Here is a 141,856-nt window from a genome sequence, read left to right as displayed (position 1 = left end):
GGATCCGGAAAACAAAGTCCATGGCAAAGTCGCTTGAAGCGATTATATCGGGTCAACGAAGGAAGCAATTGAGGTTGAATCTCCTACTAAGAAGAATTAAATGTTCTGCAATATCTCTGGCAAATGAAATAAATAAATATGAAATATGCAGTTAGTAAAGTGGATCCTGAAAATCCATATAGTTTATGAAGAACAGAAATCGCAACATATGGAAATTAAATCTCATACTAAGTATTAAAAAGTTTAAGGTGGAATAATATATTCCTGAATGAATATTGAAGTCTCAAGAAGAGCATGTCCTAGAAGGAATAGTCATTGAATGACTTTATAGTGAAGAACACTATCTCATTATGTATATCACATAATGAACTCTCATGTAGTAGAGAATATTTCTCATAGAGAAATATTATTCAATAGAAATGAGAATATCCTTAAAGGATTTAATCCATGAAGGATTTTCCAGTTGATTCTTGAAAAACACCATTAGTCCCTGAAGTGAATGTAGATCCGAGAAAAAAATAAATTGAGGAATTCTAAATACCGTGAAGGTATCATCAAAACACTCAGAAAGTGTATATTGTGATTTTCGTACCATAGAAGGTATAAAAATAATGGTGATTTTGGTAATTGAATTGTCCCCTAAATACCAAATGCAAGACTGGATTTATTGTTTAGTGGTATAATCAAAATCTCGAAGATTTGTAGAATATATAATTTAAAATCTACTAAACAAGAAATATAAGTTTGATGCACTATCTAGAAGATATTGAATATTATAAGTTATTTACCCCATAATCCTCTGAAAGGATTTATTATCCTGAAGATAATTTTTATTTATTTTGCACAACTAATCAGTGGTCATTTATACATAAAGCATATTGCTCTTATTTATACCCATATAATTCATAGAAGAATTATGAGTCAACTTTTTGAAAGATATAGTATTGTGGTACTGCATACCATTAATTAAGCACACATTTGTGAACAATGTGATTTGAACAATAAAGTTCAAAATTTGGCATTATGAGGGGGAGCATATTTTTATTAAATCTACCTTGAAGGTAAACCAATAGAATTACAAAGATCAAGTAGATCATATTTGCTAAAACATTGAAGTTTATGCATAAATCATGAAGATAAATATCTATTCATGAAGAATAGAATATCCTAAAGAATACATGACCACGAAGGATAAATGTTGTACTCTTTTTTCCTATGTGAGTTTTTACTTGAAGGTTTCTCACACAAGGTTTTTAACGAGACAATATGTGCAATACAATTAACGAATGTGATGTACTCTTTTCTCCAAAAACCGTTTTTTTCCATTTGGTTTTCGGATGGAGTTTTTAATGAGGCATGTGCATATCGTGGTAATTGCCCAAGGGGGAGTGTTGTAAAACATACGGACTTGATCCTAGAAGGAAAGGAGAAGGAGGAATCCTAATCCTAGTCCGTTTGTATGTGGGCTCTTACCAAAACTCTTAGACCTTGACAGGACTATATATACGTGTGCTTAATTAATAGTCTCCCTATCTTGTGTCTATTCGTTTTTCTACTTTCATCTACTATATTGATCATGAGAGACGAAGAGGAAAAGGTCCCAACCGCTGGCACGTTTTATAAGAAACACAACCAAGAGCAGCTAAACAGCGTATGGTACATCTTTATTTACTCACTTATATTTATTTGTTATCACTGCACGCTAGTTGATCCATACAAGGCAATCTTCAAATGTACAGCGCTATACAGACTTAACATACAGAGTAAGAATCCAACATCCGTTATCCCACGCACGGGTAAGGCTCGGCGGCGTCTGCAGCTGCTGAGTTGCATGCAGGAGCGATCAGTAGGCGTCATCGGCGTCTGCCTCTTCGTCGTCGCTCTCCAGCTCTGCCATCTCGGCCAGCAGCGCCGAGTCGACCACCTTGGACATGTCACCGGGGGTCTTGGCCTCCTGAACAATCCGCATGATCTCGTCCACGGCCTGCGCCGGCTCGGCGGCATCCGAGTCCTTGTAGTTGGCCTTCTCCCTCTCCGAGATCTCCCTCGGCAGGTTCTTCAGGAACCACGGGTGATGCTTTATCTCCGGGATCGTGATCCTCTTTAGGCAGACAAAGTTTCAGAAGAATTCACTTTTTCAGACATCACGTTGAAAATTATAAGTCCAGGGTTGCAGGATGCAAAGCTCAGTCTAATCAGCATATGAAATATATTTGCCTTTTGGGGGGTAATCTGAACTCTGAAGATTAGGCTAACTTGGATTTACTGAACTGAGAGAGGAAGTACCTTTGAAGGATCGGCAACGAATATTTGAGACAGAAGGCGCCTGCACTCTGAAGACACTCTCACATAATCCGGGATGGAGTATTGCACGCCAAGAATTCTCTGCCAAGCACAGCCACAGGGGACACATTTGAATTGCTTTCAGATTCACCAAACAAGCAACCGAAGCAAGTTGTGATAACCGGCACAAGGGGAAGAGAGATGCTTACGCTGATCGTTTTCCGGAAGTTCCTTGGATCCTCAGGATCTTCAAATGGATATGATCCCACGAGCATCACGTACAGTGTGACACCACAGGACCAAACGTCTGCTACCTGGACGACGAGAATGAGTGAAGTATCAGAAAATTCAGAAGCCATAAAAAGCAGCTCGTTTTCACTGAAAATGCTTGCACTGAAGACAAGCAGGATAGGAAGCTGTGTATCCTTAAAGTGCTCTTTTCATGAGTTGCAGAAAGTACTGCTGCAGTATTTAGAAAACAAAACATGCCTGTCTGAAGGAGGCCAACTTCAAGTCTTAAAAACAATGATACAAAAAAGGGGGCTTAAGCATTTATGCCCCCGTTTTGTAGCAGAAACACTAAACTCACCAAAAAAAAACAAAAAAAAACTGAAGGAGCTACAAGTTCCAGTTTTGTAAGTGCTGCCAACCTTTTACCTCGTTGGTTGATGTAAGAAAAAAAGCAGAAACACATACAGCAAAGAACTGAGAATTGTCAAACATACAGTTTAGTAAATAGTAACTCACCTTTCCGTCATACTCTTTTCTGGAAAGAACCTCCGGCGCTATGTATGCTGGAGTTCCAACTGTTGATTTTGGTTTGGAATGCAGCAAAGCAGACTGAAAAGCACACTAGCAAAGTTTGTAACTGATTGAACGACACCAGAGAAGTCAGTTGCTGGTAAAGTTAGGATGCATAACAGAGCTGGAGTAGTATCCATATACAGCACCTTTGAGTAACCAAAGTCACAAATTTTCACGCGAGGTGTTGGACTCCCATCAAGGAGGGTATTCTCAAGTTTAAGATCACGGTGACAAATTTCCTGCATTTGCAGTTGCAGTTCATTAAAACTTACACTCCACTATTCATGAACTTGTGAACTTCTCGAAGCAAAGCCATACCATAGAGTGACAGTAGCTGACCCCTGATATCAACTGCTGAAAGAAATACCTGGACTGTTGACATTTAAAAGATAGGGAGCACATAACATTAGTTAAACATGGTTCGGGGTGAGAAAATAGGTTGGCGATAGGATGAATATAGAGCCAAAACAAACCTCATCTTCACTGAATCGCCCTGCTGTGGTGATTTTCTCAAATAGCTCTCCACCAGCAGCATATTCCATGACAATAGCAAGATGTGTGGGTGTTAAACAAACCTGTTACCAATATATTCGCAGAACAAAGTATGAGATTTGCAATGCAGTTTGGTATTAAGATGATAGATTGTTCATTTTATGAAATGGTTCAGCAAGGGTCATACTTTTTTTTATTGAAAAATACAGCAAGAACTTTGCCATAATTTTCTTAGAACTTTAGAAGAAAAGAATCGTTCCAGTTTTTAGGGAAAGCCATGCCCAAAATCCTTACGACTAAAGGGTAAAAACTACCCAACAAGAACAACTAAAAACAGGCTCAATCAATCTTGCAACACCTTTCTTAGGGCTCTCAAGTCTCAAGCCTGTAACATTGAGCACAACTGCACACTACGAATCAACTAGACAACTCGCATAAAAAACCACACACTAAACAAGACAAGACACAGGAGTTGCAATGGAAGACTGCACCAGAAAACAGCTAGGGTCATAGTTTGTGCAACTCAGCTAACAGTACTTCCAGTGCTGCTTAGCGTTACAAACTGGCAGATTTAGTCATCAAGCAAACAGCCGAAAATAGAACGCTATCCTTTATAATGTTCCAAAAAGAGCACCACCAGTGCAGTGCTATGAAACAATCAAATTCGACAGAAACAATCAATAAAGATATCAATCCATTGGTGAGTCCAAAATTCCCGAATTACCTCCTTGAACCGTACAATGTTAGGGTGCCGGAGCGACTGGTGATTGATGATCTCCCTCTGCACATTCTCATCAATCTGCGCAGAAAGACACAACTCACGAAAGTAGTATCCAAGAAACACACAGAACTCAAGTCAGAGCCACTTTCTAAACTAAAATTCCCATTTCTCGACCATCCAACACCCCACCAATCCGAATTTAGAAGCAGCACCAGCAACCCCCAAACTCAAGCCACACGAACGGGAGGCAGAAGCCTCTACGTACGTACCTTCTTGCCCCTCTCGATGTACTTGACGGCGACGAGCTCCTTGGTCCGCTTGTCCCTGACCAGCCTCGCCACCCCGAAGTTGCCGGCCCCAAGCTCCTTCAGCGCCTCGTACCTCTCCTCCATCAGCAGCGGTCCCGATCCCGACGACCTTAGACCTCCCAAGAATGGCGAGTTGTTGGCGACACCGAACAAAAGGAATCTCTCCCAGCAGAGAAGAGCCAGGCGACCAACCCAAATACCCAATCACAAGTGCGAGCGAACTCCAACCAAACCAGACGTGACCGGAACCGGATAGAGAATTCTCTCCGTCGCAGTCGGCGGTCGCGGCTCGACGGGAAAGCGACGAAGTGACGAACACACGGGGCGGTGGGGGGTTTTGGTCTGTTGGACTTGGACTTGGAGGCCAAGCGACGCGAGGTCAGGCCGGCGATGACAGGGGTGACGTGGCTGCGGGAGTCCGGAGCAAGGACCTGCTTGGCGCGACGCGGCGGGGCGAGGGCCGCGATGCGCGACACGTGGAGGAGACAGCGGTGTTCCTCAGAAGGGCGGTCGTGGCCGCGTAGGCCCGGAGTCGGAGTGGCATGACTGGCATCGCATTCGCTATTGTACGGGACCCACGTGGCGTGGGCCGTGGGGTTGCTCTACGGCTCTAGCCTAGCCCGTCGGCAGGCTGGGTGGGCGAGCGCCTAGTGGGCTGGATGAAAATTTTTTAAAGTTATATCGGATGTGTCGTAAGAACGTCGGTAGAGGTTTTTAAAAATTAATAAAAAGCAAATTATATAGCTAGTCTAGAAACTACAAGACAAATATATTAAGTATAATTAATCTGACATTAGCACATGCGGCTTACTGTAGCACTTAAGGTTAATCATAGACTAACTAGGCTTAAAAGATTTGTCTCGTGATTTTTAACTAAACTGTGTAATTAGTTTATTTTTTATCTACATTTAATGTTTTATGCATGTGTCCAAATATTCGATGGGATAGATAAAAAAATTTTAGGTGGAAAACTAAACAGGGCCTAAGAGCAGTTAAATCCACGTCAGAAAAAGTGCCACTTTAGAGCAAGTATTATAATGGGCTGTAAGAGCATATCCAAGAGTTTGCCAAATCTTACTTGGCAAATCTTGTGATTTGGCAAGTGTTTAAACCATATGGCAAATGCAAAAAGATTGTATCTCCAATAGTTTGTCATTTAGGTTTGGTAAAATTAAAAAACTAGGCCCACTTCTAAACCACATCAACTAATTTTCATTGTCGTCTCATCTGGCCGCGCGCCGCTGCGCGGACAATTCACAAGAACTGAAAAGAAATACTAGGTTGCTGCAATAAACAAAACAAAAATACTAGGTTGCGGAAAAAGAAGACAAAATTTTACAATACTAGCTTCATGACTGCAAAAGAAAAGGACAAGCCTAGCTTCTATCCCTAGCTGGACACACAGTCCATGCCTAGCTTCTATCCCTAGCTAGACACACAGTCCATGCCTAGCTTCTATCCCTAGCTGGACACACAGTCCATGCATGTCCTCTGAACAAATAAAGTGCTCATCTGATGGGACGGGATGGAGGCCAGCGCCCCTTTTCATCTAGCTTCTATCCCTAGGCCTTGTTTAGTTCACATTGAAATTCAAAAACTTTTTAAGATTCTCCGTCACATCAAATCTTGTGGCACATGTATGAAGCACTAAATATAGAAGAAAACAAAAACTAATTGCATAGTTTATCTATAATTTACGAGAAGAATCTTTTGAGCCTAGTTAATTTATGATTGGACAATATTTATCACAAACAAACGAAAATACTACAGTACCAAAATCCGAAATCTTTTTGAAACTAAACAAGGCCATAGCTGGACACACAGTCCATGCATGTCCTCTGAACAAATAAAGTGCTGATCGATGGGATGGGATGGAGGCCAGCGCCATTGCCCACTTTTCATCTGCTCACCACGGCATGCGTGTGTTGATCTGATTGCTGACTTCGCTGGACAGGTGAAGATTCCTGGCGCGCGCGGGAGATAGCCGGCAGCGGCTCTACACGCGATGGCAAGCGTAGTTCTGCGCGCAAATATGCGCGTATTCACCCAAAAAATGCCAACTCCCCAAATTATGCCAAGCCAGTTACCAAACTGTTGGACCATAATTTTTCATGTTTTACCAAAACAAATAAGGATAGCAAGTGCTTTTAGCAAACTCTTGGAGATGCTCTAAGCTGGCTAAATGCTGAGGTGGAGGAGAGAAGAGAAGAGAAAAGAGAGAGGAGAAGCAGGCTGTAACCTTACAGCCAGCTTAGGCACAGGAACCAAGAAACTTTGTGTGAGTGATAAGTGGGTCATATATTAATAGTGAATAGCTAACTATTGTATAGGTGGGCTGGGAAAAGGCTATAAGGAACCTTACCGCCAACAAGTGGGCTGTATTATTAAGGCCTTGTTTAGTTCACACCAAAAACCAAAAAATTTTCAAAATTCCCCGTCACATCGAATATTTCGGTATATGCATGAAGCATTAAATATAGATGAAAATAAAAATCAATTGCACAGTTTACATGTAAATCACGAGACGAATCTTTTGATCCTAGTTAGTCCATAAATGGACAATATTTGCCACAAACAAACGAAAGTGCTACAGTAGCGAAATCTAAAATCTTTTCACATCTAAACAAGGCCTAAACTTGCTCTTAGGAGAGAGGTGGTGGAACCAGCGCTTACTTCTCGCCGGCTGAAACACAAAATACGAGGGGAAACAGCTCTCTTGCAGCCTGATGCTAGCGAGGAGCCTGTGTTTGGTCCTACTTGTGATCATGTGATTGGTCCCAACTGGAAAGTATTATACAAGTAGACTATACTGTTTACTGTATGTGGCATGGCAGTTTTATTTAGCTAGTATTGGGCTAAATTATTAGCTTTGTTCTAAAAGAAAAAAATGACCTAGTGGGCCGCTTGTTAGCAGGGTTCGGTGGCAGTCCGAGAGCCCCTTTTTAGTCTCCCGTGCCACGCGTAGACCCATGCAGGCCCAGTTTTGCTTGAACATCGCACATGCTTTTGTTATTATTATGGGCCTAAAAGATATACTGCCATGTGCAAATTGGTTTAGGCCAATCTTTGCTATCAAGATCGAGTTGGATTAATTTTGCGCAAATTTGCGAGGGATGTCGACCCCCATAAGACAAGATCATCCCTATCCGACAATCAAGTTGGCATTGAGGAATGCAGGAATTATTTTTTCAGAGAATCAAAACTTGTCTCGTGAAAACAAGTCTGTCTACAGCCAATGACCAATGGATCCAACAGTTGTAGTTGATCAGGGTGTTAGCTCTATTTTGTTTGTCTCCTTCTTCGTCTCTTTAAGCTGCTCGGTGTAGCTTTGTGTTTCCTTGTGTTTCTCTGTGTAGCCCTGTTTAGCTTTGTTTTGTTTTGTTTTTCCTGTAGTGTCGGCTTCTTGTACTCCTTTTGTTTTATTAACAAAGTTCTCTGCAGGGACCTGGCCCTTTCAGTTCTCTCAGGAAAAGACCATCCCTATCCCCTCTCTCTGTATATGAGAGATTACAGCCGATTAAGGCATCCAATCAATCAAAAAACAAACCAATCTACTATTTTACATTTTCCAAACCTTAGCTCTTCCAACCCCGTATCTGTTGTTCTACAAGCTTCTCGATAGAGTTTACGGATGTTCTAGGTGGCCTTATTACGCTTCATGGAATTTCGCTTGAAACCAAAGATAACTTGCTTTACTGAATTTCTTGGACCAGGACTTTGTTTTTGGGAGAAAAAGGGCCATTTATGATCTACTTCCCTGGTGTGTTCCCTTCACAAAGATAGCCTCCTCTTGCTCTTATTCTTACTCGGTGGAGTACAGTAGTTCTAAAGCTCCTTTCTTTCAAGGAAAAGTTGCCTATCTTTCTTGGTTCAGAATGCAATCCCGTTGAAAACAAACAATTGCCTTATGGAAAAATCAGTTGAGAGGCAAGGAATGTAAACCACGTATGAGCGAGCGCAGCTAGCGAAATGTTTTCAAGTGAGTCAAGCCTAATACAATCAAAAGGAAGTGGAGTCAATGCTAGAAGCCTAAAACTCAAACAGTTCCCTAGAGGGTCATTCTTTCATTGAAGAGAATAAAGAGGACGACGAGCTCCTTCCCAAGCGATATTTCTAATATTCTTTTGCGGAGTCCGGCCCAATCAATTTTCTCTAGCTCACTATATTTTCAATCTTCGAGTGACTCGTACAATACAAATAATTTCCACCTATTACATGACATGTTAATCTAGTTGCGGAAAATATTCACCTTTCCCATAACATTTTTATCTAAAAAAAGGCGTTCCAAAATCCTAATTTTGTACATGTAATGTCTTTGATTTGATCTGGAAGTTAGCTTCGCTTCATGAGAAGCTTGAGAGATAACTTGGTGAAAGCACACAACTTGAGATAAAATCAAACGCCAGATTCGTTAATCTCCAATCAATCACAATCACGTGCAAGGGCAATGATTGTAGTATAATAATCTATAATCTATTCGGCCTTGATTTTGATCTTATATATAGTATAGGACAAAAGTCTTGATCTTATAACTCTAGAACAAAAAGCCAGATAGCACTCCACCAAGCAACGGGATAGCATGAAGAGTAGTAATTATTCGAACCAACGATAGTGACACTGACAATGTTGTTAACAAACCGTAATATAACTCTAGGACAAAAGCCAGATAGCGCTCCACCGCCCAATGCAATAGCACGAAGAGCAGCCATCATTTGAACCAACGGTAGTGACACTGATAATGTTGTTAACAAACTATAATATAACTCTAGAACAAAAGCCAGATAGCGCCCCATTGCCCAACAAGATAGCATGAAAAGCAGCCATCACTCGAATCAATGGTAGTGACATTGACAATGTTGTTAACAAACCATAATACAAAAGCCAGATAGTACTCTACCGCCCAACGAGATAGCGCAAAGAGCCGCTATCATTTGAACCAACAGTAGTGACACTGACAATAGTATTAACAAACCGGAACAAAGTCTATATGAAGTCAGAATCAAATTCTGATCAAAACGAGTCAAAACAGAATAACTGTTAGAGCAACCAGATTCCTCTAAAGGAAGACATACTAAGATGTCGTTGATTCTCTCAGCTAATAGTTAGCTACAAAAATTATCTTTAGTAGATCCAAAAACCATAACTAATAGCCCAACTAATAATTTAAAATAAACTATCTAGTCACTAAAAGTATTAACTAGTTCATATAGCTAAGATCATATTTGAGCCATAGAGCTAATGATTAGCTGCTCATTTAGATCTGAACAAGTCTATCTGATAGTCCAATCAATTACGAGCTTGTCTGGATTCTTACGACTTAGTTGGCTAATTGTATAGTTTGCCTGTAATTTGAGAGACGAATCTTTTGACCTCTTTAGTTGAACAATAATTACCAAATGCAAATAAAAGTGTTACAATATGCAAAACAAAAAATTTTACCAATTAAACAATGCCTAAGCTGAGAACCTATTTGGATTCTCAGCTAAAATATCATGTAATATCTTATCTACTACCAAACTGATAGTTGGCTAGTAGATGATTTCTCACAACTAGCCACTAATAATTATCTGGATGGATCCAAACAGTAGATATCTTAATCAAACCTGTTCTAATTCAGTAATTTAGAAGCTAACAATCAGACTCAAGCTTATTTGAGATTATTATCTCGATCAAAAAACGCATGGGTCAATCAGAATAATCGACCGGAATCTGAGACGCCGTCGCCGTCCCCGCCCGCCGGCTGCGGGGCCTGCGGCAGGTGACTCCGCGACTGTAACAACCTTCCACAGGTTGGTGCGTGCGCCACCACCCTCCCGTAGTGCCAGTTATATTCCGGGCATGGCGAGCGACGCGCGAGGCTGGGAATAACCGCACGGTGCGCTGTCGCGTGCCGAATCGCTTGTGTTGTGCCGTCGTGCGGCTTCTTCTCGGCGCCCTTTTTTCGCCGCATGTTTTGGCCCTTTTCCAGTAGAAGAAGCGTCGAAGGGGACGCGCACATGCGCCGGCGTGGCGGAGACTGACCCGCGACCCCCAAGGCCGTTTCGGGGAAGGGCGGCCGCCCCGGCCCAGCCTCCTGGTCCCGGGGCCAGGGACCAGGGACCAGGGGCTCAGCTCCCCGCCTCGTCTCGGCCTGGCTGGGTCGGTTCGCCTTCGCCCTCGCTCCGACGCGTGGTCGGCGCGACCAGTGGGCGACTCCCTCGGGCCTCGGCTCCTGGTCCGTTCCGCTTCCGCACCCCGCTTCGACCAACCAGTCGCCGCCGCGTCGCATCGCCTCCTTTTCCCCCTCCCGCCCGGACGGCGGCCTCGCCTCGCCAGAAGAACCCAGGCTGCAGCCGAAACCCCAGTCTGCGTCATCCGACCCGCCTCGACGGCCCAGATCCACTCGCCCTCGTGCCCCTCACTCCCTCGCCTCCTCCGCGGCCGCGGCTCCGCGGCGAGGACAGCTGCGGGGCCATTTCTAGGCGGGAGCTAGCGAGGGCGGCGGGGCTAGCAGATTGGTTGGTTTCCAGTGCTTGTGCCCCGTTCTACGAAACGCCCCGCCGCGGCGATGGGGTGCTTCCATTCCACGGCGAAGCGGCAGCACCCTGGCTACGAGGACCCCGTGCACCTCGCCTCCCAAACCGCCTGTGAGTTCGCCGATCCCATCCCTTTGCCCTACGCGTACGAGCTACTCGCGTGAGCTCCACTCTTTTTTATTTATTTCTTATTTAGTTTTCAAAACAATGATTGCCGTGGTTGGAATGGGATTGGAGATGCCAAATGTTTCGCCCATATATCGGTGCCGTGGTTGGAATGGGATGTATCTGTGTACGAGCACTGGATGCGTGCTGCATGATCCTTACGTTTTTCTGTTATTTCTGAATTGCCCTCACTAGATCTTTCTAAGTACGTGCTTTTGTGTTTGCTTATGTAGTCAGCGTCAGCGAGGTTGAGGCTCTATTCGAGCTGTTCAAGAGCATAAGTGGTTCGGTGATTGATGATGGCCTGATCAACAAGGTATATTCTATTGCTCATCTCTGTATTACTTATCATATTGTCAGTTTTGGGTATGAACATCAAATATGCTCACTAGCCATGTTCTAGTTAGTTCTCCTTGCTGATTGTAAGACTGGAAAGTGAAACTTGTAATCCTATGTTTTGTATTTTTAATCTTCTCAGCTGCAGATATTATGCAGGAATGCCATTTTTATGTACTTTTCGTAGCTGTAGCTTGTAGGCACCAAGATTTACATTTAAATGCTTGTTTTCGTTCTGCTCATGATTTGTTCCTTTCCAAATGTTCCTTCTTTACAAGACAACCCGATGATACATGAAGTGCCCTACTTTGTATATCAAATGATCTCTCACTTCTACTACATTTTTTTTCCAACCAAAGATGCAATATCGAAACATACTCATAAGTTATCTGTCTAGATTGGAGTGAGCTGCCTGCCATCTCAGGTTATGGGCGTACAACAAAATACCTGTTAGAAATATTGATAAGTTATCTGTCTAGATTGGAGTGAGGTGCCATCTCAGGTTATGGGCGTACAACAATGAAATACCTGTTCGAAAATAAGCTACTGTAAATTTGAACTGCATAACTAGAGGAAGTCTATTTCGGTTCCATATTTATTTCAAAAATCATGTTATGTAAAGTTTTTGAACTGTCATGCTAAGTCATGCGGAATTATCACTTTATGCCATTGGGAACTAAAATTTTGTGGACATAAAAACCTAAGAGTGATTAATCTTTGCCATCATTTTATATTGCACAGGAAGAATTCCAGCTAGCATTGTTTAAGAATCAGAGGAAAGAAAATCTTTTCGCTAATCGGGTATGCATCTGCTTGACAACTATACTCATTTGAATTTCATCACTATTGTATTGTGCTTTAAGCACTATTGCCATCAGTTAAATTTACATGCTGGCCTCGCAGATATTTGACCTTTTCGATGTCAAGAAAAGGGGTGTCATTGATTTTGGTGACTTTGTCCGAGCTCTAAATGTGTTCCATCCAAATATCCCAATGGAAGAAAAAATTGATTGTAGGCTCTTATCTTTTCATTCCATTATGATTTGTTTGATCTCATATCTTTCTAAAAAGTTTGAACTACCTGACAGTCTCGTTCAAGCTATACGATATGGATGGCACAGGGTTTATTGAACGGAAGGAGGTAATTTTCTGGACCCTTCTGCATATATTTTCTGAATTTTAGTTTCTAAATGAAAATTAGTAAAATAGCTATAAAGAATATTTTTGTTGATGTTTGGTTGATTGGCCAGTGGCATAGACGATTATTTACTCATGAACTATGGGGAAACGATTCATGATCATTTACTGCTGAACGAAAGCATTGTGTCCTTTCTTGGCTAGCTAAAACTCGTGTAATCCTCCTGGTGCAGGTTAAGCAGATGTTAATTGCTCTCCTAGGAGAATCAGAAATGAGGCTATCTGATGAGATCATTGAGACAATCCTGGATAAGGTTCTTTTAAACATTTCATCAGAAATCAAATGGTTACTTGAGTCATAAATTGTTTCTGTGACCTGTACTGGAATTAAGACTTACAGCAAGTTACGTGGTAATGACAGACATTTTCAGATGCTGATGCAAATCAGGATGGCAAAATAGATAGAACAGAATGGGAGAATTTTGTCACAAGAAATCCTTCCTTGATGAAGATAATGACTCTGCCATACCTCAAGTAAGAATGTACAAAATAGAAATGTAGAATCATTTTATGGAGACTACAGCAAATATGGTAGAAAATAGAAATTTAAAAGCACATATATCTTTACCTCATGATACCTAAATAAGTGAATGATGTATCATTTTAAATCCCAACTGATGCCTCTGCCAGCAAAAATGAAATATCTAAGGTAACTGAGAGGATTGCTTCTACTTACACAATTTATTTGCCAGGAGTTCAGAATGTTTACTTGATCCACAGTTATTTTTCTTTCACCTGAAGGCTGAAAAATGAAACTTACAAAAAACTTATCTACTTTCTATGTGCTGTTGCCTCTTCAATCAGTTGTTTAGAGATTCAATGTTACTATCATAGTGTGTTACATTTATCTGACCCAGTACTGGCCAACATAAAATTTCTGCTTTGTGCTCTGCATGAACTTTGATTTGAAGCAACAAAAATACCTGCTAATGGTTTACCTTTGTCAATAATTCAGGGACATAACAACTACATTCCCCAGCTTTGTGTTTAACTCCGAAGTGGACGATCTCGTCACGTGACGACTATTCTCTCGATGTATAGTTAACAAGGAGTTTTTTCTTCCCTCAACCACAAAAAGGAGAACCTGTGGAGGGTTACGAGTGGAGATTTCCAGCTTTCTCTGGCATTATGAATGGAGGGTATATTCATGCGGCTACCAGGAAGGGTGCGTCAAATTGGTTGCCACAGATGTACGTGACAAGCTGTAGTTTTCACACAACGATAATGATGATGCTTTTGTGTTGGTGATGATTGAGAGTTAGAGTTAGTATGCAGAGATGAACATATTTCATTTTTACCGGTGGGAAGTCTCTGTTTTGTTTGTGAAACTGCGATGTGCTTGTCTGTACTGATCAAATCTGATTCTCGTCGTCGTAGTACTGCTTGATTCTACTCCTATTTTAGACAAATGACTTGGGGGTGGAGTGGTTAAAGGAGCTACACGAGGACACAGGTCTCAGAGTTAAATCTCCATCGCGCAGGGTGTGGATTTTCGCACGAACAATCGTGTATCTGGCTGTAATGACCATGCCATCACCATCGAGGATTCACCGCTGAGTGCCAAAACTGGTGGTAGTAGGTGGTTACGAGTTGAGTGCCAAAACTGGTGGTGATAGGTGGTTACGAACCAGCTGTGACGAGCTGTCTGTAGTGGTGTTGTGGTACAAAATAAAGATAAAAAGAGTATATTTTTAGAGTTTATTAGGGCATAACTCTTGTGTTAACATTGCCAGCTTGTTTGCTTGAGCTTTATCTGCTCTATTAGTCATTCAACAATGTTTTTCTCTCACAACAAAATCAACGTAGCTTGTTCGTTTGGCTGATAAGTCATGACTGAAAATACTATTTGTTGATTTGTTATGAGAGAAAAATACTGCTGAATGGCTGGTGTCGACGAAAGCTAGTCGGCAGTCTACCTTAGGGTATACCCACGGTAGTAGTTTGTCGGTAGACGGTGCGCAAACTACGAACTCGATGGTGGCGCAAGACACGGACAAGCTTTTTATCCAGGTTCGGCCGCCGAGTTGGCGTAATACCTACATCCTGCGTCTGATTGTATTGGATTGTGTTGAGAGATAATGTGTCCTAGGGGGGTCCCTTGCCCCTCCTTATATAGTCTGGAGGGCAGGGTTACAAATCTGGAAACTAATCCTAGTCGGTTACAATTGCCATGGATAATTTGATATCAATTCCTGTTCTAACCAACTAGAATCCCGCTTGATCTCCACGTCTTGTTTCCTTGCGCAAAACTCTAAGCTGTCGGATCAAGCCTTGAACTCGTCTCGTAATGGGCCAAGCCTCCTGACCCAAGTCTAGCCGTAAGGGTATAGGGGTTTATACCCCCACAGCTAGTCCCCGAGCACCATGTATTGTGATGTAACACGCCGTCTTGAGCTTCTTCGATCAGTGAGGCTTGACGTCTTCAATAAGCAGGAAAACCGCTCAAACAGTTGCAACGGTATTTTGACCAACTCAAAAGTCAGTTGATCAACATTGACATCGAAGAAGCAGGTTGTTCGAAGAATGCATGGTGCTCTAAATTAAAAAAGATTTCTTTCCTGGTGAAGTGTGCCCACTCTACTTTTAAGAAAAGTATAAACCTCAAAAAAGCAAGCATATTCACCGCAAGGTGAAGTGTGCCCACTCAGTCCCCGAGCCTGGTAGTAGGTGACGTAGGTGCGTGGTGCCAGGGTCAAAAGAAAAGTCCTCAAAGAAATTCTGTAACTGAGATGCATCGCCAGATGCATCGTACCGATGTAGTCCCCGAGCTTGCTGGAAGGCGAAGTATGAGCCTTGTAGCAAGGTCTAAAAAATTAATATTACCAGTCCGTCTGCAATTGAATAGACTGATCGACCAGTCCCCGGGTGTACAATAGTATGACCACCAGGACCCAAGTACCAAGTGCGCTCCTTAGAATTCTGCGTTGTTATGCTGGACGACCAGTCCCCGAGCATCAAGCGCTTAGTGGTCGGAGCGATATTTTGAAGTTCCGAGCTGATGGACTAGGCGACCAGTCCCCGAGCATCAAGTGCTCGGTGGTCGGTGCAGTCTTTGAAGTTCCGAACCGGTAGACTGGGCGACCAGTCCCCGAGCATTAAGTGCTCGGTGGTCGGTACAGTCTTTGAAGTTCCGAGTCGATAGACTGGGCGACCAGTCCCCTAGCATCAAGTGCTCGGTGGTCGGTATAGTCCCCGGATTGTTGACTCCCTACCAGCTTTGTCTGGTTGTTTTGAAAATTTTTCACACAAAGAGTTGACGTGACGAGACCTTCTGACGGGATGTCAGATGGATGCCTGAAAAGTTGCGCCTGGCAACTGTACAGCCGCCCTTTACGCGGTTTGAGAAAAGGAAACCATCAATTTGTGCGAAAACTCCGCCGCATTAATTGTTGATAATCATTGAAAACCAAAACGCCGCATCCGTCGTATGGCCCGCCCACTTCCCGAGGATGCGGGAAGTGGGAGGGGTGAAGTTGTGGGTTATAAGAGCTCGACAGTTCCCCCTTTACTGCTTACCCTGCCATTGCCTTCAAACCTTCCACTCTTTCCTCCTTCAATCATCTACACCTTCCAAACTCGAATCTTCTTCCTCGACTCCAATGGCGAAGAGCGACTCCAAGAAGAGGGCCGAGCTGATGGCCAAGGAGTGGAAGAAGTCCCGCAGCACCGCCAAGTCTCTTGGTGACCTCGTCAATATGGGGCTTCTGCACGGCCCAGAGCTCGGCGGCTGGAGAGCGCCGGAAGGAGAGAGCTTCCCCGACCCCCGTGCTGGTGAGATCGTGGTGTTCGAAGACTTCGTTAAGAGGAGTTTTGGGGTTCCCGTTCATCCCTTTCTTCAAGGTCTGCTTCTTTATTATGAGATCGGGATTTGCAATCTGCACCCGAACTCAATCCTTCTTATTTCTACTTTTATCCATTTGTGCGAAGCCTATGTTGGCATAGAGCCGCACTTCGACCTTTTCCGCTATCTTTTTTGTTTAAGAAAGAAGGGAGCAGTTGGAGGCTCCAAGGTTGCTGGTGGAGTATACCTCAACCTTCGCGACGGAATGAAAAACCGCTACCTGCACTGTCCATGGAACACTTCTCTGACCGAATGGTACAGGAAGTGGTTCTACATCAGGGAGGAACCGGGCAGCTCCACATTCTGCGACGTGGGATACATCCCTGAGAAGAGGGTGAGCTGGACCGACCGCCTAGAGTTCGACGGTCAAGTGGCGGACCTCATGAAGCTGATCGACTGGTCGCGCCTGGACGGGCTTGGCGTGGTCGGCAACTTCATTTGTCGTCGGGTGATGCCCTGTCAGAAAAGGGTGCACTCGGCGTACGAGTACGCCGGAAGCCTAGACCCGACCAGGATGCGACCTGAAGTCTTGGAGAAGGCGGAGGTGCAGCAGCTGTTGAACGAGCTGTTCAACTTCGCGGATGGGGGCTTCGTCCGTGGCAGTGATCGGGTGCAAGCCTTCAAGTTGGGGCGACCAGCACCTAAGGTATCTTACTGATCTTCTTTTCCTTAGCATTCGTTATTGTCTGCTGCTGACTTATTTTTGCTACTTCTTGCAGTTCGGAGATGTGGATCGGTGCGCGGTGTATGTGTCACTTGCACCCGGGATGGAAAATCCTGCGGGGGAGGAGCCGCCAGAGGAGGACGCTCGGTGTACCCGGTACACCAGCAGCGAGGAGGACCAGGCCCGTCCCATCCCGACCATCGAGGAGAGAGTCGCGGGGAAAAGGCCAATGGCGGCGGATCCTTCGCCTGCGGCGACGCTGCCAGCGGAGAGCAGCCAAGCACCGAAGCGTCGTCGGCTCGTCCGGATTACCGATGACGACGAGGAGGCCCCCCGGGCCTAACACAATTCTCCTCACACCTCTGCCAGGTCGTGTGGCCCCGCAATTTCAAGCTCGAAAAACTTAAAAAATACGATGACAAGGAAAATCCAGAGAACTGGATCACTCTCTATGAAATCGCCGTCCGATCAGCAGCGGGAGATGAGCACGTCATGGCAAACTACTTCCCCGTAGTCCTCGACCAAGCTGGTCATCAGTGGCTCCTTGGCTTGCCCGAGGACTCCTTCGACTCTTGGGAAGAGCTACGCCAGGCTTTCATCGACAACTTCATCGCCACATGCGAGCAGCCTGGAAACAAGTATGACCTCGAAAGGATAAGGGACAGGAAGAACGAACCTCTGCGCGACTACATCCGACGATTCTCGGATATGCGCCTTAAGATCCCAAAGATTTCCCACGACGAGGCCATCTCTGCCTTCATCAAGGGCCTGCGTTTCCATGAAGCACTGAGGAACAAGCTGTTGCGTAAACGGCCAACAACGGTGGCGGAGCTCCTTGCCACGGCCAAAAATTACGCCGATGCTGACGACGCAGAAAAACTAATCCGAGACGATGCGAGAGGTCCCGACCAGCCTCCCCGGCGAGACGACGGTCGCGGTCGCTACGACAACAGGAACCACCGCCGCCCCGACAACCGCGATCACAGAGAAGGTTGGGATCGGCGGCGCGACAACCGCGACGATTTCAGAGGAAAGCGCCCTCGCGACTACGACCACGAAGTAAATACGGTCAAGCGCCCCAACGGGCGGCGGGACTACCAAGAAGACTACAACAAAACGTTGAAGGGACCGTGCCAACTACATCCAAAGTCTAATCATACCATGGAAGAGTGCCGCGTCCTCAAAAGCATCTATACACGGCGGGCCGCCCAAGACGACTCCGCCAAGAAAAACGACAAGGGAGACGGGCACGACCACGAAGACGAGGATGAGGACCAAGATAGGGACCCCCGACACCAATACGTCAGCCCCACTGACGTGGTCCACTCCATCTTCGGGGGCAAGGTCTCCATCGAATCTAAGCGGGAAAGAAAGCTATTAAAGAGAGCCTGCCTCAACATAGACAGCACGGACGGGCTGATCGTAGACCCGAAATTTCCCCCGTGGTCGCACAGAGAGATTTCATTCAGCAGGAAGGACCAGTGGGCCGCCATCCCAGAGCCAGGTCGTTTCCCTCTGATCCTGGACCCTTGCATCAACAGCATCAGATTCGAGCGTGTGCTCGTGGACGGAGGAAGCTCCATCGACATCCTCTTCCGCAACAGCCTGCCCGCTCTCAAGATATCTCCGGCACAACTAAAACCTTACGATGCCCGATTCTGGGGGGTTTTGCCAGGTCAGAGTTCAGTGCCCCTCGGACAGATAACATTGCCTGTCCAATTCGGCACACCCGACCACTTTCGGACGGAGTTCATCAACTTCGTGGTCGCGGACTTCGACGGGACCTACCACGCTATACTGGGCCGACCATCGCTGACAAAGTTCATGGCAGTCCCGCACTACTCATACCTGGTCCTTAAGATGCCTACGGAGAAGGGTGTCCTAACCGTCAGAGGCAATGTCTACACCGCGTATACCTGCGAAGAAGAGAGCTTCAAGATCACCGAAGCAATCGACCTCTCAATCCGCATGGCAGAAACAGCAACCCAAGCCGCGCAGCTACCTCCCGACCAGCTCCGATTGCCCGAACAAGAGACAGCCAGGAAGAATTCAAAATCCAAGGAGTACAAAGAAGTTCAGCTGGTCGACGGCAGCTCCGAGAAGACGGCCCTCATCGGGGCCAATCTGGATCCAAAATAGGAAGACGCGCTCGTCAGGTTTCTAAGGGACAACGTGAGCGTTTTCGCATGGAAACCCGCAGACATGCCCGGCGTCCCACGAAACCTGATCGAGCACTCCTTAAATGTCTCGAAGACCGCAAGACCGATCAAGCAAAAGCTGCGACGGTTCGCTCGTGACAAAAAGGAGCTATTAGGACAGAAATAACACGGCTTCTAGCAGCCGGATTCATAAAAGAAGTGTATCACCCCGATTGGCTCGCCAATCCGGTTCTTGTACGCAAAAAGAATGATGAATGGAGAATGTGCGTTGATTACACTGATCTCAATAAACACTGTCCTAAAGATCCTTTTGGTCTCCCTCGCATCGACGAGGTGGTCGACTCAACGGCTGGATGCGAACTCCTCTCTTTTCTAGACTGCTACTCTGGTTACCACCAGATTTCGCTAAAGGAAGACGATCAGATCAAAACATCTTTCATTACTCCTTTCAGCGCATACTACTACACGACCATGTCATTCGGACTCAAAAACGCCAGAGCCACTTATCAACGGGCCATCCAGCAGTGCCTCCACGACGAGATTCGTGATGACCTCGTCGAGGCCTATGTAGACGACGTGGTCGTAAAAACAAGGGACGCGAGCACCCTAATCGACAACTTAGACCGAACTTTCAAGGCGCTTAATAGGTACAAGTAGAAGCTCAACCCCAAAAAGTGCATCTTCGGTGTTCCTTCCGGTCTACTGCTAGGCAACGTTGTCAGTCGCGACGGCATACGACCAAACCCTTCAAAAGTAAAAGCAGTACTCGACATGCGACCACCCAAGAACGTCAAGGATATTCAGAAGCTTACCGGATGTATGGCCGCCCTCAGTCGCTTCATCTCAAGGCTAGGAGAAAAAGGCCTCCCTTTCTTCAAACTCTTGAAAGCGTCGGAAAAATTCTCTTGGACAGAGGAAGCCGACGCCGCGTTCACTCAGCTTAAGGCTTTCCTCACTTCACCACCTGTCCTTACAGCACCTCAGCCCAATGAAGACCTACTCCTTTACATTGCTGCAACCGACAGGGTTGTTTCCACAGCAATAGTGGTCGAGCGTGATGAACCAGGTCATGCCTATAAGGTCCAGAGACCCGTTTACTTCATAAGTGAAGTCTTAAACGAGTCCAAGGCCAGGTACCCACAAATACAGAAGCTCATATACGCCATTCTAATAACATCAAGAAAGCTGAAGCACTACTTCGACGGCCATCGAGTCTTGGTAACCACCAGTTTCCCTCTCGGAGACATTCTGCGCAATAAAGACGCCAACGGCAGAATTGTAAAATGGGCGATGGAGTTATGCCCATTTTCCCTGGAGTTCCAGAGCCGCACCACAGTCAAGTCTCAGGCCCTAGTCGATTTCATTGCTGAATGGACGGATCTCAACGAGCCCCCCGTTCCCGATGTCTCCGACCACTGGTCAATGTTCTTTGACGGGTCCTTGAACATCAACGGTGCCGGCGCTGGGATACTGTTCGTGTCACCTAACAAGGACAAACTGCGTTACGTCCTTAGGATCCTTTTTCCAGCGTCAAACAATGTCGCCGAATACGAAGCTGGGAGTCAAACGCCTCTATGTCTATGGCGACTCCGCTTTGGTTATCAACCAGCTCAACAAGGAGTGGGACGCAACCCACGAGAAGATGGATCTCTACTGCAAAGAAATTCGCAAATGGGAAACTAACTTCTACGGCATAGAGTACATCCATGTGGTCCGGGATAAGAACCAAGCAGCAGATGCGTTGTCGAAGTTAGGGTCATCTCGGGCCCAGATCCCGCGGGGTATTTTCGTCCAGGACATCCACGAGCCAAGCGTAGGCTCCACCCTGGTCGACAAGCAACTCACCGAGGCAATGCTCATAGACGATGCCACTCCGACAACCGGTGGTCGTGATTGGCGTACACCGTTCATCAAGTATATATCGGACGGGACAGGCTTTCAGGACAAAACAGAGAACGAGCGCCTCATTCGACGGTCAAAGAACTACATCCTGGTCGACGGTAAACTCATGCGAAAAAACGCAAGCTCTGAAGTATTGCTCAAGTGCATATCCCAGGATGATGGTACCAAGCTCCTAGAAGACATACATGCTGGATCCTGCGGCAATCACGCCGCATCCAGAACGTTGGTCGGAAAAGCCTTCCGGGCAGGTTTTTATTGGCCAACCGCGGTCAACGACGCAGAAAAACTGGTTCGACACTGCGAGGGATGTCAGTTTTTCGCTAAGAGGACCCACGTACCCGCTCACGAAATTCAAACCATCCCGTCGTCCAGGCCCTTCGCTTGCTGGGGGCTTGACATGATCGGGCCATTTAAACCAGCTCCCGGCAACTTCAAGTTTGTTTTCGTGTTAATCGACAAGTTCTCCAAGTGGATCGAATACATGCCTCTGGTCAAAGCAACCTCCGAGAAGGCTGTGGAGTTCCTCAATCAAATCATACACAGATTCGGCATCCCGAACAGCATAATCACCGACCTGGGTACTCAGTTTACTAGCACCACATTTTGGGACTTCTGCGATGACAGGGGCATAGTCATAAAATACGTGTCAGTGGCTCATCCACGGGCCAATGGTCAAGTCGAACGTGCAAACGGAATGATCATTGACGCCCTAAAGAAAAGGCTGTACACGGAGAACGACAGAGCACCCGGTCGATGGATGAAAGAGTTGCCGGCAGTGGTCTGGGGCCTCCGAACTCAGACCAGTCGAAACACAGGAGTGTCTCCCTACTTCATGGTTTACGGCTCCGAGGCAGTCCTGCCGTCTGACATAACCTTCGGATCTCCTAGGATTGAACACTTCGACCAGGCGACAGCCGACAATGCCAGAGAACTCGAAATCAACTGCATGGAGGAAAAGCGTTTGAATTCCTGTCTCCGAACAGCAAAGTATCTCGCGGCAGTCAGGCGATTCCACAACAGGCACGTCAAGGACCGTTCCTTCGTGGTCGGCGATCTGGTACTTAGGTGGAGAACAAGCCAAGAGGGAATGCACAAGCTATCCACTCCCTGGGAAGGACCCTTCGTGGTCGCCGAAGTCACACGACCCACGTCCTACAGATTGGCATACCCAGACGGAACACGTGTGCCTAACTCTTGGCACATAGACAAACTGCGATGATTTTATCCATAAGTTCTAATAACTTTTGTTTGTAAATATCTTATAATTATCAATGATAAAGTTTTCTATTTTTTGCCTATACTTTGTTGCACGCAGAACTCGGCAAACCTTCTGCAATGGAAGCTCTTAGCGACTACAAAGTCAAATACAGTGACACGTGACTCAGATAATTATACAGCGCTTAAAATAACAGTCATGACAAAGGCAAACTTTATTACAAACTTTACATACAAAGTTTACAATAAATACCCTGACGGGCAGACGCTAGTCTACTCCTACAGACTATCCTATCGGCCTAACTGCTCGGGCTGATCACCCGCCTGGCCCTGCTGCCCGGACGAAGGGGTCGGGGCCACCGGCGCCTGGCTGGTCGAGACCGCAGGCGTCGACCGCCCATCTCCCGCAATGGACGCGCCCGACAGCTCCCTGGCCGACCTGTCTGAGCCCGGCTGGTCTGGGGGAGTGGCCGTTCCGCACAGATTGATGTCGCCGATCACCATCGACGACAAGTCCAGCAGACCACCCCGAAGCTCGTCCGCCTCCTGCGGGCCGACCTCCTTGGGGTACCCCTTCACCAGCCTGGACAAGTCGACCAGGGGGTAGTGGGCGCGCACCATGCTAAGGACATGCGCGCCATTGAAATCCCCAGCGTGCTTCACAAATTGCTGGAGCCAGTCCCACGCCCCTTGCGCCTTCTCCACCGGAGTCAACTTCGGCGCGCGGGGCTGGCTCTCCGGGAGCTCGGGACTCATCAGATCCAGGACCGGGGATACTCCCTTCCAGATCTTACAACAGTTGACCTTCCAGGAGTCCCGGTCCTTGACCAGCTCATCCAGGTGCTTCTTGGCGTTCACCTTGAGCACTGCAAATCAAGCAGGACGTTATCTTTGACATATCAAAAAACAAAGGGGGCGACAAGCGGAAGATAACGAGGCGGTGTGTATTACCAGATAACGAGGCGATACGACCCAACTCCTCTCCTGCTCGGCGCCCGGACTCCAGCGCACCAGCGAGCTCTTGGCTGAGCTGCTCCTTCTCCTGTCGGAGGCGCGTCACCTCCTCCTCCAGGTCTAAGTGAATCATAACCTGGTCAGCAAAGCGAACTACACAGCTACACGAAGGTGCTCGGAGCGCGTGACTAACCTTCTCGCTGACGGTACTGGTTGGCCATGCGACGGGTAAGCTCGAGACGATGCTCCTCTTGGGCATTCATCTCAGCCACTTTCTCCCCAACCTCCGATCGCAGCCGGTCCACCTCCGCAGCCAGGGCCTTGTTCTCGGCCACAACGCCTTCTATCTGGTCGAAGCACCGTTTCCGGTACTTCGCCGTTTTCATCGCGCCCTACAAAACGAACATATGACAACCAAGCAAGACAACGCACATAATGTACAACAGTGCAAAGAACCGCTTACCTTGACTTCGTCGACGAGGCGTTTGGCCGCGTGCTCCACCCTGGCGGCCTCCTCGGTCTCGGCGAGCTCCTCATGCCCGATGAAGTGATCCCCGTGTTGGCGCCACACATACACGTGTTGGCGGCCATCGCGGGGACGACCTTCAATCTCCTCCACCTCGTCATCGGAGGCCGCCTGGGTTTCCTCCTCTCCCGTCGCAGTGCCCCCGGTAGCAGTCGAAGGCATTACTGGCCCCCGGGCCAGACCCGGGGAGCCTGCAGTCGAAGCGGCCCCTGCTCGGGGTGGCGTGGGGACTTCACTCTCCTCGGCGGGAGGAGGGGTCGGGGCTCTCCCCTCCCCTTCTGTGGCGTTCGCTGGGGGAGGTGCCCCTGTAGCCTCCTCAGCCCTGGCCGGGCTGCTCGCCGTGGTCGGTGCCGCGGCTGGGGGCTCCTCGGTGCTCACAGGCACGGCTGCAGCCGCAGGCTGCTCCATGGTCTGGGGCGCCGCGTCTTCAGCAGCGCAGGCAGGCTCACCCGTCCCCGGGCCGGCGGCTTGGCCAGGGTTGACATCCGACGCCGCGCTAAAAGAACAAAAGTACAATCAAAAAAATATATATATAGCCAAAATACGTAAGTCGAACACTTACAGGTCTGAGCGACGGTGGGTCGCAGTGAACCTCCTCCTCGTCCGGCCAGTCGGCACCTGTGCCCCCGACTCTGCAACACGAGGCGCAGGAGGGTCGCCGGCCACACGATCAGCAGTGGCGGCACGCTGTCCGGATGGCCATGAGGCCTCCGGACCAATGACGGCACGGCCTCCTCCTCCTCGTCGTCGTCGTCGATCCGAACGAACCGACGGCGCTTTGGCGCTCGGCTGCTCTCTGCCGGCAGCGACGGTGCCGGCGACGGATCCGCGGGCATTGGCCTTTTCCCCGTCACTCTATCCTGGGTGGTCGGGACAGGGCGGGCCTGGTCTTCCTCACTGCTGGTGTAATGAGTACACCGAGCAGCGTCTTCCTCTGGCGGGTATTCTCCCGCAGGATTCTCCATCCCCGGTGCCAGTGATACATACACTGTACACCGGTCGACATCGCCAATCTACAAAAGTAACAAAGATGAGCCAGCTGCAGACGATATACGAATGCTAAAACAAAATAATCTGTAACATACCTTTGGTGCTGGTCGCCCCAACTTGAAGGCTTGCACCCGATCACTAGCACGGACGAAGCCGCCGTCCGCGAAGTTGAACAACTCATTCAATAGCTGCTGTACCTCCTCCTTCTCCCAGACTTCAGGCTGCATCCTGGTCGGGTCCAGGCTCCCGGCGTACTCATACGCCGAGTGAACCCTTTTCTGGCAGGGCATCACCCGACGACAAATGAAGTTGCCGACCACGCCAAGCCCGTCCAGGTGCGACCAGTCGATCAGCTTCATGAGGTCCGCCACTTGACCGTCGAACTCTGGGCGGTCTGTCCAGCTTACCCTCTTCTCAGGGATGTATCCCACGTCGCAGAACGTGGAGCTGCCCGGTTCCTCTCTGATGTAGAACCACTTCCTATACCATTCGGTCAGGGAGGTGTTCCATGGACAGTGCAAGTAGCGGTTCTTCATTCCGTCGTGAAGGTTGAGGTATACTCCACCTACAACCTTGGAGCCTCCAACTGCCCCCTTCTTCCTTAAGCAGAAAAGATAACGAAAGAGATCGAAGTGAGGCTCTATGCCAACATAGGCCTCGCACAGATGGATAAAAGTGGAGATGAGAAGAATTGAGTTCGGGTGCCGATTGCAAATCCCGATCTCATAATACAAAAGAAGACCTTGAAGAAAAGGATGAACAGGAATCCCAAAGCCCCTCTTAACGAAATCTTCGAACACGACGATCTCACCGGCACGGGGGTCGGGGAAGCTCTCTCCTTCCGACGCTCTCCAGCCGCCGAGCTCCGAGCCGTGCAGAAGCCCCATATCGACGAGGTCACCGAGGGACTTGGCGGTGCTGCGGGACTTTTTCCACTCCTTGGCCATCAGCTCGGCCCGCTTCTTGGAGTCGCTTTTCGCCATTGGAGGTGAGGAAGTGGATTTGAGTTAGCAAGATGCAGATGATTGAAGAATGCGAGAGTCGAAGGTTTGAAGGCAATGGTAGGGTAAGCAGCACAGGCGGAACTGTCGAGCTCTTATAACCCACAACTTCACCCCTCCCACTTCCCGCATTCTCAGGAAGCGGGCGGGCCATACGGCGGGCGCGACGCTTCGGTTATCAATGATTATCGACAATTAATGCGGCGGAGTTTTCGTACAAATTGATGGTTTCCTTTTCTCAAACCGCGCAAAGGGCGGCTGCACAGTTGCCAGGCGCAACTTTTCATGCGTCCATCTGACATCTCGTCAGAAAGTCTCGTCACATCAACTCTTAATGTGGAAAAATTTTCAAACAAGCAGACAACACTGGTAGAGAGTCAACAATCCGAGGACTGCACCGACCACCGACCACATGATGCTCGGGGACTGGTCGCCCAGTCTATCTGCCCGTAACCTCAAAGACTGTACCGACCATCGAGCACTTGGTGCTCGGGGACTGGTCGCCCAGTCTATCATCTCCGACCCGGGGACTGCACCGACCACCGACCACTTGCTGCTCGGGGACTGGTCGCCTAATCTATCAGCTCGGAACTTCAAAACATCACGCCAACCACTGAGCGTTCGATGCTCGGGGACTGGTCGTCTAGTATAGCGGCTCGGAATTCTGAAGAGCGCACTTGGTGCTTGGGGACTGGTCGTCATACTATTGTATGCCTGGGGACTGGTTGATTAGTCTATTTAATTGCAGACGGACTGGTAAATTCAATTTTTCAGACCTTGCTACAAGGCTCATACTGCGCCTTCCAGCAAGCTCGGGGACTACATCGGTACGATGCATCTAGCAATGCATCTCAGTTTCGGAATTTCTTTGAGGACTTTTCTTTTGACCCTGACACCACGTGCCTACGTCACCTACTATCAGGCTCGGGGACTAAGTGGGCACACTTCACCTTGTGGTGAATATGCTTGCTTTTTGAAAGACTATACTTTTCAGAAAAGTATAGTGGGCACACTTCACCAGGAAAGAAATCTTTTTTAAATTTAGAGCACCATGCATTCTTCAAACAACCCGCTTCTTCGATGTCAATGTTGATCAACTATTTTTTTTGAGTTGGTCAAAATACTGTTGCAACTGTTTGGGCGATTTTCCTGCTTATTGAAGACGTCAAGCCTCACTGATCGAAGAAGCTCAAGACGGCGTGTCGCATCACAATACATGGTGCTCGGGGACTAGCTGTGGGGGTATAAACCCCTATACCCTTACGGCTAGACTTGGGCCAGGAGGCTTGGCCCATTACGAGACAAGCTCAGGGCTTGATCCGACAGCTTGAAGTTTCGCACAAGGAAACAAGACCTGGAGATCAAGCAGGATTCTAGTCGGTTAGAATAGGAATTGATATCGAACTATCTATGGCAATTGTAACCGACTAGGATTAGTTTCTAGATCTGTAACCCTGCCCTCCGGACTATATAAGGAGAGGCAAGGGACCCCCCTAGGACACACGATTCTCTCAACACAAATCAATACAATCAGACGCCGGACGTAGGTATTACGCCAACTCGGCGGCCGAACCTGGATAAAAAGCTTGTCCGTGTCTTGCGTCACCATCAAGTTCGTAGTTTGCGCACCATCTACCGATAAACTACTACCGTGGGTATACCCCAAGGTAGACTGCCGACTAGCTTTCGTCGACAGGCATCGAGGGAGAGTCTGCCCCGGCGAGTGCCACGGCGAGCACTCCGCCAAGGGATGGGGAGGCAGGAAGGACCGCTCCCCCTAGTAGCGTCGCGGAAGGGGAAGACAGAGCACCAACCCCTCCCCTGCCGAAGAGAGGAGGGTCCCAACGCCACCCCGGGCAGGGTCCTCTTCGTCCGCGGGCGCCCTGGGCCTGGCCCAGGGGCCAGTGATGCCTTCGACCATGACTGGTGGCGGTACAGCGAACGAGGAAGCCCGGGCATCCTCCGACGATGAGGTGGAGGAAATTGAAGGTCGCCCCCGTGATGGCCGCCAGCACGTGTATGTGTGGCGCCAACGCGGGGACCACTTCATCGGTGATGAGGAGCTCGCGGAGACGGAGGAGGCCGACAGAGTGGAGCGCGCGGCCAAGCGACTCGTGGATGAAGTCAAGGTAAGTGATCCTTAGCGCTGTTCGACATTTGTTATGTTGTATTGTTGGGTCGACACATGTTTTTCATGTAGGGCGCAATGAAAACGGCGAAGTACCGAAAGAGGTGCTTCGACCAAATAGAAGGTATTGTGGCCGAGAATAAGGCCCTGTCCGCAGAGGTGGACCGTCTGCGGTCGGAGATTGGGGAGAAAGTAGCCGAGAAGAGCGCTCAGGAAGAGCACTGTCTCGAGCTTACCCGACGCTTAGCCGACCAGTATCGGCTGCGAGAAGGTTAGTCTCGTACCTTTAGGCGGCTGTATGTGACCGCGTTTTTTTGAATTTGCTGATCTGGGAATTATTCGTGCAGACATGGAGGAGGAGGTCGCGCGCCTTCGGCAGGAGAAAGAGCAGCTCAGCCAAGAGCTTGCCGGGGCACTGGAGGCCGGACGCCGAGCAGAGGAGGAGCTGAGCCGGAAGGACCGGGAGTTGTCTGGTAATACGCACCGTCTCCGTTATTCGTCGTTTACCGCTCTTTTATTTTTGATATACTGAATCTAACATCTTGCTTGACTTGCAGTGCTCAAGGTGAACGCCAAGAAGCACCTGGACGAGCTGGTCAGGGACCGGGACTCCTGGAAGGTCAATTGTTGTAAGATCTGGAGAGGAGTGTCCCCGGTCCTGGACTTGATCAGCCCCGAGCTCCCAGAGAGCCAGCCCCGCGCGCCGAAATTGACGCCAGTTGAAAAGGCGCAACGGGCGTGGGACTGGCTTCAGCAGTTCGTGATGGACGCTGGGGAGTTTGCTGGTGCGCACATCCTTAGCATGGTGTGCGCCCACTACCCCCTGGTCGATTTGACCAGGCTGGAGAAGGGGTACCCCAAGGAGGTCGGCCCGCAGGAGGCGGACGAGCTTCGGGGTGGTCTGCTGGACTTGTCGTCGACGGTGATCGGCGACATCAACCTATGCGGAACGGCCACTCCCCCCGACCAGCCAGGTTCAGACAGATCGGCCAGGGAGTTGTCGGGCGCGTCTATTGCGGGAGATGGGCGGTCGACGCCTGCGGTCTCGACCAGCCAGGCGCCGGTGGCCCCGTCCCCTTCATCCGGGCAGCAAGGCCAGGCGGGTGATCAGCCCGAGCAGTAGGCCAGTAGGATAGCCTGTAGGAGTAGACTAGTGTCCGCCCGTCAGGGTGTTTATTGTAAACTTTGTATGTAAAGTTTGTAATAAAGTCTTGAATTTTTCATGACTATTGTTTTGAGCGCTGTGAAGTTGTCGGAGTGACGTGTCACTGTGTTTGCTTTATGGTCGTTATGATTTTCCGTCGCAGAGGATATTGTTGTTCATCGCCGAAAACTCTGCGTGTAAACAAAGTATAGCCAAAAAAGAAAAACTTTTATTACTGCCAACTATAAGAGACTTACAAGCAAAAGTTACAGGAACTTATGGATAAAATCGGCGCAGTTTGTCTATGTGCCAAGAGTTAGGCACGCGTGTTCCGTCTGGATACGCCAATCTGTAGGATGTAGGTCGTGTGACTTCGGCGACCACAAAAGGTCCCTCCCAAGGAGTGGATAGCTTGTGCATTCCTTCCTGGCTTGTTTTCCACCTGAGTACCAGATCGCCGACCATGAAAGAACGGTCCTTTACGTTCCTGTTATGGTACCGCCTGATTGTCGCAAGATACTTTGCTGTTCGGAGACAAGAATTCAGACGCTTTTCCTCCATGCAGTTGATTTCGAGTTCTCTGGCGCTGTCGGCTGTTGACTGGTCGAAATTTTCAATCCTAGGAGAACTAAAGGTTATGTCAGATGGTAGGACTGCCTCGGCGCCGTAGACCATGAAGTAGGGTGACACTCCCGTGTTCCGACTAGTCTGGGTTCGGAGGCCCCAGACCACAGCTGGTAACTCTTTCATCCATCGACCAGGTGCTTTGTCGTTCTCGGTGTACAGCCTTTTCTTGAGGGCGTCAATGATCATTCCGTTCGCACGCTCGACCTGACCATTTGCCCGTGGGTGTGCTACTGACACGTATTTTATGACTATGCCCCTGTCATCGCAGAAGTCCCAAAATGCAGTGCTAGTAAACTGAGTACCCAGGTCGGTGATTATGCTGTTCGGGATCCCGAATCTGTGTATGATTTGACTGAGGAATTCTACAGCCTTCTCGGAGGTCGCCTTTACTAATGGCATGTATTCGATCCATTTTGAGAACTTGTCGATTAATACAAAGACGAACTTGAAGTTACCAGGGACCGGTTTAAATGGCCCGATCATGTCGAGTCCCCAGCAGGCAAAAGGCCAGGATGACGGGATAGTTTGAATTTTGTGAGCAGGTACGTGGGTTCTTTTACCGAAGAACTGGCACCCCTCACAATGTCGGACCAGTTTTTCGGCGTCGTTGACCGCGGTTGGCCAATAAAATCCTGCTCGGAAAGCTTTACCGACCAGCGTTCTGGATGCAGCGTGGTTACCGCAGGATCCGGCATGTATGTCTTCGAGGAGTTTGAGGCCATCATCTTGAGATATGCACTTGAGTAGTACCTCGGAGCTTGCATTTTTTCGCATGAGTTTGCCATCCACCAGTATGTAATTCTTTGATCGTCGAATGAGGCGTTCGTTCTCTGTTTTGTCTTGAAAACCCGTACCATCCGATATATACTTGATGAACGGGGCACGCCAATCACGACCACTGGTTGTCGGAGTGGCATCGTCTATGAGCATGGTTTCCGTGGGTTGCTTTTCGACCAGGCCAGAGCCCACGCTTGGCTCGTGGATGTCCTGGACGAAAACACCCCACGGGATCGGGGCCCGAGATGACCCTAACTTCGACAACGCATCAGCTGCCTGGTTCTTATCCCGGACCACGTGGATGTACTCTATGCCATAGAAGTTGGTTTCCCATTTGCGAATTTCTTTGCAGTAGAGATCCATCTTCTCGTGGGTCGCATCCCACTCCTTGTTGAGCTGGTTGATAACTAAAGCAGAGTCGCCATAGACATAGAGGCGTTTGACTCCTAGCTCAACGGCTAGCCTTATGCCGTGCAGGCATGCTTCGTATTCGGCGACGTTGTTTGATGCCGGAAAAAGGATCCTAAGGACGTAACGCAGTTTGTCCTTGTTAGGTGATACGAAGAGTATCCCAGCGCCAGCGCCGTTGATGTTCAAGGACCCGTCGAAAAACATTGACCAGTGGTCGGAGACGTCGGGAACGGGAGGCTCGTTGAGATCCGTCCATTCAGCAATTAAATCGACCAGGGCCTGAGACTTGACTGTGGTGCGGCTCTGGAATTCCAGGGAAAATGGGCATAACTCCATCGCCCATTTTACAATTCTGCCGTTGGCGTCTTTATTGCGCAGAATGTCCCCTAGAGGAAAACTGGTGGTTACCAAGACTCGATGGCCGTTGAAATAGTGCTTCAGCTTCCTTGATGTTATCAGAATAGCGTACATGAGCTTCTGTATTTGTGGATACCTGGCCTTGGATTCGTTTAGGACTTCGCTTATGAAGTAAACGGGTCTCTGGACCTTGTAGACGTGACCTGGCTCATCTCGCTCGACCACTATTGCCGTGGAGACAACCCTGTCGGTTGCAGCAATGTAAAGGAGTAGGTCTTCATTGGGCTGAGGTGCTGTAAGAACAGGCGGGGAAGTGAGGAAAGCCTTAAGCTGGGTGAACGCAGCGTCGGCTTCCTCTGTCCAGGAGAACTTTTCCGACGCCTTCAAGAGTTTGAAGAAAGGGAGGCCTTTTTCTCCTAGTCTTGAGATGAAACGGCTAAGCGCAGCCATACACCCGGTGAGCTTCTGAATGTCTTTGACATTTTTAGGTGGTCTCATGTCAAGTACTGCTTTTACTTTTGAGGGATTCGGCCGTATGCCGTCGCGACTGACAACGTTGCCGAGCAGTAGACCAGAAGGAACGCCGAAGATGCACTTCTTGGGGTTAAGCTTCCACTTGTATCTATTAAGCGCCTTAAAGGTTCGGTTTAGGTTGTCGATTAGGGTGCTTGCATCTCTTGTTTTGATGACCACGTCATCGACATAGGCCTCGACGAGGTCATCACGAATCTCGTCGTGGAGGCATTGCTGGATGGCCCATTGATAGGTGACTCCGGCGTTATTGAGTCCGAATGACATGGTCGTGTAGCCATATGCGCCGAAAGGAGTAATGAAAGATGTTTTTATCTGATCGTCCTCCTTTAGCGAGATCTGGTGATAACCAGAGTAGCAGTCTAGAAAAGAGAGGAGTTCGCATTCGGCCGTTGAGTCGACCACCTCGTCGATGCGAGGGAGACCAAAAGGATCTTTAGGACAGTGTTTATTGAGATCGGTGTAATCAACGCACATTCTCCATTCATTATTCTTTTTGCGTACAAGAACTGGATTGGCGAGCCAATCGGGGTGATACACTTCTTTTATGAATCCGGCTGCAAGAAGCCGTGTTATTTCTGTCCTAATAGCCTCCTTTTTGTCACGAGCGAACCGTCGCAGCTTTTGCTTGATTGGTCTTGCGGTCTTCGAGACATTTAAGGAGTGCTCGATCAGGTTTCGTGGGACGCCAGGCATGTCTGCGGGTTTCCATGCGAAAACGCTCACGTTGTCCCTTAGAAACCTGACGAGCGCGTCTTCCTATTTTGGATCCAGATTGGCCCCGATGAGGGCCGTCTTCTCGGGGTTGCCGTCGACCAGCTGCACTTCTTTGTACTCCTTGGATTTTGAGTTCTTTCTGGCGGTCCCTGCTCGGGTAATGGGAGCTGGTCGGGAGGCAGCTGCGTGGCTTGGGTTGCTGTTTCTGCCATGCGGATTGAGAGGTCGATTGCCTCGGTAATCTTGAAGCTTTCCTCTTCGCAGGTATACGCGGTGTAGACGTTGCCTCTGATGGTTAGGACACCCTTCTCCGTAGGCATTTTAAGGACCAGGTATGAGTAGTGCGGGACTGCCATGAACTTTGTCAACGATGGTCGGCCCAGTATGGCGTGGTAGGTCCCGTCGAAGTCCGCGACCACAAAGTTGATGAACTCTGTCCGAAAGTGGTCGGGTGTGCCGAATTGGACAGGCAGTGTTATCTGTCCGAGGGGCACTGAACACTGACCTGGCAAAACCCCCCAGAATTGAGCATCGTACGGTTTTAGTTGTGCGGGAGATATTTTGAGGGCGGGCAGACTGTTGCGGAAGAGGATGTCGATGGAGCTTCCCCGTTCCACGAGCACGCGCTCGAATCTGATGCTGTTGATGCAAGGGTCCAGGATCAGAGGGAAATGACCTGGCTCTGGGATAGCGGCCCACTGATCCTTCCTGTTGAATGAGATCTCCCTGTGCGACCATGGGGGAAATTTTGGGTCTGCGATCAGTCCGTCTGTGCTGTCTATGTTGAGGCAGGCTCTCTTTAATAGCTTTCTCTCTCGCTTAGATTCGATGGAGACCTTGCCCCCGAAGATGGAGTGGACCACGTCAGTGGGGCTGACGTATTGGTGTCGGGGGTCCCTATCTTGGTCCTCGTCCTCGTCTTCGTGGTCGTGCCCGTCTCGCTTGCCATTTTTCTTGGTGGAGTCGTCTTGGGCGGCCCGTCGTGTGTAGATGCTTTAGAGGACGCGACACTCCTCCATTGTATGATTAGACTTTGGATGCAGTTGGCACGGTCCCTTCAACGTTTTGTTGTAGTCTTCTTGGTAGTCCCGCCGCCCGTTGGGACGTTTGACCGTATTCACTTCATGGTCGTAGTCGCGGGGGCGCTTTCCTCTGAAATCGTCGCGATTGTCGCGGCGCCGATCCCAACCTTCTCTGTGATCGCAGTTGTCGGGGCGGTGGTGGTTCCTATTGTCATAGCGGCCGCGACCGTCATCTCGCCGGGAAGGCTGGTCGGGACCTCTCGCATCGTCTCGGATTAGTTTCTCTGCGTCGTCGGTATCGGCGTAATTTTTAGCCGTGGCGAGAAGCTCCGCCACCGTTTGTGGCCGTTTGCGCAACAGCTTATTCCTCAGCGCTTCATGGAAACGCAAGCCCTTGATGAAGGCAGAGATGGCCTCGTCGTGGGAAATCTTCGGGATCTTAAGGCGCATATCCGAGAATCGTCGGATGTAATCGCGCAGAGGTTCATTCTTCCTGTCCCTTATCCTTTTGAGGTCATACTTGTTTCCAGGCTGCTCGCATGTGGCGATGAAGTTGTCGATGAAGGCCTGGCGTAGCTCTTCCCAAGAGTCGAAGGAGTCCTCGGGCAAGCCAAGGAGCCACTAATGACCAGCCTGGTCGAGTACTACAGGGAAGTAGTTGGCCATGACGTGCTCATCTCCCGCTGCTGATCGGACGTCGATTTCATAGAGAGTGATCCAGTTCTCTGGATTTTCCTTGCCGTCGTATTTTTTAAGTTTTTCGAGCTTGAAATTGCGGGGCCACACGACCTGGCGGAGGTGTGAGGAGAACTGTCTTAGGCCCGGGGGGGCGTGCGTTGCATCGTACTCGATACGGCGCAGGTTTTCGTGGGCTGCTCTCTCTGTGGCGCGCCTGTTGATGCGGTCCCGGGCATCTTTGGGAGGGATGTTGTATCGGAGATCCCTGTGCTGGTTTACTTCTTGACCGCGTCTACAGTTCTGCTCGCGGTGACCGTCAGTATCCCGACCACCATCGTCAGGCCGTGAATCTTTTCGATGGTTGTCGGGAGAGCGGCTGCGGTGACGCCTGCTGGGAGGCGGTGAGGTCCGGCTACGATTAGTCTGGTCGGAGGTGGCTTCCGTATAAGAGACGTCCTGGACTCTCTTGAGCAGGGTGGCTGTCTGTCCCATTGCGGCGATCAGGTGCGCTCGGACGCTGGTTCGGACTCCCTGGCACTCAGGGGTATCAGGGAGCCGATCTAGATTAGCCATGGCGACAGCCACGTTGGCGCTTGGCGTTTTGTAGACTAGCTGGTCCCCGACCATGTCAAAAGCGTCGTTGAGATTGTGCGGTGGAATTTGTCATTGCTCATCTGCGCGTCGTCGGGCGCGATCGACGTTGCGCTGCTCGCGGAGCTGCCTCTGCTCGTCCGTTTCTCCATCAACGACCGGCTCATCGGCGCTGACGTTGAAAACAATGTCTCCTCGCCGAGGGGGGAATACCGGGAAACGAGAGAAACCCGGAGGGTGTGAAGGCAAATCCAGGTCGTAGTCCTCGTCTTCGGAGTTTATAACTTCGGTGGGGACGGAACCGGTGCTCGAGTTGGTGCTGGAAGCCTGGCCGTCCCGTAGTTCTCGGATCGTCACCATGTTGACGTAGTGACGAGCTGGTCGACCGTTCCTTTTCGGCGGCCAACCCGCCTTGCTGAAAACGGATTGGATGTGCCGCGAGTACAGAGAGGCCGAGTTGTTCAGGCCGCAAGGATGATCTTCCTTCTTGAGCTTGACAGATCGGCCTGAGGGAGTTGAGGTTATCGTCAGAGACGTTCCCAGCCGTTCGTGTGTAACGACACGAGTTGGCCGGCGGGATTTGAAAAAATTCATTGGAGCAGCTTGATCAGGCCGACGCAGGATTCCGTCTACTAGTTGGGAGGCTTCAAGTAGCTTGGAATCAGCGCGATCAAGCGCTTGGAGGAGGTCCGAGCAGTCAATCTTCTTTCCCTTGTAGAGCGGAAACGGTGGTCGGGTGCTCGGTGCCGCCACGCGAGTGGTCGGAGACGTCGTGATCTCAGATTGGATCTGAGTTTCTTTCGAAACCGTGATCGTGAGGCCATCGCTGCACGTTGTCCACGTGATCTGGCCAACGGTGAACATGAGGCCTTCAGGCACGGTCTCGGAAGCTGGGATCGTGACCATCTTGTTCGCCGGAGAAGTTGCACGCACACCCCCTACCTGGCGCGCCACTGTCGACGAAAGCTAGTCGGCAGTCTACCTTAGGGTATACCCACGGTAGTAGTTTGTCGGTAGACGGTGCGCAAACTACGAACTCGATGGTGGCGCAAGACACGGACAAGCTTTTTATCCAGGTTCGGCCGCCGAGTTGGCGTAATACCTACGTCCTGCGTCTGATTGTATTGGATTGTGTTGAGAGATAATGTGTCCTAGGGGGGTCCCTTGCCCCTCCTTATATAGTCTGGAGGGCAGGGTTACAAATCTGGAAACTAATCCTAGTCGGTTACAATTGCCATGGATAATTTGATATCAATTCCTGTTCTAACCGACTAGAATCCCGCTTGATCTCCACGTCTTGTTTCCTTGCGCAAAACTCTAAGCTGTCGGATCAAGCCTTGAACTCGTCTCGTAATGGGCCAAGCCTCCTGACCCAAGTCTAGCCGTAAGGGTATAGGGGTTTATACCCCCACAGCTGGCATATTTGGTATCTTTCGGATGTGATGCATCTATAGTTAAAGAAACACTATGAAACAAACATTAATTCTTCTTAAAATACAAACTATACCTGATGTATGATACATCAATCTAATTAGCACTAAATTTCTAACATCAACTCAATCAATCTAATTCATAGGCAAAAACAAATCATATCAACAATAGAATCAAAGAAGAGAAATATAACATGGACACTAATCCTAAAATCATACAGATACATTTGGAGATTAGTACAAAGAAAAATGAGCAAAGCACTAAGAGCATGTTTGGTTATGAGTGACTGAAAGTAGGGAAAGAGAGTTTGTAGATAATAGTTTACGAATATTTTATTTGTTTCGTGGGATTAGAAATTTTAGTGGGAAACGGAATGTGACTTCAGAATGCTAACTTTTAGTAATGACTCCCCTAAGGGAGAGGTATTAATTGGGTGGTTGTGCTTTAATAAAAATAAATATCATTGTCTATCATAACTTGTCATATAATTTCTCACTCGGAAACACCCACATCAACAAGAGGATATGCATTCCATATTCAACCACCTTCTTATTTCATTTCATGAACTGTTGACGAAAGCTAGTCGGCAGTCTACCTTGGGGTATACCCACAGTAGTAGTTTATCGGTAGACGGTGCGCAAGCTACAAACTTGATGATGACGCAAGACACAGACAAGGTTTTTATCCAGGTTCGACCGCCGTGTGGGCGTAATACCTACGTCCTGCGTCTGTATTGAGTTGTGTTGAGATCAGATCTGTATCACCTGCCCTCTAGGGGACCCCTGCCTCTCCTTATATATCATGAAGGGACAGAGTTACAAGTAAACTATACTATTTGGTACAATATCTTGTAGCCTTGCGGTGCACGTCGACCAGCGTCATGCGTCGCACGTCTTCATCTTGTGGGTTGAGCCACCTCTGATGGTGCGGCCCATATCGGCCTATGAGGGTATAGAGGTTTATACCCCCACAGCTAGTCCCCGAGTGAAAGAGCATCTAGGCCCTTAGTGATTTCGGTGATTAATGACATTGTTGATTACCTTGACTAACGTGTGTTTTGTAGAGGCAAAGTCATAGGTAAGGTCATGGTAAATAGGTACTCGATGGATAGGGACGTACATGCCAACTTAATAGTGGAAATCGTTTCGGTTTTCAAAGATGGATGGACATCGTCGAGACTAGACTAGGTCTAAGTGCCATATGGTGAAGAAGGGCACTTAGAGTAGTTTAGGACTTTGTTCTCCTTTGACCGTACTATTAAGAGGGGCTTTGATCTAGTAGCTTGACTTAGGCAAGGCTTTAGGTTTAGGTGTGGTGCACACTTGGTAAACCTAGCACTAGGCAGCTCAGAGATAGTCCTTAGATCGAGAGGAACAAACTTCGTGTTGGAGCGTTCACGTTTCGATGAAGTTTGGGTGCCCAAAGGGGCACCGGACGCTGCACCGGATGCTCTGTGAGTGCGTCCGGTGAGGTCCTTAGCCGTTGGAACAGTTTGGTGCTTAGGGTTAGGCACCGGACGCTGGCACCGGACGCACCGGGCAGCGTCCGGTCCCTTACCCAAGGAGCTTGCAAAGTTCCCCTGAGCACCGGACGCTAGCACCGGACGCACCAGGTAGCGTCCGGTCCCATGCGCAGGGAGCATGTAATTTTTCCCTTAGCACCGGACGGTGCACCGGACGCTGAGAGTTAGCGTCCGGTGACCTGTCAGAGCGAAGTACAGTTAGCCGTTATGCAGCACCGGACGCTCGGTGCAGTGCGTCCGGTGCAACATAATGTGCGTCCGGTGACCCCGTTTTCAGTGGAAAACGGTTGGCTGACCTTTGGACTTCGTGGATAGTATTTATACTTCTCCACCTCGTCCATGAGAGCTCTCTTGCCCATTTGAACATCAGAGAAACTTGTTGTGGAGCAAGAGAGTTGCAAGAGCCTAGAGAGGATTAAGATTGGAGTGATTTCTTGAGAGAATCCTTCTCTAGTGAGTTCCAAGAGTCAAGTGTGCATCCACCACTCTCTAGTGCCTTGTTTGGGTCAAGTGAGAGTTCTTTGCTTGTTACTCTTGGTGATCGCCATCACCTAGACGGTTCGGTGGTGATTGGAGGCACGAAGACCACCCGGAGTTCTTGTGGGTGGCTCGTGTCAAGCTTGTGAGCGGTTTTGGGCGATTCACCGCGACGGAGTGTCGAAGAATCAGCCCGTAGAGAGCACTTGGTCCTTGCGCGGACCAAGGGGGAGCAAGACCCTTGCGCGGGTGCTCCAACGAGGACTAGTGGAGAGTGGCGACTCTCCGCTACCTCGGCAAAACATCGCCGAGCACTTTCTTCCACTACTCCTTTACTTTCTAGCATTTACTTTGTGTTTTTACATTCTTAGAATTGCCATGATAGAATAGGATTGAAACTAGGTTGCAAAACTTTTTATCCGGTAGCTCTCTAAGTCACACTAGGCACAAGGGGTTGAATTGGAGCTTATAGGTTGCTTAAATTTTTAGAGAAGCCCAATTCACCCCCCCCCTCTTGGGCATCTTGATCCTTTCAATTGGTATCAGAGCCTAGTGCTCATTATTTAGGCTTCACCGCCTAGAGAAAGATGTCTAACGGGGATGGACCGCCACCCATGTTCGATGGGGATGACTTCCCGTATTGGAAAATACGGATGGAGTCATACCTTGAGGCATGCGATGTAAAGTGCCTAAAAGCCGCGACCGAAGGGTTTGCCCCTCCGGAAAGAGCCACCGCTCTTACTCCACAAGAGCAAGAAAACGAGAAGTGGAATGCAAAGGCCAAAAAAGACATCTTTAGAGGTCTTTGCAAAGAAGTGTTCAACCGTGTTCGGAGTCACAAAACCGCCAATGAACTTTGGAAGGAACTTTGTGCGCTCCATGAGGGAACTAAGAGTGAACGCGAGGAACGCTATCACCTAGTGATGAACAAGCTTAATACTTTTGAAATGCTTCCTAAAGAAAATGCTAATGAAATGTATTCTCGCTTGAATGTCATTGTAGAGGAGCTAAATGGACTTGGGCTCACACAAATGAGTACGGCGGATGTAGCAAGGAAGATACTATGTGTGCTTCCCATTGAGAAATATGGGCACATAGTAACCGTGCTTCATCAAGGCGATCTTTCCACCGCTACACCAACCACCATATTGGGGAAGATCAATGCTCATGAGATGTACATGCACATGAATCCTCAAGATGGCTCCTCATCGGCCAAGAAAGAAAAGAAGGACTTGGCTCTCAAAGCTTCTCACAAGGGCAAAGCCAAAAAGATTGAAGTCGAGTCATCAACTTCAAGTGATGATGATGCATCTATTGCCCTCATGGTGAGAAGAACCACAAAAATGTTGAAGAAGCTCAACAAGAATGGAGTCAACTTTGACTCCAAGAAGAAGAAGTTCTTCACAAGTAGCAAGAGGAAACCCATCTCCGAGATGGATTGCTACAATTGTGGTGAGCTTGGTCATCTTGCTCATCAATGTCCAAAGCCCAAGAAGGACAAGTACAAGAAGAAGAACAAAGAGCAAGATGACTCAAGTGATGACGAGAAGAATGACAAGAAGCAATACAAGAAGAAAGGTGGCAAGAAGAAGGAGCACTACAAGAAAAAGAATGGCAAGGCTTATATTGTTGGTGATTGGCTCACCGACATTGAAAGCTCAAGTGGTGACTCATCCGAAAATGAAAGTGATGATGAGAAGGTTGCCGCCATTGCCATTGATGCTCCATCACCATCATCTTCACCACCATCTACATCCTCTACACATCTATGCCTTATGGCTAAGGGTGACCGGAAGGTACAAAGTGAGGATGAGAGTAGTGAGAGTGATAGTGAATATGAATCACCTTCTTATGATGAACTTGTAAAATTGCTTAACAAATACACAAAAGTCATAAGAAAGACTAGAAGTGAAAATGAAAAGCTTGAACTTGAAAATGAGACACTTCTAGCAAAGCTTAAGTCTAGTGATGAGCTTAGAGATCAAAATGAGATCATGACCACTAAGCTCAAGGAGCTCAAACTCTCTCTAAAAGAGCTCAAAGAAAAACATGATAAACTTGAGAGTGTTCATGATGAGCTTATCACTAGATATAGAGCAATGAAAGAAGAGATAACAACTCTAAAAGCAAACTATGACAACCTTGAGATTGCTTATGAACTTGCAATTGATGAAACACATGTTGCTACTAACAATGTTGCTAAGCTTGATGTAGCCACATCTTGTGATGACTTACTTGTGGAGAGCACAAGCAAATGTGTTGATTGCAAGGGCAAGAAAGTGGTAGTGGCCGAGAGTTATGAGGACACTATCAAGCTCAAGGATGAGATCGTCATGCTCAAGAAAGAGTTGCAAGAACAAGCCAAGCACAAGAAAATTGTGATTGAGTCACTTGATCAAGACAAGAAGCTTGCTTATGAGAACAAGTTTCTCAAGGAAGAAAATCAATATCTCAAGCTTGGTTTGATGTATGATAAGCAAGAAGAAGATGAGACATTCATCTTGGACGAGTTAGCTAGCAACAATGACCCAATCATCAAGAAGCTAACTCAAGAGAACAACAAGCTCAAGAAAGAGAAGTAACACCTAACCATGGGGTTAGCAAAGTTCACAAAGGGGAAAGACCTTCAAAGTGAGCTTTTTATGAACACCGTCATGAAGATGGACAAGAGTGGAATTGGCTACAAGGCTCATCAAACAAAGCTCATCAAGTCTCTAGCCACTCATGATCAAGCAAGCAAGCCAAAGCCAAAGAGATGTTTTGAGTGTGGTCAAGAAGGACACTTTGCTCATGAGTGTAAGGCACCACTACCACCACCCTTGCCCAAGCATGCAAGACCATTTGCCTTCAATGCTCACTACATTGTAAGAAAAGACAAGAGTGGCAAGGTCAAGGTTAGCTTCATGGGGCCGCCAAACAAGCAAAGGCCAAAGAAGATTTGGGTGCCAAAGCAACTAGTAGAGAAGGTCAAGGGCCCTAAGCAAATATGGGTCCCTAAATCTCAAGCTTGATCTCTTGTGTGTAGGTGAACTACAAGACCGGTGGATCACATTGGGTAATTGATAGTGGTTGCACTCAACATATGACCGGAGATCCCCGGATGTTCACCTCTCTTGATGAAGATGTTGACAACCAAGAGAAGATCACATTTGGTGACAACTCAAAAGGGAAAGTCAAGGGACTAGGAAAGGTTGCTATATCAAATGACAACTCCATCACCAATGTGCTCTATGTGCAATCTTTGAGTTTCAACTTGCTCTCGGTTGGACAACTTTGTGATCTTGGATTTGAATGCCTATTCAAGAAGAAGGAAGTAATTGTGACCAAGGAAGATGACAATGAAGTGATATTCAAAGGCTTCCGACACAATAACTTATATGTAGTTGATTTCTCATCAAATGAAGTTGATGTCAAGACTTGCTTATTCACCAAGACTTCACTTGGATGGTTGTGGCATAGAAGGTTAGCACATATTGGAATGGGCACACTCAAGAAGTTGATGAAGAAAGAATTGATTAGAGGCTTGAAGGATGTGACATTTGAGAAGGACAAGCTTTGTAGTGCATGTCAAGCGGGCAAACAAGTTGCAAACACTCATCCAACCAAAGCCTATCTCTCTACTTCAAGAGTGCTTGAGCTACTTCACATGGATTTGTTTGGACCAACCACATATGTTAGTCTTGGAGGCAACAAATATTGCTTGGTCATAGTTGATGATTACTCCCGGTACACTTGGACATTCTTCTTGCAAGACAAGGCCGAAGTTGCATCAATATTCAAGAAATTTGCAAAGAATGCCCAAAATCAATTTGATGTGAAGATCAAGAAAATTAGAAGTGACAATGGCAAAGAGTTTGACAACACCAACATTGAAGAGTATTGTGATGAAGTGGGAATCAAGCATGAGTTCTCCTCAACTTACACACCACAACAAAATGGGGTTGTAGAAAGAAAGAACCGGACATTGATCACCTTGGCAAGAACAATGCTAGATGAGTACAACACTTCGGAGAAGATGTGGGCCGAGGCAATCAACACGGCATGCTATGCTTCAAACCGGCTCTTTCCACACAAGTTCCTAGAGAAGACACCATATGAGTTGCTCAATGGGAAGAAGCCCGATGTCTCATTCTTTAGAGTGTTTGGGTGCAAGTGCTACATCTACAAGAAGCGCCAACATTTGGGAAAGTTCCAAAGAAGATGTGACATTGGCTACTTAGTTGGCTATTCATCAAAGTCCAAAGCATATAGGGTCTTTAACCATGCCACAAACATGGTTGAAGAAACTTTTGATGTTGAATTTGATGAAACTAATGGCTCCCAAGGAGCAAGTGATAATCTTGATGATGTAGGTGGTGAACCATTGAGGGATGCTATGAAGAACATGCCGGTGGGAGACATCAAGCCTAAAGAAGATGATGATGATGTGTAAGTCATTGAGCCACCATCCACTTCACAAGGTCCACAAGATGAAGACAAGGATGTGAGAGATGCTCATGAAGACACTCAAGTTACCCATGAGCAAGTGGTGGCACAAGCACAAGATGTTGATGCTCCCCAACCAACCCCTCAAGCGGCACCAAGAAGAACATCACATCTCCTCCAAGATCACTCTCAAGATCTCATCATCGGGAGTCCATCATGTGGTGTAACTACTCGTTCTAGACATGCTTTATTTATTGAACATCACGCTTTTGTGTCTCTTGAAGATGAACCAAAGACTATAGAGGAAGCTCTTCGTGATGTGGATTGGATCATGGCCATGCAAGAGGAGTTGAACAACTTCACTCGCAACCAAGTGTGGACACTTGAAGAGCGACCCAAAGATGCAAGAGTGATTGGAACAAAGTGGGTCTTTCGGAACAAGAAGGATGATCAAGGCAAAGTGGTGCGCAACAAGGCAAGACTTGTGGCAAAAGGCTTTTCACAAGTGGAAGGTCTTGACTTCGGTGAAACCTTTGCACCGGTGGCAAGACTTGAAGCAATCCGTATCTTACTTGCATATGCATCTAGTCATGATATCAAGTTATTTCAAATGGATGTGAAAAGTGCCTTTTTAAATGGTTATATTAATGAGCTTGTCTATGTTGAGCAACCCCCCGGTTTTGAAGACCCTAGGTACCCCAAGCATGTCTACCGGTTGTCCAAGGCACTCTATGGTCTCAAGCAAGCTCCTAGAGCTTGGTATGAGAGGCTTAGGGACTTCCTCATTGAGAAGGGCTTCAAGATTGGGAAAGTTGACACAACACTCTTCACCAAGAAAATGAATGGGGAAATCTTCATTTGCCAAGTTTATGTTGATGATATTATTTTTGGCTCTACTAATGAAGATTTTTGCAAGGAATTTGGTGATTTGATGTCCAAGGAGTTTGAGATGTCCATGATCGGCGAGCTATCCTTCTTCCTAGGATTTCAAGTCAAGCAAATGAAGGAAGGGGTCTTTATTTCTCAAGAGAAGTATACTCAAGATATTCTCAAGAGATTCAAGATGATGGATTGCAAGCCAATCAAGACTCCCATGGCATCAAATGGGCATCTCGACTTGGATGAGGGAGGTAACCCTATTGACAAGACTCTCTGTCGTTCCATGATAGGAAGTCTACTCTACCTCACCGCATCTAGGCCCGATATAATGTTTAGTGTGTGTATGTGTGCTAGGCATCAAGCAATGCCTATGGAATCTCACTTGATTGCGGTCAAGAGAATTCTTAGGTATCTAAAATACACACCTTGCCTAGGCTTGTGGTATCCCAAAGGTGCAAGATTCCAACTTGTAGGCTATTCTGATTCGGATTATGCCGGGTGCCGGATTGATAGAAAAAGCACATCCGGAGGGTGCCATTTCCTAGGTAGATCACTTGTCTCTTGGATGTCAAAGAAACAAAATAGTGTTGCTTTGTCAACGGCCGAGGCGGAATACATAGCCGCCGGTGCTTGTTGTGCACAAATACTCTATATGAAACAAACTTTGCTAGACTATGGAGTAGTGCTAGACAAAGTACCTTTGTTGTGTGACAACGAAAGTGCGGTAAAACTTGCAAACAACCCGGTTCAACACACCCGCACAAAACATATTGACATCCGTCACCACTTCCTTAGGGATCACGTTACTAAAGGTGACATATCCCTAGAGAATGTGGGAACGGAAAATCAATTGGCGGACATCTTCACAAAACCCCTAGATGAAACTAGGTTTTGTATGTTGAGAAATGAACTTAATGTGCTTGACATGTCCAACTTCACCAAAAGATAAAAGTTGTGTGTTGAATCTTGTAAATAACTTTTGCTTTGCATATCATGCATGCTAAAACTAAAAATTCAACTTGCATGTAGGGCTTGTCTAACATGGTTAAGATAACCCCCTTGAGTGTGTGAAAAAGCTTAACCTTGGATCAAACTTGACAAGCATTAGTTTACTTTCAAGAATTGCACTACAACTTATTTCATATGCATTCTTGTTAGTTGATCTTTTCTTTTCGGTTATTCGTTGAGCATCCGCTGTGTTCGTCCATAGATAGGGGGAGCATTCCAAGCTCATTATGAATTAAACCCCTAGCTTTATGGCCATACGATGCTCCTTGGTGATTTCCTCGAACTATTTTCTTAAAAATCTACTAGGCCTATGGCTAAGTATTTTGGTAAAACTTTGAGGGTTTGAGAGAAGTCACTCATACCAGTTCCATTCGGTGCTTAGTTGTGTGCTTTTGGAAATGGAACTTGGTTGGGTCAAAGTCGGGCGTGGAGCTTAGTTGAAAAAGTGCTCAGAGGAGCACCGGACGATGCACCGGACGCTGCCTCTGCGCGTCCGGTGCGGTGCAGTGCGCCAGACTGCACTCACCGGACGCAGGAACAGTATCCCTGTTGTGTCCGGTGAGGTGCGTCCGGTGCTCACCAGGCGTCACCTCAAGCACCGGACGCTAAAGCCAGCGTCCGGTGCCCATCGTCCGGTGCGATGCCAAAATGCAAACCTCTCTGCGCATGAGTCCGGTGGTCACCGGACGCGTCCGGTGCAACATAAAGAGCGTCCGGTGACCCCGCGGCGGGAGGATAAAGCCCGCGCCCTGGGGCTTCGAGCGGCGCTTTCTTTCCTTTCCGCCGACATCGCCCAAGTCTCCCCGTGCCCTAGACCACCGAAACCGCCGCCGCCGCAGTTCCTCTTTCCTCCGGCGATCTTTTTCTTCTTCCCCGCAGCCAGATCTGCCCAAAGATTCTTGCCCCATCCCTCTCCTCTCGCGCAGTTCCTTCTCGAGTGGATTTGGAGGATTGGCACCTTGAGGAGAAGTTTCGCGTGCTCCGGTGATGGTCGATCGAGAGATTTCATCCGGAACGCGTCTCGTCCGTTGATCTACTTTGTTCTCCATTGCCGGTCAGTTGCTTGTCGGACTCTTGATTTACTATGGCTCGCACCAAGAACATCAATGGACCGACAGCCGGCTCAGGAGGTTCCCCAGGAGGCGATGGTGGAGGTGATCCTCCTCGTCGTTTCTCAGCGGCAGAAAAAGGCAAAGGAAAGAAGCTTGCCACCAAGAAGCGCAAAGCCAGTGACAGAGATGCAGAGGTCGCAGAGGCAGTTGCAGCAGCCGCTGAGGCAGCAGAGAGGGGTGGTCGTTCTGGTTCTCTGAGGATTGGTGATGATCATATGCCGCGTCAGAGGCGTGCAGTGCTTGAGGCAGAGGCTTTCCATGGATCCCCTCCAGGCACTGTGATGATTGGAGGACAGAGGGTCAGGCTCGTGGTTAGGGATCCAGCTCAGGAGGGTCCGGACACAGAGACAGAGACCCAGGCAGAGGGTCCAGCAGAGGGACAGGAGCAGGAGCAGGCACTGAGGAGGTCGACTCGTGCTCGTACTCACGCCACTCCTCGGACTGGTACTCAGGGTCAGTCCGCCTCCACAGCTCGAGCCACTCCGGCTAGAGGCACTCTAGCTTCCCGCCAGAGGCCAGTCAGGATCCACTGGGATCTTACCCGTGTGTCAGCCAGAGAGATACAGCAGCTGCGTTTCGTTTCGTTTCCGACTTGGTTTCCAGCTGCCAGGGATCCCAGAGCTGGTGCCCGTTTCTACACAGTCGTCCAGGAGGACATCTACGAGGCACTGGTTCACTCTCAGTCTCAGTTCAGGGAGCACAGGGTGATTGACCTGGAGATTCTCGGGAACGTGGTAGGGGCAGATATCCGTCAGTATTTTACTTACCTCCACGGACTCCCAGAGCTGCTAGCGCTTCCAGGTACTTATTGTGAGCAGTGGGTCAGAGAGTTCTATGCGTCAGTGTGGATTTCTCCAGATCACAGCTATATTCACTATGCACTGGCGGGGACAGACTACAGAGTGACAGCTCAGAGGGCCAGAGAGGTGCTTGGACTGCGAGCCTCTCCCACCAGGATTCACCAGCTGTGCTACGGGAACGTGGATCCCCCTCGTCATCCTCACGGTGGTGAGATACCACCAGTTGACTTCGTGGCTCCCTGTTTCCGTGCACCTTTTGGGGAGGGCTCCAGCAGGACAGTGGCAGACTTGACTCGCCCAGCCAGGATCCTCGACTTTGTGTTGAGGAAGACTCTTCTCCCCAGGACAGGCTACAGAGATGGATTCACGCGTATGCAGCAGTGGCTCGTCGCTCACCTTATCTCCCAGACGCAGTTTGACTTGTGGGATCTTATCGTCTCAGAGATAGAGGACACCATCTCAGAGAGCTTCAGGGGCCGGCGTCAGTTGCCCTACGCACATTGGATCACCCTGCTTATTCTTCGTGCTAGGCCACTGCCCCTGCCAGCTCACTTGCAGAGGGAGTTGACTGAGTCAGACACCGTCTTCCCCCACTACGACCCCTGACAGATGTTGAGAGCACACCACGACCTCAGAGGTGCTCCTCCACCTCGTGCTCCACGTGGACCGGTGCCCCCACCTTCTCCTAGGGGCACCCGCAGTACAGCAGCAGTTGCAGAGACAGAGGAGCAGCAGGATATAGCTATTGGCGGTTTTGCAGATGCCGAGGCAGAGGGCGAGTTTGACTTCGCCTCAGACAGCTCAGATGATGACTATCAGCCGCCAGTAACTGACCTTCCTCCCAGAGCTCATGATCACGAGGTAGGCGGTTCTTCGAGTGCTTCCGACCCCGCCCTGCTTGCTATCTTGGAGGGGATGAGGGCAGATCAGCGCCGTGCCGCTGAGGAGCAGGCAAGGCGTGACAGGGATCAGGCTGCCATCAATGCAGCCATGCAGGCCAGGCAGGATGAGCTCCAGCGTCAGCTTCTCACCTTTCAGGAGCAGCAGCTTGCTTTCCAGGCCCAGCAGACAGCGATGATGGCCGCTCTGATGGCTGCCTCCGGGATTCAGCTTCCGCAGCTCCCAGGCACGTCGTCCGTCAGGCCCCCTACTCCTGCGCCCCAGACTCAGAGCCCGTCTCAGCAGCCGCTCCAGCTACCAGCTCAGAGTCAGCCGTTCTCGACGCCACAGCACCAGGTCTCCCAGGGTGCTATCTCTTCAGGCTTTGAGCAGGTACCGCAGTTTACCCCTCTCCGCTCAGGCTTCACACCTCAGTCAGCTTCAGCGTCACAGCTTGTGTGGGACTCGCAGACAGATCCGCACCTCAGCTTCACATACAGTGCTCTGACTGGTGACCCTACGCCTCCTCCTCTGCAGGCTCCTGTAGTCTTTACGGCGCCAGTTACTACTACAGAGCTTCTATCGTCGTCCGTAGCGTCGTCCGAGCAGCTTGCACCGTCTACTACCGTACCAGAGACGACAGCTACAGCGACCGAGTCTGTGCCAGCTTCGTCAGCCGGACTTGAGCAGCCAGCACAGCCTGTGACAGCGCCAGAGCAGACCCGGACCGCTTCTCCAGCACCTGCAGCTTCAGAGGGCCACTCCACCTCCTCCACCTCGACGACCGATAGTTCCGACGATGCAGCTCGTTTTGTCGCCGCGCCGAGGGACTCTTCTGATCCGCCTCCTCCGCCGTCTTCATAGGTTTTTGGCGCTTGATGCCAAAGGGGGAGAGAGTGCGTATGAGAGAGTTAGGCGTTAGGGGGAGCTAGAGAGCTAGAGAGGGAGTTTATTCTTTTGAGATACTCTTTATGTGCTTCTACTTCATCATGCATCATGTTTATCTTTATGCATTGCACTTGTGTGAGATATTCTGGTTATGAGACATGTTTTGAGCTTAACATGATATCTTAATGTCTTGTGTTTTGGCTCATATTCTCTTTTGCTTCCGCGTTTCTACTCCGATGTATCTATGAGCCTTATGTTTATATCCTGTTGTATATCACTCACATATTTGGATGCAGGGTATTGGATTTGGTTGATATAAGCATGACTTATTCCTTTGTTCTTATTGTATCATGCTTATTGAAACCAAGTCTCCTTGAAAACCTCAACTCTTTTCATACTCGAGGTTGTCATCAATCACCAAAAAGGGGGAGATTGAAAGAGCATCTAGGCCCTTAGTGATTTCGGTGATTAATGACATTGTTGATTACCTTGACTAACGTGTGTTTTGCAGAGGCAAAGTCATAGGTAAGGTCATGGTAAATAGGTACTCGATGGATAGGGACGTACATGCCAACTTAATAGTGGAAATCGTTTCGGTTTTCAAAGATGGATGGACATCGTCGAGACTAGACTAGGTCTAAGTGCCATATGGTGAAGAAGGGCACTTAGAGTAGTTTAGGACTTTGTTCTCCTTTGACCGTACTATTAAGAGGGGCTTTGATCTAGTAGCTTGACTTAGGCAAGGCTTTAGGTTTAGGTGTGGTGCACACTTGGTAAACCTAGCACTAGGCAGCTCAGAGATAGTCCTTAGATCGAGAGGAACAAACTTCGTGTTGGAGCGTTCACGTTTCGATGAAGTTTGGGTGCCCAAAGGGGCACCGGACGCTGCACCGGACGCTCTGTGAGTGCGTCCGGTGAGGTCCTTAGCCGTTGGAACAGTTTGGTGCTTAGGGTTAGGCACCGGACGCTGGCACCGGACGCACCGGGCAGCGTCCGGTCCCTTACCCAGGGAGCTTGCAAACTTCCCCTGAGCACCGGACGCACCGGGTAGCGTCCGGTCCCATGCGCAGGGAGCATGTAATTTTTCCCTTAGCACCGGACGGTGCACCGGACGCTGAGAGTTAGCGTCCGGTGACCTGTCAGAGCGAAGTACAGTTAGCCGTTATGCAGCACCGGACGCTCGGTGCAGTGCGTCCGGTGCAACATAATGTGCGTCCGGTGACCCCGTTGTCAGTGGAAAACGGTTGGCTGACCTTTGGACTTCGTGGATAGTATTTATACTTCTCCACCTCGTCCATGAGAGCTCTCTTGCCCATTTGAACATCAGAGAAACTTGTTGTGGAGCAAGAGAGTTGCAAGAGCCTAGAGAGGATTAAGATTGGAGTGATTTCTTGAGAGAATCCTTCTCTAGTGAGTTCCAAGAGTCAAGTGTGCATCCACCACTCTCTAGTGCCTTGTTTGGGTCAAGTGAGAGTTCTTTGCCTGTTACTCTTGGTGATCGCCATCACCTAGACGGTTCGGTGATGATTGGAGGCACGAAGACCACCCGGAGTTCTTGTGGGTGGCTCGTGTCAAGCTTGTGAGCGGTTTTGGGTGATTCACCGCGACGGAGTGTCGAAGAATCAGCCCGTAGAGAGCACTTGGTCCTTGCGCGGACCAAGGGGGAGCAAGACCCTTGCGCGGGTGCTCCAACGAGGACTAGTGGAGAGTGGCGACTCTCCGATACCTCGGCAAAACATCGCCGAGCACTTTCTTCCACTACTCCTTTACTTTCTAGCATTTACTTTGTGTTTTTACATTCTTAGAATTGCCATGATAGAATAGGATTGGAACTAGGTTGCAAAACTTTTTATCCGGTAGCTCTCTAAGTCACACTAGGCACAAGGGGTTGAATTGGAGCTTATAGGTTGCTTAAATTTTTAGAGAAGCCCAATTCACCCCCCCCTCTTGGGCATCTTGATAGGATTGGAACTAGGTTGCAAAACTTTTTATCCGGTAGCTCTCTAAGTCACACTAGGCACAAGGGGTTGAATTGGAGCTTATAGGTTGCTTAAATTTTTAGAGAAGCCCAATTCACCCCCCCTCTTGGGCATCTTGATCCTTTCACCCGAGCACCATGTATTGTGATGTAACACGCCGTCTTGAGCTTCTTCGACCAGTGAGGCTTGACGTCTTCAATAAGCAGGAAAGTCGCCCAAATAGTTGCTTACGGTATTTTAACCAACTCAAAAGACAGTTGATCAACATTGACATCGAAGAAGCAGGTTGTTTGAAGAATGTATGGTGCTCTTAATCAAAAAAGATTTCTTTCCTGGTGAAGTGTGCCCACTTTATTTTTCTGAAAAGTACAGACTTTCAAAAAGTAAGCATGTTCACCGCAAGGTGAAGTGTGCCCACTTAGTCCCCGAGCCTGGTAGTAGGTGACGTAGGCACGTGGTGCCAGGATCAAAAAAGTCTTCATAGAAATTCTAAAACTGAGATGCATCGCCAGATGCATCGTACCGATGTAGTCCCCGAGCTTGCTGAAAGGCGAAGTATGAGCCTTGTAGCAAGGTCTAAAAAATAAAATTACTCCTCAGTTGTATATGAGTCCAATTCATATGTAACTGAGAAGAACAGTCTCCAAGCTGTGGTTGGAGAGTGATCGAAGCAAGCCCCGAGCACAGTGAAGGAAGTGATTGACGAGTCCCCAAGCACGGTTGAGAATGTAGACGTGCTCGGTGGTCGGTACAGTCCCCGAGCACGGTGTAGGGACTGGTGGACAAGTTCCCGAGCGTGGTTGAAAACGTAAACATGCTCGGTGGTCGGCACAGTCTTCAAGCACAGCGTAGAGAGTAGTCGACAAGTCCCCGAGTGTGGTTGGAAACGTAAACGTGCTCGGTGGTCGGAGCAGTCCCCGAGCACAACGTAGGGAATAGTCGACGAATCCCCAAGTGTAGCTTGTCGACTGGGCTAAACTTCTGAAAAATAAATATAGAGAATAGGTAGTATATGATGTATAAATAAACTCTAGATAAAAAATCAGTACTGAGATAAGTTTTAGATTTTTTGTTATAAAATTAACACGAGTAGTTAATTCATCCTAGAGCTTGTACCAGCTCTGGTTTAGCCAACAATCAGCATGAGGTGCGGAACCTAGACATGCGTGGGATTGCCAGCCTCGCCAGAGAGCTACTGCCGACCACCCGGAACGCAGAGGGCGGATCTCATGCACGTGTAGGGAGGAGTCGGAGATAGTACCGGCTCTGGAAAACTCGTGTAGGAGAAAAAACTAGTCGGCTAACCAAAAAATTATTTTGAAGGATAATAAAAAATATTATGCCAAAAATAAATAAAATATTAGAATTGTACTTATCTTTGAAAGTCTGGTCGGTGACGACAAAATTGTCTGGCTCTCGAGCTTTTTGACTTGTTGTCATGACGGTGGTCGCGGTTGTCGTAGCGCCGTTCTTCGCGGCGATTATTATTGCGACTGGTGGTTAGAGCAAGTAGGCCAAACAACTTGGTCCATAGCCCGAGTAGGTTGGTGTCGTCGATCTGCCTCCCTTTGTAGCAGGGAAGCGGGCGACGCGTTTGAAAGCCCAAGTTTGGTTTTGGTAATTAACGACACCAAGTTGCTAATGCCTTGTGTTCAAGTGATGTGAGTTAGGCATAGCAACACATGTGATGAAGGTGCATGGTGGCATGGAAAGGTGGCCACATGATCACAAAGGGATGAAGCATGAAGTGAAGATCATGGTGATAGACGAGGAGCAAAGTTATCAAGGCAAAGGTATAAACATAGGGTTTTACTTTTGCCGGTCTAAGATGAGTAGAGAAGTGATTGACCGGGTTTAGGATAGATAGCCGACTATTAAGAGGGGAAATCACGGTCATTTCTCGAATCAAGTGCTACTAGGTCTACATCTTGAGCATATGCATTAGGATCTAGTAAAGTGCTAACTTAACTCCTTTGGGAAAATGTTTGTGAAAAGCTAACACACTAGCACTTTTGTGGTGGACACTTGTTGGTGTTAGCACATTTACAAAGGAGGTGGAGTTCCTAGGGTTGAGAGGGGTGTGGGTTCCTCTCTCCCTCCCGCCGAGCTTGCGAGGCGGGATTCGGCGCTTTTGAGAAAAATAAGTGTATATTTTCTATTGCGCCGGTGGGAAATTTGGAGAAGTCGCAGGAGTGTTTTCTCACTGAGAAACACTCACCGGACGCTGAGTGTGGAGGCACCAAACGCTGGCCTCAGCGTCCGGTGTGCTTGACCCTGCTAGGATTGAGCACCGGACGCACTCTCAGAGCGTCCGGTGGCTAGCGTCCGGTGTGCGGGCGTTTTGTGCCCCTCTCTGCGCATGGGTCCGGTGAGCACCGGACGCTACCGGTGCTTAGCGTTCGGTGACCCTGCGTTTTGCAATCCTCTCTGCGCATGAGTCTGGTGTGCACCGGACGCGTCTGGTGTGGACCTGCAGAGCGTTCGGTGGTGCGCAGGTGACCGTTAGAATCTGACACGCGAGATTCCTGAAGGACAAGTGGCCTTCCCCTGAGCACCGAACGCTGGGGGTCGAGCGTCCGGTGACCACTTAGTAGTGTCCGGTGCCCCCGTTTTCAGCCCAGTGAAAACAGCCAACGGCTAGTTCCTTGAGGAGGCCTATAAATAGTTAGTGCCCGGCTTTGGGAGGTCCTCTCTTGCACATTTGATTACTTGAGACATACTTTGAGCTAGAGAACACTCCCTCCACTCATCTCCTTGCTTGATTGCTAATCCTAGTGAGATTGAGTGAGATTCAAGTGCATTGCTTTAAGAGTTGCATTTAGTGGCACTTGATTCTTGAGTTTGCTGCAGATTTCTTGTTACTCTTGGGTGTTTCCCGACGCCCTAGACGGCTTGGAGCAGCGGTGGTGTTGAGCTCGTGATTGGAGGTTGTTTCGAGCCTCACCAAGTGATTTGTGAGGGGTTCTTAAGCCTTCTCCGCGGGAGATCGCAATTGGCTACTCTAGTGGATTGCTCGTGGCTTGGAGGATCCCCATCTTGTGATGGATGTGCGGCACCCGCTGAGGGTTTGGCTTTGGATTGCCAATTAGCTCGTGATCCATCAAGTGGGTGTATCGCCACAACGAGGAGTAGCTTGCCGGGAAGCAAGTGAACCTCGGTAAAAAATCTTGTGTCATCTCTTGCCGAGGTCTCTCTTGTGATTGTGTACGTGATTGATTGGATATATCTCATCCCTACAACGTCGGTATAACAATCACTCTCCTCTCTCTACTTACTTGCCTATCTTGTTAGTTTAGCTTGTGTAGCTTAGTTCTTGCTAGTATAGAGTTGTTGTGTTGCCTTCTCTAGTTGTTGTGTTTTAGTGTTTAGCCTTCTTGTTAGACTTGTATAGGTGGCTTGCATAGCTTAGTTGTGCTAGTGCTAGAATAGCTTCGCCTTTTGTTTTACTAATCAACTTGTCTAGTTGAAGTTTGTAGAAAATTTAAATAGGCTATTCACCCCCCCTCTAGCCATTTGGACCTTTTAGCGTTGTCGGCGTGATCGGAGACGTTGCTGGAGTAGTCGGAGTCATAGCCAGCGTGGTTGGAGCCGCGACCGACGTCGATGAAGAAGTGATTGGCGCAGATCGGATCTACGCCTCCTCCGTGGTCCTGGCGGTGAAGCTGTTGAAACTGACGGTGAACGTGAAGCCGCCCGCCATGGCCGCGAAGTCGGAGATGATGGCCATCTTGTTCGTCTGGGAAGCTGTACGCACACCCTCTACCTAGCGCGCCACTGTCGATGAAAGCTAGTCGGCAGTCTACCTTGGGGTATACCCACGGTAGTAGTTTATCGGTAGACGGTGCGCAAGCTACGAACTTGATGGTGACGCAAGACACAGACAAGATTTTTATCCAGGTTCGGCCGCTGTGTGGGCGTAATACCTACGTCCTGTGTCTGGTTGTATTGAGTTGTGTTGAGATCAGATGTGTATGACCTGTCCTCTAGGGGACCCCTACCCCTCCTTATATATCGTGAAGGGACAGAGTTACAAGTAAACTATCATATTTGGTACAATATCTTGTAGCCTTGTGGTGCACGTCGACCAGCGTCATGCGCCGCACGTCTTTATCTTGTGGCCCGAGCCACCTCTGATGGTGCGGCCCATGAGGGTATAGGGGTTTATACCCCCACATGAACTAAATAAAAACTAAGTCAAATTTCTATTTTAATTACTTTCTTTAACTCTCACCATTAAGGGTTTGTTTGACATGACTCTTCTCCGACAGAGGATTGGAGGAGCCATACCAGATACCAAGAAGAATGAGTCGTTTCTTATGTACGGAGAAGCTATGATTTGTGGTTTCTCACGTAATTTCTAAAATTTTCGAGACACAACTTGTGGCTTTTCATGTAATTTTCAAACATAATTTGTGGCTTCTCTTTCTAGCTGTCTATGGCTCTTTCGAAGAGGCATTTAAAAGAGAAGTCGTGCCAAATAGGCATTGATTTATATATCTATTTTCATGTAATTTCCAAATACAATGTAACTGCCGTTCAATTAGGGGTAAAGTGAGGGTATCCATGAGGATGGGAAATACCAAGCCAACAAATGCCTACAGAGCTCTTGATGTTGCCTTTTGTGCAGTACGCTTTGACGAGGATCAAATGACTACGAAGGTGTTTAGTTTAAGGGAATAAGGTAGTCCATCGTTGTTATCATCATCATCATCATCATCATCTTCTTCTTCTTCTTCTTCTTCTTCTTCTTCTTCTTCTTCTTCTTCTTCTTCTTCTTCTTCTTCTTCCGTTTTTCGTTTAGTTTTATGAATGAAATGAATTGACCTATTATTACCTTATTTTTCACAAACTAATAATTGATATAGTATGGAGAATGAAGTCGTTTCACTAAATTTGAGGAATAAACTTATGATACATCACCTCACTTAGAATGAGTTAATTCGACGAACCAAATACTCTATAAAAGGGTGTTTGGTTGGAGGTGTTAAAGTTTAATAGATACTATAGCTCTTTCATTTTATTTAGCAATTAATGTCCAATTATGAACTAATTATGTTCAAAAGATTCGTCTCACAAATTATTCTCGGGCTATGTTTTTAGTTTTGTAAATAGTCTGTGTTTAGTACTTCATATATGTGTCTAAAACATTTGATGTGATGGAAGTTAAAATTTGCCGATACAAACTGCCTATGTTTGTCGACTGTCACCTTTAAATGCTGACAAGCATGGACTGTCATGCTGATATGGTTCTGATGGATATGACAGGAACACAACAGGATAAGCAAGAATGTGACCTTTTGCTACAAATTATGCAAGGTAATGGACGCCATGAAAATTGCTGTCTTGAATTGTGTCGTTCTAGCTTATACGTTTCTTATACTTTTAGATTAATATAGTTAGATAACTTAGTCAGTTCGAGATGTACCTGCATGATTGTTTATGAATTGGAGTACGGCCGGTAATTCTTGTGTCATAATTTAATACTTCTGTCTAAGGGTAAGCCTGTTCGTTCCTCTTTTCAACCGTACTTTTTCTGTCAGCTAGCAATGTTTTTTCTCATAATAAATCAGTCAACAGTAATTTTAACTATGACATTTCAGATCAGCGAACAGTCCCGGTACCAATGCTATTATGATTAGGATATTTTTTCCATAACATTACAGTTTGCTGATATGGTAATAATATTAAAAAGAAGGGTGATGAAAATTACAACAAACCTGGTCTCTTTAAAAATCTAAGTCTTGCACAAAAACCGAAAATTAAGAAACTAGATAAAATTCGTGGGAAAAACTAGATAAAATTTGTGGGAATGTACGATACCAAGACTGAATAATACTCTCTTTATAGCTATAAAGAAAGTTATTTTGGACAAAGTTTGGGTCAAACGTTGGGAATATAAATCATGAATAACTTTCCACTTGTTGAGTTTAAAAATGTGAAAACCATATGAATAAATTTGTCTTGAAAAATACTTTCATAAAAATATACATATACCACTTTTTTGATAAATATTTTTATAAAAATAAGGAGTCAAAGTTAGGATTTAAGCTATAGTTTCTTAATTGATGTTTGTAGTATGTTATGTAAACTACTACTAAACAGTTTTATTCCTCACCGGCATAAGTTTAAATTATTGAGAGGAAATACGCTTTTGCCTATATGTTATGGTATCTCCAATAATAAAAGTCAGATATCAACTCTAGATACCATCTCCTATATGTCCCACATATAACGTGTCCTTTATTAATATATTCTTTAAGATACTCCCCCTATCCCATAAATAATTGTATTTCTTTGATTTCTATGATTCATATTTGACCATTTGTCTTATTTAAAAAAATTTAATAAATATTATTTATTTTTTCAGGACTTATTTTATTGTTAGATATATTTTAAAAAAAAATTAAATAAAACGAATAGTTAAATATGAATCGTAGCAGTCAAATAAATGTATTTATTTATGTGACGGAGGGAGTAGACATGTATTGCAACTCACAAAAGAGTTTATTTTTTTCTTACTGCCAGCTCAGAAGTTTTTAGCTTTTCTCTCTACGTGATATTTAATGGTTTGAGAACAAATCAACTTCTAAAGTTGGTTTAAGTATTTTTTAACATTTGACTGAATTCATTAGAAAAGTACAAATATTTATGATTTCAAATGAGCATATTATAAGAATAATATAGTTTATAATATATCTATAATGAGCTAAATTGGTTTCATAGATTTTGAATCTTTATTTAATTTAGAGTAAAATACACCGGCGGCCCTTTAAGTTGTTGCCCTATGCCACTTTGGTCCATGAACTTGCAAATGCGAAAAAGAGGCCCCTAAACTTGTCAGCATGTGCCACTTTGGTCCATGAACTTGCAAACGCGAAAAAGTGCCCCCTGAACTTGTCGACGTGTGCCACTTTGGTCCATGAACATGCAAATACGAAAATAACACCGGTTGCATGACACTGTTATGCCACGTGGCCGTCTCTGGTAGGCCATGCATGGCACCGTTTATGGTGCTGACGTTAGCAATGATGTCAGCATTTTTTTTAATTTACGAAATTGATATATTTTTATTCGTAGCATCAAATATATCAAATAATATATCAATTCATTGCATTTATTAATTAAAAGAGATAATTTTAAAACAAGCAAAAATTATTCGTTTTCTAGGTTTCATATTTTTCTTATGCAGAGTACACATGAAGAGGCTACACAAAACATTTCATGAATTTAGCATTTCATTAATAATTAGTTATGAAATAAATAAATATTTGTTGACGCGTTGAAAGATCGTTTACACGTTTATGGACCAAAGTGGCACAGGCCGACAAGATCAGGGGCTACTGTTTTGCGTTTGCAAGTTCATGGACCAAAGTGGCACATACGGACAAGTTCAGAGGTCACTTTTTTGAGTTTGCAAGTTCATGGACCAAAGTGGCACAGGCTGACAACCCAGTGTATTTTACTCTTTAATTTAACCTAGAGATTAACTATTCAGAGGTGGGTTCATTTGGGCCCTGGACCGACACCGAGGTACGCGCACTTCGGAGTAAAATATCTGCGAGATGGGGTGTCCTTTTTTACGGGAAACCCCCGGCACCTGTCCGAATTTGAGCCGCCCACCTCACGCAAGCGGCAAGCCCACGGGCGCTCCCTCCCCTTCTCGCCCTGCGCCTCGTCACCTCTCCGATCCCTCTCCTTCTTGTCTCGCTTTCTCTCTCCATCTCGTTTCCCCCGCCTGCGCAGCCAGCGCAAACCCTAGCCCTCAAGCGCCGTTTTGCGAGGCTCTCGGCAGCGGATAACTCGACCTGTCGCGCAAAGATCGGGGGAGAGAAACCAGCGGCAGCTTACGTGGATCGGGGTTGTTTGGTGGCTGCGGCGGCGGCGGCGGCGGCGGCGGCGCAGGGATGGACCGGAAGCGCATCAAGGACGCCCTCGAGAAGCACCTGGAGAGGTCGTCGCCGTCCACCTCCAGGGGCGGCGTCGTGCCCAAGGAGAGGGAGCGCCTAGCTGCTGCCGGGAAGCTGCCAGCGTCGCTTGGCAAGGCGGAGAAGATGTCTGATGGTGGTAAGAGCTAGACCTTCCACGAACCTTCGTTATTCGTTACATATTTCGATTACCTTCGTCACTGTGTATGATGAACTGCCGCAATGCATGCTTGGTTTGAAAGATGCGACTTCTCTGTCTTTTTTCGTGCAGAATCTTATGTTGAAATTTAGTGTGCTGTGATTAGATTTCGTGGCTTCCGTTTTTATGTCCCCTTTGAATGAGAAGCTCACTTCCTTGCCTGAAGTGGAAGATGGCGTGCTTTTCGTTTGTATGCTGGTTATTTTGCAACAAGTGTTGTTATAAGCAATTTAAACTAGGAAACCAGTAAAAATGAGCAAATAGCCAGCCAAAGACTAAAGAGTTTATGAGCGGTTTGCTCGTAGTGGGGTTCAGAAGCTGTGGTATCTCTGAAAACCTACAATGAAGAAACAAATGGAAGTGTAACATTGGTAGTTGGAAATGACTTCGATTGCTTTAAGGATGAGATGGATCAAATGCTACAAACCATTTATCACACAGAATCAGAAAATGAATGCTTCGTGTTTTTGTTCTTGAATACTATCCAAGGTTGTTAAAATCATGATCCAGAATGGGATCGAAACTCCAATGGTAGGATCGCAAATCCTAGGATCATAACTGCTAGAATTGTAAAATCATAGATTCTACTTAATGGAATTGTAGAGTCAACCTGATAAAATAATATCGTAAAGTCATAAAATCGCACCATAGGATTGCGATTTTAACAACTATGATACTATCTCTGTCTGGATTTAGTAGATGTTTTGGTCTTTTGGACAATGACTGACTTGCAATTAGTTCTACCATGATGTCTGGAGCGTCAACTTCTGACCGGACGGAGTGCTAGTCTAGTATCTTGTTTGCTGAAGAATATGTGATTATTTCTTCTACTTGGTACTACTCCCTCCATTTCAAACTGCAAGTTGTTCTGGCTTTTCTATGTACATATCTAGGTACTGCACACCTAGATATACATTATGTCTAGATACATAGTCAAAGTATCTAGAAAAGCCAGAACAACTTACAATTTGGAACACAAGGAGTACCTTTCAGTTGGGTCCGCAGAATTCTGAGGTTTCTGTTATCTGTGAGTGAGTCTCCTTAGTATGGTATTGGATGCAACAAAGCACTTCCTGCAGCATGAGGTTGTGTACTTGTATTGGATCATCCTTCGTTATGGGGTGCTCTGTTGGCCATGAAAAAAAAGAACTAGCAGTATACATGGGGGAGAAGTATGATCTGATGGATGAAATGAAAGTAACTAGGATGGGAGGCACCAGGAACTGAATCTAGTGACGTGGAGTTAATCATCTGCTTCAGCGCCTTATGGTGTGGGAAGCATTTTGCTGATCCTCTCTTTGATGCATGTTGTTAATTTTGGTTGGATCAATGCTGGTACATGTGGACCTGACCAACAAACTGAACGCATAGTCACATTTTTTTCCCTCTCTGAGTTCTGAGTTGAACACATGGGACCAGTGCCACTGAGGCACTGGCCAAACAAAGGTGATATCGTTCTGTTCGGTTCATTTTTCACTCTTTGCTGGTCTTTAGATATATCTAGTGTGGAACCATGAACTTGTTGAATGGGCTGGGTTAGACAAAAATGATAAATTGTATTGCGCATATTGTGGATTGGTTATGTTCACATTGTAGACAAAAGAAGGCTAACAAAGGCCTATAACAACATACCATTAAAGCAGCATCTTAACCATTCAAACAAGAGAAATTATGTACAATGGCCACTTTATTTTTTTGTCAGACTGGAGGAAGTGGGAGCTGCAACCCAGTCGTTGTTCTGCCTCAGATGTAGTTTGAATTTAGTCTGCTAGATTTTTCATCTCGTTTTTACTGTTGTTCTGCTAATCTTTGGTAATGGTGCGCACCACCGCGCCTTAATGCAGGATATGACTGCACCTTTGGCTAAAACTTTAGGATTAACTTGATACCACTCCACAAATCCTGATCACATAATAAATAAGAATTATTTATGGTTTATATGTGCTGTTGTATGCTTTGTTTTTTGTTTTGTTTTGTTTTGTGGATTGATATTAAAATGTAAACGATATAAATTTGTTTGTTAGAGCATGAGGAAGTTGAGCTAGATCTGTTGGCTGAGGGTGTGGATGTATGCCTAGATCACCCAGTTGAAGTCCTCATCGATCTGAATTTGTGTGCTTATTTTCTTAATAAAATGCCACCTAGTTCTAGGTTTTTTTTTGTGTGTGTGCATCGATCTGAATTTGGGTGCTTATTTTCTTAATAAAATGCCACCTAGTTCTAGTTTTTTTTTGTGTGTCTCTATTTTGCTCATGGTTGTTTGTTCTTATCCAGAGTAGCTGTGATTATGAGCATATTTGATTTCACATCACTAGGCATCCATTAACTTTTTTTTTCTATTTTGGTTTGCAGAGGAATTTGAAACTGACAGCGAAGATTCTGATGTCAGTGGTTCTGAGGGGGAGGACACATCCTGGATTTCATGGTTCTGTACATTGCGAGGCAATGAATTCTTTTGTGAGATCGATGAAGACTACATACAGGATGATTTTAACCTGTGTGGTCTGAGTAATCAGGTCCCATATTATGATTATGCACTTGATCTCATCTTAGACATTGAGTCTTCTAATGGTGAGATTGTTTTCCTTAAGGAAGTTAATGCATATTGTTTTCCTTTTTCTGAATTTATGGTCTGTAACTTATTTGCAATCCACTTATCTTTTTGTGCATTCATTATTTATGGTGATAAATCTCTTAATCAACCCCGTCAACTGAAATCGGCTAATAGGTCTAGATTAATTGTACTGCTGCACTCATGAGACAGGACCATCTCTGTACAGGTGATGTGTTCACTGAGGAGCAAAACGAATTAATCGAGTCGTCTGCAGAGATGCTGTATGGATTAATTCACGCACGATACATCTTAACCAGCAAGGGTCTAGCTGCAATGGTAATCTAATCTATGTTATGATCTAAGTATGATCAAGACGTGTTTTGCTCCTCTTATCTCCCTTTGACATTGAACTATTCTGCTTTCGTTTGCCGCAGTTGGAGAAGTTCAAGAACTATGACTTTGGTAGATGCCCCAGAGTGTACTGCTGTGGCCAGCCCTGTCTTCCAGCAGGGCAATCAGATATTCCTAGATCGAGCACAGTGAAGATATATTGTCCCAAATGTGAGGAACTTAATTATCCAAGATCCAAGTACCAAGGCAGTATCCTTTTGATCTGTTTTTTTGAATTATTTTGTATGATATTTCCATACTTCCATTTACATCTACTGGCCATTTTATGCTGTCCTTTTCAAGTTTTTTATATTTTGACCACCCTTTAAAACTATTGACATATATTTCTTCTGCAACATCATATATGTTTTCTCTGATCTCCATACCAGCAGCCTGGTGAACCACATTGAACATTTCCCCCCATATTACTTGCCTCCAGCCCAGCTTAAACTCTTTCCTGGCAAATAATCATAGGGTTTTTTTGTAAGTTGTGATTGCATGTCCTTAACTTTACCCAGACATTGATGGATCATACTTTGGGACGACATTCCCCCATCTTTTCCTGATGACTTATCCACACTTGAAGCCGCAGAAGCCGTTGCAGCAATACACTCCAAGAGTTTTTGGCTTCAAACTTCACAAGCCGTCATGACAGAGCTGTACTTTCAGCAGAAGCACCCTTTCACCTAGGTCTTAGGGAGAGCACCGTGGCCTTCAAATGTTGTGGCCTATTGATGTACGAATTCGCGAGCTTGGGTCTCGCTGTAAAACTGCTGTGAAATTTGTATCTGTTTTCTGATATCACTGTTGTGTAACCTAGGTTCTCTCTTTCACTCACTTGATCAATGTATGCCAACCTGTATGGTTTCAGGTCATTTCACACGAAATCTTTGCCGCCCCCGTTCGTGTCAATATATGTCCAATATGTGTTGGTATGGTTTCCACCGAAAAGCTGTGAGCCTGTGACCATGTTCAAGCTGGAGGCTTGTCGTCGGATCTACTTTGTTCAAGCTGGCCAATGTCTTTTTTTTTTGTTTGTTTCCTGTGTCCAGGACGTCGAATACTGCACCTACTATGGTACCATCCGGGTACGTGAAAACTGGAAATTCGTGTTGACGGCTTCACTGGTGCCGGTGGAGCGGCATGATCTCCGTCGTTGTCCTGCGGATGCCGAGTCGCTGACCGCGACCAGGCGGGATGAACCCTACTAACCACGGCCTGCAACTGCAATCTGCAACGTGTTCAACGCAACGTCAACTCAAGTTTTACGTCGGATTTCTCATTTCCGTTTTCCAACACTCCTATACACGTACATGTTCAGACATTCAGGCTATACGACTCGGCTGCGTGACAGGGTGAGTACCCAAAAACAGGGATTGGAGTCACACTGTGCTCACGATACTCTAGCCCTTGTTTGTTATCTCTTTCACATGTTGTAATGGCTTGTGTTGGCGCAGTGGGTTAACCAAAAAATGGTCAGCTTGTGCTGCTTCTGTATCGATTTTCTGCAGAGTAAGTTGAGCATACACCGAGACAAATCTGCCGGCACACGTTGCTGTCAAGATTTATTTTTGGTGTCAGCTCCTAATTGTGCACTGTATATTACTCTATTCTGGAGCCCGGATACCATGGTTCACTAAACTAGTACTAGTACACGTCAGACTATGTCAGCGTCAAGGCCCCGCGGATAAGCACGTCCGCCGATGGAATCGACGACGCAGCACCGCGCCCATCAGACATTGAGACGCACGGCGAATTTTCTTCCCGGCGTCCCTGTCGACGAATACAGCCAGATCGAGCCCGTCGCGCTTTTCTTCCTTGTTACGCTTGACGCGATGACGCCTAATTTCCAAACGAATTTATATGAACAGAAACACACACCCAGCGCCAGCGGCGCGACGAATAGTTATCGTTTCCCAGGAGAAATGCTTGCTTGCGAATGATCGCTCAAGCAAACGAAAGCGATACCGTAAACAGGGACTGCCAGTGCCAGGACCCCACTTTTCAGGGGTCTAAAATTCTAAATGCAGAGCAGGACGACCTCCCGTTCCTTCTGTCATCGAACAGTGAACACTGGTTGATCGGGTAGCGCTAGTGTTCATATCAATTTGTCCATTTTGTTTTTCTTTAGGCCATGTTTAGTTCCTGATGAGAAAAATTACGCGATACTGTAGCACTTTTGTTTGTTTGTGGTAATTATTATTCAACCACGGATTAACTAGGCTCAAAAGATTTGTCTCGTAAATTTTGACCAAACTGTGCAATTAATTTTTATTTTCGTCTATATTTAATACTTCATGCATGCGTCTAGAGATTCGATGTGGCAGAGAATCTTGAAAATTTTTGGATTTTAGGGTGGAAGGCCTTGTTTAGTTTTTACTCAAAAACTTTTTATCCCATCACATTAAATGTTTGGATATATATAGATAATTAAATATTAAAAATAACTAGTTGCATAATTTATATATGTTTTACAAGACAAATTTTCTAAGTCTAATTAGTCTATAATTGGACACTAATTGCTATAGTCACAAATGTACTATAATATCAAAAACTTTTCTTTTCGCGAGAACTTATAAGCTATATGACATGGCACAATTGTGCTTCACTCACGTTTTTTTTCTGGAGTGTTGTACAACATGCCATTTCAGATAAGCATTCTCAATCATTGCAACTTGTCATTGGATTTATATGAAACACGTTGGCACAGGATAGCAAGGTTGTTAGAGGTGTTGAGGACCATTGCGTTGCGTGCGTCGTAAGTAGGATGTAGTTAAGTATTCCCTCCGCTCTAAAATAAGATATAAATCTCCTTCTTGAGAAGTCAAATAATTTTAATTTTAATTATCTCTATATAAAAAATATTAACATTTTTATATCTTATAAATATTATTAGAGTGATTATGAAATGTATTTTTATAGTAAATCTATTTAGATATAAGTTTTGACATTTTTACTATACTATAAAATAGGTGGTTGACTAGTTCAAACTAAAATTGTATCTTTTTAAGCCAGAGAAAGTAGTATGCATAAAGGACAGCTTGGCAAAACTAAATAGAGCGTTAACTACTAGCAGAAGGACAAAGATAATATTTTTTAATTGTTGCTAGCGAAATACTCTTTCCGTCCTGCAATATGGTGCAATTTCATTTGTCCTAAATTAAATTATCTAAAGTTTAACTAAATTTATAGATGATGATGATGATGATGATTATTATTATTATTATTATTATTATTATTATTATTATTATTATTATTATTATTATTATTATTATTATTATTATTATTTGAATCTTATAAGCTCCATGAGAAACATCATGGATTTTTTATAACTTATATTTTTTTGATATGCTAGAAGTAATATATTTTCCTATAATCATAATCAAACATGAGGTGAATGATTTAGGACAAATGAAAATATGCTATATTCTAGGAGGGACAAAGTAACGACTAGCGAGCAGCTAGTTTCTGTGATCTGCCTTGCAAATTTATACATTTTACTGCTTATTAATCAGAGCTAGGCTACTACTAGCCAATGATATCCATATGATGGTTGACGAAGTGCATGGATGGTTCTATTCAATGTGATTCAGTCAATATTACACGACGCCTTTGGACTTATTAAGGGTTATACATGTCCCGAAAATAGAAATGTTTCCCTTGCGCATTTTGACCAAAAATAAACACCACACATGATTGTGTTGCTCTCTCATTTATTACGTCCAGATTAGTAGAACATGTCAATAGTTAGAGTTAGTACAATTAAAACTAGACCGAGAGAAAATTTCCGTCGAGGATATTTTAACTAGTGTAGTGACTACTTTTGACATAGAAGCACTATCACATCATGTACGTATTACTGTATTAGTTATATTAACTCTACTCCTAATTGTTTTTCGGATTGAGATTTCAACGTTCAATCTTTTATTTCCCGTATACGAGTGAGGTACTCTAAGAAATCAGTTTGTAGTTTTGGATGAAAATTCTAACGAATCTTTAAGCTATCAGTTTGGTTAGCATTTCCATATTTAAAGTTTGATATGCCCAAACAAGAAATGAAGAAAAATTAAATAAAACGCAAAAGAAATAATAAACAGCGAGAAGAGAGGGTAGAAGACCCGTAAAAATCGGTGCAGGAAAAAGGGAGAAGAAAAAGCTTAAGGCGGCCGCCCCCACCATCACGGCATCATCACCCCGCTCCTCTCCCCGCCCATCGTCCCTCCCATGTCCCTCTCCTCCGCCGGCCACCACCCCCTCCCCCTTCAGGCTCGACCAACCCCGAACCCCACTTCCAATTAGATAGATGCATCACCACCACCACCACCCCGCGGCCGCGCCGGAGTCGGCGGCCCCGGCGACAGACCCTCCGCCGCCCCCGCCGGTGCTCGATCCGTCCTCCCTCCGCATCCACATCCCGTCAAGCCCGCACCACGCGCTGCCGTCCACCCCGCACAAGCGCCCCGTCGTCATGACCTCGTCCTCCTCCTCGTCCACCCCCACCCGCCCCTCGCCGTCGCCCTTCACGCCGCCGCGGAGGCGCAAGGTCCCCGCGCCCGCTGCGCCCGCGGGGGCCGCCGCGGCCAGGCATCTCCTTCGCTGCCTGCACCTCCGCCTGCGCATCCTCCTCCTCATCTCGCTCCCCTCCCTCTACTTCCTCTCCCCGACCCCCGCCATCCTCCCGCGCTCCCTCCTCGCCGACTTCCTTTCCGCTGCGGCCTTCTCCTGCGCGCTCCTCCTTCTCCTCTGCCTCTCCCTGCCGCGGCTTCCCTTCGCGCTGCCGCTGCCGCTCCCCCTCCGCCGCGCGCGCCGATCCCCCATCCTTTGGTCCATCGGTTCCTCGCCGTCCGCATCCGCGACCACCCCCACCACCGGCCATTTCGTCCAGGTTTATAGCAACGGCGACGTCTACGAGGGCCAATTCCACCGCGGCCGCTGCACTGGCAGCGGCGTCTACTACTACTACATGAGCGGGAGGTACGAGGGGGATTGGGTCGACGGCAAGTACGATGGCTTCGGCGTCGAGACCTGGGCCAGAGGTAGCCGGTACCGGGGCCAGTACCGGCAGGGACTCAGGCATGGCTACGGCGTGTACAGGTTCTACACTGGGGATGTGTACGCCGGGGAGTGGTCAAACGGCCAGAGCCATGGGTATGGCGTGCACACCTGTGAGGACGGTAGCCGATATATTGGCGAGTTCAAGAGGGGCGTCAAGCATGGCCTCGGCCACTACCATTTCAGGTGTGAAACTGAAACCTGCATTGCCTATGCTGCTTACGATTTTCTGATTGTTGTGTAGTTGAGTTATGTGCAACTTACTGCTGTGCTAATAAATGATGATCATTTGCCATACAGATAGGCATCTTCTGTGAAGTGTTAGTTTCCTGCTTTGAATTAGGCTGATGCATTTGGTGATATATATGATTGCTCAATTAAACTGTGTAATCTTATAGCTATTTTCAGCACTTTACATCTTAATCCTTTAACATTTGCACACTCTAAACAGATCTCTAGTATAGTTCTTTATATCATGATATCACCCACAAATTGTTATTAATGTTGTGATATTAGGCTGGTACTATGTACTATCACTTCCTTACAAATTATAGTTCACTTTGGCTTTGTTCTAAGTTAAACTTCTCTACCTTCGACCAAGTTTTTAGAAAAATATATTAGCATGTTCAAGTTCAAATAAATGCACTTTCATAACATATTTCATGAAGAACTTAATGAAACTAATTTGATGTTGTAATTGGTGTATTTTTTCTATAAATTTAGTCAAAGTTAGTGAAATCTGACTTAGGACAAAGGAAAAGTGAATTATAATTTTGAACACAGGAAATATTATACTATCAATTCATCTTTAGATGGTTTTCCACCCATTAAGGTCATGCATTAGTTGCGGCAGTTTGTTCTTTACCTTTGACTAAAGCAAAAATACATTGATTAGATTGCTGTTTTCAAGGAGTTAAGAGTTGGCTGGTTACATAAAAGCCAATTTGAGTTTTGTCATTCACTATTTGCAGTGGAATCTGAAAGCATATTCTGCTATTAGCTCTTTGTGCTGATATCAATCTGCCAATTATGTACGAGAAGAGTTTACAATGCAAGTATGGAGCTTTTATATGCGTACAACTATGTGCTTAGCGCTTAGTTTCTCATGTAAGATCGTGAATCAACTAATAGAAATCTTCCCTTTCCTCAAAAAGGGGAAATTTCCATGTTTTCAGCTTCTGTTAGCAAGGTGTTTTTGGTGGCATGTATCTGTAATAAACATTGATAGCTTGTCATTTTTGAACTTTATGCGTTCTATGTGGTTTATTGTAGTTCTGCATTCTCTTTTATCAGACTTAGTTAAATACAGTTTCTGAACCCATGTAGGTAGGCTTGGCCACATTGTTGAGACCATTTCTTACCCCTTCCTGACCATATTGTTCTCTCAACATTTAAATGCAGACATGTGTTGGAATTTATATTCTCATTGTTATATTATCTTGTTGTCTGATTGGGTATGGGTATTAATGATTGCATCCTGGCACCTATGGACTTGGAGGTCATTTTTGTTTGGACCTGTGGATTGGCTGCATCTAAAGATGAGAATTTTATATTTATTTTACTCTACATATATTCAATTAAAAGGCTGCTAAAATAATTGTATTTTCAGTTTTGATATCTGTTGTGAAGTACTTCCTCCGTCCCAAAAGAATTGTCGTTCTCGCTAAGTGAGGAGTAACACTTTTAACTTTGACCAAATATATATAAAAAACATTAATATTTATAGCACTTCCTCTGTCCCAAATTATAAGACGTTTTGGCATTTTTAGATTCGTAGCATTTGCTAAATCTAGAAAAGATAAAATGTCTTATAATTTGGAATGGGGGGATAAGGGGATTACATGATTAGTATCATTGGATAGATCGTTGAATATATTTTTATACTCCATCTCAAATTGTAAGGCATTCTAAGAATCTTGGAGAGTCAAAGCATTTTAAGCTTAGCCAAATTTATATGATAAGATAATAACATTTATGATATCAACTATGTATCATTAGGTTCTTTATTAATTATATTTTCATAGTATACCTATTTGATGTCACAAATCTTTATAATTTTTCATATAATTTTGGTCAAACATAAAGATGCTTTGACTCTTCAAGATTCTTGGAATGCCTTATAATTTGGGATGGAGGGAGTAATAAACTTATTTGGAGATAAAACTATTGCTAATATTTTCTACAAACCTAGTCAAATAAGTTTGACCGGTGCGAATACCATTGCGGCACTTATTAAATCATAGTACATGATGTCTGTAAGTTTTATTGTATTTACTTTTTCCAGTTCAAGGAGCTTCTGCTTTTAAACTCTTGATAGGCTGCCCAACTTTCTTGGGACTATAGAGCTTTGTTGTTGTTGTTTATCATGATTTTATTAGTTCTTCATACTTCATTCTTTTCACTATGAATTGACCGTCTGTTTTAATTTTTTTATGCGCATGCCGTTTTGCTTTAATTAGTGACAACAGAAACTGGAGACACCCTTTGTGCTACTATAATATTGAATTAATTGTAGCTAAAAGTAAGAAATCTTGCATAGTTGGAGGTGTCGTATGTTACCTTCATGCCTTCATTCTTGTTTGGCCTGGTCCAGTCATATTTGTTACATGCTGTTGCATATAGGTTATATAAATTCACAACTATTGGGAGCATTGACTAATGTTTTGTGAACTTCTGTTAGGAATGGTGACACCTACGCTGGAGAGTACTTTGCTGATAGGATGCACGGCTTTGGAATCTACAGCTTTGCCAATGGCCATAGATATGAGGGAGCATGGCATGAGGGTAGAAGACAGGGTTTAGGCATGTATAGTTTCAGGAATGGAGAGACGCAAGCTGGGCACTGGCAAAATGGAGTTCTTGATACTTTAAGCACCCAGAATTTTGTCCCTGGATCACCTATTGCTGTGAACCATTCCAAGGTCCTTAACGCAGTGCAGGTAATGTGCTTGATGATCCCATTGGTTGCCAGATTTGTATGAAATATGGCATGACTGTATTTGCTAATTCCTGATCGTGTTGACTATGCAGGAAGCGAGAAGAGCCGCAGAGAAGGCCTATGACATCCCAAGAGTAGATGATAAGGTGAACAGGGCTGTTGCAGCAGCTAATAAAGCAGCCAATGCAGCCAGGGTGGCTGCCGTGAAGGCTGCACAAAAGCGCATCCCCAATAATGGTGACGATCTACCACTGTCAGTAGTGTGACAATGAAGCCAATATATGTTGGCATGGAGCTGCTTCGCGATGCCATCGCATCACCAATTGCCCGACATAACCTTTGGCTTCCCAGTAAGGGAAGCCACTGCTCGTCCATCAGGCCATGGCGGGTTGGCGATACCTGAGTCATTGCCGGCAGCATTCAAGCTTGCGGGAGAAGACCAAGTTTTCAGCCACCCCTTCCATACATCTTTGTGGTGTCTTTTGCGATGCAGCAGAACTACTGCTAGGACTTTCCATTGTCCAAGGCAACTATAGTTGAGGTCAGCAGTAGGTTTCTCCTGCCTCTTCTGCAGTGTAATACTCACCCAATGTTAGAGATATGACGAATGTACACCCCAACATCAGGAGACAAAAACCTATGTTTCTTCTCTCTTCGAGCATGTACAGAACCTACAAGTTTCGCGGTTGCTGGCCGTGTTGGTTGGAGAAACCACTCGTGCCGCCGGCCATTTTTGTACTTTGTAGTTTGTACCAGAACGTATAAAGATAATATCATGATCATGAGAGTGTCTCCTGTTGTTTTGTGATTCCTCGTAGAATTTCTCTTATAATATTTTAGCATTAGCATAAGTTAAATTTCAGCGAAAATAATCGGTTTGGAGGATAAAAGGGGATGGGATGGGTCCGTCCTGTTTTTAGGGTGTTCAGTTTTGGGACCATGAGAACAAGGTGCAGACGCCACACTCGCTCTAAGTAGGGTTGAAAGTGGTATGGATAATCCTCCGCTGTGATTCGCTCCGAATTTTAAGAATATGGATAAATGTTTTAATATCCGTGCGGATATGGATAATCCGAATCTGATTATAGGCGGATGCGGTGTAGGATATGAGATTGGTGAAATCCGATGGATATATATCCGATAATTGAACGCGGAGTATCCAACGCTTATAATAGGATAATCTGAATATTTTAAGGAGTCCAAGTGAAAAAAATATAAGTCAGCCTAGCCCATGACACAAGCAGCCCACAACAAAAGCTCATCTAATGAAAGAATTCTTCCAAAGCGAAGAACTAATACAAGGCAAAGAGTGAAGGCAAAGTTTTGCATAATTAAGAATATTTACTTATTTTACACATTTTTTTATACTCTTAAATTCAAACTGCTAACTTGTATTAATTTTTGGATATCTTAAATCAAAGTGGTGGATTGATGGTGATTATTTTTTGTTGCACAACCGTTTTATGACTTTGGTTAATGAATTGTTCCTCATCATAAAAAACAACACGTAAGCACATATTATCCGACATTAAAAATTCCGCTTCCGCTTCGATACCGGTCCGAGTCCTCCATATTCGTATTCAAATCTGTATGATATCCAATCCGCTCCGAATCCAATTAAGAAACAAGAATTAGAATATAAAGAAGCTATTATCCATTTTCATCCGATCCGTTTTCATGCCTAGCTCAGCGTGACTTGCTAGGCGAGTGTGGGTAGTGCGCCAATGATGCTAATAGACCACATCACCAGTGAAAGGGCGGGGCGGGTGACTATGGTCTATGGTCGACGAGACTCATCGTCGTATCCGCAACCAATCAAAAAAATATAGATATTCTATTCTTTGCAACCAAACAAAAACGAGATCATACAATCTTAAAAATTAAATCGGCGTTGATCACATGGGTTCTTACAAATTAGGGACGAGATCATACAATCTCTAGGTTATCTCCAAACCAAACAAATTCTTAGTGAACAGGATTTAATCGCGTTAGCAATAATCAAAGTGCCCATTTGCAGTATTTATTCGTCGAATGAATTACTTTTTCCAAGCGTTGATCACGCGATCATCGGCAGAGGTCGAACCTGGTTACCTGGACCGCACCGTGCCACACTTCTAATGACGCAATCAGCACCAGCATCACTGCAGCTGCACCATTCTTTTCGACGAAGGAAACAGCAACGCGACCCCAGGGCCGCGGGCGCTGACGCGCTGTGCTGCGTTTTTTTTTCTCCCATCGAGACAACAAGACGAGGCCAGCCACGCGCAAACCGAATCCACCAACGCCCAACGACCGCATCAAGTCACCAACCAATCCACTTCGCCGGCGAGCGGCGATCCGTCTCATCTCGTCGCGTCTCCGGCGCCGACAGCCACGGGCAACTCGGCTCCGAGATCGGCGGGCAGGATGATGATGCTGATCGACTGCTCGGGGTGCCGTACCCCGCTGCAGCTGCCGCACGGGGCTCCCTGCATCCGGTGCGCCATCTGTGGGGCCGTCACGCACGTCGCCCCCGCCCCTCCCGCCGACCCCAACCGCGGCGCCGTACAGCAGGCGCCGGGATGGGGCCCGCCGCCGCCGCCGGTGCACGGGCGGAAGCGCGCCGTGGTGTGCGGGATCTCGTATCGGTACTCGCGGCATGAGCTCAAGGGCTGCATCAACGACGCCAAGTGCATGCGGCACCTGCTCATGACGCGCTTCAACTTCCCCGACGACTCCATCATCATGCTCAACGGTCGGTAGACCCGCACCCCCTGTTCTCCATTGCTACTTCTACCGTCCCCTAGGGAGTCGATCGAATTGGCTGGCCGCAATTTCGGGTCAACTTTTTGCCAGTATCAGATTATCCTATACATGGTTCGTGGTGCGATGCGATTGATTGCTAAGGGTAGGATACGATGGGATATGATGATTGGAGGAGGCTTTGCTCCTTTATTCGTTCCAGTTATTCTTATTCTTGGCTTATTGGAGAAATTGCGGGAATTCATATTTTATTAGGGTTGATGCTGGAGGATTGCATGAATGAATGTTTCTTTCAATATTGTGTGCCTGACCAAATGATTCTGCTTCAGGCTCTTTGAAAAAAAAAGTACATGAATATGTACTTGCTTTGCCATTTTGGATCATAGATGATGTTGTTCAGGTTGAGAATTGAGATAATCAGAAGGTATAGTTTCTGCAAGTATCTTTCCAAGTCATGAGATTTTGTCTTAACTTTGATTTCAGCAATTGCATCCCAAATGTGGAACTGCAAATTCACGAAAAGTTCAGACTGTTTAAGGTGGTTATATAAATTGCGGGTCCTGCAAGTTTCTGCAAAGGAATTAAGGCTTTTGTACTGTTCATCCTTCCAAATATGGGAATTTTATGTTTTGCAAAAAAAAAAAAATGAATACAATTCCACAGTTTGGGAATTTTCTAAATTGAATGTCCATCTTTTGAATGTTATCTGTGTTCAATATATCTGTCTGTGCCTGGTCTAAAATACTTACATAATTGTACTTTATGCTTATCATTTTTTTCCCTACTGATCTACTTGATCTGCCTTCTATACTTTATTAGCTAATTTTGAATATTCTGCTCAAGTTGAGTTAGATTTTCCAAGTTATATACCAACTGAAGTGCAAATATTTTTTGAAAGATTTGAAGTGCAAATACTACCTTAGAGCTTGGTTGCTCCTTTTCTTGTGTCCTCTATTTTTTATGTCAAATCTCTGGTGCCACATGTAATTGAGGCACATTTACATTAGGTGCAATTTAGATGGCAGATGAATTTACATTTTTTTTGACATCTCAGATGAATTTACATTTTGATTATTTTGAAAACTTTATGCACTGAGTGTAAGCTTTTTGATAATGTGGTGTTTCTACTCTTGTGAACCCTAAAAAATTAAACAAATTTGGTTTCATTCTTGCAGAAGAACAAACCGACCCCTACAAAATCCCAACAAAGCATAACATAAGGATGGCCATGTATTGGCTTGTCCAAGGTTGTCAACCTGGAGACTCATTGGTGTTCCATTATTCTGGGCATGGAGCACAACAAAGAAACTACAGTGGAGATGAGGTTGATGGGTTCGATGAAACCCTCTGCCCATTGGATTTTGAGACACAGGGAATGATTGTGGATGATGAGATAAATACAGCACTAGTTAGACCACTTCCTCATGGAGTTAAACTTCATGCACTCATTGATGCTTGTCATAGTGGGACTGCACTTGATTTGCCTTACCTCTGCAGAATGAGCAGGTAACTTTATATTATGCACGGTCATTTGATCTTTTTTGTTTTCTCTCACTTACCCTTGGCATATGAAGAGCTGTTCCTGAACCTAATGTGTCTTATTATCTTCTGATATCTGGAATTAACACTGCGAAAAACTGCTATCTATCCCATAAAAAAATCTGCTACCTATTGCTGAACCTAATGCAAATCTCATGTTAGTTTTGTTATGTTTAAATTCATCATAGATATGATTTTATTGAAATACAATTTGGGCACAGCACCAAGTACCAATGAGCTAGAATTGCTGACTGTATCGCTGCTAGCACACATCTCATTACTTCCATGAATTCAAATTGGGAATGATGTGCTCTGTCGATGCCATTTGTTTGCAACAGGTGTCATATCATTTTTTATTATTATCACATACCTCTGTTCCACATCATTGCAATCTTTGCAACACGAATCTGTTCAGCTAATTTATCCCTGTTGCATCAGTGAAAGATTTATCTGGCATAGAATAGTAATGTAATTTTTGTTAGGCTGATTCTAGTCTTATGTTTCTATCCTTATTAGGTATGGCTGATAATCATATACATCTATAAGAGATTCTAGTTATGATAGACTTCTCTTCAACTAAGGCTTCTTATCTATATTGATATTACAGGAGTGGTCAATATGTATGGGAAGATCACCGACCACGATCTGGTGTCTGGAAAGGCACTAGTGGTGGGGAGGCTATTTCATTTAGTGGTTGTGATGATGATCAGACCTCTGCAGATACCTCTGTAAGTTCTAGATCCACTCCTCTACAAGTTATTGCAGTAATATCTATGAGCTACTCTTTAAATTATGAGGCAAGTCTGTTTAGGGGACTGTTGGCAGATCACCTTTTTATGCAGTTTCTTGTTTACTATATTTGTTTGATCAAGTTTGTTTTGGTCTGCTTCAACCCACTGTCATTCATAGCATTTGATTCAATTGGAATTGTTCTGATCAGGCTTTGTCAAAGATCACTTCGACTGGTGCAATGACATTCTGCTTCATCCAAGCTATTGAACGTGGACAGGGCACCACCTACGGTAGTATCTTGAACTCCATGCGTTCGACAATACGCAACACAGGTGACTCAGCGGGTGTCGGTGGTGGTGCTGTTACATCACTAATTACAATGCTTCTTACTGGAGGGAGCCTTTCTGCTGGTGGTCTGAGACAGGTAAATTCTTGAGCTTAATATGAAAGTCGTCGGTTTATTCAAGTTATCCTCAGCGTTTCATATTGATATCTGTCTGCGTTGTTCTGTGCAGGAGCCACAACTGACGGCGTGCGAGACATTTGATGTCTATGCGAAGCCCTTCTCCCTATGACGCGTTCATGGTATTGCCCAATGTATTATATAGCACCTCCCGTTTCACGTTATCATCGTACATTTCACTGTTAGATGTCCTCCATCCATCGCGATTGTTAACAACGCGTGGGATTGCCCTTTATTCCCATGCCCTCGCAATGTTCAGTGCACAGTTGTAAAAGGAGAATGCACTTTGACGGCTCAGTTCACTTGTCTTATAAACCGTAAACCATGTTTTCTCTGTCAGCCTGCAGTGTTTTTTCTCTCATAATAAATCAGCGAACAGTATTTTAATGGCTTTTCAGGCCAGCTGCAGTTTCATTTTTCTTTCTCCTTTTCCCTTTTCTCGTCGAATCATCGTTATTTCACTGCAGAAGGGTTAGAGTACACTAGTTCGGTTTTGAAGCTTTCCCGTTTGATTGTGCTTATAAATGGTTTATAAAGTACGGGTGAAGTGTTGGTATGGAACTATGGAAGATAAGTACATGTCGTTTATTTCACAGATATATGATCCGTATATGCATGAATAATTTTTGCCCACGCTGGCCCGACGAGGCCAATCCCATATATATAATATAATCCTATAATTGGCTGGAAGTTGCTCAGCCCGGCAACAGAATGATTTTTTTTTTTGTAAAAAAAAAAACTGTCAACACAAGACATTGCCTATTAACACTAGTCGAATCAAAACTACTTTTCTTTCCCTAGAAAAACAGAAGAAATCTCGTCTTGCCTATTAACACTAGCCGAATCAAACTTATTTTTTTTCTTCGAAAAAAAACAGAAGAAATCTCGTCGATGTCTGCTTGAACGATGATGACCCTTAGGCAGCCTGCAGCCCTTGGAGAACGCCTCTGTATCTGGCAACGTTACCTCGGAACACGTGAAACCGTAGTTTCATGAAGGCTCCAAGCGCGAGCACGCTGCCGGCGCCAGCGAGCGGGTGCATCGACAGCGGCGGCGCCACTCCGAGCCTGCTTGCGATGCCTTCCAGCCCCACCGGCATGTCTCGGCAGTCCGAGGCCATCGTGGCCACATCGTAGACGTCCTCGCCAAGGGACCGCCGCACGGCCGCCATGAATCCGGCTACATCACCGGCAAGTTTGTTGCCGCCGCTGACGACCTTCATCAGGTACGCGACGTGGTACGCTCCGGTGTGTGTGACCCACGACACCCCTGGCCGGCTTATCAGACGGAGCGCCCTGGTGAGCTTCGCCACGGGGATGCCGCGCAGGCGGAGGTCGTCGCACCTGAGGCCGCGCCCTCTGAGGTACGAGACAGAGCTCGCGGCGTGGGGGTCGACGGCCGGGTCGAAGTCGGACAGGTTGAACTCCCACGCCGCGACCATCCCGTCGTCGGTGACGACGGCGAGCCCGAGCTGTAGCGGCTTGAGGGCGTCCACGTTTGCCTTCACCGTGGCGTACCGCTGCTCCGCGGTGAGCGCGACGAGGTCGTGGAGGTGGTGGTGGTCGGCGGCGCCGTGGACGACGCCGGGGTAGTGCACGTCCACCGCGACGCAGCGTGCGTGCGCCGCGAAGTAGCCGATGGCGGCCTCCACGTCGTGGAAGTTGTCGGCCCAGACTTCGTGTACAGGGACGGCGAACGGCGCCGGCATCATGGGGACGGCCGGTGGCTGCAGCGGCATCGTGGACACGGCAGGCATCGGCGCCGACTGCTGCAGCGGCATCGTGGCCATGGCAGGCATCATCGGCGCCGGCTGCAGCGGCATCGTGGGCACGGCAGGCATCGGCGCCGACTTCAGCGGCGTCATGGGCGCGGTCGGCGTAGGCGCCGGCTGCAGCGGTGTCGTGGGCATGGCGCTGTAACAACCTGCTGGCACGGTGGAGTTCATGTTCATGGCCCTCCTCCGGTTTTGCTGCTGCTGTCGTAAATTCGTCCGCTGCTGTCGAAAATTCGTGATCGTAAAAACCTCGAAGTCTTCCTGCTGTCCTGCCTGCCCACGTACGTCGTGGACATATATAGTGCGGTGGTCAGGGCGTCAGGGGCAGTTTCATACGATCGAGGTCGGTTCGGTTCTGAATACTTTTCGGACTCTATATCCGTTTGCGAGTCTGGAGCAGGGGCTGCTAACGTTTTCGGGCTCCGACAAGGGCACTCGGCAATCACGCAGCGATTCATCCTCGGCCGGCCTTGTTTACTTCAAAAAAAAATTTGCAAAATTTTTTAGATTTCTCATCGCATCAAATCTTTAGACACATGCATGAATTAATAAATATAGACAAAAATAAAAACTTTTTTTCGAAAGATCGACAAAAATAAAAACTAATTGCACAGTTTGGTCGAAATTGACGAGACAAATCTTTTAAGCCTAGTTAGTCCGTGATTGGATAATATTTATCAAATATAAATGAAAGTGCTACAGTGTCGATTTTCCAAAATTTTTTGGAACTAAACAAGGCCCAGTTTAGTTCCTCTCAAAATGCAAAAAGATTTTGGTTTTTTGTCAATTTTTTTTGCAAAATAGATCTAAACACCTCTTCTGCAATTTTTACAAAAAAAGTAGGCTTGTAAAGTTTTGACATTTGGGCCTTGTTTAGTTCCGAAAAATTTTGGGAAATCGACACTGTAGCACTTTTGTTTGTATTTGATAAATATTATCTAATCATGGACTAACTAAGCTTAAAAGATTCGTCTCGTCAATTTCGACCAAACTGTACAATTAGTTTTTATTTTTGTTTATATTTAATATTTCATGCATGTGTCTAAAGATTCGATGTGACGGAAAATGTAAAAAATTTTGCAAATTTTTCAGGGAAGTAAACAAGGCCTTGGGAGCCAAGAGTTCCAAAACTTTTCATTTTGCATTGAGGTTCGAGCCTGACACCACTACACCCTCTATTTTTGCAAAAACTCTTGGAACATCTAAACAACTAGCTGCAAAGATTGCATGTGTAAAGTTTATGGCTAAAAGTTTTGGGGTGTAAAGTTTTGGTATGGATGGAGAAACTAAACAGACCCTTAATGTTGGTTATAATTGTATTAGTAGTTTTGTCCATGATTCTTAATGTTTGTTGCCGACAAATTTAAACATTTTTTTGCTTTTTTTTTGTTTTAGGCTGTTTTTGCTAATGGCTATGATATCTCAGGCACTCAGTTTGGCTTCGTATCAAGGCTTCAATCACCTTTTCATTATTCAATTCATGATGAGGTCCACAGAGTGTATGATGTTTATGTTAGGTTGAGTTTTTTAATTAATTCAAGAATGATATACATTGCACATTTTTTTTATTTTTTTTGTAGTTGATTGGTGGCATTTTCTGGTACTAAGTTGTTTTTGTTCATCAGCTGAGTGTATTTTTCTTAGCTTGTTGTTTTCATATTTTTTTTAGCTCAGTTGATGTTCAGAGTGTGCATTTGAGCGTTTAGGTTGTCTTGTGTTTTTTTTTTTTTTGTATATCTTCTGGTTAGATCTGCTTGCCCATTCTTTATTTCGTGTATGTGTCTTTTTGGATGAGTTTTGTAGATTATTTCGTTTGTGAGTTTTTGATGAGCATTAGGTGGTGTATTATGTATTTTTTTTAAGTTTTGTAGTTTAGGTTAGGGTGAGGTGTTTTTATTTGTAGCTTGGTTCTGAAAGGTTCAGATTTTGTAGTTGATTAGGTTTAGTTGTATTTATTGGTGGTGGTAAAAGTAGTTGATTAGTTTTTGAAGGGTGCTAAATAGTTTTTTTTTTTAGTTCAGTTGATGTTCAGAGTTTGCATCTTGAGTAGTTGATTAGAGCTTGTGTCTGCCTAGAGTGTTTTTATTCAATTAATGTTGCAGATATTCAACTCTAAACATCACAAAAACACCACAACTATTAGATATTCATCTGTGAGTTGATTAGATCTAATAGTTGTATCCGTGAGTTGCATGCTTTGATGTTGATACTTTCATGAGAAACTACATTTGCGTGTTGTTCAGCCTCTAAACTCATCTTTTTCAATTCTTTTGTTATTTTATCGGTCTCTTTTGTGAAATAGTTGTAGTGTTTGCCTGACTTTGATTCTTCTACTACATCAATGACATATTGTTAATTCTAAGCACTATTGAGTTAAATGTCTTTTTGCTCAATATCTTGTGCTCTTTCGTCTTCCATCTTGCTAATGTCATTTACTAACCTAGGCCACCAGCGCCGTTTGCTGGAAGGGATGAGCTTTGCCCCCAGTATTGTCCTCATCTCATCGCACGGCTAGGCAACAGAAGAGTGCTGCCGCACCCCTACAGGTCCCATTGAGTGAATTCGAGGAACACACCAATTGAAGGAGAGCAAGAATGCACCTGAATCCTGCACAATCCAACTCTACGGTGAAATCCGGCAATTTCTTGGACCTCGACAACGGATCCTCGTGCACCTCCCGCCTCCCTGTCCACTATCCTAGCTCACCTTCGCTGCTGCCATACACCGTCGGCGGTGCGGTGTATGTGGAGGCTGCACTCCCAGCTTGCCTCCATGTCTAGTTAACCTCCACCGCCATGCTTGATGTTTGTGTGCCCTCTTAAGGGTGGGAGAGATTTTGGTGCGTATTTAACACCAGCCTGTTTGCTGGTCTGAAAAGTCATGGTTGAAATTATTGTTGGCTGATTTATTGTGAGCTGCTGACTGGCAGGAAAAGTACGGCTGAAAAGAAAAGTCGGCCTGTGTGAGGACGAACGAGCCACTTCGATGAGACGACTACCTCGGCTCATGAGACGACGACCTCACCTCAGGGTGTTTGCAAAGTTCGTGAGATACTGACGGCTCAGACAGACGCGTTGTACATGCCCTAGGATATATGCCTGGCCATCCCGGACAGCCCGCCCCTACCGTGTTTCCTACTGAGCAGTGTGAAAATGTATGCGCAATTTGTAGCTCATCTAGTTACTTGTAGTAAATGGCATTTCTATTTTCCTTCATGACAGTGAACAGTCACCAAGCTGCTCCTTATGATACAGTTCGAAATGGAACAAATAAACTGATGACAGCCTAAGTTCTGACATGCCTGCCTCCTTACCTACCTGCTCGATTACAGCCTATAAAACTCTGCAACCTGCAAGGCCCTGACTGAATCTATACAGTTCCCCTTCCTCCGGTGCACGTACCCTACACATATACAACAGCACGGCGCATGTGTCTGTGTGCACGCACACGCATGGGCATCCACCTACACTGCCGCGGCGGCGGTGGCGCTCTCGGCGTCGGGCGCCTTCCTCTGCTTGGAGGCGTCGACGAACCCGACGTACAGGTCCGAGTGCCCCGTGTCGCACCGCGGCAGCGCTGGCCTTGCGCCGCCGTCGGCCATGGCCCTGACGAAGGACACGAACTGCCGCCAGTTGTCGCCGTCGAAGAGCGTCTTGTTCATGCGCAGGTACGTGAACGCGGCCAGGCCCGCGCCGCGCGCCGTCGACGTCACCTGCGAGAACGCCGCCTCGTCGTACCGCTCCAGCGCGTTCTCGCCGGCGAGCTCCACCCCGGCTTTGCTGGCCGCGGCCTTGACCTGCTGCACCAGCAGCTCGGGGGAGCAGCTGGCGTGCTGCGGCTGCTGCTCGTCCTTCATCTCCATGCACGTGAAGTTGAGCACGGCGCCGCGCTTGGCCAGCATGCGCGCGATCGGCATGTACCCGTCGCGGTCCCGCGTGTTGTAGTACCCGGCCGTGAGCTCCGCCGCGTGGGACCGGGTCCGGTAGTGCCAGTGGATGCCGGCGACCTTGGCGGAGAGCGTTGCGCCCGTGCCGCCGAACACGGCCTCGGCCGCGGCCAGGACGCGGTCACCGTGCTCCAGGAGCATGCCCGAGTACCACTCCAGGAAGAAATGCCCGTACTCGGTGCTCCACGTACCGTCGCGCCGGAAGAAGCCTGTGTCGTCAGGCATCTGCTTGTACTCGCCGGCGTCGTGCGGTCCACCCCTCCCCCACTCCTCGTGGCCGGCCGCCACTGCCGCGGCTTCCAGCGATGCCCGCATGTACTGTACCAACGCAAAACACGCACAACAATTCAGCAAACGTTCACCGGCTACTCCGAACACCATTCAAGCCTCAACAATTCATTATCATCAGGTGTGCCGGTGTTGTTTCCTACCTTGTCATAGCATTGGAACTCGCCAATGCCCGGGAAACGCCAGGTTCCGTTGGCCTCAGGGTATGAAGGATACCTCAGCTCTCCACAAGGACCCATGCCCACTTGGATCTCCTGCAAAAGTGAAACGCAAGTGTGGTTTAGCCTAAGATCACAACATCATGACATTCTTATGCTCAACTCAACCGCTATTGCAATGTTAAGTGATGGTAACAACGGTCTGGTTTTAATTGATCATTACCGCGATGACATTGCCGAGGTAGTCACGGAACCTCTCGCGGAAGCTGCGCATGTAGTCGGTGTAGACCTGGATGGGGGTCCGACCCTTGAGCACCGGCAGCGAGTCGCAGCCGAGGGAGATGTACTCAGGGTTCCGGCGACCGGACCTGTCCGTGTACACGATGTCCGGGTTGCTGCTCATCTCCTCCAGCACCCATGGCGGCAACGGGATGCTGCAAACGTCAGAGCAACCAACATCAATCAATCAATCAATCAATTAAGAGTACCAACAACAGAGAAATCATTCACCCTTTTCATCCAAGTTTGTTAGGCATACTCAGTTTTTGTTTCATCTGTTCTGTTGCAAAATTAATTATACTAACATAAATCAGGCACAATTTGCTTCTGTTGGTTAGCAGTTTAGCACTACAAACATATGCACAATCTTAGTGTTCTTGGTTAGAGGTTTGCCAAATTATGACCACTTAATCAGGCACAACTCCCCTTTCAATTCCTGTGATAGGGACGTTTCTGTGTCTGTTCTCTTGCTAACAGTAATATAGTGTTCTGATTGCTTGCCGACCGGGACATACCAAATTCCTTGCGTGCAAGGGACCAACAAATGAAAAGCTAGAAACTACAGTAACCGTCTACCAAACCCAGTAACCCCCTGTTTGAGCTTTATGCTTTTAGATTATAATACACCTTTGAAGCTAAGAACAGCAATTGGTTCCTCAAAAACCTTCAACGTCGCAGTAGATTTCACACTACGAAATCTGAACTCTGAAGCATCAAGAGTTCAGCTCGCAACGAATCAACGTCGCAGCTTTATGAGCGTGATTGCTACAGCTATCAGAACCCAGGCAACCAGGCAAGCAAGGTACGGAATGGAGATGCTTACTTGCAGGTGTCGCCGACGTTGCCACCGCACTGGTGGAAGGACATGACGGCCTGGAGTCGGAGGCCGGCGCGCTCCACCATGCGCACGAGCTCGGCGTAGGCCTCCCAGTCGTAGCGCCCAGGGCCGTCCCGCTCCACGACGCCCCACCACACGTCCACCATGACGCCCTCCACCCCGGCGCCCCGCAGCGCCATGAGACTGGCCGCCACGGCGCGCTGCCGCGACAGCTGGCCGCCGGGCCCCACCGTGTCCAGCGGCAGCATCACGTACACCGGCACCCCGCCGCGCGGCAGCCCGTGCTGCTGGCCCGCGCCGCCGCCGCCGTGCAGCAGCTCCTCCGCCGGCGCGCGGTCCGTCGCCGCCGCCGGGGAGTGCGCCGCGGCAGCGGCCGCGGCCACGGACGCCCTGAGCGCGCGCGGCCTGCGGCTGGGCGGCGCAGGGGGCATGGCGACGCAGCAGGGCGGCGCCTCGTCGGCGGGCTTGTGGAGGAGCTTGGAGGTGGGGTCCAGGGGCGACAGGAACGACGTCGAGGAACGCAGCGTGAGAGCCATGGCGGCTTTTGCTTTGCCTCTGGATCGGAGAGGAACTGACCAGACAATCAACAATACAGGGCTGCAACTGCAACACGAACGCAGAGAAGCTTTGTGCTTGGCGAGAGAGAAAGGAGGAGGACGATTTGATTGAACAAGATGAATTTCAAACTCGTCTGCAGAAGAAGGCTGAGCAAATGGGAGGGGAATTGGGAGGAGAGTCTCGGCGTGCGGTGGGAGCTGTATTTATAGAGGAAGGAGCCGGGGGCGATGGCGATGGCCATGGATGGCACGGGCGGCTTATCCCTAATCAAATTAATTAACGACTAGGATTAGGACTAAATCGAGTGGACGCGACCTAGTGGGAGACTGATGATTGCGTCAGCTTTATCTACCCGTCCGTGCCGTCCGTTCCGTTGCCTGCTGCGGCTGATGGGCACCGCTGGTGGTCTTATCCAAATTATTATTTTTATTTAATTTGTCTCATCAGGCAGCGGCTAATTGCCCCTGCCTGACACCTGTCCGACATAAACGCGATCCAACCACATGTTCACAAGAACAAATGCGACAAAGCAACGAGCCATGGCTGACGTGTGACGCCGACTGGCACTGAGTGTCCAAGAGCTGAGCTAACCAGTGTTGTTGTTACTCACCCAGCCAAAGCGGGCTTAAGGAGTGTGTGTGTGTGAGTGATCAGCGTAGCACGAGTTACACGACGACGCGACGCTATCAGATAGGAGTACTCCTATTCGGGGTCGTCAGTCGGTCAGATGCGCACCGCGTCGACGGACAGGCGCGCCACGTCAGTTCTCTTACACTTGGCTGCGAGAGCATGCAAGGCCATGGAAACGGATAAGAAAAGTATTATCTGCCCTGGACTGGACCTCGAAGCGGGAGGCCGACGTGGCGCGCGGGTTGACGTGTTCAAACCGCGGTTCCGACGGGCCGTGAGGCCGCCGGCGGTCCGGTCCAAGCGCGACCAGCGAGCTGGGTTCTGTGGTTGTAGTCATTGTTTAGTTTACGAAAAATTTTAGATTTAGTTATTATAGTATTTTTGTTTATATTTAATAATTATTATTTAATTATATACTAATTAGATTTAAAAGATTTGTCTTCTAAATTATAGAGAAATTATATAATTAGATAATTTTTTATTTATATTTAATGTTCTATCTATGTGTCGTAATGATGAGAAATCTTAATTTTTTTTAGAAATAAACAAAGCCTTGGCCTCTATCGGCGCACCGCTGGTGTTTGGTACATGGCCGGTGTTGGAAGCTTGCGCCTTTTGTTTGCGGACCAACAGCCTAACGCGAGTCTGAGTCAGCATAGACGCGGACAGCGGACGCACCTAGACGCCCCTACCAGCAGGGCCTGCTCAGGTGCTACCATCTCGTCCGTCCGTTCTCCCTGTGGTCCTATCGAATCTGTCATGGGATGAAAACGGATCGGATACAAATGGATATTACTGATATTATATTTGTTTTTATATTTTTGGTTGAATTCGAATTTGAATACGAATAATGTCAATCATATCAGATAAAATACAATTGGATGTTGACATCATAAATATACGATTTAAGTATTCGGATACGGATACGGTATCGGATATTGAATATTCGGACTCGGATACGGACAGATCTGAACCTCTCTAAACGAATTCAGTCTCGAATACGGTCGGAAAATATTCTTACCGTTTTCATCTCTAGTCACTACTGCTGTACAGTTACAATCGCTCACATTTGCTCAGTTGCCCATGTTTTTATCAGATGGGTTAATGCACGGTGGTATCAGGCTGTAAGTAATTAAGGTGCTACGTCAAAGAGGATTTGAGTTAAAAGAGGATCCAAATTTGAACGGTTACCTCCTAAGTCCTACCCCAAACAATTGTTAGGCTCACTTTCTTATTAGAGCCAATATAAAAATGTCATCCGACATTAATAAATAACCATAAATGTTTCAACAAAAAAACATAAGTATAGTTGCACTAAACTTCGAGTAGGAGCAAGTGCAATATTTTGGTCTATATGATTGACAAGAAATGATGTATTTTTTTATAGAAAAATGTTACGCACTTATTTACAAGTTATTTTCATGGTGACCTTTTTGGAAGTCTTTGGTCCACCCTTCAGAAGGAGGACGAGTAATCCATTTGAAGTTGGTATGTCGACTATTGGAGACTACAACAATGAAGATCTTTGCTAAAAATGAATAGCTGTCTTTTCATAGGCTCAGAGCTTAGCTCGTCGTTTGGCTCTTTTGCATCCTTTGCTTCGCTTGCTTTTTCAGAGCTCCTTTTTTTTTGTTAGAGTTTGAACTTTGTAATAATGAATGGTTTGTGTGCAAAACTCTTGTAGAGACCGAAATAGAGATTCCTTTTTCTAAAAAAAAAATTAGTTGCACTCAACGGCGGATCCACTTTGTAGGTGATGTGAGCATTCACCTCAGCTATGCCGATAAAGCCTTAGTAGAACACCTTTTTTTTTCCCCTCATCTTGGTGACCGGAATAAACTTGTGTATTCGTAGAGTCGCAACACCAAACATATTTTATGTGAGACCAGAGAAGAAAAGGGCTTGTCAAGAATCTCGCATTGGGCTGTTCTATATTTTTTTTATTATATGTTGTGGGCCAGGCTAAAAGAAAGAACACCTAACACAAAGTAGGAGCAAACTTAATGCTCACCAATTGCCCCATCAGCCATCTCTTATATACTCGCCGTCAAATCTCACCTTGGTCGAGCGGTCGCCAACAGTGAAACAAACCCCAAGGGGGTGGGGTTGCTATAGTGTGCAACTTCAAATCGGAACCCTTCATTGCTAATGCCAGACATAGCCATAGCCATGGCTTGATGTTTAGGGCTATAGATGGCCATCGGGCCGTGCTGGCCCGTGCCGGTGTCGTGCCTCAGCGGGCCGTCGTGCCGCACGGGCCGTGCCTCCTTCGTGCTCGTGCCTGGCCTACGGCCCAAGGCACAGTCCGTGGGCCATTTGGCCGTGCCGTGCCGCCCGTTGGGCACGGCCAATTTTGCCGTGCCGGGCTGGCCCGTGGCCCGTTCAAGTGAGAGGGTTGAGCACAAGTGCAAACACTAACACAAATTCAGAACTTAGCCAATTCAGGTAGCACAATATAGACACAATTCAGGCAGCATAAGATAGTATGAATATATTATCAAAAGGAGCTGTTTTGTGCAATGCTGCCTCATTAAAAACCTTTCTAGGTAAAACTCACCCTTGTGAGAAACCCTAGAAAGGAAAAAAGAGTGTAGCCAGCTCAAATGTTCAAAGTCTTAGTTCAACTATCCTATTACAAATTTACAATAGCCAGCATCAGTGGCAATGCATCAGTGGCAAGGCAAATATGAAAGTTCTATCCTATTACAGAGTCCTTGCACCAGACATCTTGCACTTGCACCAAAAGACATGCACCAAAAGACTTCTTGCACCAAGATGCACCAAAAGACTTCTTGCACCAAGACACCAAAATGTGCCTGCAAAGTGTAGAATCCATTATCAAGAAATGTTATACAGAATTGAGTGATGATTTGAGTTTTAAGACAAGTTCATTACCTGGGCAGTTTCCTTCTTTCTCCCATCAAGTACCAGCATTAGTATCAGCAGTAGTACCACCACTGCCGGTGCTGCTGCCGCTCCCTTCACCTACTTCATCCAGGTCGAGGTTCTTGAACTTGTCCTCCAGGTCAAAGTCTTAAGCTTTATGTTGTTCTCTTGCTGCTCCTTGCTCCCAATCCTTGATGCAGGTGAGCATCTCCACATGCTCAGGCAACAATCTCCGCCACTGGTCTTCTAGAATCCTGGAGGTACAGCTGAAACAAGACTCCGAAGAGACAGTAGAGACAGGAACAGACATAACATCGCGAGCCATAATAGATAGAATTGGATAGGTTAGCTTGTGGTCACGCCACCATAGCAGTATGTCAAATGACTCATCCCAATCAGTGACTGGGTCACTGTCCAAGTAAGCTTGGAGCTCACTAGCAGCAGATGGACTAGATGAACATGAGGGGGAAAGGCTAGGGGATGCACCAGGACCTCCATAGATCCTTCCCCATACCTGCTTATTCTTACCAGGACAGGCTGAGGGCATTGCAACCCTTTGAGACCTACTTGCACCACCAAATTTCTCCTCATACTTGCCAAATAGCCTGGACATCTCATCTTTAACATCACCACAGTACAGAGTATAAGAGACACCAGTACTCTCAGCGAGCAAGCCAAGCACATTAACAAAGCCCTTCCATTTACCTCTAGGATCAAGGATGAATGCATATGAATAGATCAATGGAATTTTCTCCCAATATTTCAGAAATTTAAGCTTCATAGGAGAAGCAATATTTCTGAAATTTGCATCATTCTCAGCCTCATGCAAGTGCTCAGCAATGTGAAGAAGATGATGCAAAACAAGTGGAGCAGTTGGATAATAAACACTAGACAGAACAAGAGTGGCATCATAAAACACTTCCAGGAATTTCAACATGTGTTCAGCAACAATCCAATGATCTCTAGTCAACAAGTTCTCACCATGATTAGTGGTGATCCACACAGAAAAGACTTCCTTGTAAGGCACCAAATGCTTAAGCATTAGATAGGTGGAATTCCACCTAACATCCATATCCAAGCCAAACTTTCTAGGTCTTAAGCCTTTAGAAATGCAATAGCTTTTGAACAGTGCAATTCTCTGATTAGAGGAATTCAAGAAGTTTATTGCAGTTCTAAATGCTTCAAGATAAGGATTAGTCCTCTTCAAACCAGTCTTAACAATCAGATTAATAATATGACAAGTACAACGCTGATGCACAAACAAATAGTTAACTTTATGAGGTTCTTCACGTGTAGGTGCAGGATAAGAACCCATGTAACCAAACAAGCAAGGTTGCAAAATCTCAAAAGCCCTAGTATTAGCAGAGGCATTATCAAGAGTTATAGCAAAGGTCTTATCCATCAAATTAAACTCTTCAAGCATAGAACATATTCTATCAGCTATGTTTTCACTAGTATGTTTCACTTCAATCAGCCTAAACCCAATAACCTTCTTCTGCAACTCCCAATCAGCAGAAACATAATGAGCAATAACAGATATGTAATCTTCTTTAGCATTACCAGACCAAATGTCAGATGTGATAGACACAGATGAACAAGTAGGCAACAAAGAATTCATAAGCAAAGACCGTTCATCAGCAAACAACTTGCCAAGATCCCTAGTTGTGGACTGCCTAGAGACCCGCTCGAACAAAGGGTTATGAGCACGCTTGATATAATCTTCCCAGGCCTGAGTATCACCAATGCCTAAGGGAAGGTCTAACTTAACTATCAGCCTACACAACTCAGTGCGAGCAACAACAGGATCATACACCCAGTTTTTCAAGCCATCAGCGTTAAGTGCAAGTTTAGATTGAACCATAGTTGCATGTTTTTATTTTTTCATGCAGGTTCTCATGTGCCGCCTGAAATGCCCAGTGCCCCCCGTGGATCTAGCAGAATACCGAGAACGACAGTGTTTGCATACGGCACCAGGATCGTAGCCCATTCTCATCCTTGATCTCATCAAAGTAAGTCCACACAATAGACTTGCGCTTACCAGTGCCCGTGGTTGAAGTACCACGAGTGTCAGTTGAAGCAGCCACGCCACCGTCGTCGTCCCCATCCCCATCGAGGTTGATGATGGGCGGTTGTTGGTCACCGAGGTCGATGCCGAAGAACTCACGAGCGTCTTCACGCAAGTCGTCATCGTTCTCGAGTTCGGCTTCCATATCCTCGACCTCGTCCGGATGCGGCGCTAGGTCCTCGCCGTCGTCGAGGGGGGGATGCAGATCCGCCCCTCGCGTTGCGAGCCCTGCACCAGCACTGGACTTCGATGGCTGAGCATGACCTGGACCCACCAGACCTCCAGCACCGCCCCTCGACGGGCGCTTTGGCGGCCTGGCCATGTCCACTACTCCAGAGGAGGAGGACGCGGCGTCAGGCACGAACCTGCAAAGACAAAGAAGAAAGAACAAATAAAGATGAGAACCGAGACTGAGAGATTGAGAGAGTAAGACAGCAGAGCAGATCTAGGGTTTAGACAGTGCACCTGCGTTACCGGAGCCCGGTGCCGGAGGACAAGCGGTCGACGAGTCAAGATGAGACACGAGACAGAGATAGACATCCATTAGAGACAACAGCGAGCAGCGGCTGAGTGAGGAAGATGAACTCACATGCTTCACCAGAGGAGATAGAGGAGTGGAGAGGGGAAAGGAGGGAGGAGAGTGAGAGGGTAAGGCAACTCAGGCAAGCGGCGAGCGGCGTCGTGGAGCCAAGCGGGATCTGCGACAAGGCTAGTGGTGGCCCTGGCCGGCGGTCGGCGGTCGGAAGAGGGAGATCGAGGAAGACGGAGCGGAGGCCGGAGCAGAGCGAATGAGTCGATCGATGGGACGAAGAGAGCGGCTGCGGCGCTGTGGGGATGGGGAATGGGAAATTAGGGTTAGGGTTGAGCTCCACCCCTGGGTGAGCGCTTATATATGCAAGCGGGCGGGGCGGGGTGGTGGCCTGGTGGGCTGGAGTGCTGGACCTCTGGTGGGCTGAAATAGCCGTTGGGGGTCATCGGGCCGCCATCGTGCCACTGCTTGATTCGGGCCGTGCCCGTGCCGTGCCTTGGGCCGAGGTGGCGGCCCAGGCACGTCCCACTGCCTTGGGCCGTGCCGGCACGGGCCCGTCGATCACCGGGCCGGGCCGTGCCCGTGCCGGGCCAAATCTTCGTGCCTTGGGCCGTGCCAACGGGCCGCGTGCCATCTGGAAATCTATATTTAGGGCAGCTATGGCTCCGCCCCTGTATTTAGATGAAGCCAAGGCCGATTAGCAGTATTTGTGTTGGAGTTGGAAAAAAAGAAAATAAAAGTAATTATATAATTTGTGCTCTTTGCTTTACCATAACTTCTGAGATAGCATTTTTTTTTGCTTTTGTGTGGTTTTTTCACTTCTGATCTATCTTGTGGCTAGTGTTCCAACTAGATTTTTTTTGGCCTAGGTCACATTTATAGACCTCATTTCTCGTAAGTTATTTCATGTTTTGACATGAACTCATCAACAAGGAAAAATAGATAGAAGAAAAAGTAGGTGCCAAGATCACATCCGTCGGTAGATCAAGGGCAAGTCGTCACAACCGTCTCCCACGCTCTCCTTCCAAGATCCAATCCAATCGGATCCGCGATGCCTGGCACCGGTCAACTTGATCAACTGATCAATTAATAGTATAAAAAGAGTAGATAATCGAAGTAAATACTACTACTGCAGAAATGGTTGTTAACGTTGAGGCCCTGTTTAGTCCCCCATCTAAAAATTTTTCATCCATCCCATCGAATCTTTGGACACATACATGGAACATTAAATGTAGATAAAAAAATAAACTAATTACACAGTTTAGTTGAGAATCGCGAGACGAATCTTTTAAGTCTAGTTACTCCATGATTAGGCTTAAGTGCTACAGTAACTCACATATGCTAATAACAGATTAATTATGCTTAATAAATTTGTCTTATAGTTTTCTGACGAGCTATGTAATTTATTTTTTTATTAGTTTCTAAAAACCTCTATCGACATCCTTCCGACACATCCAATGTGACATCCAAAATTTTTTTATCTCTAATCTAATCAGGCCGTGAACATGACCATGCATGAACAAACCAACCGACAAATCCTACACGGACTATGGTCACGCGACAAATCCTACAGTACTGGAGCAGTTTGGTGACTGGCGAGCCGGATCCCGAGGCGGGTCCTGGTGCTGCCTGCTGCGTAGGCGATGAGCTGGTGGTGACACGGCCAGGCGCGGGCACCAAGAGCAAACGCGTGGCTCGCATGGCCGCCTTATCCGCGCGGCCCCGTCGCCGCTGCATCTCCACCCCATGTTCACCGGACCGACCGCCGCCGGGTGCGCGGGACCGACCCGCTGCTTTCGCTGGTTTTTTGTTTCTTTTGCGCTTTTTTCGCGTTGCCAGGTTAAATTTGGCCCCCGGCGGGCCACCGGCGCCGGTGACCTTTTGGGCCCCTTCGGCCGGGCCGCGCTTGTGGCTATGGTTCCACCTCCACACACCGACTATTCTCCTCTGTTGCGTCCGCTTCATCATCTAAAGTGCTTGTGACTTTTTTTTGAGAAGCCTGGCCATGGTCCCAAGTGCTTGGCTGCTGCTTGCTGCTGATGTCACCACTGGCATGCTGCTTGGTCACGGCCCCTTTGACAAGCTAGCTTTCCTCTTGGAACAAAGGAAACTAGTAACTCCCTCCACTAAAAAAGAAGAAGAAATACACGGGCATTTGAAACTGTGGGTAGCTAACAATTTCAGTCAATTTGCGCTTCCGCTGAAATATCTCTCCAGTACCTGATATTTTCTTCGCTCGATGAGAATTCAGGCACGAGCGGCAGTCTGCTTTTCAAGTCCCCATCGGATCGTGTCCGCGTCACGGTCTTGTGTCTCCCTCGGGTGTCCGCCTCGCCGTGGACCACAACCACCGGCCGTGTCCCCGTCCCCGTCGGTCCACACAGCGGCGTTGCGTGCCGGACCTGCGCTTCAATTCAGAGGTGCGCGTGCGTTCGACGTTCCTGCGTGCATGCATGCGAGATGACAGACGGACGATCCATCGCCAGATCTCATCCGAAACGGAGGCACGGGACGGGAGCGCCTTACGTGATGTGGCACGTCAATCGGGCGCCCTACGTGCCGCGTGCTTATCTCCAGCAAGTTCCTGTTAAAAAATCTTGCTCCACCGGGAGTTTGCCCTGGATTCGTGACGGTGGGCGCGACAGTGAGGTGAGGGTGCACACGCAGTAGCAGTGCTTCCTCTTCCAGGATGTGTGCGGGTACTTCCGCCGGCAACCCGGCATGTTACAAAAAGCTTTTAGACAACCAATAAATTTGCAAGGGATTTAATTTTACTCCATGGGTAAGAAAACGGGGTTAACAATCTTCGAGCCAGCGGTAAGAGAGAAGCTGAAGATTATATGTTTGTTTGGCTGATAAGCCATGACAGAAAGCAGTGTTGGCTAATTTATTATAAAAAAAAAACACAGATTCAACTGATAAGTTCAAACAAATAACAAACAAGGTGTAAGATTCTCCTCTATGTTGACAGGAGAATACTCTCTCCATCCCCTAAATTATAAGTCATTTCAAGAGAGTCAAAGGGTTTCAAGTTTAACCAAATCTATATAATAAAATAATAATATTTATGATATCGGATTATTATTAGATTCTTTATTAATTATATTTTTATAGTATATCTATTTAATGTTATAAATCTTTTTAATTTTTTCTAATTTTGGTTAAACTTGAGGTGTTTTGACTTTTCAAGATTGACTTACAATTTGAATTTGAAAATGGAGAGAATAATAAATAACACGTTACATGTCGAATATATAGGATGAAGTATTGTCTCATTCTAAATTATAAGTTGTTTTAATTTTTTTATATATAAATTTTATTTTTTTTATATATAAATTTTGCCATATAGTCCATCTCTTCTAAACTATAAGTCATTTGTTTTTTTATATATAGATTTTGCTATATATTTAGACATAGTACATCATATCTAGATACATAACAAAATAAAAATCAAAATAATTTACAAATTGAAATTAAGAGAGTAACATTTTAAGAGCGCAAATCACAGACACAATGCGTGATAATTATCCATCCGAACATTTCTATTATCATGTAATGCTGGACAAAAACTATACCAAACGTTACAATATTTTATATTTACAACTTTCAACCTACTACTCTAGTTTACAAAACTTGCTGCCAACTAAAGTGTTGGGATGCAAGGCTCTGTGTATGCTTTGACCACGGAGAAATGCAGTGGTCCGAAAGCAGCGGCTTTCTTCGAGCTTTCTTGCACGAGACTCTCAGTCCTTTGTCCCAGTCGAGTTTCTTCCACGCACGTATATGTATTATGTACACCTTCTTCATGCACGGCACGTTTGCTTGTCTTGACATGGAGTCTCTGATGCTCGCTGCACAAATAATGACTCCAACATCTTCTTGGGCCTTTGCTCAGATTTTTCTTTTGGGACACGAAGTGCCATGAAATGCAGTGAGGCGCTCTGAACTTGGTAGATATAGCATCCCCATGGGTAAGCATCAGATGATGCCCATACGATTTGCTCCTCATACTCCGCATCCTCCGTGAGTCTCTCATCCACACAGAAAGCACAGTCAAGAGGGGGCTCCTCGAATGAAGGGACAGCAACACACCCAAGAGATACGTATCCCCCCGGTGGCCTTGGAAACCATATTGACACAGGGTTCCTGTAATCCTCAGCACAGTTTCTCCAAACCTGCAGGCAAGGCAATCATGAAAGCAAAATCTATCAACAAGACTGCCCCCCTCATACAGTGTTCCAAAATAAAAAAAAGTCACTGTTTATGCACGATAAAAGTAACAGAGGATTATATTATTTCAGTATAATAAGCTCAACACTGGCCAAGCATATATGACACAAAATCTCATTGAAAACTGACCAGGTCATAGCCAACCGGCAGTGCAAAGTTCCCATTGATGTTCTTGTATACAGCAGCAAAATGTGGTGGATGGGTGCCAACATGAGCAACATCACCAATTGAGATGTACCTGAAATAATTGGCTCAGTACCTTCGGTATGTAAGCAGTTACATTAGTGGGTTATACCATGTCAAAATTCATACCCATTAGGGCACAGAGGCCTCCATATGCTAAACACCCTTCCGTCGTCCGCAATCTAAAATAAACACCAACAATAATTTTACATCACACATCTGAAATACCTTCTTTTTAGCCACTCAGATTCTGCTGACTTACCTGTTTGGCAACTAGTTTACATCGGCTCTGAATTTCTGGTTCACTGCTCCACATTTTCTGGAAGTTAACTGTATTGTTTATGAGTTGTTGCTCAACATCAGTAGATGTTCCTCTCGAGCTTAGCAAAGGCCTACATAGACTGTGGGATTCCCTATTATCATCATCTGATGCAAAATACACATGGTGCTGGCCTGATGGAACCTATTATGGTTTTGTTCAGAAGTACAAGTTTAGTTCAGGAGAGTTGGTTACAAAAAAAAAAAAGAAAAAAAAAGAAAAAAAAAGAAGCTTAAGGAGAACAGGAGCGATTACCTTCAATGGTATAACTTTCATTGCTGCCTGGTGAGATCTCCACATTTTCCGAATTGAAGAGCAAAGTGAAAGAGCCTGAGGTTGCTGTTCGTCATCAATGTTACACTTAATAAGCCTTACAAAGTTCTCTGACCTCCTAAAATTCTTCAGATGTATAATTACATGTGAAGGCCTCTGATACCCAGCTTTTGCTAGCTCCAATGCAAGTACTTCTTCCCAAGGAACATCCCAAAGTATTTTGGAAGGTTTCTTGTCCATTTTATCTAGATCCAGGCACTACAAAAGAAGACAATCAGTTCTAATCAAACTTCTGAAGTAACACAATAATACGATCAGAAAGGAATAAGCCTTACCTGAAGCAGCATCACCCGCTTATTAGTGACTAAAGCAATCCTATGGTTTGGTAAAATAAAATGGTCTTCATAGTAATCAGACCATGCGTACTTCGAAGGTTCCCGGAATAAATCTGTGCATGCAAAATATCTGCTGGCTTCTGCCAGGTAAAGGGCCATCTGCAGAACAGAGTAATCAAATAAGTGTACATCATGCCAAAAATCTGACTAGAACTGTACTAACGTGACAACTATCTACTATTTTTTTTTGCTTTGGAAACATCCTGTGTTTGATCAATCTAGCAAGGGTGAACCTTTTGTCTAATTAAAACAAAGCTGGATTGAATCTGTAGTACATCACTACGTATTATATGATTACAACTGCTCACGTAGCAACCAAAAACTATAATTTGATCGTTTCAAGTCTTTAGCATAATTTTGAAGGCATGTAAGCATACGTTTCAGTGTCCTCCCTCCATTCCGTAATAGTGGCCATGTTTCCTTTGTGCTCAAAAACCAACAAATAGAACAAGTGCCCAAATTATTTGCTACTGGGTAAATAAGCATTCATGTGATGTGCGTAATACAGCTGCATGTATGGAAACTTCGACTGAAGATAGGATTTACTAGTAAATCTAGTGGAGTGAGTCTCAAGCTTGTTGATGTTGGCTACTGCTTAAGGGTGATATGCTGGCTTGACTGTGATGAACCTAACTCCTGACATGTATGAAATTTCACAAGGATGCTTCATCTCATCCACTAGATTTAACTTACTCTTCTCACAATATATTACTACTTTGTTTTGAGTTTCTTAATAGAGATTAGACTGGAGACCTACACTCCGGGAATCATGAATCTGTTTGTACAGTTATTTTTCCATCAAAAAGCAAAAAGGAAAAGAAACAAACAATATGAAAACAAGCAATGTAACCTGTCCAGCAGCTTCAACTTTGTCATAGTCTCTTACTATAACATCTTGATGGATAGCGCGAGGATCTCTTATCCTCTGCGGAACAGATTTGTTACTTAAAATGTTGACACATCTCATAAAACTCGCACTAATTCCATCAACCGTCAGTGAAAAAAAATCCAGAGCCCCACTTAAAGGTTGTACAATGAAACCCACAAAAGCACGGCCAATACCAGGTGCAATGCCTACAACACCATACTGTCTGGCACTCTCAACTGGCTTTCTTAAAACACCAGAAACCCCAAAAGCCAAACCCTGAGCAAATGCTTCAGTCCCTTGAACTAGCCCATCACCAAGACCAGTGATTCTCCTTGACCAAACCTGAATCACATTCCATGTAAGTGTTTAAAGAAGTGAACATAAACAAGGACAAAAAACCACAAGCTATTGCACCTGCTTTGATCTCAGCTGAAGAAATTGCCCATCAGTAGAGAGCTCTGCAAATCCTTTACTAAGTGATGATAAAGTTGATTTTGTCACTCCAAGAAAATCCACAGAGAAGATTAGATGCAGTGGATTGTGAATCAGATCTCTCTTGATTCGGTTCATGATAGCAGGGATGATGGAGCTCTTTCGCATAAAACGGCTTCTGTGCATGACCTTCCGCAGATGCACCTAAGGAAAAATATCAGGGATGAAACTACGAACTACAGTTCATGGATCTGAGTATATATCTCCTATAAAAAAATAACAATAAAGCTACCCAAGAGTTTTTATCGCAATATGAAATAAATGATGGTAACTTCTGAGAATTGAAATTTCAGGAAGACATGCAAAGAAAGAACAAACTTATTCTCATTTAGCAACTATCATTAAGCACTCCAACCAATGCAGAATTGCCTCTGTTATTAGCACCAGGGTGACTTCTCTAGGTCCAATGAAAACTAACATAGCCAACCAAGAGTTGTTTTACCGCTAAGGTATTCATTCTTTACTCTAGATGACTATAACACACTATGTGTTTTTTAATTAATAATGAGGTAATGAACTATTGAATAATTATTGAGTTGTCAAAGTTGAATGTTGAATGAATATTAATGTTGGTTATTAGCCACGAGTATGTTGATTGATAGAATGGCTGTGAATGCATGCAGACATGCTCTAGAATCCTGCACATGGCGAACGGGCCCATGTTTAGTCTAAACCGTATTTTGTTTTGGTTATCTGTTTGGTTGGCTGTAAACCTGTGCCCTCAGGTGCCATACCGCGTCAGTGAGCTCATCAACGACGTTGCTGTGCGCTTGAAGCTTCCCCCGCAGGCCCGCATCCATGATGTGTTCCATGTGGGTGTATTGAGTTGCATACACCAACCAGTTCAACCTAAAAGCTTAAGCTGATGGAGAGAGGTGGGCAATTCACTTATATTCCAACACTCCCCCTCACGTGGAGGCTCCCTCAGGCCTCAGACGTGGAATAGGAGCGAGCAGCAATTATTTTATTTAATTGCGCTAACCAGGATTCGAACTCGAGACCTCTAGCTTTGATACCATTTGAGTTGCATGCACCAACCAGTTCAACCCAAAAGCTTAAGCTGATGGAGAGAGGTGGGCAATTCACTTATATTCCAACAAGGTGCCCTCAAGAAGTTCGCAGGCGCCCCTCCAGCAGCTCCGCTGGTACTGCCACACATCCACCATGGCATGGTGGCTCCAGAGCCGGCCTGGGTCGAGTGTACTCGCTTGGCGCATGGCGTTCGCCAGCTGCTTGTCCACTGGCGCGGCGAACCTCCAGAGTCGGCCACATGGGAAGACGTCGACGCGTTCCGTGAGCAGTTTCCAGACTTTCAGCTCGAGGACGAGCTGGACCTCGAGGAGGGGAGAGATGTCATGTGTGGCATTCCCTACACCAGAAGGCGGCGCGCCCGCGATGTGCGCAGGGCAGCTGAGCGAGCCGCGGCCAGGGCCCATCTGGCGCGGGAGGAGGATGCCCAACCGACTAGTGGCTAAATTGTTATGGCCGGCGGGCTGATAGTTTGGCCTAGTTATCTTTATAAGTTTAGTTATCTTTGTATTTGCAATTTATATTAGTCCCAAATAGGTTATTTAGCAAAAGAGGTGAGGGACATAAATATCTGTAGACTCTATTGATATAATCAAGCAAGAACAATTATCAATCTATCTTCATCTATTCCCGTAAGCCACCAGCAGAGGGGCAAAACCTCGCGGTGAGGACTGGAGCGCAACTACGAGTTACGGAGTCACGGTCCTGCGTCGTTAGGTGCCAAGGCACTTGACACTATAGGCTGTATAACTGTACAGAAAGAGAGGGAAAGAAGAGAACAGCAGGAGGGAGTCAGCCTTGGAGTCCTAAAGAGGACAGAAAGGTTGCTGTTTTTGAATCACAAAGTCTATGGGCCTGCAATCTAGCTTCCTCCAAAATATTTTGTTTCCAAGAGACAAGGGAGGGACGTCCTCGGTCAAAGATAAAATTGTTTCTTTGTTTCCATATCTGCCAGGCTCCAATGATGAAGATTTCCATGAAGAAAGTGCTCGAGAACTGCTGCTTAGCCTGGGTTATCATTTGAAAGAAATCTGCACCAAGATTCCAATGTATGTCAAGTTCTCTCGACCTGCATGAGAAGGCCTTCTTAAGAAAAATGTCCGGGGACTGTCTTATCCCCTGCAGATCGAGGTTTTTTTAAGTTTTGGAGATGTATTTGAGCATATGTGTTCATGAAATTTCCTTAGTTACATGTTTTCTGCATAATTAATTAAGAATTTTCAAATTTTCTATAAAACCGCTAAATGAAGCTTTCGATAGAAACCAATATAGCATTTTATAGCTCCTGGGGGAGGCTGCCGCTAAATAGCATAGCCTGCCATTTAAAACCTTGCCTTTGAGTATCATTGGTATTTAGGGCAGTGCACTAGTTAGACATTCTTTTCAGGAATTCCACTTGAATTAATGCTGCATACATTGTACCTTGTCCAAATACCATAATGGAACTCAGTTCTTAGGCCGCATACAACCAGATCTCTAACTCAGGCTCCACACACACACTAACTTAAAACAAACAAGGATACAGAAGATAACAATGAACCTATTCTAGGTTCATAGAATTCTGAACTTAGCCAGGGGGTTGGGGGGGGGGGGGGGTTTGGGATAACGTAACATATTTTAGCATAATTTGATAGGTTCAGAGTTAAATCAAATTTCTTGGATTCTGATGAAAATGGCATAAATCTGATTAAATTTAACTGGGTTAGTCTGGTATCGTCCAACCGTCCATGAAACATGATGTTCCGTAAATAACCTGATTTTGGAATAAGTTACCTGAATCTTGAATGCATTACCCACAGCAGATAGGACGGGGCTCCATATGCCTAGGACACCACGAGGTCTTTGATTAGGCGCAGTTTCCAGAGATATTTTCAGCCTTATCTCTGAAATATCAATGAGCCTGCAAATTATACAATTATTCATGAAATATGTTCTGTCGTATTCCAGCTAAGTTACATCTAGACACAAAGGTGGTATATATCAATGATTATGCAAAATAATCACATGAATTTACTAAAAAAATTCCACAACATTGAAAAAACACATTGTCAGCAACATGTTCTCATGGTACTTCTGCAATGTACTGGCTACAATTTGTAAAAGCAAAATGAATGCACAAACTACAGTGACACCGTTAATCATAGGTAGCAATAGGCCAACAAAGAACAAGTTTCCAGAACACGTTGTATTCAGAGAAACAAAAATAAAATAATGGGACCAATGGACTTACTAACACAAACTCATATTTCCTTGTCCTACAAGTCCAGCATAAAGTATGATGCTAGTTCTGATAGAATTATATCATTGCAGAAGACTTATACATCAAACCAATTGAACAATGAACTATCAAACCAAATGGAATGTGAAAGAATACAAAATGGTTGCATGGAAACACCTGCCCATCTCTCATCTCTGTAGTGCTAATCATAGCCCTGGTTACTGATGAATGACAGGATGCATCAAATTGGAAACACAACAATTTCAGATGCAAAAAGAGTCCCAAAATTAGGGAAGTCTAATAGTTGCTCTGGCAATTTCGAGGTAAATTTGAAGCTTACTCTATTCGTATCTCAGGATCCACTTCCGTTACAGTTGTGTTGTTGCTGGTGGTGACAAAACGAAGATTGTTGTAGAAGTCAACCAGTGCCCAAATAATAGGTTCATGAATGTTCAGTCTCCATGTTTGATCGGTTACCTATATAAAACACAGATTTCATTTCTTTTAAGTATGGGTTGATACTATATAGACTTGCATGTTGAAATACACAAAGCAACAACATTACCCGGATATAGACATGTGGGTAAACTTGAATGCCATTAGAAGTTACATTGCTAACAGCAACGTTTGCTTTGAAAACAGGACGATTTGAATCAGGCCTGCTCTCGGTAGCTAAAACAACAGGCATTGTAGACAGTGGCAACTGATTATCTAGTTGCAACTGGCCAAGAATTAATTTAAACCTGAAAAGTGTTATATGTATAAAAAAAGGTAAAGCAAAGAACATAGTGCTATCATTAGGACAAACTGATGCTATGTTCGTAGGTATGCCATCTAACTATTCAGCCAAAGATGTTAGTAATAAATGGGAAGGAGCAGTCCTTTGCCAAACCAAGCAGCTGACCTTTCTTGGGGCAAAAGAATGGCTTAAAAAATGAGTATAAACTTATACTCCATCCCGAGTTATAAGACGGTTGACTTTTTTTAGCCCAGGTTTGACCACTCGTCTTATTCAAAAAATTTATGCAAACATAGTCAAATTTAAGTCATTCTTGAAAAAATTTTATTAATAAACCAAGCTACAACAAAAGAAGTGATATTTTACACAACTTTTTGAATAAGACAAGTGGTCAAACTTGATGTTAAAAAAGTCAAACGTCTTGTAATTTGGGATGGATTGAGTGCAACGCAAAAAAAACATGGTGAAGAACTAAGTGTATCTCAAAGTTCCCAGTTCCTCCCAATGATGGAAGGCATTTCTTTTGCATATGGAAGAAAAAAAAAATAGACCAGCACATGTCTGGAGATGATGTTGATGAAAAAAAATACATACCTGCTAGTGGTCCCAGAATCATAACCAGTCATGTATGAAACGAAAACCTTCTGCAGATGCAAGTATAAAAGCTCTCTTGGCTTATGATCAATCAAAGATATTCCAACAACTCCAAGTTCAACAATAAGCTCCAAGGGTCCAGCACCTGGCTCTGTCTCATTTTCCTTCAATGCCGATCCGTGGTGATCAGTCAGTTCAGATCCAGGCAATCCATATACTTCCTCTTTCCTTAGGTATTCTGCAAACTTCAGTATCTTAATATCACTGGTCTCAATACTAAACATGAGGCCATGTTCCCTAAAACTAGTGGAACTTCCAATAGGGTTTTCCAGGTCAACACATAGAACACAAGTATCATCGCCTTTATCAACGCTAACATCAATAACTTTCTGTCCATATGGGTCATCCCAAGAATATTTTCTGGTTGCAAGTGGCTTCACTTGGATCCAACTATCCTCCCCTAAACCAGACTGACGAGTACTGATTGTGGTACTACTCGTCCGATTCTCAATCCTACAAACAATCATACAATGGTCATAATCACAAAAACGGGAAACAAATGTCCAGACGCTGTCATTACCATTTCATACTACCTGATTGGTCCATATGCAGGCCCCAGGCGGAATACAATCAAGAACCTTGAACCTTCCTCATAGCCACGTATCTCAGCTTTTACAAATTTCTGAGTACCACCTTGCTTTCTCATTGCTATAACAATAGTATCTTCTTTTACTATCTCCAGAGGTTGACACCATTCTGTATCCACCAGTCGGACCTTCAAATAAGACACAAGGCAATTGCAATTCAAGTATATTTGTCCAAATCACTGAACTAGCAAAAGGTAAAACTGAACGAAATGAGCAGAGCTCAAAGTGATAGCTCAATAGAAACCAGTTTGCTTTTTTGCTTTTGCTTTTCTTATATAAATATTTTTTTACCACAGTAGGGGCTTCCCTTACTGTTTTAGCTCCAAAAGAAATCCTTACATCACATCAATTATTCCTTTTGCAAGGTAATGATGCATCCACATGTCACCCTAATTTGTCAACATAGATAACTTTTACAAGGTAAAAACAAATGAAAACTAAAAAAACTTTTACACCATGAATGCATTATTTTTAAAAAAGTTGACCAGTCAGTGCAATATATAGAAACCACATTGAGCATAAAGAACCGGCACAAGATGCCTGAACTAAATGGTCAACACAAAGCTTACCAGAGCATAATTCCATCCAATCATTGATCCCATTGCGGATCAACTTCTTGGTTGGAAGGCCGACTTTTTTCCTTGAACGCACAGGAGAGCAGCGTATCATATTAAGAAGAAAAACTCTCAGATAGCTATGCCCATGGCACACCACATAACACTACCATGGCCAGGAGGACAAACACCTTTAACTTCTCCCATGAGACAAGGCAGCTAGGTAAGCAATGCCCTTAGAAAAAGGACAATTGTATTCTCAACAGGATACAACGCTCCCCCCACGTCGCCCCTGCAAGGCGGCTTAGGGGCTCTCCGCCGCCGCCACGTGGCGGTCTCCCACCTCCATAGTCTCCTTGCCATCGCTAGAGTGGCTCACCGGAAGGTCGGTGCCCGTGATGAAGGCGACAGCAAGGCGAATCAGCCAGTGCAGCACATGCGCATCGACGCAGGTGTCGCAGCGCATGGAGACGTTGCAGCATGGTGAGGATGGAGCGGGTGGTGGCGGGGATTCACTTCTCTCTCTTCCGTCCTGGCCCGAGGAGCAATGGCGCCAGCTCTGGCATTCCCAGGTCCAGATTTGCGCCTGCTCAACTCCGTGCAGAACTCCAAGATCTGCCTGGAGGAACACAATGGTCTCCGCGGTGGCTGCTGCGCACTTGCCACGTGACGACCGGCAACTCGCCAGTTCAGATCTGGGCAGTGACTGCCTTTGATGACCGGAGATGCGAGCATAGGCCCGATCTCGAAGGTGATGACATGATGTGGCCGTGCGTGGTGGCGTATGGCAGGTGCGGTGGCCGTGCTACTGTGTGTTCACGCGCTGGCGTGGTGGTCGTGCAAGAGATGGTTCAACGGTGTGCTTGAGGCCTGGAAGAGTCCCTCCATGAGAAGCAGTGGCGCTGAAGTGCTGCCAGGGTCGACTGCAGCTGGCGTGGAGGCACAGAGATTTGGCTTCATGTGAGGGCTGCGCTTCGGTATCTTGGAGATGGTGGCGGCATTTTAGCCGCCCACGAGCGGTGGTGAGCATCGGCAATCAACAACCGGGCAGATGGCCACAGAGTTGTCGCGTGCTGTCTGGTGGCTGTTAGCAGCGGACCGCAGTGATTGTACCTGCACTGCAGCGACCGGTGCGGTGCTGAACATTGTCAAGAAGACGGCACATGCAGCATCGACGGCGTGTGACTTAAAGATGTCAATGGGGGCCCACGACCCGCGACCCGATGGGTATTTACTCTATTAGGGTATCAATATGGAGTGAAACCAGTACCCATGGGTACATAAACGGAGCAAACCCTTTACCCATTGGTTGGGTACGCGGGTATGGGGACGTTCTAGTAGTCCCCATACCCATTTACCCATGGGTGAAAAATACCCAGCCTAAAACTAAAGAAGCCCACCAGCCACCAGTCCACCGGCAGCCCATACATTGAAACCCTATGTAGTGCTAGCAAAGTACTACTCTCTACTACGTGATTTGTATGGACAATGAACTATTATGGTGTTGTGACTAGTGGTTGCAGCAGAAATTATTATGTTGCTATTTGCTAGGTATATGGTGGGGTGGCTATGTGACGATGCTTGTGAATGGCTATGTGACGATGCTTGTGAATTGCTACTACGTGACTGGTGCTTGTGAATTGTTGATGTTTGGCGGGTATGGGTGACCCGCTGGGTCTAATTTACCCACCCGGGTATGGGTCTGGAGAAATTCTCCCACCCATCACTGTATATGGGGATACCCGTGGTGTCATATTGTTGTCACGGGGATGGGTCTGGGGAGTTCATACCCGATGGGGATTTACCCATTGCCAACACTAGTGTGACTACTTGGCTTGCAGTGGACTGGCGGGTAGCCCTGGTTTACCGGGGTTGTTCGACATCGCTGAAAGACGGCACAAGCATTTTCTTGGCTTGGCAGTGCGGGGGAAAGGGCTGTGTGCTTGTGTCAAGATTTTAGTACTGACTTGGCTTTTGGAAGAGACCTTTGAGTTATGGAGCAGCATTGCACACCCCATTTGATGGCAATACAAGAATGGATCTATGGCATGGAGTCCAGCAGCAGATGTGGTGAGACCCCTGCATGTTGTCATTGGAGGTGACGAGAGTGGGATTTGGAGTCCAACAGCGGATGTGGCGACGCCCCTGAGCGTTCTGTTTTCATGCTGACTACTGCAACATCGGAGGGATCTGGATCTAGTGGAATCATCCTGTTGGTTGGGTGTGGTGCTGCAGCGACACTTTGGCGAAGGGCCACGTGACGGCTACCTTCTTGCGGTGTGGCCTGTCTCTCTCAGTCTCCAACAATACGGAGTCACAACTGGAGTTTTAGACATCCACCTACAGGTGGATTGAGGGCAACTTCGTCGAGGTGACGTTGGTCCTGCGTGGCAGTGGCTTGTCAGGTGTCCGGCAGACAATTTGGCGTTGGTGGCTTACAGTTTCGATGGTTGGCTTCTGTTTGCAGTGGTGCATTGTTGCAGTGGCAAGAGATGCTATTTAGTTGTGGCACCATGCTTTGTGCGGCGCGTGTTGTTGCTGTCGTTGTTGGTGTTGTTTTTTCTGTTTTTTCCTGTAGGTAGCCTTCCAGGGTTACTTGCATGTAATTTCTGCTTTATTAATAGAAACAGGCACTGTGCCAGTTCATTAAAAAAAACAATGCCCTTAGCCCCTGCCAAGCCCCATAATCTCATCTCCTCAACGGCCAACAGTGATGCTATCAAGATTTGTTGAGGCTCCATAAAAAACAGCAATTACAATGTTTCTGAATGGTCCAAGCTCCGAAAATTAAAATAGAGTTTAGACCTTGTCGAATCTGCCCATCCACCTGCTCATTAATTTTACACCACCAGCCATCGAGGGAAGATTCCTGGTTGAGGGGAGGTTATGGAGCCCCACCCTTTGTAGCAACCCAAACCAAAACTGCCAAGAGAAAACAGATGCTACCAAAAGGTCATTAATTGTTTCACTCTCTTGATCACACAATGGGCAGCGAGCGAGGGGGATGCTGCACCCCCTCCCCCTCTCCCTCCCTCTCTCACCCGCGAGTCCGATGAATAAAGAGGGCAGGTTGGTTCTGGTTAAACATGTGTTGCCTTCAATGGTGATCTATTTTTGTATTCCATGGACCTCCCTCCATTGGCCATGAAAGAGATTGATAAAAATCAGTAGGAATTTTCTTTGGAGGGGAAGAAGAGTGACCAACGGTGGACATTGCTTAATCACTTGGCCAAAAGTTTGTATGCCCAACCTGGGAGGGCTTGGGCTACATGATCTCAGACATATTGGTTGGGAGTTGAGACTAAGGTGGCTCTGGATAGCCAAACCACAGCCTCATAAACCTTGGGCTCAATTCCAGATATGACTTCACTCTGTGAAAGCTTTCTTCTCTGTGACAATTATTTCACTTGTGGGCAATGGGGAGGGCTTGGGCTACATGATCTCAGACATATTGGTTGGGAGTTGAGACTAAGGTGGCTCTGGATGGCCAAACCACAGCCTCATAAACCTTGGGCTCAATTCCAGATATGACTTCACTCTGTGAAAACTTTCTTCTCTGTGACAATTATTTCACTTGTGGGCAATGGAAAATATACTTTATTTTGGACAGATAGCTGGCAACAAAGTGCTAATCTTGCTCCTTACCTTTCTGCCTTAGTAAACAAGAGGCGAGCAAAGAGACGTACATTGCATGAAACTCTGGGTCAGGATCTTTGGGTTCAGGACATTCAGGATGCTTTGACCGTTCCTCCGCTTGTTGAATATTTGGAATTGTGGGACTTAGTTACCAAAGGAGGAGCTACAACCAGATGCATCAGATGTTCATAGGTGGTGCTTTACTGAATCTGATCAGTACTCATCTAAATCTGCATAGAAATCACTGTTTATTGGATCAGCAACATTTGAACCTTGGGAGTTAATTTAGAAGACCTGGGCACCAAAGAAATGTTTTTCCCCCTTTGTTTGGTTGCTCATAACAGATGTTGGATAGTGGACAGATTGGCTCACAAAGGACTACCTCGTCTGGTGAAATGTCCCTTGTGTGAACAGGAGGATTAGATTGATCATAGATTGGCTAGTTGTGTGTTCTCTAGAACAGTTTGGTCACTACTCTTTGCCGCTACAGATGACCAGACGTCTCTCCATCCCCTGGTGATAAGGGATTCTTTGATTGGTGGATGAGAGTTATCGCTTTGTTCCCTGACCCTGAGCAAGTGAAGCAAGGTTTGAATTTGCTGATTATTTTGGGGGCTTGGATGTTGTGGAAACATCGTAACAACTGTGTTTTCAATGGAGCCAATCCTAACACTCAGTTTGTGATTAGAACTTCTCTTGAGGAGACAAATCTTTGGTGCTTTGCTGACGCTAAGGGATTAGCACATTTAGAAGTGGTCACCAGGTAGATGGCTTGACTTTGTTGAGGTCTGGTTGTGTGTTTTCTGTAATGGGCGTGAATGTAACCAAGATATATTTGTGGATGTGGGTGTGGTGTTGTTGTTTATGTTTTGTACTATCCTTTCTTCTTCTTAATGCAATGATACACATCTCCCCTACTCATTGGAGAAAAAAAGACAATCTCTTGCATAAATAGACACTACAGAACTGAGCACTTAGGGAGCATTACAGAATTGAGCACTAAAAGATCCTCATAAAAGCAAATACTAACATGGTCATTTACTTTTTATAACGGCTCCATCAACAATTCATGCAAACAATTACCCAAAATGGTGCCTTCACAGAGAATGTTGTAGTACCTGCAGTTTGTCAGTAGTCCCCTCGGAGTACATAAAGGAAACCCTCCAGTCATATGCATGTAGGACCTTTGGCTCATCTTCAACACTAAGTTTTAAGTACAAGTCTTGTCCGATCCTGTTTGTGAATGTTATATACGGGCGTACATGGATAACCTGTTGTGTCATGACATGAAGTCAACTGATGGACACTTTTATATGAAGTTGTAGATTAAGATGTGCTACCTTTGTTGGAACAGCTTGATACGAGGATGGCTTTGAACAAAGAAGAATATGCATACATTTTCCATCATCATCATAGGCAGAAAGATCAACTGCTCCATCCTGAATATAGAAAAAAACATTTAGTTGTAGTGGTTCAAAACAAGAAAAAGAATAAAAGAAGTAGATCCAAACTAACCATATCACCAAGAGGCGACAATTCTTTCACAGATCCAAACCGTCCTCCATGTCCACCGACAGACGATAGAAGTCCTAATCCCTTAAAATTTAATCCAGACGCTATAGTGTATCCCTCAACCAATTCATCATGTTTTATATCATAGAGGTGCTTCTCAGCCCTTTCCAAATGTGAACGTGCAAGAAGCCGCCTCTTCTCTTTCCTTCTAGAAATATCAACAAGACGCAGAGTAAGTGGAGGCAATCTAGCAAAAGATATCCAATAGGGAACATATATTCTGATAAGCCTCGCCATCAAATAGTCATTATCACTGCTTTGTTCAAGCAGAATCTGTACAACCCTACAGAAGAATGAAAGACAAACAGGATTAAAGAAACTTGATTAGTGAAAGGTTATGGCATTTATCCACCGGAAAAAATTTCATGTTTGCATTGTTACCTTCCAGATAAAGAGCTTCTTAGATTGATAAATTTGGAAGGTGCTTGGGTAGGATGTGATATAAGAACAGGCTCCTAGAACCAGAAAAGCATTTCAATAGTATGTAGAAAAAATAGAAAAGCAAGACATCTATAAAAGTAAGTAATTTTATCCGTACATGCATTAGTTCCCATCCTCCATGTGGAACAAGGGATAAGTACAAAGGGTTTCTTGGATCAACATTGTGGACCTTTACAGCCTCACCAGGACTTAAGGTACCAAGGGAACAACTTGAATCTTCATTGTCAAGGTGGCTAGAACTGACAGTATAATGTGCAGAAATGGGAAGATAGTATGTCAAACACAACGGGGACTTGATAATGATGCACCAATCATATATTGGATCCATGTGAACATCTTTGCCTATTTCCTTGGCTTCTATACTCAAGCAGAACCATAGTCCATGACAAGAACTGGAGGTGCCATCTACCTGTGAGCAGAATAGCAAGTTTTCTGATTCATACAGATCTGATACACATATATCTAGGATTTCCTCCTTTCTAAACTCAGTTTGACTGCGCCTCTCCTGGACATCACTCCAAGAGTAATTTTCATGATCATGATGGTTTGCTGGCCTCAGCTGCAACATATAGGACACAAGAGGATGTGAGAGGCCTGATAGTGGAACTGGAACAGTAGAATGGGGCTCCAGCATTCCAATCTGGATTTGATCCTCTTTATCAAAACCATCTCCCTGATCATCTGATCGTGCATTTTGAGAAATTCTTCCTTTTAGACGCAAGTCAACAATGAAATTGGTTGTATTAGTAACTGACACAAGGGAACGTATGCTAACATATCTGTTGCCTTCCTTGACTGTTGCTTCACTAGCAATCACACAATTGCCAAACCTCCAACATGCTGCAGGTACAGCATAGTTTAACTTCATGCTTGTCCAAGGCCCTTCTTTTGAAGGACTAATTTGAATATATCCAGTCTTGTTTCTTTCAGGACTGGCTCTATTCCCTTGTTGTACACTAGCTCTACCAGAAACAAGTACCGCAAATCTTATTTTTCCACTAGGTTTAATAGTTTCGTGCTCCTACAAAAAAAATGTCGATAAACGTTATAAGATATTAGTAAGTATAAATTTCGCATAAGCACACTGTGCGTGGACTCTATTCTACAAAAGTGACTCGATATATGGTTCTCCAAGAGTTCTCACCACTGTCTTAGTTGAGATAAGGTCTCCTAAAGTCAAATCAAATTTGACACAATCCGAATTAGAGGTAGGAGGGAGCTTTTGCACAACTTGCTCCAATGGAGCAGAGTATATACCAACTGGTTGACCTGTTCTCAACATAAACTATAAACTAGTGTCGGAAAACAAACAAAATAATGGCATTTGTTTTGCGCTGAAATCACGAACCTTTACTAGCATCAAGCACAAGAAGCTCCAGAGTATAACTGTCCTGAAACATTTGCAGAGAAAATGAAATATTAGTTAAATGGAAACATGGCTCTCAGAAAAGTCACGGCACAATTGTCATGGAGACCTAAACTCAGAGGAGTTTTTTTGAATGTAAAAAACAAGAGTAAAAGTGTTCCAGAATGTGTTGTGTTTACATACCACGCGTTCGACTTTGAAAAAGAACATTTCATTCCAGTTCACCTTTCTGGTGTTCTGTGACGAGTGTTCTCCAGTAGCAGCACAAGTACGGGCACTCTGTTGCTGAACAACAGATATGGAATGGTTTTCTGAAAAGAGCCGCACAGCAGTCATATATTCACCACTTCCTAATCCTTCATCATCCTTGACCTGGGATGGAAAACCTAAGTTTAGAATGACCAAAAAAGTCCTTCACAACAATTTATTTAGCAGGCAAGTTAACTGCAGTACAAGGTTCAGAATTTGATGTAAAACATTTTCTCGAACACTTGGGAGAGTCAGGTATCAATATATTAAGAGAAGGAAAATGGATAGGAACCCTTACAAAAAGCATACACACCCACACCATTCAGATAATAAAGGACATGCGCGCCTTGTACAAGAGAAAAAGTGATCACTGATCACAACCTAAACTTAAATCTCGCTTGGCATAATTGCCAGGAGGTAGTTGATGCCTCGCACCCCAGACAGCACCAAGAGTATAGCTCCTCGCTAGTGAGATGAAAAGTTCTAGCTAAGCTTGGAGATGCCCCATCAAACACACACCTATTGCGATGATTCCATAAAGTTCAAGCACCTAACGTGGAGAGGGAGTTGAGGCCCCTCTTAATCTGATCGTGAGCACCAGCAGATATTTTTTTTTCCACCAATCTTCAAATGATGTTTCCCCAGGCTTCTCAGGAGATTGAACCAGAAATCCCAAGTGAAGAGACAAGATATTCTAATTGGATGTAAAACATGGGCTTGAACATTTCAATATTACGTTCAGATGCTAATCCCTCCCTATTAAGTTAGAATGTAAATGTTCTAATTCCCATTTGTGTTTGGAAAAGATAGGATGGAACACTTTAACAATAAGTCACAAATAACTGCATTCCATTTGTTCTTCAGCTGCTCGTTTAGTCAAACATGTTGGCAACATCTTGGAATAAGTTGGAACCTAACAACGGAATTTTTCCAAATGATGCAGCAAGCTAAGATTCAACATCAGAACCCCTTTTTCATGGAGACTCACTGCTTGGCAAATCTGGAAGCAAAGAAATAATTATATTTTCGATAGAGGTCGCCCATCCTTTGGATCTTGGAAAAGCTCCTTCTATGAAGAAGCTACACTACAAGCTCATAGACTTAAGCGATGATAAGTGTGCTGTCTTTCTTTCCTATATAGCTTCCCTAGATTAGCTCCTTAACCCACCTCGGGCTTTCTTCTTTGTGCAACTTCTTTTGTACAGTGTTGTCCTTCTATTTTTTTATTTTGTTTTAATAAAGCAAACAGTGGGAGCCTCCCCTGCTGTATTTTCTCTCAAAAAAAAAAAAACCAAGCTGCTGACTTCCTATTGAGGTAATTTTGGAGTTTTTAGGTCAGATCGCAGTCAATGCTCAGCCGGTTATCTGTCACCACCACTTAGCATTTTCTGGTGCTGGTTTTAAATGAAAGGTTAAGTGAGGACGTGTTAAAACAAACAAAAAAGTCAAGCTGTGATAAAAAAGTTGACCGCCACTTCATCACTGAGAAAGCACATGGAGGTAAAAGAGTACATAGTTTAGTGCAAAATAAAAGAGCTACCTCTGCATCCGCAAGAATGGCAGTTATCATCAACCGATATGATTTAACAGATCTTCCATTTAAATGAGAATCCAATAGATCCCTTAAAGCCGGAACTTTTATAGACCTATCATCCCCAGAGGGCAGCAGAGTAACAAGTGAACTTCTATTTTCAGCAGTTCTTATGTAAATATCTTGTCCAAGTTTATTTTGTGGAACAACATAATAACTTCTTCTTTGATGAACATCAAGAACTGGTCGCTCAGTAGAACAAAAGGTTTCCTGATAATAGAACAAGAGAGAAGACAAATGATGGCATAAGCATCAACTGAATACTTCAAAGTAAATACGGGTTAACTTTCCATATTTTTATAAGGAGTAAACAGATTGGCAGATAACAAAATTATTAAACAATAAGCTTAAAGGAGAAATGATATACCTTCCTGTACAATTCATCACCACAGCTAATATTGTTCCAGCTAGCATAAGCTTGTGATAACATGTTTGTATTGGAAACAGATATGTTCAAATTCAGATCTCGAGTTGAGGTAATACGGAGTTGTCCAGGAGAACCTGGTGCATTCATGTCATATTGGTACCTAATATCCATAACACAATGAGTACCAAATCATGTAATAAAAATTTACAAAAATCTGTTATTCTGTAACTAATATGGTGTTGCATATGGTTAATAGGCAAGTGAATGAAGGCCTTGTGAATTATCAAGATCAATTACTTATTAATAATGCTTTTTTTTTCTCGAACACGCAGGAGAGCTGCGTATCATTATATTAGTAGAAGAAAAAAGGAGTCATACATAGACCCAACACCTTATTAATAATGCTTTTTAACAGCAAATAATGAAAGTATACACACACACAATTTACCTATGGTTTGAAGCCAAGACAAGAACTGCAAACGATAGATATTGTATTTTGGGAAGGACACCGACAAGAATGGTTTGTTTCTCATGAGATTTTCAGTTTATGAACATTGTCCTTTTGTAACACCCGGCCCAGGGCTTAATAGGATTAATAGGAGACTTATACCAACAAGTTGCAACTTCTTTTCTGGAAGCCCATCTCCAAAGAACTCTAAAGTTAAGCGTGCTTGGCCTAGAGAAATTTAGGGATGGGGGTGACCGACCACGAAGTACTTTCCGGATGCGCACGAGTGAGGACAAAGTGTGCAGAAAAGACTAGTGTTGGTCTGTGGGAACTGACTATATCCTAGAAAAGCTACCAGATGTAAGCGGACCCGGCCTCGTGGAGGCGGGACGTTACACCTTTTTTGTGTGCACGGTCATAGGCCTCTCTATCCTCTCAGGTCATATTTATCCTTGTATCATTGGGCTTGTAGACCTTTGTTGGCAGAGCATGACACAAACTGAAGGGGAAGCCAAATTACTGATTTTTGTCTACAGTAGTTATAACTACTACCAAAAAATAGGAATAAACCAACCCCGAGAATAGGATCCTGTCTCTTTATGCTCAATCTGAATACAGCTGTGGTTCGAGGGCTAGACACAGCCACCTCGCCAGTCGCCACTTACCTACCCAGCGCCACCTATGCCTTGCTGCCACTTAAGTACACCGCCGGGAAGCCCAGCTGGCTGCAAGGATGGCGGTGGCCAGGCGATCCTCCTCCCTCACCCTTGCCTTTTTTTCTACTCATCCCGTCCTCATTTCCTACTCCGGTGACAGATTGGGCATGGTATTCGGCCGTATCTGTGTGAGCGCCTTTCACACTACGGTGGGATTCGTCCGGATTGAGTGGTGGATGGTGCGGTTCTTGACAGTTGGCTCGGTGGTGGTGCTTCCCTCCACCATCCAGTGTGTCGGTTGTGGTGGTGACGACGTGGCTGGCCTCCCCCCCTACGTCGGTGGTCGCCAGCACCTTCTCCCATGTGCTCATTCCCGACAGGGCCTGTCCCTATACTGTAGCTATCCTTGACATGGCTGGGCGGCAATCCGGTGACCTTGGTTGAGCAAGACATGGTAGCAACAGGCGCTTAGGGCCTCGTAGTATGGCGGTGGTGTGGTGGTGTGGCATGGGCGTTATGTCCCCAGTGTTTGGCGATGGTGTGGTATGGACGTGCTTCATTGATTCTGGTCTTTGTTGTGGTGGGTTGGTGTGCATTGGCGAAAGCCATGCTGGTCCCTGTGCCAGCCTCGATGGTGACAACGCCTTTGGGTGTTGTTATCCTCCTTGGAGGCGACATCATCATCGGGTCTCTTGGTGAAAACTTTGCCTGTTCTAGGCAAGTGGCGGTGGCGACTAAACTGTGTCCTTGTTGGCATCATTTTGGAGGACTTCTTTGGTGGTGTTAATGGTGCATGTGCTGTGGTTTCTTAATTCAAAGTCTTCAACAAGAATTGGTATCCAGCGTACTCCCACTTCCTATTTAGGTGGAAGTGAGGATGCTTATATCACTGGTCTTGGTATCGTGGTCAGAGTTTCAAGCAGCAAATGGAATAGTTTCTCTTCCCCCATGTCGGATTTGGCTCATGTCAACATTAGGGAACAAGCAGCGAAAGGAGGATTACTTTTTTGTTAAACGGCGCAGGAGATCCAAGTGTCATTTGATTAAGATAGAGAAATACCAAGACAAGCTGGATATAGGAAGAAGCCCAGCAAGCTGAAAAACCAACACCACATACCCACCCAAACCGAAAAGGGAAGGATAGCGGCGGTTCTATACATGAACAGGACCTGAACAAACAAGCTGCTCTAGAAATTAGACAATCTAGACCAACAATCTTGACAGTAATTCACTGAGCTTTGATGCTCCAGCCATGCACCATAAACTGCACTCATCTGTCATCTCCTATGGTCTGAAGGAGTGCATGGATACTATACTAGGCAAAATTCCTTCAAACACACAAGAATTCCGGTGGAAAGGAGGATTACTCAAGCTGCAATTTGAAGATTTTGAATTTACTTTTTTGTAGTTTGTTGTTTTTCTTTGGTACATCAGAGGACATTATTCAAGCTGCAGTCTGAAGATTTAGAATTTATTCCTTTCCTATAGCTTGTTCTTATTCTTGGCCACATGTTTCATTGTTGGGACGTGATATCTCTTTGCAATAATTGTGGATTGATGCATTTCCATTAGAAGATGTCTGAAGCCGGAAACCCTCCATTATCTAAAAAACAACCCAAAGGTCCTCTACCAAAAATTAGTAGATGATCTCAGTAGACTAACATGTTATAGCATTCAGATTCTCTCACTCGCATGCCTAAATATCTAGTTCTTCAGAATTATTGCAAGTTTCCATTCAAGAAAAACAACAATGGAACATGCAACATGTGAGTTGATGTGTTTCCCTGTCTTGCATGACGAAGAGAGCAGCTGGTGGTTTCAGATGCTAGCATTCTAGCAAGGAGGCGCCAGGCAAAGAAAAATCCCCTTACATGCACTCGTCCCTTCATTTGAGGTTGAGGAAGAAGGGGAAAACAGGCATAGAGGATACAATCATCCGTAGTACGCAGCAAGTGAAATGTCGTAATGTTGGTTCATGGCTTTCTGCTAGTACTAAAAAGCTTCATGTTCAAGTGCTGCCGCTTCTATTGATGGATTATCGGATTGTGATGAGATACAGATACCAAAGAAATTTTGTAGAGGCAACGGGAGGTAGCACACCTTGGCCGACACATAGCTCTGCCTATGCTTTGTACATATTTATCTATATATAATATATTGATACAGTTATTCAGTAGGGTCCACCCCAACTGTTATTTGGAGAAGCGATTTAGTTCCTAGAGAAGTTACCTAAGAAATGCATCTGTTGGTTCAATGAAGGGCTCCCACGAGCTATACTTGTCATTATAGGATCTGGCCACAAATGACAAGCTCACAGTTGCATTGAGATGATGAGGACCACCATGATAACTTAGTCCAACACTGTCAAAGGACAGCCCAAATAATGGAACCATCTGCACAGAATAATTCAAAAAACAATCTGAGAACATATATCAGCATGCATCAGAGGAGCTAGATCACTTGAAATAAAGACACAAGCCAACTATCGTTTGGGATATTAAAAGTTAATAATAGTTGCAAGATAAAGATCCATCTACAGGATATGGCTCACCATTCCACCATAATCATCAAAGGAAACAGCAGAAAATGTTTTAATTTCGGCATCAACAATGATGCTATCTGAACTGCTTGATGTAGGTGGACCCGCAAGCTTCAGTGCAAACCTCTTTGGAGGTTTTCTATATCCACTTCTCACAAGAAATGTACCAGCATCATTATCAACAGTCCATAAGCTAAAAGATTCAGATGTTCTAGCATTGGATGAATCCCATACACCTTCCTCAGAAAATTGACCTCCAGCCACCATGTCACTTCTAATACATCTTAACAAACTGAACTCCTCTTTCGTTGGAGAACTTTTAGATGCAACACATCCTAATGCCACAAAACCTGAAGGAGCTTTAGGAAACCAAAATGATACACCCTCAGTGCCTCGTTGCTTCTTAATTTGACCAACAAGGTCAAAACCTTCAGGAGCTCTGAGAAAAGTGTCTTCGCCAGTATCACGAAGGACAACAGTTGAATTTGGTGGTTCATACCTACAATTGAAAGTTAAATATTAAGTTTTCAATCGCAAACAAAGCTTGGTCTTTAAATGACAAACAGTAATCACATAAATGGTACCCGTTAACAGCTATGTCACCAAAGTAAAACATTCCTTCAGACAACATTGGACGCCATATTGAGAGCTTTTTTGGTGAAGAGGTCGCACTATTTGACCAAATTAGTTTAAAGCTTGCCACCGCGTCAAATAGCCGACCCGAGGTTAATTCTGTTCTCTCTAGTTGAGAGGAATCATTTCTACTATCTTGCCTTCTTGAGATAGTCTTAGAAGATGAGTCTGCACTGTCGAACAGCATATGTCGAAGATCATAAGCATTGCCATGCACACTCATGCTTGCAGGATCTCCAGGTACAAAGGAACCAAAAGCATTATCAATTCGCCAGAAGATCATGTTAGCATTATCCCTGAAGAATGCAGTTAGAGTACATAATGTATGAGTGTGAAATATCTACAGCCATACAACAAATACAGAAACAAGTTCAGGTAATATATATTTGACCTTAGTGCAATGCAATCCCTTAGATTACACGATGAAACCAAGGAAGCAGTTAAACAGAAAACTGAAGACAAAGGTGGTTCAGCAGTCCCAGATGAAACAACACAACCCATTGCAACGTAACCCACAGGTGCCACAGGTAACCAAACAGAGCAGAGCTGGTCAGCAATAGATATCTTATTCTCCGAGTCCTCATTCTGATTAAAAACGTTTGTTTTTGGAGAACCAGATTGCCACACTAGCTTGTATGATAAAGGCCTTTTGACCTTAACAATGTTTGTGTTCAGGGCAAGGGCTCCTTTAGAAGGAGGCTCATTCCTAACATGAAAAAAGAGAGAGATTAAATGCTAACAAAATCCTTCCACCAACATACCAACATAAGAAGAAATTAGAGCATGAAGTAGTAGTCACAAACATTGGTGTGAGATAATCGCCAAAAATGGCGTATCCAGATGGAGCACGTGGTCGCCAGAAAGATAACACTTGATTATTTGCATTGCCTAAAACAAGTCAACAAAAAAAAAATGAATGCAGCTTACAAAATAGGACTCTCAGTATACACCAACATAACTCTTATCAGAATTATAAGCCCATTAGGACACGACAGGGTCTACAAGGTCACACATTGACTAACCATATCCATAAAAATATATTAGCAATTTAGCTTATGCATAAAGAGTTACTCCCTCCGGTTCCCTAAAGCAAGTCGTTTTGAGGTTGTATTAAGTCAAACATTTTAAACTTTGACTACAGATGAATTTTTTTGGCTTGAGTTTGAAAATATGAAAGTGATGTAAGTAGATTCATCTCGAAATGTAGTTTCATAAAGATATATATGGACCTATATTTTATAATATTTTATAGCAAAAAGTAGCAGTCAAAGTTGTTTTTTGAGACCGTGTTGATGTCCAAAATGACTTGCTTTAGGGAACCGGAGGAGCATGTATTATGAAAGTATATTTCACAATGAAAGTATAATCTTATGTTGTCAACTGATATAAAAGTTTGGACATTTATAGTCAAAATGTAAAAAGATTTGACTTAGGAAAACCTAGATGGGCATATATTTCCCACCCGGGAAGTACAAGTCATCCTGTACCTTGCATAGTTGCAACTTTGTCAAACTGGTAGCACACCAGTGAAATTTTCTTAGATGACATCCTGAGAAATGCTGAAATTTCTTCCTCAACTGCTAAAAACAGTCTGAGAATACTAAAGGAAAAATTCATATATATTTCAGAAACCAGCAGATGCAAATTTGTCTTTCCAGATGCATTTGAATATTTCACAGCCATGTCAAATGGTTCTATAACTCTGATGCCATTACTCTCCATCTTTAAACCAAGTATGTTTCCATTCATCTCCATACTGTCACCTTTCATTATAAGCCTGCCACACAAAAAGGGATCAATCCCCAACATACAGAGAACATAAAGACAATTGTTTAATGTGTGAGGCACATGTTGGCAAACTTTTTCTCCCACTAAAAGAAATGGTGTGCTTCAATAAGTTTCTTGGATCAGGTGATTGTGTGAATTCCTTGTTGGATGGTGTTATGGCGAGTAGGACAGTTCTGGCCCTGGACGTGCTGCATCAGCATACTACAATGAGTTCACAGTTTGTTCAGGTTTGTTAGTAGGTAAGACTCACTGGTTACTTGGATAAGATTTGTTAGGAAGTTTATTGGGTGCCTGGTCTATAAAACCATCCATAGATAGCCATAGCCAGGGAAGTCAGCAGAAATAGAACTAACAAGCAATTCAGAGCCTCTGGAGGGAGGGCAAGTTAGCCAATCTATATCTGCTGTTCTTGTATCCAGTGCCCAATCAACTTACCACATCATCTTAGAACTGTTGGTTCTGGCACTGGATGTGCTGCATCAGTAGCCTAGGATTAGTTCACAGTTTTTGTTCAGGTTTATTAGCAGATAAGATTAATTAGTTACTTGGATTGCCTGGTCTATAAAGACATTCTAGGTAGCTAGGGAAGGCAAGCAGAGATAGATCTAAGAAGTAGTTCAAAGCCTCTGGAGTGAGGGCGAGTTAGCTGATCTATCTGCTGTTCTTGTATCCAGTGCCCAATCAATTTGCCACATCAGATGGGAATATGAAGTAAATATAAAAAGGAAAATGAAGCGACATGACAGCAATAAGCAATCTGACTTTGAACAGCATAGTTCATCCCGTCTTGTAGATGGTATATCAATACGTACTAACAGCGGTTGTTATGACCGGCATCCATTATACTCGACGACGGCCCAGCAGTGGCTAGGGGATGTCGGCAACCTAAGGGGGCTTAAGGCCCATATTTATCCTATTTATAGATATTATTAGTTTATTTACTACCGCGCCCTCAACGCCAAGACCTCCAAGGACAAATTTCCGATCCCAGTGGTTGACGAGTTGCTGGATGAGCTCCACGGGGCTCGCTTCTTCACCAAGCTCGATCTCCGTTCCGGGTACCATCAGGTGCGCATGCACCCGGACGACATCGCCAAGATGGCCTTCCACACGCATCATGGCCATTTTGAGTTTTTGGTGATGCCGTTTGGACTCTCCAATGCCCCGGTGACATTTCAGGCCCTGATGAACGATGTGCTCCGCCCCTACCTTCGGAGGTTCGTGTTGGTATTCTTCGATGATATACTAATTTACAGCTCGTCGTGGGCCGAACACTTGCAGCATGTCAACATTGTCCTCAACGCCTTGTGCGCACATCGCCTTCATCTCAAGCGCTCCAAGTGCTCTTTCGGGGCACCGTCAGTGGCCTACCTAGGCCATGTGATCTCCGAGGGCGGTGTCGCCATGGACGCCAACAAGGTCGCCGCCGTGGCTGCGTGGCCACTTCCGCGCTCCGCCAGGGGCCCCGCGGCTTTCTGGGGCTGCCCGGCTACTACAGGAAGTTTATTTGGGACTACGGCATCATCGCTGCCCCACTAACGCGTCTCTTGCGGCGAGACGCGTTCGCATGGGACGACGACGCGACAGCTGCGTTAGAGGCGCAGGGTTCGGTTAGAGGCGCTCAAGCGCACCTTGACCACGACAGCTGCGTTAGACCCGACAGCTGCGTTAGAGGCGCTCAAGCGCACCTTGACCACGGGACCAGTTCTACAGATGCCGGACTTCGACGCCACCTTCGTGGTCGACTGCAACGCGTCAGGCGCAGGGTTCGGTGCTATCCTTCACCAGGGCGCCGAACCCCTCGCCTACTTCAGTCGGACGTTCGCTGCTCGTCATCTCAAGCTGGCCGCCTATGAACGCGAGCTGATCGGGCTGGTGCAGGGCAGTGCGACATTGGCGTCCATACTTGTGGGGGCGCCCATTTCTGGTCCGCACTGACAATTATAGTTTGAAATTTTTGCTTGACCAGCGTTTGTCCACCGTGCCGCAGCATCAATGGATCAGCAAACTCCTCGGTTTCGACTTCTCGGTGGAATACCGTCCGGGCCGTCTCAACACCGTGGCTGACGCTCTCTCACGCCGCGACGTCAACGTGGTGGCTGCGGGCCCTTCGGTGGCTCTGGCCCTGTCCGGACCGACGTTCGCCCTTCTAGACGAGGTCCGCCGCGCCACGGCTGACACCCCGGATGGCCGCAAGCTGCTAGAGCAACTTCAGGCGGGCGAGCTGAGCGCCCCTTGGCGCCTCTATGACGGCCTCCTGCTCCATGGCTCCCGCGTCTTCGTGCCGGACCATGGTGACTTGCAGCAACAAGTGCTCCTCTTGGCGCACTCGGCTGGTCATGAGGGTATTAAGAAGACGCTCCACAGACTTCGTGCCGGCTTCTACATTCCGCGGGGCCGCACGCTAGTCCAGGACTTGGTGCGCTCTTGCACCACGTGCCAGCGCAACAAGACGGAGACGGTGCAGCCAGCCGGGCTGCTCCAACCCCTCAATGTCCCCACCCAAGTGTGGCCGGATATCTCGATGGACTTCATTGAGGGGCTGCCCAAGGTCGCGGGCAAATCGGTCATCCTCAGTGGATCGCTTCTCCAAATATGCCCATCTCATCGCGCTCGGCCACCCCTACACCGCCACATCCGTCGCTCGCGCCTTCAACGGTATCGTCCGCCTCCATGGGTTTCCGCTATCCATCGTCAGCGACCAGGACCCGTGTTTACTGGACATGTGTGGCGGGATCTCTTCAAGATGGGGGGCGTTAAACTGCACATGAGTACACAGCATTTCACCCGCAGACAGATGGCCAGTCCGAGGTGGTCAACAAGGTCATCGCTATGTACTTGCGCTGTGTCACGGGGGATCGACCTCGCGCCTGGGTGGATTGGCTGTCGTGGGCGGAATACTGTTACAACACATCTTTCCACACAGCTCTTCGTGCCACCCTGTTCGAGGTCGTCTACGGTCGCCCTCCCCCGCCAATGCTGCCCTACGCACCCGGAACAACACGTACAGAGGCCATGGATGCTCTTCTTCCTCTCGAGACGAGGTCCTCGCTGAGGTTCGGCAACGTCTTTTGCAAGCTCAGCGGTTGTCCAAGAAATACTATGACGCAGGACATCGCGAGGTACAGTTCTAGACGGGCGACTGGGTCTGGTTGCGGCTGCTCAACCGCACAGCCCACTCTCTATGGCCAGGCGCCAAGGGCAAACTTGGCCCTCGCTATGCCAGGTCGTTCCGTGTCCTGGAACACATCGGTAGCATGGCGTATCGTCTTCAGCTTCCAGAGGGTGCCCGTCTTCATGATGTGTACCACGTGGGGTTGCTTAAGCGCCACCGCGGAGATCCACCGGCTGCCCCAGGCGCTCTCGCTCCGACCCTGGACGGTCGGCTGCCGGCTCCTGCTAAGGTGCTCCGTGCGCATCAACGTCGAGGCGTCTGGCAAGTACTCATCTAGTGGCAAGGCTTTCCTGAAGACGACGCGACTTGGGAGATCGTTGACGAGTTCTGCACCTTCTACCCCGACTTCCAGCTCGAGGACGAGCTGTTTGCGCAGGCGGGGAGAGATGTTATGACCGGCATCCATTATACTCGAGGACGGCCCAGCAGTGGCTAGGGGATGTCGGCAGCCTAAGGGGGCTTAAGGCCCATATTTATCCTATTTATAGATATTATTAGTTTGTTTCCATATTGTTATTGAGAGAGAGACTATTGAGAGTATTAAGCAGAAACATATTATTGTTTCCAGCTTCTTAGGGAGCCGGGAGAAACCCTAGCCGCCTCTTGCCCTAGCTGCTCACGCCTACAGCACGGCGCCCTCGCGCCGCCACCGAGGTTTCAGACCTCGGCCTCCAGTCTTCCACCCCTACAGCTTACACACCAACTCCGGTAGCGCTTCTAGTCCTATCAGCGGTAGTATCACATCTGTAAATTTCATAGTCATGAAATACTTTGACAAATTTAACTTCTTTGTTTAGCATATCAATTATCCAATATGTAACTGTGCAGTCATAATGTAAACTAAAGAGAAACAAATGTAAAAAAAAGCATAAATCTGCTCCCCATGGTAGCTTTGTATCATCAGCTCCAGACATCCAGGAAGAGAATTAATGGCAACTTTATAATAGCAGTTTTCTTTTCAAAAAAAATCAACATCTAATTAACCCATGAAGTACAGTAAGGGAAGAAAAAGAGAGTGATGCATAAAGCACTTTAGATATCTGCTACATGTACTAATGTAAGCAATGCATCAATCGAAAACTACATTCAGCCAAAGGGCAGTAGAATACCAAACCTGCAAAATGCATCTGTGCGGGCATGAATAACCTTTGTTGATAGCGCTAAGTTTTCACCGGCATTCCTTGATGTACTATAGAAAGTAAGCTCTGGTCCAATAGCCTGAAACAATCATGCAATGCAGTTCAACCATAGAATTACAAAATGGCGATCATGCGTGCAGCAGTTCCAAAAGTCACATAATGGGAGTGACTTCACAGTTTGTAAGTTGTAACCTGCTGGATAAAACCAGCATTAGTTACCAGTGAACCCAGCTGGTGAAGTTTTGGGAAACCTTGCAGACATAGGAATGCTACTGTTAAGCTGTCTAGACCGGCCAAATGATCCAAAAGCTTAAGTTTATGAGGAAACTTAGGCACTTGGGCAACAAACTCTTAAACACCCCCTGCTATGTCTCAGCTCCCATACACCTAAGATGTGCTATCAATTCATGCAAAATCTTAAGCTTATAATGGAAGGTGGGAAATGTGCTGACATTTCAACAATTATATTCAAAATGAAAAGCAAAAGTTGGAGAGATTCCTGAACTATCATGAATCTCCAGGGTTACTAGCTTTCATGAGCTTGTTTGAATAAGTCACATTGGTAGCTTACACAGAATATGGTATCACGATGCAGTAGAAGATGAAAACTATGTGCTTAACACGGTGATGAATTAAATGTGTCTCAACAATAGCTAGAAGTTTAAAGGAATACCTGTAGTTCCATAATGAATTCGGTCGATATATCAGCACTTCCATTTTTAACAGTGTCTCCTGCAATTTCCTTGCTGGGAGTCGACAAGGGCCCATCATCTTCTCTAGCTAAATAGACATGATCATTCTCTGAGGCTGAATAACAGCTATCATCACCAAGAGAGATACAAGAGTCCAAATATTCACCATTCTGCGGCAGGGTATCACATTGTCAAAAGACCAAAAGGCCATATAGGTGTGGTCAGTAAAAAGTGAGAATAATGGAGACTGAAACGCTGAATATTACCACTATAGTGACATTCCGAAATTGCAACCTCTTACACCCCAGCACATGAATGAAACTCTCAGCAGAAGGGCTTGAGATAATTTTCCCCTCTCTATCCAGCAAATATAATTTTCCACCCTTCCCATCATATATGAAGTGATCAAATCTCTCATTATCAACAATTAAGGGCTTCTGAGGTGAAAGACTAAATGTTGAATGCTCCTGATAATAAATCTGATCATCCAATACTACTGGGGTGATCATATGTAGAAGGTCCTTGTCTTCATCATTGGATAAAAGACTCCGAGCAGATGGCACAAAGAATTCGATTACTGCTAGTAAGAAGTCAAGTGCCACAAGAAACTTGGGCCGCTGAACACATACAGAGACAGAAGACGAAGATCTTCTGAAGATGGCATCAAGAATAAGCATCGAGGGGATTGGCTCAAGGCCTAGATCTTTTTGTATTCTTCGTTCACCTGAATCAAGTTCGTTAGGATTATCATAGCCATCAACAGATGACGTGTCCCGAACAGATGCTGATTTCCCAATGGCAAGCCTTAACTCATCTTTTGTTCCTTCACGGTCATCAAAAACAGAAAATCCTTTGAGAGTAGCATACAGAAAATTCTCTTCCCGTGTGTTTGATTTATAGAGAAGCCATGCACCACTCGCCTGCATAGAGAAGATTTAACGGTGATGTAAAACTATCTCCAACAAAGAGCTATATTCTCATATGAAAGAAATCCCAAAAGGAAAAAAATCTGTACTTTGAATCTGACCTACACTCAGCAAATAGGACACCAAAGAATACTGAAACAAACATGAAAACAGCATAAAAATGTTACCTCATTCTCAAGTAGTACCAATTCACATCATATTATATTCTGTCCCAAGTTAAGGGTGTTAAGTATATGATGAAGATCTAGTCAATAGACCTATCTATAGGCCCTATCTATATATAGCCCTGAGGCTCTCTATATATGTACGACTCCACCTCTGGAGTCATTGTACTTTGTGATCCTGAAGGTACGTAACATGGTATCAAAGCTATGGGATTAGGGTTAGGATTAGATTAGTCTGACCCACGATCCAGTTCTTTCTCCTTGGGATCCTACTTTCTTCGCGTGGCCCGTCGTCGTGCCCCCTCGTCGCCTGTCTTCCCGCGTGGGCGGCCCTTTGCCGTCTCACCCCGAGGCTTCTTCACGCACGGCGAGACCTGTCCGCCCGAGTCCTCTTCACGCGCGTAGAGATCGTGATCGCAGGGATCGTCACTCCTGTCGCGGTGCGCGACTCGTCCGTCGCGGAGACTCATCTGTCGCGGTCACGATCTCGCGGTGCGCGACTCATCCGTCACGGGTCTTCCGCGCGACTCTGTGCGAGACTCGTCCGCCGCGGGTCTTCCGCGCGACTCTGCGCGGCTCGTCCGTCGCGGGACTTCTGTTCGTCATCTTCTCTGTCCGCCTGCCCGTGGGGCTTCCGTTCGTCATCTGCTCCGTCCGCCTGGTTGTCTATGAATCTTCTGTCGGTTGGTCAAGTTACTGACCACAATTGTTTCGTTGGTTTTGATGACTCATCTTGTTTTATTCAGGACCGTCGCAGCGGGAAGTGATTGGGACTGGCCATCGCCGTAAAGGTGCCTCTAGCCTCTATGTTCTAGACACCCTACGTCTTCCTTCGTCTGTTGCATCTATAGCTCATGCCTCATCCGTTGCATCGTCCTCTGCCTCCTTCGCCCAGTGGCATAATCATCTTGGTCATCTTTGTGGGTCTTGTTTGTCCTTCATGATAAATAAAGGTTGTTTAGGTCATACATCTATTGAGTCTAGTTTTCATTGTAAGGGTTGTAAACTTGGCAAACAAATACAACTTCCTTATTCTTCTAGTGTTTCTCAATCCGCTAGACCTTTTGATCTTATTCATTCAGATGTATGGGGTCCTGCACCTTTTGCTACAAAGGGTGGTCACAAATATTATGTCATTTTTATTGATGATTTTTCTCGCTATACATGGATATATTTTATGAAACATTGTTCAAAGTTGTGTTCCATTGATCAGTCTTTTGCTCGAATGGTTCACACAATTTTCTGCTCCTATTAAAATTCTTCGCTCAGACTCTGCTTTTCACCACTTTTTATCCTCTGAGGGTACTCGTGCACAACTTTCTTGTCCAGGTGCTCATGCTCAGAATGGTGTTGCTGAACGCAAACATCGCCATCTCATAGAGACAACTCGCACCCTTTTGATTTCATCCTTTGTTCCTTCTCATTTTTGGGGTGAAGCTGTTTCCACTGTTGTTTATCTCATCAATAGGCAACCATCATCCAAGTTGTCTAATCGATGCCCTGGTGAAGTACTTTATGGTACCCCTCCAAAATATGACCATCTTCGCATTTTTGGATGCACATGCTATGTTTTGCTTGCCCCTCGTGAGCACACAAAATTGACTGCACAATCTGTTGAGTGTGTTTTTCTGGGATATAGTCCAGAGCATAAGGGCTATGATGCTATGATCCTTCTTCCCGTCGCATACGCATCTCTCGTGATGTTACTTTTGTTGAGGACCATTCTTTCTTTTATAACCCTTCCACTAAGCCTTCATATTCTCCCTTAGAGTCCACCTCCTTTTTGAGCCTTCCTCCAAACTCATCCACAGATGATGCTTCCGCCCCATCTGATCCACGTATTTCCATCACACCACCTTTACCTCCTACAACATCCTCACCTCCATCACATTCTTTTTCAAAACCACCTATTACACGTGTCTACAACCGTCGTTCCTCCCAGCTTCCACCTAGTTCTCCCTCCACCATGGCTAGTCCTGATGAGCCCGCTGCAGATGCTTCTAATAATAACACTGATGACTCACATGTTGATGAGTTATAGGTTGCTCCACGGTATAATCTCCGAGACCACAGTACCATTCATCCTGAAGAGAAGTATGGTTTTCCCCAAGTGCATGCTATTGTTGATGAGCCATCCACTTATAAGGAAGCCTCTCAAATTCCAGAATGGCAGCTAGCTATGTCTGAGGAACTTGCTGCCCTTGATCGTCAAGCCACTTGGGATCTTGTTCCACTACCATCGCACACAGTACCTATTACATCTAAGTGGGTATTCAAAGTTAAGACCAAGTCAGATGGCTCTATAGAGAGATATAAGGCCCGTCTTGTTGCTAAGACTCAGGGTCTAGATTATGATGAGACTTTTGCACCTGTTGCTCATATGACGACAGTCCGTACATTGATTGCAGTTGCTTCAGCTTCTTCCTGGTCCATATCTCAAATGGATGTCAAGAATGCCTTTCTTAATGGTGATTTGACTAAAGAAGTTTATATGCAGCCACCCCCATGAGTTGTTGCTCCCCCAGGATATGTCTGTCGTCTTCATCGTGCTTTATTTGGTCTATTGGTCTTAAACAGGCTCCTCGTGCTTGGCATGAGCGTTTGGTCTCAGTGATACGGGCTGCTGGCTTCTCAGCTAGTGATCATGATCCGACTCTATTTGTTCATTTATCACCGCATGATCATACGTTGCTTCTTCTCTATGTTGATGATATGTTGATTACGGGAGATGATGAGGATCATATTTCCCATGTGAAGCAACAACTTAGTGCTGAATTTGAGATGTCGGATTTGGGTCCTCTCAGTTATTTCTTAGGCATTGAGGTCAAGCAATCCACTAAGGGATATCGTCTTTCTTAGTCTAAGTACATACAGGATCTTATTGCTCATTCAGGCATCACTGATGACCGGACTGCTGCTACTCCTATGGATCTTCACTTGCAGCTTCATCTCACTGATGGGGTACCTCTTCAGGATCCCTCTCGATATCGACATATTGTGGGCAGCCTTGTTTATCTTACTGTCACCAGGCCAGACATTGCTCATGCTGTCCATATTTTGTGTCAGTTTGTTTGTGCTCCAACTTCTGTTCATTTTGGACATCTACTTCGTGTGCTACGATATTTACGGGGAACATCATCTCAGAGTTTATTCTATGCACATGACAGTCCACTTCAGCTTCATGCTTACTCGGACTCCACATGGGCGAGTGACCCAAATGATCGACGCTCCATCACAGGATACTGTATTTTTCTTGGTTCTTCTCCCATTGGATGGAAGTCCAAGAAACAAGCAGTTGTATCTCGTTCGTTCTAGTACAGAGGCTGAACTTCGAGCCCTTGCTACTACTGCTGCAGAGATAGTATGGCTGCGATGGTTGTTGGCAGATTTTGGTGTTTCTTGTAATGTTGCCACACCTCTTCTCTGTGATAATACAGGGGCCATACAGATTGCCAATGATCCTGTGAAGCATGAACTTACAAAGCATATTGGTGTGGATGCTTTCTTTACTCGGTCTCATTGTCAACAGAAAACTATTGCTCTCCAGTATGTGCCTTCAGAGTTGCAATTGGCTGACTTTTTCACTAAAGCACAAACTCGAGAGCAGCATCGACTTCACTTGATCAAACTCAATGCTTCCATTCCTCCGCTTCCACCTTGAGTTTGAAGGGGGGTGTTAAGTATATGATGAAGATCTAGTCAATAGGCCTATCTATAGGCCCTATCTATATATAGCCCTGAGGCTCTCTATATATGTACGACTCCACCTCTGGAGTCATTGTACTTTGTGATCCCGAAGGTACGTAACAAAGGGAATGTACTTCAGTACTTACATCCCTCTAGGTCGCCCTTTAAATTGCATTCACTATTACGTAGATGAGATGCAGCAGCTACAGATAATTGACCCATACTTTCTTCAAGCCCGCAAACCCGCTTGAACCATTCCAACTAAACTAAATGTAGTTCAAATTTTCATCCATTGGACTAAGAGTCCACCTATTTCCCTTCTTGGAAGACTGGCTGGGATATCAAATTTTCAAGTTTTTCTGCAGTCTAGTGAGAAACTGGTCCTAAAATGAAACACACCTCATTCTTGTGGACTTCGGACAAATGAACTAAAAGCTAGTGACTTTTTTGGTGTACAAGATCATAGTTTAAATTTTACGTTTTCTTCCAAACCCATCACAAGGTAACTGTAGTCTGTGTGTAAAAACACACTTCCTGGTACCAGTGAGCTGGACAACATTGTTCTCACCACAGTTTGCGTACTCTACAAAAAAAAGGTGGTATGTGTGACGTCCTGGCCCAATTCAAATTAGGCCCATGGTGGTCCATGTGTATTTGCATGTGAAGTTGCGGGGTGTTTAGTCCAACCTTGCTAGTTCAGGATGCATGGGGCTACTTGGTTCTATTGCTAGGCACTGTTACGCATTGCCAAGCGAGGATGACAAGCCAGGACACATGTTTGATTTCCTCGCCTGAACACCTCGGGGACCATGCAGGCAAGATTTGCCTCGCGAGCCAAATTGGCTCACTTGTTCGCTAAGGCAAGCTCCTCATGGCTCACGCCGATGAAGCAAGGCGAGGCAAAGCCACTGCTGGAACCAAAAGCAGCCCCCATGTGACCAACACGGGTTAACCCTATTACACAAAGCGAGCATGAAAGATAAGTGAGTTGGTGAGACTCTCGTCCACCCAGTGTGTGAGTGGATCTAAGCAGTTTGGAGGATCATAATTATGATATGTTACTGTACAAACTTGTGTTCAGACAAGCTCTCAGCATGATCATAATTACGATTCTGCAAAAAGCCCATGCAAGGGGAAGGAAAAGCTCTGAAAAGTAAATGGAGTAGACAATGCAGTTCCAAAGCATTTTTCTGCACAAAAATTGAGTACCTGAACGCTCGCCAGAGGAGAATCTCTTGTCGATCCTGAATGCAGAGAAAGCTCAACTAGATTTATTGAGACAGAAAATTTATTAGTTATCCATGTTTCCACATCTTTGGACAAGTCATGAATACTTTCTGAAGATGCTGATACATGGGATGGAGTAGTGGAAGTGCCATATCGAGGATCATCCAGAGTAGGCACAGGATGTGGTGTCTCAGAGAAGTTAGACAATGCACATTCAGATATAATTTCATATTCTCGATTGGATAGTGCTGCTTTCAAAACATCCACCTATGAGATAAAATAAATGAGTATCTCAATGCTGCTACAAGAAAAGTAAATAATCTAACCAGGGACCTTCAATCAAAATGCATTCACAGAAAAATGTGCTACCTTAATTGCTGCCTCCACTGCTGGCAACTGATGTCTCAGATCACGCAATGATCTACGAAGTTCAAAGGAGAGACCTTCCACATCTTGAATTATGGTTTCACCACGTACCATATTCATACCAATAACTAAATTTATGTCCCGTACCTACAAAGGAAAGTATAATCATGCTGTAAGAATGATTCTAAGCAAGGTAACAAGACACTGTAATGAGGAATAAAATGTGCAAAAGCATTTGTTTCCCTACTAAATCATACAAGTTCAACATGGTACAAACTTGGCTTAGATTTCCTGCAAGCCCAAGTCATGCCTATTATAAGCTGCAGTCAAAAGCCTGTCACTACTTTGCATTATGAAGATTTGCTATCTTGTGTTCAGCAAATAAGATCATAATGGCCTAGATTTGTTCAAAACAAACTGCACTAATCTAGTGAAAAACTCTAGTACGCCTCTAAATCAAGGACGGAGGGAGTAAGTTACATGGAGCAGCTCCTCCAAGATGTAGACCATTTGAACAAGATCATCTAATGATATGATGATGGAGACTATTTCCCAGTATCCAAGTTAATCCCCATTTATTCTTATAATAAATAAATATGATTTAGCAGGTTTCCCAATTAAAAAGACAACATGCTGACAAAGTGAACTTACTGTAACTGTTAAAATGTCTAAGTGAACAGCGCTCATCTCATTCTTATCACCACCTATCCACTGGAATTCATTTTGGACTGTAATGTATAGAACATCAAGCTCCAAAAAGCTGCAAAGCGAAGTGATCGTCCTCAAGACATGATACAAGTACATGAACAAACCATATTCAGAGACACAAAAGCATCCTTACTCATTACTATCAGTTTCACGGGGCATAACAATTATAGGCCTGCTGAATGAAATATCCAATTTGAGAGCAGGTGATCCTTCCATATCAGTTTTGCTAACCCACTTCTCTGAGTTAGTCTCCTCATCTTTCAGCTTTACAATGGAGTCAGAACTTTTTGGGACAAGTCCCATAAAATAGCTGATAATCTACACACACCAAGAGAAGAAGGGAGGGAGAGAGAAAGATTAAACCATTTGCAGGATTAAGAAACTATATAAGCTGGAAACATCATACCTCTTGAACAAAACGGTTCAGGTAAACAATTCTAACTTCTGAAAGCTGCCCTACAAGGCTATAGTCATAACCACAATAGTCTTCATCACCAACATTGTATGAACTAAAGTCAATCTGCACAATGATTTCGAAATTGATTATTCTTCTGTGATTCATAAAAGGTTTCTTTTCTAGAACCGACAAAAGCATAACAAATTATGACCTACATTAAGCAAGTAAATTCAAACAACATGGAATACCTCCACAAATGAACGACCTCCAGGATTTCGCATATCACAAACCCAAAAATAAGGGTGGCTGCTAAGAAGGCTATCATCACTTATTTTAAGATTTCCGAGTGCAGCCTTTATGCTGAATGACGATGTGAACACCTTGAGTAATTCACAAAGATAGTCAGACCCATTCAGGGCATTAAACAAATCAAGCCAAAATAGACCACACAAACTAGAGATGATCACATTACCTTTATATCAGTGGAGAGGTTATTTTGTGATAAAGTAGCGAGCCGATCGCCATTCTCATTCATCAGTAATATCTGTGCCTCTGCCATGCTGGATGTAAGATGAAAAACTATTCTGCTTTTACCTTTAGCCAGTAACCGTTTTATGGTTGGTTCTGGTTCCAGATCAGACTTAGATTCCTCAATTGTACCATCTTCTACAGTAGCAGGATATGTGTTTTTATCTTTATCAGTATCAGACCCGTTTGCAAGGTTGATGGCATTCATAAATTCCATGATTGCAATAACAGTTGGACGATGGCAAAAGAACGATAAAGTGGAAACAGTTACAACTACCTGGTAAAACAAAGAAAATATGAAATATCACACATGATCAAGGACTAGGAAGAATAACTACATCTATACACAAAACCTAAGCATGTCCAAGGCACTAGGAGGAATAGATGTACCTATGCAGAAACCATAACGATATTATGTAATGAGATTTTTGAGATATTTACCCTGTTGTCCACACTGTTGTACTGGGGGGAATGTTGATCATAAATCACTATCTGAGATTTCACAAAACTATCGAAAGTGCCACTACCTTCCAATGTGAATCCCCCAGTTTGAAGTTCAGTGTCTGGTATCAAATCAGGAATTCGATCAAATGTTGGCGGCTGTAGGGAAGGAGCACTAGTAGGCAAAAAGTTCTGGGTGCTAAAATAGTCTGATATAGTCCTCTCTTGATGCATAGGTGTTTCAAATTCATCAAAATCATCTGATGCCTCGAAAAAGTTTTCCTCGCTGTCATTTTTCTTCAATTGGGTGCCTCTAGGTCCTGCACTGTTCTTTCGACTAGGAGATGGGAATTCTTGGGTTTGCATGCTATTGATAAAAGACCTTGCCAAGAACCTTGGCACAGGACTCCCTGGGTAGTAAAACTGGTCTTCAATTTCCAGTGACCCCAAAATAGTTCCTATCAGTAAATTGCCACCTTTCATTGAGAGTTCAACCTGTTTATCCCCCCCCCCCCCCAAAAAAAAAAACATATGTTAATAAGAGTCACAAAGCAAGGACCACACAAAAGAAAAGATCGATACCTGGCCACCAACTGCCCGAAATTCAAACAGGCTGCTCTCCTTGGCTAGCAGAACTTTTTTTAGTTTGTGGTTACTCTACAGAAGCATGAGTTGCATCAAAAACATTGAATCAAGGAAACAAAGAAAATTAGGCGAGAAACAAATACCTCATAGCCACATGAAAAACATATCTTTAATTCATCAAGAATGCCAGCAACAAATAATTTCTCTGTGTCAGCAACATCAGGAAAGCTGCCTTTGAATGAGTGGGCCTCTGATGGGAGAGCAACTCCAGGAAAGCTTGAAATTGCAGCAGAACCCTAAAAGCAGACTAATAATTCTATGGATGCCAACAGAAGATAGATATGTAATGAAAAATTGACCAAAAAGAAAGAAACAAAACAAGGAGTACCGATGCACGGTATATAGCACCCTGTAAACGGCTCTGCCATATCTTTCGTCCCTCGTCATTATCAAACAACAAAATTAAAGCACCAGTGTCTTCCAGAATCTGTAAAAGAATAAAGTTTATTGAGATAATCAATTACGCCAGGGGAACTGAAGTAGAGCAGAATGTTATGAAGTGCCACTAGACCGTTCCTTGGGATTAACTTGGCCAGAATCATGAAGCGCCAGGATGTTATGCACGCCATTTGTAAGCTCAGTAGGTACCTGATGAACTTGTTTCCCACGTAAACTGCACCTCAACACAAAGGTGTTAAAACAAGTGTCCTGGCACATTAAAATGCAAAAAATAAACATAAACCATTCATATAATCACATGACATTACTCCGCTGAGGTGCAGCTCCAATGAGGCACCCCAGGAGTAGAGTGAGATTCAAGTTTCAAATGGTGGGCCAGCCATTTAGAATGAACGTGCCACACCCTCAGCTGTGTCCTCTGCTGGGCCTTCCTTGGACCTCAAGCATTCCACACCTACTGTCCATATCCAGCTATCCCAGCAAAAGCTACAGTGATGCCAGACCTTTGAACATATGGCCAAGCAGTCTATTCTAGGCGTGGAACGTGACACTATAAGCTCCAAACTTGACAGTAACTTAGGATTCAGAACTATAGGAAAGTGCATAACCTGAACCATTGCTTGTATGTTGTTGACATTGAATTTTCAAATACATAGAGAAATGGACCCACTAGACGCAAATATCTGCGTTGCCAAGCAGCTTCCCGGTTTCCAACCCCCTAACAGCAGGTCATGAAAATAGTTTAGAGAAAGAATATAATTCCAAAATGATGGAACATTAGTGAGTAAATTATAAAGGAGTGTAAACCTTCCATGTGAGAAGAGATGACCATCCTTCAAAGTCAGCATGATCCCACAAGTGTTCATGATCTGAACTGCTATTGTCACTAGCACCATCTTGAAAAATTTTAAAAATTTCCATTAAACGATGATAGCGTGCAGGAGAGAAATGAAATCCTAGGGAAGGCACCCGTATCGCCAGTCTTGTGGAAGGATAGAGAGGACTTTCTAACTGGATCTGTCCAAAGACGGAACAGCAACCCATGTCATGATGATAACATTTAATAGACCCCCCACCCCAAAACCCGGAAAAAAAGGTCTGGGCAGAGTATTGTTTACCTGCTGAAGCTTCAAAGCAATGCCACACTTGTCAATTACCGGCAACAAGTTTGTTTCATCAGATGTTTCATTCCAATGGTAATCACCATCCACCAGAAATGCAGAGACATCACTAAGCACCAAATTGAAGTTTAGATATATATCCTGCTCTTCTGAACTATAGGCATCCCATATTTCCTGAAGAAACAAAGTGACGTTAGTAGCATACAAACCAAACACTTGGATATAAAAATCTTACTTGCAAATAGAAGACACAACCTCTGTCCGAAGAACTAAATTTCCAAGGTCAAGCAAAAGCTTAGTCTCATGTACATCATCTGGTCGGAACTTGGTAGGAACAGTAATTTTTGGAGCAGCAATATCCATGTTCAGTGAAAACCTAATAGGGGTTATGTTACGCATTAGTCGGCGTCGAAGAAGGGGTTGACAAAAGAAAATATAGCTAATTCTTTAGTGTAGCTTTAGCATAGAAGCAATGATGTAGATATCTGAACTCAAATACAAACCAACAACATCAGCATAATTTTCATGGTATAGACAAAGTTACAATAATCCTTATTTCAGGGGAAACCGCAATCCCATTTTTCAAATTCCTTTTGAGGTTGAAATTCTAGTAAAATATTTAGTGCCCTTGTTGCAGCTAAATATTCTGCATAGGCTCTAACTAAGTACGATACTGTGGTTGCTTTTTTTATTTTACCAAAATAAAAAAAATATTAGTCGAAGGAAGCTAATAATGCCCAGGTTATACCATGAAATCTAGGGCTTCTTGGAAATTTTTTTACAGTACCATTCTGTCCTCATCAAAATATTTCTTCAGTATATGAGAATGGTGGAAAACCCACATGAAAATATTTTTTTCAGAATATGAAAATGGAGGAAAAACTACACTAACCTGGACTGATCTTTTAGCACCCGAGTCATTTGCTGTTGAGCAGTCCGCTTCACTTCATCTAGTGTCATCTTCACAAAGCAACACAGAATGATCAATCAATCATCTGATCACATGAAACAGTCTTTCCTCAAATCGACTTCACTCATAGATACCTGTACAGCAACAGCAGTCTCTAGTGCCAAGTTTTGGCTAATGGTAGGGCTACTCTTGAAGAAGCCAACAATTTGATCAACTGAATCCTTTAAATACTATAAGAACAAAAACTCAAATTGTCAAATAGTAGAGCAAATGTATGCACACTAAGGTATGATGAGGATAGCAGCTTACAGTTATATAACAAGGAGAAGCTTTAGCTGTCAAAGTCCAGTCTAGTTGTTCATCAAAAGGTTTGTAGGAGAAGATACCAACAAAAGAATCAATGGCACTTGCACTCTAGAACGTACAGAACACGGAATCATGTCAGCGACTACCATAGTTACTAAGTGTAAAAGGCAAATTGAACAGACACAGAAACCTCGGCAAGAAGGCCATATGGAGATAAAAGCCTGTAGGAACCCAGCTTCAGATCAAATATTTTTGCCTCCGGATACATTTTCAAGTTGCAGCAGAAATCTTGACACGAGAGATCAGCAAGGAACTCCGAATCATCAATGGTAAGCTTTGATGCATTATGTTTCATACGTATTTCAAAATCAAATTGCATCAGTTTCATATCCTGTTGATCAGGGATATACTCATTGGTTTCTTTGTACCCAATAATCCGATTTAACCTTTCCCAATCTTCATCAGTAAAACTCTTTGAATCTTCCTCATCCTTTGAAGAGCCAGCCCTATATGAAGACAGATTAATTGCAGCATATTTAACAATATAGAAACAATAGGGTTTTATATGCCAGAAATCAACCATCCAAATGACCACCAGGACTGCTTCTTATTTTGTTGAGCATACTGATATGTTTCCACCGACTGTTCTACAAACTTGTGAGCTAGCATCCTACACAAAATAAGAAGATTGTATGTATCAAATAAAGGTAACTGCACTCATCATCAGCATAAATGATAGGGTGTATGCACATGAATCTCGAATTACATACAAAATTCATGTCCATTTGCCAACTATTGTGACAAGAATCAAGGATGAAGATAAGAGGCATAATAGGTTGTTCAATGTGTATTCAAGATGTGAAGAATCAAGAACATGCTCTGTTCAAGGGACTAACTATACAATGTTACATGTTGAGCTCAAAAAATAAAAGCTCAAAAGCAAGGATGGCCTAATGCAATGATACACAGATCTTCTGCGTATTTGAGCGGAAAAAAAAGGATGACCTACTCAAGAATCAGAGATCTTCTGTCACAGTTACGGGCAAAATAATATTTCATAAAGTGGAGTGCAGATTGGATACATGGTGAACATGCAGTTTACGAGAAATAAGTGTGCATATCACTGTTGTTTGTCAGGAAAGAAAAGGGTGTGTGCAGAGCAGTGACATGGATGTTAAAAGCTGGACCAATATCAATGTGCAGAGCGAATGTGAAAGGCTGAAGGTGGGGGTGGGGGTATTCAAACTTCAAAGGCTGAACCTATGTAGTGCACTGTAGTGCGCGTTCACTGTCTTTCATGGGAAAGGGCAACTGAGCAAGTGGGAAAAAACAGTGCAATAAGGTGAACTTCTTTTGCGAACCTAAAGTCACCCTGTACGAATTTGTGAAGGCAAAACTTTAGCAACCTCCCCAAACTCTACATCACACTCTTTTAGGAATCTCTGGTACAGATCATCATGGGATGCTGCTACCAGCCTTTTTGTTAAGGTATAATAGTCAAGGGTATTAGTGTAACCTACCTGTGCGAGGGGCACAGTCTGTGTGGACACAGGGCGACACAGAAGAAGGCCAAGCGGATGACGAGGAAGCACGGTGATTTCGTGATGGATAACATGGAGACAATGGGTGGTCTGCGATGGGCAGACTCCCAGACCCGGCCGTGATGGTGGCGCTGAAGATCCATCCAGAGGATGAAAAAAAATCTAGAAGGCTGCCCCCAGGAGCAGATGATCCTCCCGGGGGTAGCACAGCGGAGACGAGGGTGGTGGAGGATCAAAAAACCTAGGGCGTTGGTACCATGTCATGAATAAAGGGAGACACAACTAGATTATGGTATTGAGGCCTAGTGAGGACTATATATAGAGTACATGAGGGACATAGGAGAGAAATCCTAGACTAGGGTGGTTACCCTATTGCCCTTGACTATTATACCTTAACACTTTTCACTTAATATTTGCAGGATAATCCCCACGGAGATGTACTGCTGTACTGAGGACAAAAATAGAAGCACATCACCTCCACTGTAGAATAACCTCCATATCAAGTTCACGGTCCAGCCTCTTAATCTCCTCATTGTCATCAACAACCAGTCGACTCATGTCAGATTTCAAGAGGGATGCATATAAAGATACATACTCCTTCCGAAGTCTTGCATTTCTCAATAATTGCTCCCAAGATAGACTCCAACTGCATCCATAAGTTAGATACATCACCATCAAAGAATCAACAAAGGTTGGACTGACATAAAGGCACATGAAATGAGAACATATTTGATGATATCAAAGTTAAAGGAAACACTGTCAAACGAAATATCAGTGATGCTACTTGAACACACATTGAAGAGAAAAGTACACAAGAATAAAGCCTCAAATCAGTTGCCAGGCAAATGGTGAGTCCCCTGTCACTGCTCAATTGCTTTCTTTTTTCTTACATAAACACTACTGACATGGTACAGTACTACAAAGAAAATCAATAGCCCCACCCAAATAAAGAAAGAAGACAAGCAAATATCCCACAGCATGATTCAAACAAATATTGGGATGTGCATTGGATTTATGATAGGCTAAAGGCTAAAGCAAACATAACAAGCATTAATCCAGTCTACATATATAGGTAGCCCAAACTATGATAAAGGATAGTGAAACCAGAAAATTATTATTAAAAAGAAAACTGAGCACCTTTTTCATGCCAGTAAATAATGCATGGAATCTATATATGAATTGGAAGTAAGAAGAATGTGCAGATATACATACCTTGCTTTCTTCATTTCCTGAGTCACCACCTTGTATGCGTACTTCCACCAAGCTCGTGGATCCGATTTTACTGGTAAAGATGGTCGGAGATGAGCATATCTCAGCCGTTGATTGAAAGTAGAGAAATTATCAGCCATCTTTAACATGTCCCTGTAGCCATCCTAGTTTGAGGGAAAAGGTATTACTTTTCAAAGTGCTTTTGACATAACTCATAACTGAGAGAGAAGACAAGAGTACAAACCTTTGACAACGACAGAGTAACATCATCCAAATCAACTGCAGCATTTTGCAATGCTTGTCCTGTTTTCTTTGCCTCAGTAAGTTGTATCTTTGTATATTTTGCTTTGCCAGATACAGGTTGTAAAATGTAGGCATGCTTTTTTGAAGCAGATCTGGAACCGCCCTGCTCCTGAAACTCAAAAACCTGAAATGCATTTTACAAACCAATAAAGATTTGTCAGGATGCTGGATGCAAGCAACATTAGAAAAAGAGACCCCACCAGAACCTCACTACAGCACCGCGGCTATCCACATTCTACCACATGTTTTTTCCTGGTAGATATTGCCAAAGACAATTGTCTCCATGCAGATTTATACTCTCAAGCTCAGGTATTTATTTGCACACAAACACAAGTACCTGACTCCACTCTGATGGAAGTAAATCCTCCCAGGGTTTATCCACAATCCAAGGACTGCTATCAGAGTCAAAATACACCGCCAGACTCTGAAGTTCAACAGACTGTAAAATGCCAAATAAGTTAATTAAGTAATGCAAGTTAGTCAAAAGTAAGAGAGAGAGAGAGAGAGAGTCAAACTAAAACAAATAAGCATACCAAAGGTGCCAAATGTTCAATGTATTCACTGTTGAAGCGAATAGAATTCACTACTAGGTCCAAAAAGCTTTACGTCAAATTAATTGGCCACCAAAATTAGGAAAAAAAGTGAACTATTGTTGTTGTTTTTTACTTTTGAGCCTAATATTCGGCTACGCAAAAGAACAAACAATCACCATCTCTTGGAGATGGAAGATAGATTTATCAAGGAATTGCCAGAGGAAATGGTATTTCCTCGTGTACTCACTTTCCTTCCTACGTGGATCACAAAAACCAGAACTGGACTCCCAGAAGTTGACAGCAGCCATGACTAATATCAAATTAACTGTGGAAACAAAATGCAGGAACAATGTACCTTTTTCACTCGATCCAAATCACCACCTGTGGCGAAAGTCTCCTTGCCAAAGTCGTCCACTGTAACTGCTGAAAGCTTTGAAAGTACCAGACCTGCTGCGAAAGGGTGGCCAGGATTGCTACAGGAAACAGGTCACAGTGTTCTTATACTCCTTAAAAATATGCAGCCCGAAGGATAAACCACTGAGGAGAACTGAATTACCTCTCTACGTCTTCGTATCTAATATGAATATTGCCAATGGATAACTTGATATTTCCAATAACAGTGCCAATGAAAGACCCAAGCCATGATGAATTCTTCCACAAAAAAGGAAAATCGCAGTGAGAAATGAAAAAAGTATCTAAGATGGTCGGATCTAAACCACAAGACAGCAGGTAAAAAATATAGGGAAGGTTGACTATCCCAATTACACATAGAAACAGTACTGTGACATACTAGTTCAGATTTCAGTTGCTGTTGGCGCTCCAACAATTTGATCTCCATTTCCTGTGTAAACCAAAAAATCAGTATGTGCATGGATCCAACATTAATTGCAAAAATCACTTAGCTGTCATCAGAAATTTATTACCCTAACTCGACTTCTTTTTGCTTCCTGGACAGCATCCTCACTGCAACCTTCAACTTGTGTTGCTGGTTCAGCTAGTATAAAAATCCGATCAAGATAAACCAAAACTGGCTCTTGTCCCAACCTGCTCCATGGAACCTAACAATCATAGACACAGACATCCTTGAACCCATTCCTCCGTATTACAGAAAACAAATTCAGTATATGATGACTATATGTACTAAACCAAAGAAATTACTACTCCAAACCTTGAGCTTCACAGAACCAAGAAAACCTGCTTTGACTCTAACAGGTAATTTCAATGAATTGAGCGCTTCTGGCTTCAGTTGCATGTTTGTGAGCTCTACATCACCTGAAACAATGTTTCAGAAAACAGAACATCATTAGGTAATAGAAGACGTGCCAATGATTAAAAAATGGTCAATAGCTGGGGCAAGAAAATTGTGTCCCCCCTGATCCCCTCGTGCATGTGCACACATGAATGTGGGTATCTTCAAGCTCCAGCTAATAACTTCACTAAATACCATGGACCACATTGCATTTTGATGTCATCATGAAACCAAATGTTAGTTTAATCAAATACCCAGAATTGTTCTGCACATGACCTGAGTTCCCTTACTCGTGCCCTGAAACCACTGGCACAAAAGCCAGCTGATGCCTACCAACAGCTCATACACTTCTCATGACAAGACTACCATTACAAGTTATAGATTCCTCCTATGCTCTCACCAAATGTCGAAGCCACATGCACCTTAATTCAAATGAACTTGCCATCTAACATCCAACAATTGATGTAGATGTCTGATCAAGACTAGGCACTCATGTACACCCCTGGGCAAATCACTTGCTATGTGAATTCCTCCAAAATTTCAATTGAAAACACTGCTGCCAACATTGCTGTGTTTACTTTTGTCAGTTAAGGTTGGGAAGCCATTTATGCTCCCATCTCACAAATTTGCTAATTTAAAACAAAAGAATTGATCAGAGAAGAAAATATTCTTCTGCTCAGAAACTACCGCAACTACAGGTGTCATTTTGTCCTCTGGGCTTCCATATCATCAGTGCCTAACATGAATCTGAATTCTGAAAAGCTCTTATAAACAGTCAGGACCAAGAAAACAATGTATAGTATGTTTTTATCTCTCCAGAGTCATCATGCTCCATTTTCAATCACAGTCCAGACTTCAGACAATCAGCATATTCGGGTGATCAGCTTATCACTGTGAATGAGGCAAAGCTCCTTTTTTCAAGATCAGAAAACCCTTGACTACCTGATCATTTACTTAACAAATTTTGTGAGAGTATTCAAGAAAGTCAGTGGCCCACAGCACACTCCAGTTACAGTTACTTTGTGTGAACAGTCCACACACAAGGAGATACTGCTTGCATCTCCAGCTTTATATTGGTTACCTAATGATATGTTTCTCTTTAACAGCAATTTCCATATTCAGGGATCCAAATACTTCACTCCGAGCAGAGTGCTTTCCTAATTCTGTGACCTTATGAGCTAGCAGTGTGAAAAAATTCACAGATAACCACAGCTCTCTAGCCCTTCTGCTGACAAATTTCTAAGCCAAATTTACAAAATGCTGATTTGCTTGGAGACATGCTTCATGGCTGATGACATCTAGACACTGAGGATTGCTGGTAAAAAAACGCTCAGAAACAAGCATGCAGTCTCACACCTGAATGCCCACAACAATGTGTCACCAAGTCAGCTCCGTAATTCTCTGAGCACTGAAACTAGAACCTCTTAGGAACAAGCATAGCTAAAACAGTTCTGCAATCACAGAGGAACCAACACTGGAGAGTCGCAGATTCATCAAATTCACTAATCCCACTTCTGTCCCTGACATAACTAGCTCAAATTGTTGTCGTTAGCCCCCATCCAATGCAACCACCACGTATATAGCATATAGCACAACCCACGCTCAGACTGAACTCCTCAACGTTATCAATTGATCAGCACTCACGCAGCAAATTTTAAGATAAAAAATGTAAACTAACCCCCCAAACTGCCAGTGTGATCACAGCAGGAGTCGGATTAATCAAAGCGGCAGCGACGGGCAGATAAGAGGGGAAGTGGCGGCGAGTCGTCCTGACTGACCTCTCCAGACGCTGATCTTCAGCGCCTCCTTGCTGAGCCCCCGGACGTAGTTGCCGAGGTACTTCTGCAGCAGGAAGGCGACCTGGTCCTCCAACATCTCGGCCGCCGCCGGCGATCGGCAGCGCCCGCCGGCGCCGCCACCGCGAGACCCGAAGGTGCGGAGGGGCTGAGGAGCGCTCCGGCTGTCGGTCCCCTTGCTCGCGTGCCGCGTGAGAGAGAGAAGACTGGGCTATAGCAACACAGCAGACAGCCCACAGGCAGGGCAGACGGTTTTTTTGTCTTGGACGAGTCGAGGAGAAAGGGGGAGGAGTAGGGAGGCGGAGGAGATCGCTAGAACACGCAGGTGGCGCGGCTAATGCCCGGAATGCCCTCGCGCGTCGGGGGTATCTACGGATCTTACCTGGGCCCGCGATTTACGTAAGCCGTCGGGATCATCGGTGGTGCTCTTCGGGGACGTGGCAGTTTAGGAAGTGACTCGATCGTCCAGCACGCACGAGAGAGGCCACAGCTGGATCTGCTGGATGAATGGCAATACGCAATTAGAGTTGTTAATTGCAGATTAAATATTGCAGTTCGGTAGACGTGTGTGCGTAAAATATTGCAAAAAGTGCTTAACGAATTGGTTCTAAACTTCTAACAACACGGTGACACACGGCACGTCGGCATACATGAGACCGCTGAGCATCTCCAAGAGTTTACCAAATGAGATTGCTATTCTTAAAAATTTGACAAAACAAAAAATTGTAGTCTCCAACAGATTGGTAAATTAACTTGGCAATTTTAGCAAGTTGCCATTCTTCCCCTCCGCACGCGCATATATGCGCGCGCATATTGACCGCGCATCGTAGTATCCCGTTCCGTAGCGGCTCCTTCCCGCGCGCCGGAAACTTCGTCGTCTTCCTCCTGCGAGATCGGATCCGCACACAGCCATCTGGTTCACGTGCGCAGGGCCGGCCTCCTCCTCGACGGCTGTTGCGTTTACCATCTCATCAATTCACGGCGCAAGGCCGGCCTCCTCCCCAACGGCTGCTGCGTGAGTCATCTCATCAGTTCACGCGCGCAAGGCCGGCCTCTGCCCCGACGGCTCCTGCTGCTGCGTGATGCCCTTGATCTAATCAGGTACGTGGCTGCTTGGGGAGATGGCCGGCGGTGGAGATAATTGCTGGGAGAGGGAACCTTCACGTGCAGCATAGGAAGGACGACGCGGCGGTGGCATCAATCTCGCTGATTCTACGACAACAGCTTGATCGGTAAAAAAAAAATCTTGTGGGCCTTCTATTTTTGGTTATGGCAAGTCAAGAATAGCAAACTCTTGGAAATAGTCTCTTTTTTCACTTGGTATTTTGTTTTAGGAGTTGGCAAAATACAAGATTTGCCAAGTAAAAAATAGCAAACTCTTGGAGATGCTCTTATTTGGTGGGTAGCACGCAGTGGCGGAGCCGGGGGATGGCAGCGTGGCGTGGTGTTATTTGGTGGGTAGCACGCAGTGGCGGAGCCGGGGGGGTGGCAGGGGCCATGGCCCCCTAAACATTTGTTAACAAAATTTTTTACTAGTATAAATTAATGGTTTTTATTTATATTAAAAAATATAATAATGTTGTCATATATACTTATTAATATCATCTAGATAATAAAATCATACTC

General features: G+C 45.3%; 8 protein-coding genes across 8 annotated transcripts; 4 read left to right on the top strand and 4 right to left on the bottom strand.

Moving 5' to 3' along the window:
• Positions 1,638 to 5,009, bottom strand: LOC110431683 (serine/threonine-protein kinase SAPK3). Its single transcript, XM_021451018.1, has 9 exons — positions 4,570 to 5,009; positions 4,304 to 4,378; positions 3,561 to 3,662; positions 3,406 to 3,459; positions 3,234 to 3,326; positions 3,031 to 3,123; positions 2,493 to 2,597; positions 2,287 to 2,385; positions 1,638 to 2,101 (listed from the first exon to the last, which is right to left on the bottom strand). Exons 1-9 carry the CDS (start codon positions 4,690 to 4,692, stop codon positions 1,844 to 1,846), a joined length of 1,002 nt encoding a protein of 333 aa, XP_021306693.1. The 5' UTR covers positions 4,693 to 5,009; the 3' UTR covers positions 1,638 to 1,843.
• LOC8055628 (calcineurin B-like protein 1) lies at positions 10,792 to 14,530 on the top strand. The gene is made up of 8 exons (XM_002467427.2): positions 10,792 to 11,234; positions 11,522 to 11,604; positions 12,366 to 12,425; positions 12,528 to 12,636; positions 12,713 to 12,765; positions 12,995 to 13,075; positions 13,183 to 13,295; positions 13,777 to 14,530. Exons 1-8 carry the CDS (start codon positions 11,156 to 11,158, stop codon positions 13,838 to 13,840), a joined length of 642 nt encoding a protein of 213 aa, XP_002467472.1. The 5' UTR covers positions 10,792 to 11,155; the 3' UTR covers positions 13,841 to 14,530.
• LOC110431830 (putative casein kinase II subunit beta-4) lies at positions 58,047 to 62,436 on the top strand. Its single transcript, XM_021451501.1, has 5 exons — positions 58,047 to 58,520; positions 60,933 to 61,151; positions 61,361 to 61,470; positions 61,569 to 61,734; positions 62,043 to 62,436. The coding sequence occupies exons 1-5, from the start codon at positions 58,361 to 58,363 to the stop codon at positions 62,174 to 62,176; spliced, it is 789 nt and encodes a 262-aa protein (XP_021307176.1). The 5' UTR covers positions 58,047 to 58,360; the 3' UTR covers positions 62,177 to 62,436.
• Positions 65,712 to 70,314, top strand: LOC8055627. Its single transcript, XM_002467426.2, has 3 exons — positions 65,712 to 66,762; positions 69,257 to 69,515; positions 69,607 to 70,314. Exons 1-3 carry the CDS (start codon positions 65,828 to 65,830, stop codon positions 69,778 to 69,780), a joined length of 1,368 nt encoding a protein of 455 aa, XP_002467471.1. The 5' UTR covers positions 65,712 to 65,827; the 3' UTR covers positions 69,781 to 70,314.
• On the top strand, positions 71,663 to 75,404 carry LOC8058062 (metacaspase-1). Its single transcript, XM_002467425.2, has 5 exons — positions 71,663 to 72,248; positions 73,432 to 73,762; positions 74,403 to 74,523; positions 74,736 to 74,951; positions 75,043 to 75,404. The coding sequence occupies exons 1-5, from the start codon at positions 71,921 to 71,923 to the stop codon at positions 75,100 to 75,102; spliced, it is 1,056 nt and encodes a 351-aa protein (XP_002467470.1). The 5' UTR covers positions 71,663 to 71,920; the 3' UTR covers positions 75,103 to 75,404.
• LOC8058061 (probable CCR4-associated factor 1 homolog 9) lies at positions 75,907 to 76,779 on the bottom strand. The gene has a single exon (XM_002464871.2). The coding sequence runs from the start codon at positions 76,777 to 76,779 to the stop codon at positions 75,907 to 75,909; it is 873 nt and encodes a 290-aa protein (XP_002464916.2).
• Positions 79,945 to 83,014, bottom strand: LOC8058060 (beta-amylase 3, chloroplastic). The gene is made up of 4 exons (XM_002464870.2): positions 82,259 to 83,014; positions 81,380 to 81,590; positions 81,142 to 81,252; positions 79,945 to 81,028 (listed from the first exon to the last, which is right to left on the bottom strand). Exons 1-4 carry the CDS (start codon positions 82,807 to 82,809, stop codon positions 80,228 to 80,230), a joined length of 1,674 nt encoding a protein of 557 aa, XP_002464915.1. The 5' UTR covers positions 82,810 to 83,014; the 3' UTR covers positions 79,945 to 80,227.
• On the bottom strand, positions 92,388 to 140,507 carry LOC8058057. Its single transcript, XM_021462671.1, has 63 exons — positions 140,213 to 140,507; positions 138,354 to 138,457; positions 138,109 to 138,243; positions 137,976 to 138,026; positions 137,742 to 137,836; positions 137,541 to 137,658; positions 136,990 to 137,091; positions 136,594 to 136,776; positions 136,353 to 136,513; positions 135,616 to 135,786; positions 134,180 to 134,269; positions 133,790 to 134,105; positions 133,603 to 133,707; positions 133,428 to 133,523; positions 133,276 to 133,343; positions 132,639 to 132,759; positions 132,381 to 132,557; positions 132,070 to 132,279; positions 131,871 to 131,980; positions 131,380 to 131,476; positions 131,192 to 131,290; positions 130,947 to 131,099; positions 130,801 to 130,875; positions 130,219 to 130,713; positions 129,722 to 130,054; positions 129,498 to 129,629; positions 129,259 to 129,372; positions 128,986 to 129,170; positions 128,796 to 128,904; positions 128,148 to 128,291; positions 127,761 to 128,045; positions 122,041 to 122,694; positions 121,756 to 121,944; positions 121,058 to 121,161; positions 116,468 to 116,757; positions 115,784 to 115,868; positions 115,372 to 115,686; positions 114,932 to 115,276; positions 114,360 to 114,846; positions 114,038 to 114,201; positions 110,705 to 110,864; positions 110,287 to 110,547; positions 108,681 to 108,869; positions 108,480 to 108,522; positions 108,276 to 108,400; positions 107,229 to 108,152; positions 107,072 to 107,145; positions 106,634 to 106,973; positions 106,459 to 106,557; positions 106,237 to 106,389; positions 100,875 to 101,056; positions 100,282 to 100,794; positions 99,514 to 99,691; positions 99,289 to 99,425; positions 98,504 to 98,630; positions 95,624 to 95,845; positions 95,192 to 95,551; positions 94,282 to 94,440; positions 93,929 to 94,204; positions 93,617 to 93,817; positions 93,484 to 93,536; positions 93,301 to 93,409; positions 92,388 to 93,116 (listed from the first exon to the last, which is right to left on the bottom strand). The coding sequence occupies exons 1-63, from the start codon at positions 140,307 to 140,309 to the stop codon at positions 92,745 to 92,747; spliced, it is 12,621 nt and encodes a 4,206-aa protein (XP_021318346.1). The 5' UTR covers positions 140,310 to 140,507; the 3' UTR covers positions 92,388 to 92,744.

The sequence above is a fragment of the Sorghum bicolor genome, chromosome 1 (assembly GCF_000003195.3).
Source record: "Sorghum bicolor cultivar BTx623 chromosome 1, Sorghum_bicolor_NCBIv3, whole genome shotgun sequence".
NCBI lineage: Eukaryota > Viridiplantae > Streptophyta > Magnoliopsida > Poales > Poaceae > Sorghum > Sorghum bicolor.
Note: the sequence above shows the minus strand (reverse complement) of the source record. Positions and strands in the feature narration are given on the sequence as shown.

What these genes read in the sequence shown, in the direction of transcription:
- LOC8058057 (XM_021462671.1), bottom strand. Translation starts at nt 140,309, where the DNA reads ATGTTGGAGGACCAGGTCGCCTTCCTGCTGCAGAAGTACCTCGGCAAC. An exon ending in TTCGGAATGTCACTATAGTG is followed by an intron (nt 121,945 to 122,040) that starts GTAATATTCAGC and finishes ACCCTGCCGCAG; the next exon opens with AATGGTGAATATTTGGACTC. An exon ending in GTGATGAATTGTACAGGAAG is followed by an intron (nt 110,548 to 110,704) that starts GTATATCATTTC and finishes TTCTATTATCAG; the next exon opens with GAAACCTTTTGTTCTACTGA.
- LOC8058060 (XM_002464870.2), bottom strand. Translation starts at nt 82,809, where the DNA reads ATGGCTCTCACGCTGCGTTCCTCGACGTCGTTCCTGTCGCCCCTGGAC. An exon ending in AACGTCGGCGACACCTGCAA is followed by an intron (nt 81,591 to 82,258) that starts GTAAGCATCTCC and finishes TGACGTTTGCAG; the next exon opens with CATCCCGTTGCCGCCATGGG. An exon ending in ACCTCGGCAATGTCATCGCG is followed by an intron (nt 81,253 to 81,379) that starts GTAATGATCAAT and finishes TCACTTTTGCAG; the next exon opens with GAGATCCAAGTGGGCATGGG.
- LOC110431830 (XM_021451501.1), top strand. Translation starts at nt 58,361, where the DNA reads ATGGACCGGAAGCGCATCAAGGACGCCCTCGAGAAGCACCTGGAGAGG. An exon ending in GGAGAAGATGTCTGATGGTG is followed by an intron (nt 58,521 to 60,932) that starts GTAAGAGCTAGA and finishes TTTGGTTTGCAG; the next exon opens with AGGAATTTGAAACTGACAGC. An exon ending in GCAAGGGTCTAGCTGCAATG is followed by an intron (nt 61,471 to 61,568) that starts GTAATCTAATCT and finishes CGTTTGCCGCAG; the next exon opens with TTGGAGAAGTTCAAGAACTA.
- LOC8058062 (XM_002467425.2), top strand. Translation starts at nt 71,921, where the DNA reads ATGATGATGCTGATCGACTGCTCGGGGTGCCGTACCCCGCTGCAGCTG. An exon ending in CTCCATCATCATGCTCAACG is followed by an intron (nt 72,249 to 73,431) that starts GTCGGTAGACCC and finishes TCATTCTTGCAG; the next exon opens with AAGAACAAACCGACCCCTAC. An exon ending in CTGCTGGTGGTCTGAGACAG is followed by an intron (nt 74,952 to 75,042) that starts GTAAATTCTTGA and finishes TGTTCTGTGCAG; the next exon opens with GAGCCACAACTGACGGCGTG.
- LOC8058061 (XM_002464871.2), bottom strand. Translation starts at nt 76,779, where the DNA reads ATGGCCACGATGCCGCTGCAGCAGTCGGCGCCGATGCCTGCCGTGTCC.
- LOC8055628 (XM_002467427.2), top strand. Translation starts at nt 11,156, where the DNA reads ATGGGGTGCTTCCATTCCACGGCGAAGCGGCAGCACCCTGGCTACGAG. An exon ending in GGTTTATTGAACGGAAGGAG is followed by an intron (nt 12,766 to 12,994) that starts GTAATTTTCTGG and finishes CTCCTGGTGCAG; the next exon opens with GTTAAGCAGATGTTAATTGC. An exon ending in TTGAGACAATCCTGGATAAG is followed by an intron (nt 13,076 to 13,182) that starts GTTCTTTTAAAC and finishes TGGTAATGACAG; the next exon opens with ACATTTTCAGATGCTGATGC.
- LOC8055627 (XM_002467426.2), top strand. Translation starts at nt 65,828, where the DNA reads ATGCATCACCACCACCACCACCCCGCGGCCGCGCCGGAGTCGGCGGCC. An exon ending in CTCGGCCACTACCATTTCAG is followed by an intron (nt 66,763 to 69,256) that starts GTGTGAAACTGA and finishes AACTTCTGTTAG; the next exon opens with GAATGGTGACACCTACGCTG. An exon ending in AGGTCCTTAACGCAGTGCAG is followed by an intron (nt 69,516 to 69,606) that starts GTAATGTGCTTG and finishes TTGACTATGCAG; the next exon opens with GAAGCGAGAAGAGCCGCAGA.
- LOC110431683 (XM_021451018.1), bottom strand. Translation starts at nt 4,692, where the DNA reads ATGGAGGAGAGGTACGAGGCGCTGAAGGAGCTTGGGGCCGGCAACTTC. An exon ending in ACATTGTACGGTTCAAGGAG is followed by an intron (nt 3,663 to 4,303) that starts GTAATTCGGGAA and finishes TATTGGTAACAG; the next exon opens with GTTTGTTTAACACCCACACA. An exon ending in TCGTTGCCGATCCTTCAAAG is followed by an intron (nt 2,102 to 2,286) that starts GTACTTCCTCTC and finishes GTCTGCCTAAAG; the next exon opens with AGGATCACGATCCCGGAGAT.